At 40.8% G+C, this 141889-nt stretch overlaps 8 protein-coding genes and 1 long non-coding RNA gene across 16 annotated transcripts; 6 read left to right on the top strand and 3 right to left on the bottom strand.

Annotated features, from left to right (window-relative positions):
* The first annotated feature begins 2174 nt into the window (after positions 1-2174).
* On the top strand, positions 2175-20046 carry rap1aa (RAP1A, member of RAS oncogene family a). Of its 2 annotated transcripts, none has more exons than XM_031735852.2 (9): positions 2175-2239; positions 4972-5118; positions 7512-7599; positions 9942-10010; positions 10108-10164; positions 10248-10388; positions 13246-13389; positions 16259-16377; positions 19309-20046. In XM_031735852.2, the coding sequence occupies exons 3-8, from the start codon at positions 7543-7545 to the stop codon at positions 16346-16348; spliced, it is 558 nt and encodes a 185-aa protein (XP_031591712.1). In that variant the 5' UTR covers positions 2175-2239; positions 4972-5118; positions 7512-7542; the 3' UTR covers positions 16349-16377; positions 19309-20046. The 2 variants fall into 2 exon arrangements, with proteins under 2 accessions (XP_031591712.1, XP_031591714.1); XM_031735854.2 differs by lacking the exon at positions 2175-2239 and adding an exon at positions 2263-2286.
* Positions 20047-23822: 3776 nt separating this feature from the next.
* xkr5l (XK related 5-like) lies at positions 23823-30915 on the top strand. 2 transcript variants are annotated; one of them, XR_005609532.1, is made up of 4 exons: positions 23823-24378; positions 26533-26732; positions 27001-28055; positions 28214-30915. XR_005609532.1 is itself a non-coding variant. In XM_031735849.2 (3 exons), the coding sequence occupies exons 1-3, from the start codon at positions 23843-23845 to the stop codon at positions 27966-27968; spliced, it is 1704 nt and encodes a 567-aa protein (XP_031591709.1). In that variant the 5' UTR covers positions 23823-23842; the 3' UTR covers positions 27969-30915. The 2 variants fall into 2 exon arrangements, 1 of the variants encoding a protein (XP_031591709.1); XM_031735849.2 differs by having other exon boundaries at positions 27001-30915.
* Positions 30916-35278: 4363 nt separating this feature from the next.
* LOC116317194 (CDK5 and ABL1 enzyme substrate 2-like) lies at positions 35279-46383 on the top strand. The gene is made up of 9 exons (XM_031735886.2): positions 35279-35894; positions 36627-36719; positions 38866-38943; positions 39096-39195; positions 40191-40374; positions 40471-40568; positions 43110-43216; positions 43347-43551; positions 45467-46383. The coding sequence occupies exons 1-9, from the start codon at positions 35359-35361 to the stop codon at positions 45605-45607; spliced, it is 1542 nt and encodes a 513-aa protein (XP_031591746.1). The 5' UTR covers positions 35279-35358; the 3' UTR covers positions 45608-46383.
* Positions 46384-47550: 1167 nt separating this feature from the next.
* On the bottom strand, positions 47551-58853 carry LOC116317186 (proteasomal ubiquitin receptor ADRM1-like). Its single transcript, XM_031735875.2, has 10 exons — positions 58765-58853; positions 55580-55837; positions 55382-55498; positions 54395-54518; positions 54207-54293; positions 54017-54113; positions 51952-52193; positions 50556-50713; positions 50103-50205; positions 47551-47883 (listed from the first exon to the last, which is right to left on the bottom strand). The coding sequence occupies exons 2-10, from the start codon at positions 55787-55789 to the stop codon at positions 47780-47782; spliced, it is 1242 nt and encodes a 413-aa protein (XP_031591735.1). The 5' UTR covers positions 55790-55837; positions 58765-58853; the 3' UTR covers positions 47551-47779.
* Positions 57657-63548, top strand: LOC120435166. Its single transcript, XR_005609562.1, has 2 exons — positions 57657-57870; positions 59992-63548. It is a non-coding gene; the product is annotated as an uncharacterized LOC120435166 (long non-coding RNA).
* On the bottom strand, positions 61313-89966 carry LOC116317177 (oxysterol-binding protein-related protein 2-like). Of its 2 annotated transcripts, none has more exons than XM_039604199.1 (14): positions 89876-89966; positions 79323-79468; positions 79138-79210; positions 75893-75968; positions 72756-72890; positions 72374-72471; positions 72105-72287; positions 70457-70564; positions 70281-70370; positions 70070-70196; positions 69508-69627; positions 67743-67866; positions 66341-66431; positions 61313-65091 (listed from the first exon to the last, which is right to left on the bottom strand). In XM_039604199.1, exons 2-14 carry the CDS (start codon positions 79357-79359, stop codon positions 64989-64991), a joined length of 1365 nt encoding a protein of 454 aa, XP_039460133.1. In that variant the 5' UTR covers positions 79360-79468; positions 89876-89966; the 3' UTR covers positions 61313-64988. The 2 variants fall into 2 exon arrangements, with proteins under 2 accessions (XP_039460133.1, XP_031591724.1); XM_031735864.2 differs by lacking the exon at positions 89876-89966 and adding an exon at positions 79755-79843.
* Positions 89871-105365, top strand: LOC116317202 (protein SOGA1-like). Of its 2 annotated transcripts, none has more exons than XM_039604198.1 (9): positions 89871-89994; positions 93555-93779; positions 94432-94590; positions 100223-100294; positions 100384-101496; positions 101604-101723; positions 103463-103512; positions 103615-104788; positions 104970-105365. In XM_039604198.1, the coding sequence occupies exons 1-9, from the start codon at positions 89914-89916 to the stop codon at positions 105123-105125; spliced, it is 3150 nt and encodes a 1049-aa protein (XP_039460132.1). In that variant the 5' UTR covers positions 89871-89913; the 3' UTR covers positions 105126-105365. The 2 variants fall into 2 exon arrangements, with proteins under 2 accessions (XP_039460132.1, XP_031591755.1); XM_031735895.2 differs by lacking the exon at positions 89871-89994 and adding an exon at positions 90689-91409.
* A 1268-nt stretch (positions 105366-106633) lies between these two features.
* Positions 106634-110037, top strand: LOC116317180 (uncharacterized protein C6orf226 homolog). Its single transcript, XM_031735868.2, has 2 exons — positions 106634-106867; positions 108325-110037. Exons 1-2 carry the CDS (start codon positions 106740-106742, stop codon positions 108632-108634), a joined length of 438 nt encoding a protein of 145 aa, XP_031591728.1. The 5' UTR covers positions 106634-106739; the 3' UTR covers positions 108635-110037.
* On the bottom strand, positions 109920-138302 carry dnmt3ba (DNA (cytosine-5-)-methyltransferase 3 beta, duplicate a). 4 transcript variants are annotated; one of them, XM_031735885.2, is made up of 27 exons: positions 137990-138301; positions 137296-137427; positions 133746-133871; positions 132942-133087; positions 132287-132452; positions 130461-132166; positions 128576-128696; positions 127848-127904; positions 127671-127726; positions 127194-127343; positions 124990-125055; positions 124689-124838; positions 124481-124588; positions 120972-121101; positions 120711-120827; positions 120546-120590; positions 120382-120461; positions 120157-120269; positions 117719-117902; positions 116618-116702; positions 115821-115966; positions 115621-115711; positions 115376-115524; positions 115192-115277; positions 114895-114964; positions 114607-114725; positions 109920-113486 (listed from the first exon to the last, which is right to left on the bottom strand). In XM_031735885.2, exons 3-27 carry the CDS (start codon positions 133858-133860, stop codon positions 113345-113347), a joined length of 4398 nt encoding a protein of 1465 aa, XP_031591745.1. In that variant the 5' UTR covers positions 133861-133871; positions 137296-137427; positions 137990-138301; the 3' UTR covers positions 109920-113344. The 4 variants fall into 4 exon arrangements, with proteins under 4 accessions (XP_031591745.1, XP_039460139.1, XP_039460140.1 ...); XM_039604205.1 differs by having other exon boundaries at positions 137296-137453; XM_039604206.1 differs by lacking the exons at positions 137296-137427; positions 137990-138301 and adding an exon at positions 134834-135151.
* Positions 138303-141889: the final 3587 nt, after the last annotated feature.

Here is a 141889-nt window from a genome sequence, read left to right on the forward strand (position 1 = left end):
TTTCTGTGTGGAGTTTGCATGTTCTCCCCGTGTTTGCGTGGGTTCTCCCCGGGTACTCTGGCTTCCTCCCACAATCCAAAGACATGCAGTTAGTGGGGATAGGTTAATTGATCAATCTAAATTGCCCATAGGTGTGAATGCGGGAGTGAATGTGAATGCAATCTGTCTCTGTGTGTTAGCCCTGCGACAGAATGGCGACCTGTCCAGGGTGTACGCTGCCTCTCGCCCTATGACAGCTGGGATAGGCTCCAGCACCCCCCGCAACCCTGAAAAGGATAAGTGGAAGTGGACGGATGGATAGTTATTTTTCATTTTCACCATTAGTACTCTAATAATTTAGAACGACTCTGTATATAAATGTCTCATTACTGAAGAAACAAAGCAAGATGGCTCTACATTATAAAACATTTTCTACTAACAATAAAAAATAATGAAAAGTGGAGTGGAGGTGCAGGGTTGGTATGGATCCTAACTCTGTGTAGATGTGTCACTAATCTTTCTGCTTGTATTCATTTTTAACCCTTACCTACTGTTTGAATCAAATCTGACAGCAGCAACAAAACACTTAAGTTTTATTCTTTTAGCCTGAAATTTGATGACTTTATCTAAAGTGACCCAAGATAAACAAAAATTAGAAAATTTTAAAATGTTACACTGCTACAAATTTTGTACACTGTGGCTGATTTGACCTGTATCTGGACGTTTTATATCCAGCTGTGTGGGTCAAATCAAGGGTAGTAGTGGTTTTAAGGAATCTTGAAACTGTGGAACCGCACATGTCATGTCGTGTCTGTATGTATTTTTCATGCGACAGTAGCGACAGAGTTCAAGGAGGACATTGACACTGTCATGAGGACTGCCTCAGGTTCCTGCAGAGACAGGCAGCCCTGGTCTCTGAAAGGTCATGGGAGAATCTCTGGAGATTGTAACAGTAAAAAGGCATAGGAGTGATCATATATGGTGCACATACAGAACATGGGTCATACAGAGGTCAGAGGGTGCCTTAAGAGGTGGTGCCTTGGAACAGACATGAGATCCACTTCACAATACGTGGAGTGGGGTTTGTTTTTCAGGTACTCGCTCAGTCCAAATTCATGAATATTATGGTACCTGGTAATTCTAAATTGGTCAGGGATGTGAGGTAGATAAAATGTTCGAAGTGTATAGAATAAAGTGATGTAGTTAAAAGTGCTTTGAATGATCAGTAAGATGAGAAAAGTAAACTGTGAATCTTTCTGTCCTTTACACTTGCAAGCACAAGGACCCACAATGTAAGACATAATGCAAAAACAAACAAATCCATTTACTCTGAAGTGTGACTAAAACAGAGCTCAAAAGTGGGGGATCATAAACGCACCTGAAATCCCACACATTCCACGTTTCCTACCACTGCTTTAAATGTACAGAGAAGTTTGCAATAAGCATTAATTAAGTGTTAATTAATGTTTAACTAATATTGATAATTATTAAGGGTAGTTATGAGTATTGTTTTATGACAAAGAAGGGAGGACAGTGTTTACCAGTTATAGTGTTTAGACATGGTTATATAATAAATCCCATTAGCGCCAAAGGTTCTTGCCAACTTTCAATAAAATATCTTTATAAGTGCTTTGTTTTCATTTCTTTGGTAAAATGAGACATTTGTTTTTCTCTAAAAAACGATTCTTGTCAAACCCATAAAAATACACTCTCAAAGCTCTGTGAAACATTAAAAAAGAATTAATCGACCATTTATTAATGTCAGATAAGCTTTTATACACTCAAAATTGATCTGTAGTTCAAAATTTGTTGCAGACATGTAATGTAAGAATTCACTGGCCCTGGTCCAATGTGATCTAAACCATAAGTTAAGGCATATAGAATATGAATAGTTTGTTAGAGTTAAATGAAGAATAACTTAAAAGTGGTTCATAAACTGAATAAATGAAGGCTATTTTCCATTTACACCATTACATATAATATTTACTCATCGAGTCCGAAGCAGAAGAGTTTAAGTCTGTACACAAGATTATATGATAAATGCCAAATTGTGTAATGTTATTTTCCTTAAGCTTTATCCCACTTCTTGTATGTAACTGGAGCTTGTTTTCAAAGTGAAGAGGTTGTAATTGAACCGTAACCTGGATTGGAGTGATTGGCTGATCCTGGTCCAATCAAAATACGACGTTCTCTCTGCCCCCCCTCCCCCGACCCTTCCGTAAATCCACAGCTTCATTTAGCGCACACATAGCGGAACACGGTGAGTGCCCTCTGCAGCTTCTATCTCTAAGTAAAACTGCTATTTCAGTGAGTAATTATTGAGGCCGTGTCTTCATTGGTTTGATAATTAGTCCCTAAGCATTTGTTTGTCTCTAATGAGACACTGGAGTTACTTCTAGCTCCGCCGTAATTAAATAATAGTGGTGGTAAAATAGCTTAGCTTCGAAGCTAACTTAAGATTGAGGTGCTAACAACTAACTAACGAGTTATCGGTACAAATGTGATTTGCGGTATATATCCTTTAACATCCAGTTATATTTTTTAAACATTTACCCTAACATGTTTAGTGGCATGTCTGTTTGCTAACTTGTGCGTAACCAGAGTCTTTAGCCTCAGATGAAACAGAAAAAGCTATTTTTAAGAGTTCACTCTTGTGCTAACGCGGCTAGCTAACTTATTAGCCCCGGTGTTTGCTAAACAGTTCTTTTACCCGTAGCGCAACTTAAAATACAGTTTGTCAAACTGGAACTAATATTAAACCGTGAACTCGATGGAATTTCTTCCGCGGAACCGACATTACTTAACGCGGCGTTTGTCCCGTACAGCCTCGCCATGTCTTTTCCGGGCTAGGACGTTAGCTAGCCTTCACCGGAATGTGCTAGCAGAATGCTAACATTTGAGTTGTCGAAGTGTGACTACTTTTGGGGCATCTTAGACTCCCAGACTTGGCATTCGGCTCACATTTGTTTCGCGTTTAATTGGTGATACTTCTCTCTGTGACTGGTTGTTTTAATAAACTTGACAGTGAAGGTCTGCTGCGCTGAGAAACTAAAAGCCACACCCTTCCTTTCGAAACTAACTACGTTACAAAAGTTATCCCGAAAACAAGTTGTCATTTAATTGTCGAATTCAAGCCTTCTGTTTTAATGTATAAAGTTTTACTTTAAAGACTTCTTCAAAAACATGTTTTATTTATTTAGGGAAGTTAACTTGAGTAATTTTTTGTGCTTTTAAGTTTAAATCCCCCCCCCCTCTGGCTCCGACACATGATACTAGTATCTCTCAGGGTTAGATACAGGGGTCGAAAAAATTACTCTGTGTGATTAAATAGTTCAGAACAGCATATTTTACTGTCTGTTTGTTGATCAGCAACAGGTCCTGTAAACAGTGAGTAACTTTGCGTTTGTTATGTAACATGACAGCTGACCTTAGCTTATTTAAATAGCCATAAAAAGTCGTCCATCAAGCTCTCCATGTGACTGCACAAACGCAGCACAGTAGAGTTTTACAGTGCTTCTGATCACCTTTTGTGTGACTGGTGTAATATTTGCTTTGAATGAAATGGCTTTTTCCCTATCAGGTGTTAAGAGTTTGTAATAAATCATATTTAAGTTATTGTTTGTTTGTTTGTTTGTTTTAACCGTAATTAAGTGAAAAGTTTCCACTCATTTAATGTTTTCTGTGATTCTAAAAAAAAAAAAAAAAAAGCTCTAATAGGACCAATCATTTTTCAGTTCTATTAACTGAAGTTTCAGCAGTGTAAAACAAATGAAGCAGCATTTCATTTATAATGACTGATAGCATGGCTGGCAGGCGACAGAAGAGCCCATCTACCCTCCATAATGTACAATGTGTGGCATAGAATGCACAGATGGGGGGGGAGCTTCCTGACTGACAGAGCTAAGTTGAAATTTTGAATTAACATCTCAGGTGTTTGAGTTTAGTGAGTTAAATTTTGACTTATGACTGTCCCCAAAAAAAAAGTTGTTTTGTAGTAGCGGAACAGCTGGCCGCTAGAATTTGGCCTGTTTTAGTTTCCATAATTTCTTGGTTTCAACATGTCAAATCTTTGCAGGTTGATATACAAGCTATGATATACGCTGACTGATTTAGCCAACTGTAATTGGCTCCAGACCTGTTAGAAGTATCCTCCTCCCTTTTTCTCTCATTTGATGATGATTATGATCCATCAGTATAGCTGCCACATGTGCACATTAACTTCAAAGCATGTGGAAGTCCAGGCGTGAACATGTGCTGCGCCCATCCACACTTAGAAACTGTGACAGATTTAATTAGTTATTCTCAGAATAATGAAAATATTTATATAATGCATCAATGAGGAAACTGGATAAAAATTGCCTTGAGTGGGTAACTGTTGCCTGTCACCTAGAATAGAATAGCCCTTTATTGTCTTTGCACTTGTACAACAAAATTGTGAGTGCTCCACACCAACTGTGCCAAATTCATGCCTAAATAGTAGGCAGCAGGAATAAATAGAAAACAGGAGAAATATACAAAAATAAGAGAAAGGCACACATTGGAGAACAAGTTGTAAAGTGCAACTTGTTCATTGTAAATGCCTGAAATCATTGTCCCTCAGCACAAACTTAACAGGTGCTCTGCTTCAGTGCTTAATGGGAGGAGATTCCTAACATTGGTGGGTGGTATCTTTGCTGGTGTGATAGGTTATTATTGCGTATTGACATTTGTTAAAAGTCAAGCTAGCTGCCTGTTAGTAACTCTTATATAGGACTTTATAACAGTTTAATTATTCACTGCAATGATCAGCTTTGTCTACATTTTGATGCTGGTTTGCACAGGCAGCCACATCTCACGCTCAGGATATTTGTATAATGTCATCTAATTGGCTAATGGTTGCACCAGAGCATTTGATGGGTTGACGCCTGTGCTGTCAGTTCAGAAGTCGAATTTCTTTCAGTGCAAGAAACACTAAGCAATAGAACCATAATTCAGCACCACTCTTTCCATTAGTGTCATTCTCGACAAAGTTTGGCGTGGCCTTGCTGGCACCTGAGCGACCCTTGGACCCTTCTTGTTGACATCCCTGTACCTGAGGATCTGCCAGCCCCTCCTCCCCAGATGTAGAGGGAGTTGTAATCTTCAGCAGCCGTGTACACAGTAAGTTGAGCAGTTTTTTGTTGTTGTTTTTTTTTTACAGAATGAAAATATGTCCATGTCCTAGTGTCTACTGAAGTCTGGACATGGTATATCATCTTGTAAGTAGTTAGCTTCTTCTTGCTCAGTTTTGGAAATTCTCTCTTTCATTGATGCCAGGACACTAACCTTTTTTGCAACATCTGGGAAAACAGCCACACTGAGCATTTTATTGAAGAATAATTTAGACCTTTTTAACTCGCAGTGCCTGGGTGTGTATTTGCCTTTGGACCTGGAAATGGCTAATGTGTCATTTTTAAAAATGGATTTTAAGGGTCTTTGTTCCTTTGTAAATGGAGTTGAATATTTAGTTGTCAATGCTGCTAGCATTCACAGGCACATACTCTCATTACCAAAGCCAGCAAAAATTAATGAGTGGGATTAGTGAAGGTGGTCACAGCTCGCATGCTCGATAGGGCCACTGTTTGAATCCAGGCTCATATCTAATCACCGGAAGGCTTAGGTTTCTTATCTGATACCAAGGCTTTGAACAAAGTTTTGTGACACTTACATAAATTTACATTTTAAACACAGTTTCATTTTCCGCAACCTTCATTTTTATGCATCAACAAATGCATCAGGCACATGCTGGCGTCTCAACATGCACACCTACCCTCCTTGCCACAATAATGATTTCAGTGCAGTGGTCATGCATGCTCGCTCTGATCTCTGTTTTCTGTTTGTATGGCCTACTCGAGTAGATGAGGGTCATTACAATGGCGCTTTGTAGAGGGCCTCGTGTGCCTGCCTCACACTGTGGGTTTCTGGTGATGCTTCATACGTCGTCGTTAGAATTGCAAATGCTGTTCGAGTGTGACAGAGTGGTTTTTGTATTGTTTGGCTCAACATTTGACAAAGGTCCCACAGACCTAGCATAATTAGTAGATTCAAAGAGGCTCTCAAATGAGATTTTAGCCTGCATCACCCCCTCTTTGACATTTATACATCAAATGAACATTACATTTGCATTTCAGAATAACATTTAAAATACGCCTCTCTTTTAATACTACTTTGAAACTTTGTCATTGTTGTTACTGATTATTATTTCTGCACTTTCAAGTTAAAATGAAAATTCTTCAATCAGTCAACACTCAAAGCACACAGGAAGTTCAGCTCTACTGAAGTTTCCTCTTAAATAATCAAACAGGTAGTAGATGAAAACCCACAGCATTGATGAGTGTGATGATAAAATGAGAGGCGGTAATTTAACTTGGCAATTAGTATAATCTCACTTTACATTCACTGAAGGGTTTCTGGAGAACAACGGGCAGATTTCAGTTAAAATGCCTGCCTTCATCCTAAATATTTTCATGCCTTTGACATCTCCTGTCTCCTCTGCCAATATTTTCTAGGTCACGCTTACAGAAATGTGTCAGGCTGATGGAGTTAATGACGGGTCATTCTCTGTGGCCTTTCTCCTCTGTATTATAATGAGATGAAGTTATTTGTGGCTTACCTGCTGACTGCAGTGTCACTGTCAGAATCTGCCTCACAGTGTGCTTCAGATTAAAGTTTGCATGTTTGTATTGCAGATGTAGTTCTTTCTTGAGTTTTACCAGGAAAAATACTGCTTTGAATTCCTGGAGAGTAAGCCCATCTTTTTAAAACTTTTTTAAAATTCTTTTTTTATGTAAAGAGGTGACGCCCGTATCATCATGAAGTCTCTTGATAGTGGGTGGGAAGTCGAGCAAAATTTTTTGGCAGAGGGATGATTAGGTTTCAATCCTCTGAGGTCAACAGTGACTTCTCATTGTTGTGGATACGGGGGTGTTCACACTGACATCAGTGTCTAGTCAGTAGATTCACTATTCGAAATGCATCAGGGCTTATCCTAAGAGCTTATTGCCCTCCAGGCACACTGAAAATGAAGACTCCAGTCTATCTCAGTTGTCAGGACTTCTTTTGCTTGTATTGTCAGGCAGAGGCACTGCTGATAGCACATTTATGGCATCTGTTGTTCCATCAGACATTTTTCATGACAGCAGGCTCTGGTTTAGATCCAATGCTCTGCCACAGTAGGTTGTTTGGCTTCCAGCACCAGTGTTAGGGTCATTACTTATTACTTGTAGTCTTTTAAAAACCTTACCTTACCCGTTTGGCTGGATCTACACACGTCATCCACAGCTCTAAAAACTTTGATACAACTATTCAGTCAGCGTATATAAATTTTTAACTATTATTATTTTGTTATTTATTTATTTATTTATTTAAAGGCTTCTTTCAGGGGAGATGAGAACATAAAGAAAACTAGTGACAGAAAATGTTTTGCTTATTCAGAATAATCTCACACAGTTCAGTGAAAGTAACACATTGATTGTCTGTCTGATATTTAGCATCTGTCTTCTCTATTTTCACAGATTCTTGCGCTGTCCAGTGAAGTTGCCTACCATGCGCGAGTACAAGCTTGTGGTGCTGGGGTCGGGAGGCGTGGGAAAGTCTGCACTGGTGAGTGATGGCTGCTACTAAAGCTTGAAAGCAGAGGGTATTTTTTTTAATGAGTTTATACAAGGCTGTAAATGAATCCAATCCTAAATTTAATCACAGTTTTAGCTTCCATTAATCAATAATCGTTAAAGTATTTATTATGTGCTCAGTTTCCTTTTAAGCACATCCTTTTCCTTTACTTTTGACACAGAGTAATGGGTCCATTATACTCGTCACATCATGTTGAGTGCAAACAGTGATGTCGCCACAGCTCCACGAGTAATTGCTGCAGTACTCTGGGAGTGTACAATCGCACACATCACTTGCCACAGCACCCATGTTTGATTAGAAAATTAAAAATTGAGAGACAGCCAAAATGACACCAAAGCGTGGCTCGATTCAGTGGCAGTGACATCACTTTTTGGTGTTCAAGGGCAAGAACGACAAGTGTAAAATGCGCCCCTTAAAGTCCTAAATTACTTCCCATTAGACAGAGGAAGGTTCATATTTATTTATACAGTTTATTATAGTTGGGTTATATAGTAGTTATAAAGCATAGAGCTGAGTTATAATTAAGGTTAAAGGGCATTCATTCTTCGTTTACAGACTTTATAAATCCACTATGTTTTCAAAGTCTAGTACTGCTAAATAATTATGATTTTGCTGTTAATTAAAACAATATATATATATATGTAATATTACAACACACACAGTTGCAAAGTTTTTATTTACACATAGCTGAAATTAATGTTTTCTTTTCTCAGTGAGGTTTACAGAGCTGTTGAGCTATTTCTCTCAATAACAAGAGGTGTTTTTCATATTTTATAATTATGAGGATACTTTACATATTTAACTACCCCTTAAATTCACCAGCAACAGAACTTGCAAAGAAAGCAAGCACGCATATATCCTTAAATGCAAAACTAATTCCTTGAACAGGTCTTACTGTTTTTTTTCATAGACTGTTACAGTAGCGGATGATCGCATTAAGCATGTCCAAAGTTTCAAGTAGTGAAGTGTGTGTGCGTAGACGTAATCTCTGTGATCCAAAAGCTCTTTTTCCTCCCACTCTTGAATCCGTAACAATGAAAGCACAGAAGTTTCAGCCACCTGCTGTTCTGACTTTCCGTCTTACGAGGGGCAGCCAATAACGGTAAAGCCAGAGGAGCTAAAATGACAAGGTTCTGCGCACCGAGGCAGAGGAAATATAAATAAAATTACTTTGAACTGTAAGTCCTGTAAAGCTATTTTTGTAGAGTCCAAGGATTAAGCACAACCGGTCACCTGTAAAAACTCAAAATCATCCTGAGATAAAATCCTGTAAAGCAGGAAAAAAAAAACCCTGAACATTAAGAGCTTAATAAGGTAGGATTTACTGTACATCTGTTGTTAGAAGTCTGACACAGGAACAGCAGTCGGTCTGTTACATCACTCAGCAGAAATCTTAAACTTTTCCTTGTATGATTTCAGACTATAAAAAGTAAAAGATCACACATTGACATTTTTTCACCCAAGAATGCCCATTGTTTAAACAAATATTTTGAAACAGTTTTTAAAGCAGGGTTTAATTTACTCAGACATGCCAGATGACCAGAAATAACAGGGAAATGTGAAGATATCTCAGTAAGGTAACAGACCGGTGGTGTGTCATTCACACAGGCTTATTTCAAGCCACAAGAGACCCTTTATGAAAATGGTTATAAAAAGAGTTATTATTTGAAAACAGGGAGTTAATTTTACGTTTGGTGCTCTCTAAAATGGCTTTCGGGAGCGATCAAACATCCATATGTGCAAGAAAATCTCTCACCTCTTAACAAATTGGCATCCTGCTTTAAATGAAAATATCTACATAGGACTGTAGATCAATTCAAACTTTAAGAATATAAAAAACGTGAGCTACAATTATGTCTCATTATTTAAGGACTTGAAGTTGGATTAAATGTTTGTCAGATTGTCTTTGTAATAAGCTTGTTATGGCCACATCAATAAAACATTAAGGCTCAGCTGTGGCTAAGCATACAAAGAGAGTGCCACGCCCGAGATTTATTAGAGTAAGTTCTTTTATTTAAACAAGAAATGAAATAAAGGGCTGAAGTACTGGCTGAGGGGGGGGGCTTGTACCATCTTCCCTAAAGTAATAAAAATAAACCCTGACAAAATAAAGCAAGGATCTTGGAATGCTGAAGAGTGGCTTGTTCTGGGCCAGCTTCCTTTAAATAAGAGCAGAAGAATCCATCAACGCTCCACCCAACACACCTAGAAAATAAGGGAGGAGGTGAGAAGAAGGAAAAAAAGAGGAGTGTAGTAGTTTCGGATTGGTAATGATGTCCTGTGTTCTTTCCCTTTTCTTTTCTTCATTACAGACAGTCCAATTTGTGCAAGGCATTTTTGTGGAGAAGTATGACCCCACAATAGAAGACTCCTACAGAAAGGTATGACCTAACCTGCACACACATTCATTGCTTCACATGACTTTGTAAACATTTCTTGTAAAAATGCACCCGTTTTTTTGTTGTGTTTTTTCAACAGCAAGTCGAGGTCGATGGGCAGCAATGTATGCTTGAAATCCTGGACACAGCTGGAACTGTAAGTCAAACATGAGCAGGATGCAGGGGTGTTTCGAGGAAATTGTGGACCAGCCGCTGATGCCGTCTGTTATCGTTCTTTAGGAACAGTTCACGGCTATGAGGGACCTGTACATGAAGAATGGCCAGGGCTTTGCTTTGGTGTACTCCATTACAGCGCAGTCGACATTTAACGACCTGCAGGACCTCCGGGAGCAGATCCTGCGAGTAAAGGACACAGAGGATGTGAGTTTAACACACTTTCACACTTGTTTTGATTATAAAGCCTCTTAATTTTTTCTTTAATTATTTGACACATCACAAGCAAAATGGTTTTTAACTTTAAGGGTTCATAACTTTCTAGAACCCAATCATCTCTTCTTTCGAACAAGTTTTTTATAGAAGGTCAAGAAAAGCAACAAACCTTTAATGTCTACTTCAGCAATGACACGAACGATTAATTAACAGAAAAAGAAAGGGATCCAGCAATTAATTGGTCAAACTTGCTGACAGCTGACGAGGCAAAAAAAATAATTACTAGTAAAAGTAAACACTGTCCAAACAAATATTGAGCATGAATTTTTGGACCTCATTAGTCAAATCATGTTTGAAATGTTGCTGAATAGTGATTGGCTTTATGCTGCATATAACATGGCAGACATACAAACTGTGGTTTGCAGAGTTTGGTCGGCCAGAGCTATGTTCTCTTCTGTGCTGGCGTCCACATACCGATGCAGAATGTGATTACACCTGTATTTTGGTTGTTTGGTTATATTCCAGTTTATTCAGAGACAGCCGACATGCAGCCACTTACCTCTTTTTATGTCACCGTACTGCAACACCGGTTACCACAACTATCAGCTGTTTACTTTAACCCTCATTTCAACCAAGAACTTTCTTACTGTGAAGTGACAGCACTAACCACTCCAACACTGTGCAGCATAGTAGCACAGTGTTGGAAATTAGTTAATGAGTTTCACACATTTGAATTAGCTAGTAGAAACACCATCAGTACACCTGTCCAATCAATTTGCTTAGCGTACGTTTTTTACTGCTCCCTGTGCCCGTGTGAGCCCTCTTTGGATACTCTGGTTTCCTCTTTTGTGCTTGTTAATGGTTAATTGGCATTTCTATATGCGAGTGTGAATGGCTTTCACTCTGTAGTGGGGACCCAGTATATGTGCCACTGCTGACATCATCACATAGCTGCATCCATTAATGCCCATCATTAAGGCCTGCTGTAGTATTCTCCTGAAGGATTGCCACTCAGACCTTACCTCCACATCAGTCCTGATGTAGGAGAAGAAGAAGTGAAAACTGAAAGCAAAAAAAGCCACCCCCCCACAAACACACACACTTTCTACAGAGTTCTGTTTTTCCAAACTGTTGCAACATCTTCCTCTGTATAATATGCGAATCTCTGAGCTTCTGTACTGGTATAGCATTAAAATGGTGGTAAAAAGTGACATGATCATACACTTGTATTTTCAACCCAGCAGCACAAGATGCCAGGTTAGAAAAAAATCCAGCCTATAAAATGTTAACGTTTTTTACCGTCAGTTGCTCACCTGATATCTGCCCACTTACCTCTGTTCACTAATTACAGTAATTAATGCCCTCACTTTCTCTTTCTTTCCTCACACTGGCAGCAGTATGTCTGAAGTCTATAGCAGCAAGAGTTGTAACTAGGCATACATTAAGAAGCTCTTATAGCTTTTGCAGATACAGCATGGTTGTTGTTTTTTTCCTTTCCCCCACAATAGAGAGCTAAATGTCACATTCAGATGTCTTTGAAATATTCTATTGCATAATTAAATTTACAGTATTCATTCATATCCCTAAAATGTTCAACACTAAAGTGATACAAAGTTAAAGTTTGTATCATATATATGTATATCTATGTATATATTTATCACATTTTTATTTAAGTGGAAAACAGAAGTTAAATACTAAATAAACAAAAAATATAACCACTGATCATGAGCCAGACTGTTGCAGATATTACTGTTGGCCCAAAATGTCATAATGCTTTAACAAAAGTAACAACTTTATCATGTTTATTTATTTATATATATTTATTATATTATAAACCTTTATTATGTTTGTCTTGAACAAACAAACGAGTAGCAAGCACTGGATAGATCATTGGCCAGACATTTCTACAGACATCATTGGTGCACATCTGCAGAGAGAGCAAGTTAACATTTTTGTTCCATCTGCATTCAGTCTTTGTAACACTGAATGATAATTTCTCTTACCAAAAAAAGTCTTACCAAAAAATAGAAACAAGTGTAAAAGATCCTTTTTTTTTTTTTTTTTTGGTTGGTTGGTTGGTTGGTTTTTTGGAAGGAACACCTGATGTCTGTTTTCACCGACCAGTGATGATATGTTGGAAGAGTCTAATAAACATCCGAATGCTGTAATTCTCTGAGGCTCCTCCTCAGTCTGCAGAGGGAAAACTGGCGGCCTCTCACTGTATAATCTGCCCTCGTCACCTCTCCTTCATTAAAGTCAGCACTGTGGGAGAAGAGGGCAGAGCGCAGGGGGGCAGGAACTTTGTGACGGGGTGGAAATGTCAGAGCTGCTGTTGGTTGCGATCTGCTGCCTTCTCTCTTGATTTAGAGAGAGGAGATGGAGCATGCTGAGTGTGCGCTCTTTATTTATTCATAGCAGGTTGCTCAGCTGATCTGTGTGTCTTGGTTAAGGTCTCTTTTTGCTGAAGCCTTTCTGCTCCTTAATATGCACATAAGCTTTCTAACCACTGTTTAGTCTTGAGATGAAATCTGTTTTCAAACATAAATTTGGTCAACATTTTTGAGCATTTCTAATATATTCAAATATTTGTTGTCTTGTTTTCTTAATCATTGGGAGCCACCATTGTAATTAATAATGATGATAATGATCGTGTGGATAGTTTTAATTAAAATCCACCCTCTGATCAGATTCCTGAAACTTGTGATAAACATGAAGAAGGCGGCATTTTTATGTATTTGTTTCTTTCATTGCTTTTGTGTCATTTTACATCTGCACAAAAATAAAACTAAAGTTCCTCATTATTTTTTTTTTTTTTTTTTAACATGTCGCATGTGCACTAATCCATCAGGTTCCCATGATCCTGGTGGGAAACAAGTGTGACCTGGAGGATGAGCGTGTGGTCGGGAAGGAGCAGGGTCAGAACCTGGCCCGTCAGTGGAACAACTGTGCCTTTTTAGAGACTTCAGCTAAATCAAAGATCAACGTTAATGAGGTAAATGCTAATACTACACACTGCACATATGGTCTCTCTTCATTATGCTTCTGCACCAGTGACTGCATGCCTTCATACACCAATTATGTCAAAATGTCACAACTGTCTGATAGGACTGTAGCAATGAACTTTGACGTTTATGAAATGTCATGTCTTAAACTTCACCATGCAATTATAATACTGTAAAAAAAAAATCCCTACATAATTATCATGGCCAAAATAAATGATAAATAAAATTAATGTCGGTTAGAATAAGCCTAAACTTTTATTGCTGTGGTGCTTAGATCGAGAGGTTTGTGGGGGGTGTTCACTGAATGAATTCATAACTAATAACATATAAACTTTCTGACAATAAATAACCGAGCGGTAATCAGCTCCCTTTCTAGCAAGTTTCCCATCCTGTGTAGGGACTTGAGCTCCACCATCTTGGACTTTTCCCTACAGCCTTCTCTGAAGGAGTGTCCACAGGAAGCAATTTGCTTGTTACGTACCGCTTTGTTGCTGACAGTCAGTCACTGTGGACATTCAAGTCTCAGGTTGCCTAGGTAACCCCCAGATGTATTTCTTGCCTCCTTATTTGTCAGTCAAAGGTATCCTTCACTCTAATTTGTAGTTGTGTCAGTCGCGTGCCTTTAAGTTAATAAAGTTGAGCTCCGTGACCGCTCACTCAGTGTCATCACTCAGTGGTTATTTCACCCTGATTTTAAGTGCTCTTTAAGTGTTTGCCACATTGCTGCTAGTTGCTTCCTGTGTGGATGCCCATTTATGTCTAGAGTAGCAGCACCTGTTCTCTTCTTCCTGCTTAGAACAACCCCTTTAGTTTGCAGTTTGCACATCTTCAGCGCAGAAGGATGACAACTGACAAGTTCCAGTTTGGATTCCAAGATATGGATTTGAAGAATGTCCAGCCACTAGATGAGGGATTCAGGACAGCAGTACCCTCATCACCCTGCCATTAACAAACAGTTAAAAAAAAAAATAAAAACAGTACTGGAGCTAGCTGGCTAACAGTGAATGAACTGTCACAAATTAAACATCCATTAAATGCCTTTTATCTATCACTCTCACAGTCGGATTGATGAACGAGGAAATCTGGCGTTTAGTATCCTGAGCCACAGCTGTCCAAAACTGTTCGACAGCCTTCAGTCATTAAATCGTATTTTATGCTATATGACTTTGAAATTCGAGGCACTTTGACATTGTGTTGTGCACAGCTCAAATTACCCTGCCCAGTAGGTAAACATTAACAGTGCTATCACCAGCAGCTTTCCTTCCTCACAGGTTAACGTCGACAGAATGTGGTGATACATCGCTCCGGTTCAAGCAGTTGCATGCAGGTTTACTCAGGCATAGCCAAAGCACTGCAGAACTGTGCTGGTTCACACGGTTGTCATCTATTTTATTTTCTGCTTTGCTCGTTTACAACTTCCCATCACAAATGGGGAGATTGATGGGGGGTATTGTAAGCTACCCGATGTTGAACATTGATAAAATATGAATAGTTGGTTCAACAGGCTAGTATTTCTGTTGTTCACCTGCAAAGGCAGCAAGGAAGGTTTAGGCTCCTTTAAACAGGAAAAATAAGCAGAAATTTACCAACTGAAAGTAAATGGTGGTAATCTTCATGCTTTTCAAGCTGTTTAAATCTGTATTACAGTAAAATAATTACATATGCGAGGCAGCGGAACAGTTGCAACTTGGTGGGGACAGATTGCATAGTCAGATGGACTTTAGGCAAGTTTTGACAGCACTAGTAAAGTCTGTCTTGGAAACACTGTAATAAATGTAAACCCTATTACCAAAACTTAACAACTCAACATTAAAATATCCTGAAAGACTTTACAGTTCATTTTATTTAAGTGTGGGGGAAACACACTCGACTAAACCAGCATTATAAATGATATACTGAGACAAATTATAGAGAAGTTAAAATGGAGCACCAGACCTCAGTGACTCAGCCAGGCCAGCCAAAAAGGGTACACACACTTGACAGATGAGGCACAGGTTAATGGAGTAGCTAGCTTTAAACAGTTAACTAAAGGAGCAAATTAACTTGAGGAATAGTGGAAAACAAATCAGAGAATAAAATTGATAGTTCACCAGTCTTCGGTCCTTCACTCAGCAGTGCAGTACCAGCATAACCTGCACCTGTCTGAGTGACTGTTTTCTGTTGTTGCAGCTGCTTCTCTCACTTCCCACAACAAACTCACCAAGTCAGAGTAATAGTCATCCTCATCTTACTTTAGTCAGCCATTAAGTGTGTCAGTCAGCTCAGTGGGGGGGCTCAAATCTGCTGTGGGTGTAGTGGCAGGTGGTGTCTTCACATCCTAAACCCAACACTTACCTGCAGTTCTACATGAATAAAACATGAATAATATGTTTACCAGACTTATTTCTTTGGAAGCATGAGTGGGAATCCATGTTTAAATGTCTGGTTGACTAGTTGCACTCATCGCTGTAACAACAGACTAAAATTGGGCTTTTAAAAATATAAATATTGAGTTTTAGTTGATCAGCTGCAGATTTACACTAACACACCTGAGAGTTTCCCATAAATGCACACAACCTTCTTAACACTGAATTCTTTTAAGAATATCTTAACTTAGTAACTTTGTGTTTCTAGTTATCTTTTAAAGATACATTTCTAATTGTATGGTTGTCATTTTAAAGACAGAAGCTGCTTGATTGGCTAGACCGGCAAATGAAACAAGAGAAACTGTGTTCACTGTCCACCATTTCATGCATTTTAGTGTTGTCTGTCAACAGGAATTTGTACTGATAACATCGTTCCTGAGCTGTAGCTCTCTCCATACATCCCATAATATACTGAAGCAAAGTGCTGAAACACATCAAATCTTCTCTGTTGTAGATTTTCTATGATCTGGTGCGACAGATCAACAGAAAAACGCCGATGGAAAAGAAGAAGACAAAAAAGAAGTCAAGTTGCACACTGCTCTAAATTGCCATCCCACGATAGCTCCAGGCCAGGTGAGTGGGTGTAAAAGCAAAATTTATTCCAGACATTTGCAAGGCTCCAGCTGTGCTCTGAGCTCTGGGTTATCACAGAGCATTTAGAAACCTACTGCAATAATTGTGATGATTTTTTTAAATTTTTTTTGGGGGGAGGGGGGGGATTGGTGTGTTGCAAATAACAAGATCCTTGTCGGTTTAATAGTGAATGTTTAATGTGGACTTTAATTAACCAGAGGCCTCTCAAGTCCTCTTCTTGTGTCTTCTGTTACACCATCCTCCATTTTAATTGGATCAAAGCGGGTTTACAGTGTGCTTATATGAATTTTGGTGAATTGTGGTGGCTCCACCTGCTGCTGCAGCAGTGCAACTGTAATGAAATCTAATTATAGAGGGCACTGTTGGAGCTTCTCTGGCCTTATTGTTCCTACAACAAATTCACAGAATTACCAGCTGCTTTTTTTTTTTTTTAATTACACCACTGTGTTATTGTCTGATGTTTGTTTGTCAATATAAATCTTTGGTTTCCAGTCTCCTTGCTTTGATATGAAAATCTGCCTCTGGAGACTTGAGGTTTGGTTGAGATGCTGTGGACATCGTTTTGCTCTAGCTTCTTAAATGACGCCTGCTGTGTTGCAAACACTGAATATAATCTTCATGTCAGTAAACACAGATATAGTGCTCCCTGTTTTTCCATGTTTTAAACCACTCTGCAGGTAATGACTATAGAAATGGTGAGAGCTCCTGTTTATACTGGTCATCAACCAAAACAAGGCATTTCCACTGTAAATGATAAGGGAGCAAACAACAGTCTCTGGACTTCTGGAAGTCTCATCAGTTCTGCTACTTTCTCTCCCATCTTGCAACAGCTTCTGCAGTGTGCTGATGATATTCACCAAAAGCACTCCTCCTCATACATGCAAGCAAAGTGAAGGAAAGGCTGAAGAACCCAAACTGTCCTTTTGGTGCAACACTTTGACGATTCGAATGTTTTTCTTCCTCTTTAAGGTTTTTGTGCATCTTTCGCAGCAGCATTGTTGTTTACCTCCTAGTTTCCTGACAGCGATCATCTTATCATAGACATACGTCACACATGCTCAAGCTGGCTCAGCTCAGGCAGCTAAGGCCTCAGAGACACATTGGGAATTATGTTTATTGCACAATAGGACTGTAGATTTTCTCCTTATCACACTGGAAGTGTTTCAGATAGTGTCTCAAAAGTTTGAGTCTTTCTTTTTCCCTACTACTATGATTTGCTTCTTAGGCAGTTATGACTTGTCCACACTTGTACTTGCCGTTCAGGAAATGTTTGTGAGTTAAGCATGCGACACTCTGAGTCAAATCAAGGTGCTTTAGCCACTACATGCTGTTAATTCCCAGCTTCCTCACTGGGCTAAAATCCCAAAAGACAGTCTCTGAAGTGTGGCTCACAAACTCATGAACTAGGGAAATGATGTCATAATCCTCCCTGCCTGATGGATCTTTTTTGTGAATGCAGAAAAACAGTTTATACTGTGATTGTTTTGTCTTACAAAGCAGCAAATATGAAGCATAACAAAGTTGACATTTTTATGTTTCATGTGACATTTTTGGGAAGCTGCAACAAAAACATAAACTGGGATAAGCAGCACTCTGACATTTTGGTACCACAGTAAATCTCTTTGTAAACTGGAAACAAAGGTTCACCAAGAGGACAGATGGTTTCCAGAGAGGTGGAGGCTGAACATTTATGAGTTGTTTCAGTGTCTCGCCTCATCAGCAGAAGAAAGTCAATATTTTGTATGGTTTCAATATAGCTGCTTCACTTTACTGATTCAGAGCAGCTGAAAAGTAAAAGTTTTCACTGCAACAAGAACATCCCTTATGTGGACTGACTCCAACTGCCAGTGCCTATTGGACAGCTGAATTATGCTTTTATAGGAAAGTGATTTCATGAGTTAAATACCCAAGGAGTTAGAGAATTAAGTAAAATGACAAGTACAAAAAGGAGGGGTGGGGGGGCAGCACTACACTCAGCCAATGTCAGGTGTCAAAAAATGGGTAGAGTACCAAAGAACTGATGCTCCCAAAGTTTGAATCGCTGACATGAGTGCAGATGGGATGGCCTTCTACAGGAAATGTGCTACAGTTCAAATGAAACATGAACAGCTGCAGCAGTGAGAGCGCTTTGGTGAAAAGTCTTGCCTAATTTTCACATCGGTTTTTGGATTCTCAGAAGATAGAAGGTAGAAGAGGAAAAGATTTATGGAGAAAAACTGAACAGCCTATCCATTGGCTCCATGTGAGGTCTCTGTCCTGCAACAGCCGAAAATTAAGCAAGTGAACATCTTGTGCCCTTGTGGATTCGCTAATGGTTTTCATTTTATAGTTTATATTTTATAAAAGCAAAGGAAACGCACTAATATATACGTACGTACGTGTGTGTGTGTATGTGTGTGTGTCTATATGTAGTAGCTATTTAGGTGTTTACATCCATAAACTGCATGTTTTTACAGTTTAAAATGAAAAAGAATCCCTTGTAACAATCCTCCTTCTAGCTGTTAGTCACCACAGTGGGTCATCAGCCTCCATCCAGGGCTTGACCAATTTGGTGTGGAATTATTTTGATTTGCATATTTGATTCAGTATATATTTCACATCAGTGCAGCCCTCCCCATTTATCCAGGAATCACACTGGCACAAGGAATACACGGCTTGCAGCCCACCTTGTAGCTGGGCTAGCATCACAACTAATAAGAATTCAAGTCTTAAAAAATAACCCTGGTTGTTCATTTCCATCTTGATAATCATACAGGTTTTTCAAAGCCACAGGGAACTACTGAAGGTGGGCAAATGGCCTGCAGTGTCGAGATGCCGTCTTGACTTTTTAAAATGTTTCAGGAACAAGTTGTGTCCACATCATTTACATTGAATCTTCTGACTTTATTCTTTCTTTCTTCTTGCTTTCAGAAACTTGTAATGATTAACTGTTTCCCAGTGGATCGTGCCAGCATTCCAAGTCCTCTCCGAAGCATTTTGAAAAAGGCTGACAGAGAAATTTCACCACTCGCAAAATGGCAGGAGACGGCACATACTCTCAAGAAACTTTCTTTCTGCTCTTTAATGGCAAAGATATCCACCTCTTCTTTTTTACTGTCAGCCTGATGACAACTGTTTTGTTTTTGTCCTCTTCTCCAAGGTGTCTTTCTTTTTGGAAATATCAATATATAAGAGGAGACCTTGGATTTATATCCATCTATGGGAACTAAAATGTTTTATTAAAAGTAACATCAGATATTTGACACATTGTGACAATGCGTTCGCAAAGGTATCCATGTGAAATGTTGGTCTTCTTGTACATTTCTGCACTAACAGTGTCAATGAAGATGCATCATTGTCCATAAATTACTCGCTCCTACTTACAAGGATGTGTATTGATGAAATAACATCTTTCCTAAGTGACTTTGTTTTATATCGAAAGCTGCAAGCCTTCCATATTTCCCATAATATATTCTACTTCCATTTTTGCATAATAAAGCTAAGGAAATTAGTATTTTATAGACTGATGGGGGAAATGGTGCGTTCTGATTTGTCTTGAGGCTGAAAATATATTGTACTAAACCAACTCTAATATCGCTTCTTGTGTTACCCTGTCACAGATGATTTTCCAGCTTTTATGAATGATTAAATTTTAGTACATTTTCATTAGTTTTGGTCTTGGTTTTTGTCCTTTTAGCATGTTTTTGGTGTTTAACAAAAAAATTGGGAGTGACATCTGCTTATACTGCTGCCCTCTGGACCCAAATGAGCTGTGGGAAATTGATTATGAAATCACTTTTTAAAATGATTGATTTGATCAAACTCACATTGTATGAACAAATATGTTTTATCCACAGCAGCATGAGTTGACAGTGTGTTTCGTTAAGTTCTGGTTTTCTATGTCACGAGTAGAGCAGTGTGAAGATCGATATCTCCCAGAGAGCTAAAAGAGTAACTTGAGTGTTTCCTGTCAGCAGAAATGACGGCCTCAGACTGAGTCACCAGAAGAGGTCTGAGCTGAGCGGAAGCTGCAGAGAAAGAGGAACTCGTACAGACAGACAGGCTATGAATTGAAGGCAGCAAAAAGCAGAATAGAGACTGACTAAGATGATGAGCAGACGGAGCTCAGCTGCGCCACCTTGGGTTGGTGGTGAGACACAGTGGCTTTAATAATTAAGTAACAAAAACAGTACATGACCACCATGATGCATTCACGGGCCAGTTCTTACGTACCCTTTGCAGCAGCTCATTAACAAATATCTAATCAGCCAATCAGCAACCCAATCCACTTAGGCATGTAGACGTGAGCACATCCACATGCCTAAATGAATGCGGCATGGTTGTTGGTGCCAGATGCGCTGGGCCGAGTATTTCAAAAACTGCTGATCCAGTACTTTCCCACACAAACATCTCCAGTGTTTAAAGAGAATGGTCTGGGAAAAAAAAAAATCCAGTGAGCAGCAGTTCTGGAGAAAATCCTAGAGGTCAAGCCTCTGAATCGTTTAGATGTTCAATGGCAAACTTACACACTGTACATGTGGTTTCTTGTGCAGGGAGACATTGTGGGCACTGCAAGATTTCAATCCATTACAGAGTTGCCAGTGATGTTCTTGGTGACTATGGTCCCGACTGCCTCCAGATCATAAACAAGCTCCCAATTGCTCCAACAACTGTTACTGTCTTACCAAGGTTCTTGCTGACAGTCTTGTAGTCCACTCCAGCCCTGTGTAGGTCTACAGACTTGCTCTTTGGCCTTGGAGGTAGTGGAAAGGTTGAAATGGAAGAAATGTATTCTGTGGAAAGGTGTGCTTTATACACATAAAAAGATAAATCAGGAATATCTGTGATTGATTGATTGATTGATATTAATCTGTGTGGGCATACAGCCAACCCGTGGAAGCCAGAATTGTGGCTGGGTTGTAGGGGATCACATGCTTATTTCACTCAATGACATGCTAATTCATTTATAACTTTTGTGTCATGTGTTTTTCTGGATTTTCAGTTGATTTTCTGTTTCTCTCCATAAAAATTAGAGACTGTTCATTTCTTTGTATGTGAGCAAACTTGCAGTTGTTGCCCAAAGTTTTAAGAATGACACAAATATTTGTTTTCACAAAGTTTGCTGCTTCAAATTTTATGATAGCAATTTGCATATACTCCAGAGTGTTATAAAGAGTGATCAGATGAATTGCGAAGTCCTTCTTTGCCATGACAGTGAACTTAATCTCCAAAAAGCCTGCTGAGATCATTTCAATAATCTTGCAGTTAACTCAGGTGAGAGTGTTGACGAGCACAAGGCTGGAGATCATTATGTCATGCTGACTGGTTTAGAATACCAGACTGGAGGTGATGAAAGGAGGATGATGTTTGAAATCATTGTTCTTCCTGTTAACCTTGGTTACCTGCAAAGAAACACAGCCATCATTGCATTGCATAAAAAAGGCTTCACAGGCAAGGATGGTTTTGACCATCAAGACTGCACCGAAATTGAAGGTTTCAGGGCACCCAAGAAAGTCCAACAAGCGCCAGGACGGTCTCCTAAAGATGATTCAGCTGCGGGAGTGCCACCAGTGCAGACCTTGCTCGGGAAAGGTAGCAGGCAGGTGTGAGTGCATCTGCATGCACAGTGAGACAAAGACTTTTGGAAGATGGCCTGGTGTCAAGAAGGGCAGCAAAGAAGCCACTCCTCCCAAATAAAATGTCAGGACAGATTGATATTCTGCAAAAAGTGCAGGAAGTGGACTGCTGAGAACTGGCGTAAAGTCATTTTATCTGATGAAGCCCCTTTCTGATTGTTTGGGGCATCTGGAAAAAGGATTATCTGGAGAGGAAAAGGTGAGCACCACCATCAGTCCTGTCTCATGCCAACAGTAAAACACCCTGAGACCATTCATCTGTGGGGCTGCTTCTTGTCCAAGGGAGTTAGCTCACAATTTGGCCAAATATCACAGCCCTGAATAAAGAATAGAAACAAAACATCCTCTAACAGCAACTTCTTCTAACCATCCAAAAGCAGTTTGGTGAAGAACAATGCCTTATCCAGCATAATGGAGTACCGTGCCATAAGACCAAAGTGATAAGTGACCAAAGTGATTAAGTGGCTTGGGGAACAAAACATTCTGGCAAACTCAAAGCATTGATTATGAAAGAATGGGTTGCCATCAGTCAGGATTTGGCCCAGAAGTTGATTGAAAGCATGCCAGGGCAAACTGCAGAGTTCTTGGAAAAGAAGGGCCAACACTACAAATATTGACTCTTTGCATAAACATATCGATGAAAGCCTTTGAAACTTACATAGTGTTTGTAATTATACTTCAAAACATCACAGAAACAACTGACACAAAGGTATAAAAACACTCAAGCAGCAAACTTTGTGAAAAACTGTGTCATTCTCAAAACGTTTGGCCACTACTGTACAAATTCAGTAGGGGATCAAATAATTATTTCCCACACCGTATACACTGGGTAAGTTTGAGCCATTATTTTTAGTTCAGACTGTTTATAAAAGGGTGAATGTAGCCTTGAGTGAAGTGTTTTTGTCCTCACCATTTAGGTGTTTTTAAAGCAGACATGTTGAGAGTGGATCTAAGAACCCCAGGGACACCACACAAGATACGCTGCCAGCTTCTCTGCTTTATCATCCTTTTTGACTCTAAAAATAACCATAATTTGCAAAATAAACCTCACTTTGCATTAAATATGACTTGAAAGCAGCGATTGAGAACATAAACTCAACAGAAAACTCACAGACTTCTATTTAACTGGACTTTTTTTTGGAAGCAGAAGCCCCCTGCTGGCCATTTAAAGGAATGCAGGTTAAGGCACTTCTGCACTCTCTTACCTTCTTAGACCCAGGATATGACCATCATTTGTATACAGTTAATGCACTTTACACACACATAAAAGCAATGTTTAAAAAAATTAAGGCAGACCTCTGTATTCTTTTTGTGAATGCTATGAGACCTATTTGACCTTCTAGGGGACCCTGATTAGGAATCATTCAGCTACTAATTTATAATGTTACAGATTACAGTTTTTTAAAATGTGAAACTTCTATTTGTAATATTTATTCTTCAGCTTTATTATTTTTACTTTGTGTCGAGTAAACTGTTTCAGTAGTTCTCCCACTTCTGTCTTTTAATAAATTCCTGGATTTGTGGACGGACAAACCCAAAGTAGCCTACCCGCTGTAACCGAGCAGCTCAGCTCCCTTGGATGGAGAGAAATCTCCGCTCAGACCGCTTAAAATCTCATTTTCCTATATGATCTCCGATGATTGAGGAGCGGCAATAACTTCCCCCCCCCCCTCTGTCCCTCTCTCTCTCCTACTCTGGCCCTCCTCCCTGCCTCCTTTCCCCTCCCTCTCTCCCACACGCATTCATAGTCTACAGACCGACAGGCTGGGCGACCCCCCTCCCCCCCTTCCATCATTTTCCCATCCCTTACTCGCTTCCCTACAACAAATATGGCCGCGAAATCTGACGGTGCACCCGTCTCTCTCCGAAACGCAATCCCACCCGAGTGCCCCTCCAGGTTGGACCCACGGCCTCTCCAGCGCCGTCCTACCGAGCAGCGCTACACCCTCTCGGACTGCTGCTGGACACTGTGCGCCCTTCTGGTGTTCTTCGCGGACGGGGCCTCAGACCTGTGGCTGGCCGCGGACTACTACCTAAGGAAGTACTACCCGCAGTTTGTACTGACTCTGGTCTTTGTGATAGTCCCGTCCGTGGTTGTGCAAGTGTTGAGCTTCCGATGGTTCGCCTACGATTTCTCGGAAACCGTGGAGAGCGGCACGGCCGCGGCCGCCGTGGTGGCAGCGTCAGGAGCTGCGGAGCAAGACATCAGCACCAAGGACAGCGGCGAGCGGGGCGCTGGCCGCTCTGCCGCGGCCGGGGTGCTGCCAGGGCCGGGCAACGGGGGAGGAGCCCGGGGGTGCTGCAGAGTCTTCGTCTGGCTCTTCCAAGCTCTCATTCACATCTTTCAGCTGGCACAGGTCTGGAGGTAAGTCAGAATACTCAAAGCGTGATCTGAGCCGAGGGGGGACTACACATTGTGGCTGTATGTGTGTGTGTCTTTCAAAGCCCAGCATCACTCCCTGTAGTTATGAAACCTAATCATTCAGGGAGGACTGAGCACAAAATGCCAGAATATCTTTTTGTATTGTTTGACGTCTTTCACGAGCATGGAAAGGCAGAATTAGACTCCACCCATCCACTCCCCCAAGCCCCCGGCTGGCTTCTAGGTCAATCATTTGTCTGAAAATCACCAACTCATCCACACCAATCGCCTTCAAATGAAGTAAAAATGGGGGGAAACAAGAAGGAAGAAAAATCCTCTTGTCTGTTCAGTAGGAGGAGGGAGCCTGACTGCTCAAGAGGAAGGATAATAGTCATAAATGTCAGGAGAGTTGCTTCACATTTACAGTGATACTTGCCTCTCTATCACTGTTTGGTGTATTTTTAGTTCCTACCTTGAGGCTCTGGCTCTTATGTTTGCAAAATCCATATTCTCAAACCTCCCAACAGTTTTTTTCCTTCGAGCCATGTTCATACCCAAACATGTTTAATTACTGGGCGCTAAAAACAAACCAGTGTACACTCTGGCATTGCTCTCAAATGGATGGCAGTAGGTCTGTAGGTCAGCTACTCAAGCAGTGATGGTGAGTCGGTGCTCAAGCTTGGAGTGCCCTGATAGGCTTTGACAGGTTTGAACTGCTGCCAGCCAGGAGGAGGCATTCATCTAAACTGTAGTAGGTGGACGGTTAGACAAAATTACATTCAAAAACAAGTTGTGTTTTGCAGACATGTCGGGCTGTTGTAGAAAGAAAGATGCAAATCAGTTGTTTGATTTATCCGTAGGCCTGCATAATCTCTGTCCTCTCTCGCTCTCGCTCTTCCTGCCTCTTTAGACAGCCCTATGGGTAATAACATATATTGATTCCTTATTTCCTCCTGGAGACTAGTGTGAGAGAGCGTGTCCTGGATCACATTAAAACATTGTGGCGGCACAGAATTACCGGTAATGCCATTAAAGCTGTGGTGCGTGCCCCGTTCATTGCCGTTCTGCTGCTGCTGCTCTCAGACCAGCGTGTCTGCACATTAAGAGGATTACCGCTGTGTGTTTTACCCTCAGCTGTTAACTCAGGAATGAGCCGTCACTGATACACAATTAGTCAGGTGAACCGGGATCAATTTGGGCCGGCTACCAGAATTGAATGTCAGTGCGCTTGAGATGTGATATGGGCTCGTGTCACACACAGGGCGTGCGATGACACTGTTTGTGTATGTGTGTGTGCGTCCTCTTGTGTGGCTGAGTCTTTGACCCTCATTATTGCACATATGCTCTATTTTCCCAGTCTGTTCCATCCCAAGGCACGCTTTGTGTAGCAGGGACCAGAACAAAAAAAAGGGTTACACAATCTCCCTTGTGGTTCAGTGGGCTTGTTGACATAGGGCTTCTCTGACCCTTCTCCCCGAGGCAATTACTGAGGCGATTATAGCATCAGTCCTCCGTGACAACCACCGGTGTTTTTCCAACATGTAGATGCTCTGTAGCGATAATCGTTTACACTCTGTATATTTGCATAGTGCAAACACATTTGTGCAGAAATATGTGTGCTTTTCACCAGCGTCCTGTTTGGTACCTATACAAGGTCACTGCAGAACGAATGGAGGTGGAACTACATGTCAGCAAAGCTCAAGAGTTCAACAAAGGATTTGCAGCGAGCTCTTTTCTCCCTTCTAACCTTCAGCCTTGAAGGTTGGATTGAGAGCATTTATTTGGATTTCTTTTCTCTCCGCAGCTCCTCGTATTTTACTTTTTTCTTAACTCCTTGGACTTATTTTATTTGAAGAGAGACTGGAGACAAGCTTCACACATACCCCCCTCTGATGTCTGTACTAAAATTATAACCACAGAGCTGCTTAGTTCAGTTTCAGTTTAATCTAAATCCCAGTGGGGCAAGTAACCAGCTTTCTGGCAAGAAGTACTGACGGCTCCCAGAGTTTGGAATAATGAGTTATGACTTGTGAGAGTCTGTGTTTGATGTCCAAAAGTTTTTGAAGCACAGTATTAAAGCCTAATCTCCATTTTCCATCTCACAAAAACTAATGCACTGCTGAAAGTTTCTGAAATATATCTGCCTCTGATACTTAGGTATGTCCACGCCTTGTATTTGGGCGTGCAGAGCCGCTGGCACGGAGACCCAGAGCAGCGTCACTACTATTGGCGCATGATGTTTGAGAGCGCTGATATCAGCATGCTTCGTCTCCTGGAGTCCTTCCTGAAGAGCGCCCCTCAGCTTGTGCTGCAGCTCACCATCATGATCCGGGCCAATCAGGTGCTGCCCCTTCAGGGTAAGTGCCCCCAAAACGACCAATCACCACAGCCATCATGCACATCATCACATCAGTCAGTCATGAGTCTGCAGCCCACACTGTACGCACGCTGTGAGCGATGAGTCACTTGAGCTCGCCTCAATCAGGCTCCCACTGAGATGAGGGAAGTGCATTTTCTTTCTGTGCTACATGGTGAGACAGTTAACTCACAGCCATTTCCATCCCATCTTACTCCTCTTGCCAAATCTCTGTCTCTCTCCCTCCCTCTTCTCCGCTCTCTCCCCAGGGCTTTCAGCTTCTGCCTCACTGATATCCCTCGCCTGGATGATCTCCTCCTACCAGAAAGTCCTGAGGGACTCCCGAGACGATAAGCTACCCATGACCTACAATGCAGTGATAGTTCAGATTCTGTGGCACTTATTTACCATCGGAGCTCGCACGCTGGCCTTTGCCCTCTTTGCCTCCGTGTTCCAGCTTTACTTTGGCATCTTCATCGTGGCCCACTGGTGCATCATGACGTTTTGGATCATTCAAGGCGAAACGGACTTCTGCATGTCCAAATGGGAGGAAATCATCTATAACATGATGGTGGGCATTGTCTATATCTTCTGCTGGTTCAGCGTCAGAGAGGGGCGCACCTGCTGCAGGATGCTCATCTACAGTGTGAGTGTGTTTGTTGAGAATGTGGCGCTCACCACCTTCTGGTACCTGTACCGCAGCACTGGCGAGCGCCAGAGTACCTCAGAATTTTACGCCGTCGCCATGGTGTGCGTGGTGGCCAGCAGCTACGCTCTGGGCACCTTCTTCATGTTTGTGTATTACTGCCTGCTGCACCCTGACGGTGCAGTCTCAGGGTGGGGTTACATAGTGGAGAAGGAGGTGCCCGTGGAGGCTCTGGCCTCGCCAGCCTCCAGCCTCCCTCCTGACCTGGTAAGCAGCCCTCCCAGGACCCTTCAGAGAACTAAAGGGTCAGACAGAGAGCCGGGGCATGGGATAGATGGGGATGTGTTTAAGGTGCGGCCACCTCGGGGAGCTCAGACCCCGGTGCCTCACCTCACACCCAGGACAGAGGGGCCCGTCATCCGGATAGACCTGCCCAGGAAGAAGTACCCCGCCTGGGATGCTCACTTCATTGACCGTCGGCTGCGTAAAACCATCCTGGTGCTCGAGAGTGCTGCCCCCGTTCCACCGAGGATTCAGTACCGCTGCCTGGGCACTCCCAAAGAAGTGATGGAGTATGAAACCACCGTGTAATGCGCCGATGGTGCTGTGACTCAGCCTGTTCCTGTGTGGACATCCTGCCTTAAATAAAAATGGCAGGAGGATGACTCTCACTGAGTGGTCAGTTTTAGCTCCACACTTACTTAATGGCTCTCTGTTCTGGCCACAAACAGCCACAGCAGGGGATGGAGTGTTGTGTGTTTACTTTCTACATGGGGCAAGATTCTGCGATATTGTCTGGTGACGGTGCATATTTTGGTTTCTGTATCATTTCTCAGGTCAGGATGTGTTACAGAAAGATGTGGAAGGTAGAGGGGATCACAGGCAGGGAGAGAAGTGGAGCTGTTATCAGTCAGAGGCAGAAAGTCCTCCTCGGCGAAGGTGCTTCAGCAAATCCTCACCAGGTGGTCGACAACAGAGACAAGCCTTCAACATGCATGATTATTTATGGCAGCTAAAACTCAAACATCACCGAGTGAGTAGGTAGACTCGCACTGCAGTTTTAAACACCATCTTATGTACACGCAGCAGAGGTAGTGGTCTCCCGAATCACACTTTTCCATAGCTATTCACTCATGTTGAAGGAGTCTCTGAAAATGCTGTTTCTAATCCGAAGGGCACATCAAAAGCAACATTTGAGTTGAATGTAAAAACAGTTGAAAATGTGATTATTTGTGACAAGGCTTTGAGCATTTTCATGCTGTTAGTGGGATTGTCATCATTCCTGTGATACTATATTTGGTTTTTTTGTTTGTTTTTTTAAGGTAAGCTATGTGCGTGTTTACAAGCAATCTGTTATTTTGGGGACATGCCATCACTATTATAACAAGACGCACCTTCCTCCAGAATGTGTATGTACTGAACACTGCATTTTACAGGACTCAACAGCTGTATTTTCATACTGCATCCATCTTCCACAACCAAAACAAAACAGGACAGATGATAATTTACATGTAAAATACTGTAAAATGAAGAAGTTGTTGCAGAGGGACAGCACTGTCTGTATTTGTACTGTATTCATATTTTGTTGTCTGAACAGTGTTTAAAAAATAGCTGCAGACTCCAGACTCCTAACAGAATAGCTTTGATATTACTGATGGTACAGGCATGTAGTACTTTTGGTAGCCCTTTATTTTGCCAGTCTGTGATTTCCTAATAATTTCCTCAAAAGCTTTTTAGGACTAATTTTGTAGTTTGGCACAAGCAGATTAACAACATATACAGATATTTTGGGTCTTATGGGGTGTGACATACCCCCTGTTAATTGGGTGTGTGTTGACACATCACTCTAGAGCACAATCCTATTAGGATCTGGAAAATTTGGATGCTGGTGCTCCTCCTAGGGCTGTTTATTGTGTTCCTTGAAAATGAGAAAGGCCATGTTTGGTGCATGGTGCATAGTCTGGTTTGAGGAAATCACTGCTACAGTAGCAGAGATGTGAACAGAGGCAAACAGACTGTTGAAAACATTTACCCCCCAACTCCTTTTGCGCTGTATTGTGAAAGCCTATTGGCCAAGAGTCTCCCAAAGAATTAATTCTGCTGACGACAATCAGAAAGTGATGACAAAGCTTTTTGGTGCCATTCGTGGGCAGCTGAGAATCTTCAACTTCACTTTTATATAAAGAGGAAAGAAAGAGAGCGCTTGGAGAAAACTAAGCAAAATCACACAACTCTTGTAAATTGTGGAAATATTGTACTTGTTACTTAAATCCAGATTCTACTTTGAAAGAAGTCGTTCTCCTTTTGTCTGTAAGGGGCAGATATTTGAAAAAGTGACTTTATTCTTTATTTTATTATCCAGTCCACCCGTTACAGTTTTTTACAGTTTTTTTTAGTATATATAATTCATTCATTCTACGCTGATTATTGTAAACAGTGTTTTCGTATTTGTAGACACATTGCCAACAGTTTTACACGTTTTGTTGACCTCCTGAAGGTTTTGGATGCATTCTTTTAAACAGTCCATGTGGAGACCAAAAGAAGGACTGGGTTTGCAGTCAACTATCACCTGAAGAGGATTTAGCTTTTTAGAAGCTTTTATTTTAAAGTCACCTGCGTAAAACATTGATCAGTGCATGTCACTGAAACTCTTGGCCCAGATATCCCTTTTTTATTACAATTTACGCCAGTGTAATAGCAGTTTACAAATTCACCTAACAAATTAAAGCTTTCCAGTTTGGACCCTTATGGATGCCACAAGCAGGGCATCCAGCATATAGAATCTGCCAAATCAAACATGCGGCGCTACCTCCTGTCATGTCCCCGTGAATAAGGGAGCAGCCGAAAGTAGCACCACCCGAATTTAATAATTGCATGTTTCATCAGTTCGACGCAGTTCATTTTTAACTATAATTAGTGACAAATTACACTGAATTAAAGTCATTTTACATGAATCTTTTGAGGAAATTATTAGAAATTAATGGACTCATAAAATGAAGTTTTACCTTCCTTTCTTTTATCAGGGTTGTTTTTCTATAGAATAGTCATACAGGAGAGATTTTCTGACTTTTGTGTGTGCTAGCGTGTGTGTGTATCTGTGTGTGTGTACGAGCTCACATACCAGCATGTGTATGGGTGTATGTGGGAGAGTCCTGCCGTGTGCATTTAAATTAATTTGAAGCTGTGTCTATGACAGTTTTGTTGTAAACACCGTCCTTTAAGCTCGTTTTTCCCAGATGGCAGAAACAAAAGAGAAAAAAAAGCCCACAGAGCACCTTTACCACGCCTGCTGCAGTCAAAGAAAAAAAAGCCAGAGAGGCTTTGATTATGGTGCTAACTCAATCCATCAACAACAACCACACAATGTACCATAAAATGAGTTTCTTGTGGCAGGAGTTGGGTGGGGCTGTACCTCAAACACAAAAGCTAGAATCTAAAAGCCTTAAGCTGGTCATGCCAGACTGTTGCTGTTCAGAGCAAGAAAAAAAAAGATGGAACAAGAAGGTGGAGATGATTTCATGATGTTGTTGTTGCTAAAATAAAGAGCAGTGTGTTTACCTGACCTTTGCTGTTACTATCTTTTTGCATAGATAGAGGGTGAATGACTGTAATGAGTTGGAACAACAGGCTAGATGTAGGGAAACAAACATTGATTTTAGTCAACTAAAACATCATGATGACAGATAAAATTCTATCCACGTGCATGTTTAAACCTGCAGCATGTCGATAGAGGTTGATATTATCAAGATTTTTTTTCTTTTACATTGATTTTTATACTTCAGTCTTTGAATGAATTCTACTAAGAAAAAAGGTCAATCATCCAGCCAGAATTATGGCAGAAGCAGGTTACAAAAAGTTTTGTTCGATTTGCAACTTCCTAAGAGATATTTGATCAAATGTTAGTGGAGGTGAGTGCATAAATTGAACCTGTATGTTTACTTTTAAGCCTGTTTGGATTCGAGAAAACCTGTTCTAGAGAACACCCAATTCTTGTTTTTTTAAGTCATTATAGATTAAAAAAAAAAACACTTTAAAGAAATCAGCAAAAGCCCCAAATTACCACAAAATTCATGCCCATGATGAGTGTATGCAAACTTCTGACCACAGCTGTAGATAGATACTTCAGAGGCAGATCGACAGATTGTTCTGATTAAATTGAGTCTTAATCCCATCTCTGCAGGGGATCAGTGGATTATCAGTTCTGAACTTGTCAGTACTACCCACATCTCCAAACATCAGCACAACACAATCTGCCCCCTCTTTGGCACGCTGCTCGCAGTGTAATTCCCTTAAATGGTGAAGGAAGGAAAGGACCTATTGATTGCTCCCACTCAGGAGATGGAAAAGCTTTCACACTTCAGTTTCTGTCTCGGAGAAACACTCACTACGAGACTATAAGTGTGGAACCAAAATGCAAATATTGTGCTAACCGTCCCATTAACTGTGATTGCTGCAGTACAATGAGATAACAAGCAGCCGAGCTGTCTTTGATCTCACAATTACAGTCTCACGCTCCCACTGACTTGTTCACAAATGCTAAATAGGTGCTGCTGTAATTTTCTCAAAAGCAAAACAATGGTGTGAAAATATCACTTCAAGATTTATTTCTTCTAATGAGTCACAACTGTAAAATCACAAGCAACCATACGAAGACGAGGAATTTTTTTCACAGCTGTCAACGACATCCTGAGGAAAGCTATCTGGGGTGTGAACAAAATAATGGAAACATTACCACAGACTGTATATAAAAGATAGACATAGCCCACTGGTTTCTCTACTCCCATTTTGAAGTCTTGGCTACTGCTGGGTTTGGTTTTTTGAGTCAGAAGTTACCATATTTGGATGAGAAGGTGGAGTTCTAAAGTGATGACGAGAGCTGATATATCAACTGATATCTGATCTATCATAAATTAAAATTTAAAAAGTAAAGAAGAGACGGCAGAAACACCCTCCAACCATGTTACAAGCGTTAATGTTCAATAGTTTGTCCACCAGAGGGCACTGTGCAACTTGGCGCCATATGTTTAGAACGACAAACACAAGAAACAGCTGATCTGAGCAGAGCATAAATGAGTAATCCACGCCTCGTGACAATAAAGCAAATTATTACATGGTTACCAGTTTTAAATGAAGTGTTAAAATGAACAATTTTCCCACAGCAACGGGGTTTGACTCCACTATAGCCCCTTTTCCATTAGTACCTACTCGCATCAACTCGACACAGTTCACCACAGTTTTCAGGGTTTTCCATTAAGTCATAGTACCTGGTACCAGGTGCCTTTTTAGTACCTGCTTGGCTGGGGTTCCAAGCATACTGAGCAGGTACTAAAATGTGACATCGTCAGACTCCATGCCACCGATTTGCTGGTCAGTAGCGATGAGTCTTGAGAGGATCTCGTTCATGAAAATCAAAACCATCATTTTTGAGGGAACAAGGGAAATGGCTACAAAAAACAAAGCCATGGTCCGCCGAGTCTAACAAAAACCACAGATCGAGCAGCAGGCATATTCTTGCATCAACGTCCTTTGTTGTAGCGTTCATGTCGCATACTAATTATGGTAAATCACAGCAAAAAATCCTGGCACAACTTCACCTGCTTCCAAGGTGCATGGAGAAGATGAAAGAATTAAAAAAGCAGGAACTCCAGCAACACTTGAGAAACAAAGAACAGCTTTAATAATTGACCAACGCGTTTCGGCTTGTGGCCTTCATCAGGGTCATCAGCATACTAATTATGGCACAGGATCCTCTGCAGCATTACTATGACGACAACCACACACACTAGGTGGTACTGGATTGTAATGAAAAACCAGTCGATCTGAGTTGAGTCGTGGCGATCTGTGGCGATACATGGCTGATCTGTGGTGAGTCGATCCAAGTAGGTACTAATGGAAAAGGGGCTTATCGGGCTGGGGCTTTTCTTTGTGACTTTTGCACGTTTTCCCCATGTCACTTATTGTCTCTGGGTACTCCAGCCTTCTCCAGAAAAACTTGCAGTTAGTAGGGTTAGGTTAATTGTCTTTCTGTATTAACTCTGCAACAGACAGTCAACCTGTCCAGGGGTCATCCTTTGACAGCTGGGATAGGCACCCCTGGAACTCTGAATTAGATAAGCATGAAAAAATGGATGGATGAGTGGTCATATTATCTTAGTAAGGACTCATAAATAATTACACGTAACATGTGTTAGGAAAATCTGTTTATTTTTGTGAATCTGGATGGAAAAATATTGACAAATATATCATATGTTAAATCAGAAAATATCGGCACTGGTATCAGTATCAGTCTTCAAAAATCCTGTATTGGGTCACGCTCTAATGCAGACAAAATAATTAAGTAAAAGAATAATGAAATACTTGAATTTTATTCACCAAGAGTGAAACACAAACTTCTTAGATGGTCCGCCCCACACAGGAAATCATAATGTTTGTTAAATAATTCAAACACAAAGGAGAGATCCAGTTAAAAAGTGAGTCCTAGCAGACAGCTCCCAGCTACAGTTACCTGGGTCATCATTCATTCACCCACACATCTTGAGTCATTCCCAGGCCAGATGAGATATGTAATGTCTCCAGTGAGTTCTGGCTTTACCCTGGGATCCCTTCCAGTTGGGTGTGCCTGGAAAAAACCCCAAAGGGAGGCATTCGTTTACCTACCAATCAAAGCAGGACTTTAGGGCTTACTAGCATTCAAGTGGATGAGTTATAAATAACTGTGTGGTTGTTATCAATAGGAAAATTATCCAAAGAGAACAAAAGTGTTTTGTGCAAGGCTGTCAACGTGCTTTTTAATGCTATAAAGTTGGACATTTTAAGATGGCAGTCTTTGGAGACTGATTCACTTTTGGAGTCAGCCTCAAGTTGAACCCTAGAGGAAGTGCAGTTTTTTGGCACTGTTGCATTGGCTTCTTTCAGCTCCAGAGACTGCTGCTTGAACATAACATGTCTAGAAAAAATGTTTGTTTGCTTGTTGATTTTCAGACTTTCTTTTATGATAAAACACCAAAACATTCATAGAGATTGAATGCTCAATAAGAGTGGAAAATTGCTAAATAAATGTCAATAAGTATATTATCAACATTTGTAGATTACATCAACTTGACTGAATGTTTTAAGGAATCGCATGTCCAAAGTACAGCCTAAAGGCCATAAATGGCCTATGGACTCTCAAACTAGACAACAACATAGTAAAAAATAAATAAAACTCCCAAATCAGTAAGATGCAGCGCTATGCCAAACACACAGAAGTAATTGACTGCAAAGTTCTTTAACTCATTTAAACTGCAGTGCATTTCATCAGAGACCTATGCAGTGCTGCATATCCGACAACTAGACAAATTTAAATTAATTTAAATGCAACTTGAGCCTTTAGGTGGATTTGGGGATTCTAATCAGGCCCTTCTTTTTTGCCGGTAATATTATTAATGACATTTGTTACCATGTTTTGATTGAAAAAAAAACACTCACCCACCTTTGATTACATTGAACACATTTAACCCTTGAGCATTCATGAATAGATAAAAATTAAAACTGCATATTTTTTTTCAAGAAAGAAATCATAAACACGGGTAAATAAGGTAAAAAAGAAGAAAAAAAAAGAAAGAAAAAAAAAGAGGATTGTTAGATCAATTCATTAGTTTTTAGACCTTGATGCCCTTGGACTAAAAAAAATATTTATGCATTTTCTGATTTGCTAAGAAAACTGGAAGAACTTTAATCATATATGACTGATTAGTTGTCAAATATAAAAGCCATTGAATATTTCCTTTGTTACTAGCGCCTTTCCCACTATAACATTACAGCCAATCATGTACAAGAAACTAGAATATTTTGGTGATTATATCCAATCCCCTACCAGTATTTACACGATTTAATTTGCATAATCACCCTCAAAGCCAATCAGCAAACAGGGAGGTGGGGCAAATATGTCCTTACCGGTTTCGCTTTGCCTTTTCGTCCAACTGCCACATTTCAAACTAGAATGGCGACCGCTCTCTGCGGTCTACAGTCCACCGGCAGTAAATCAGCAAAGACTCACCAAGACCAGCGCAGGAAAGCGAAGGACTCCCGGCGAAGACAGGCTGCTCTTCTGTTTCTCAGTAATATCTCACTCGACGGACGACCCCAGTGTCAACCTAGCGATGAAAATGCCGACCAGAAAGCCGCTGAGGAGCCCCGACCCAGGGACAGAGACTGCGGTGCCGCTGTTGTGCCCCAGCCTTCGGATAGTCAAGGACCGGTCGCCCAGGTGACAGACCTCGCCGCAAGCGGTAGTGGCTCATCCTCCAGTTTCCCAGGGGTGGTCGGTCCGGGTGGACCTTCTTTGGTAATGTCCGGGCCAGGTGCTGTTGGAGCCAACGAGGTATTTTTGGATAGTGCCAGTGCGGCCGAGACGCTAACCCCAGACACTCCTCTTTCTCCCGTCCCGACCGGACACCCGCACTGCTCCCGTGTCAAGTCAACGCCCGCCGCGCTCAGCCCCGTCGGTCCCGGTAATTCTCTGGATTCACGGCAGAGGTGAGCACATTAGTGATTTATGTGTCAAAAAACGGTACTTTGGGCCTTTTAACGGGGCTACTGACTTCCGTAAGAGACTGCACCAGCAGGTATCTTCAGGGGAAGTCACTTTGATTTTAATGGGTTCCAGCATTTTCGGTAGTATTAGCTATCAGTAGGTCTAAATGTTAAACACGAGCTCTTAAATCAGGGTTATGTCCCTGTAATCTGGTCAAAACTGCTCATTTGTGTCCTGAATTAAAACGATAATGTAACATGTTCTGTATTTATGTCAGAAGTTGGGGAATTCCTTTGTTACGCCAGACAAAAACAATCAACACAACATATGACATGACAAAACAGAAGCTGAAAGTAAAATAAAGGAGCCCATTATTTTTTAAATGTATATGTATATAAAATATAATAATAGAAGTGTGAATATAATATAATCATAATCGCAACAGAAGTCTGCATTAGAAGCTATATGTAATACAAAGAGGAACAGAATAAGTAAAAGTCTAAAAGTAATTTTTTAATAATTTCAATTAAACAAATAACGTGAAATAGCTCAGTACATGAAATAAAGCACATTTGTTATCACTCTCTGGTGAAAATACTCCAAATAATTCGGCTTTACCTCCAAACCTGTAAGGCAAAGAGATTTGTGATTACAGTGAAAGTCCTAACACGTGCACGGTCTTTGTTTGGGTAATGTTGTGAAAGCATTATTAATTAAAGTGGTGTTTTAATCAGGCTGAGGAATGTCTCTGGCTCTCCGGGACCCAAAGTGCCAAAGAAAGTCCACTTCATCAAGAGTATGAGGCAGTACGATACACGAGGATCCAGGTGAGTCTCCGAGCAGTGTTTGTACACACATTTCCACCCAGATTTTAGCAGAGGAATGTAAAAAAAAAAATACAGAAAAATCTGGCTGTTGAATTTTTAAATAGGCCTTAAATATAGCAGTGTTGTACTCCTCTGTAATAAGCTGCTTATCTGGTGCACAGGCTGCAGAGGAATAACAGGGATACAGCTGCAGAGTTGCGATTGCTACAGTGAATTTAATCACCCCTGGAAGCTTAGCAAAAGCCAAAAGAGGCGCAGTGTGGAAATTTAACACCCCATTGCACCAACAGTAAGGTAACCCAGAGGGGGCCAGGGCTGAAATGCCACACTGCTGGCAGCTGGTTGACCACAACAGCAAAAGAAATATTCTATCTGTAAACTTTGGCACAAACATGTCAAATAATAATTTTTTTAATCGATTATCTTACTCCCCATTTGCCATCCAACATCCACTGTCTACTTCATATCCATCCCCACATGCATATATATGTGTGTTCAGTGTTTTCTGCTGGTGCGTGCAAACCAATGACAATCCCAAACTGTCCCACAGGTTTGGCTTTCTGTTTCTGTTTGAGGCAGCCACACATTGCGTGTTACTTCCTGAGCTGAAGGGAAGCTCTCATTTAGAGTTTATACCATAAGGTAATTAGCACTAATAGAAGTCAGTGTTGTAATACTGTCCCCCCACAAGAGATTTGGTATCTCTCCGAGGGTCAGCCGGGCTGCGTGTTTACAGCTGAGTGTTGGCAGTGGCTGCTGACTGTATGTTATTGATGTCTTTTTTTGTGGAGAGCTGTTTTTAGTACGTACTGGTTGTGGTGCTGCTGAGTAGATCAGTCTGTTTGTCCGCATTTCTGTCAGCACACAGGAGTCCTTGTGAGTGTTTACTGTGTTTGCTGGTTGCCTGTTCCTGGTTTGAATGAATCTCGCTCTAGTTTCAGCCTCTTGTGTATTACCAATACATTCGAGTTGCACAGAGGTTTATGCACTATATATAAGAAGAAACACAGAATCAGCTAATCCGAGCTACAAGCCCCAAAATACATAGAAGTTGGTCAAAATGGCACTTTTTAGGTCGCCTTCATTTTTCTGCAACTCTCATATTGTACCAGAGATGGTTGAAAAACACATTTAAGGTCTGTTAAAGTTTGAGCGTCGATATCTTGGGATATTATAATGTCAAGAGCAGAACTGCACTAGTTATATGTATAAATATAAAGATTTGTGTAAAGTAGAATAACAAAAACAAGCAGTGTGTTGGATGTTTTATCTGTTTTCTCATATTTCACTGGAGAAAACTTTAGAAACTGTTTTTAGGGTGAACTATCAAAGGTCAAATCATCATGCGGGAAAGGTGGCAGCTGAAAATCATTCCACTGAAAATCAATCAGTGGCTCCCACCTGACTCCCTCATAACCAGCTGTAAAATAGAAAAAAAATCACCTTCATACTTTGAAAATATTCAGAGTTATGGACTCGCAAAGTATATAAGTGTGGGTCTATTAGCCAAAAGCTTAGGCTTCAGACTACTAATACATATTTCAGTCATTTTTTTCCCCAATGCTGGTTCTATGTGATGTCACTGAGAGCAGATATCTCTCTACTCACATGGATCTGGCCTTTCAAACACTCTCATTTACAAGGGGCAACCATTCAGAAGAATGCTGTCTCACAGGGAGCTAAATCAGCTTGTTTCAGTAAGATAAATAAGGATTATTTTGAACTGTGAATCACACAAAGCGCTCTAGTAGGGCCCAAGAAAAAAATATGGAACTAGAAATGAGCAGAACACGTCCTCTTTAAAATATTAATTGAATATTTGCAGAGTTGATGTTATTAAAGCAAAGAAAACGCTCACAGTATTGGCATATTTGTGGTTTATATGCCCTGAAAAAACGGTCTGTGATCCAGATTTTATGAATACCTCTGTGACTTGAATGTAATGGTTCCCTCCTCCTGCTTTAGGTTGTTGTTGAGAGCTGTGTAGCTTTAGTACTGATAAGCACAGAAGCGGCTGTGTGACTGATTTCGCCGTCGCTGCAGCTGATGAGTGTTCGTGTAGCTGCAGAGTAGTGGTGACTGTAGCTGTTGCTTGTAGACTGACACACCATCTGTTTTGTCTGCCTGTACTTGCTGTGTCCTGCAGGATCATGCTGATTTGTGCCAAGCGGTCGCTATACGCTGCTTTCTCAGTGCTGCCCTATGGAGAGAGTTCAAATATCAGGTACAAAGAAAGCACCATCCCAAGCAGAGAGCACCCACCCTTCACTTTTATGTTTCCATCCTCCTCCTGTTTGATCCATATCATTCTCAAAAGGGCAGCGAGTGTGCAGGAGTGGGTGGAACTGTCACATAAATGTGTCTTTTCGTGAACAGTGACCCTAAGCTGGAGGCTCAGAGGCAAAGACTCTCCTCGGTGGTGGCTGCTGATCTGCTTCCTTCTCTGGAAGGTGTGGAGATGGGTGCCTGTGGAAAGGTGAGTGCCAGCCTGATGTACTGCAATACCTACAGTATACACACGATTGAAGCTCTGCTTGTGCTGTGACTCATACTCATCTGAGACTAGCACACTGTAACTTGCCACTGAAGACTTGAGCACTATATTAAAAACATTCCAGACATTCAGTAGATCACTAGATCAGAGGTGGACACATTTTTATTTTCCAAAACACTTTATTAACTACGATGAAGTCATTAAGATAACAACTAAATTATGTTAAACTCCATTAAAACTGGTAGACATATCAGGTTATTTTTTCTGGGTCAAAGTGTTTCCTGCACATAAAGAATTTTGGACTTCTCCCAAAGGACAGTAACTAAGGCTGTGATAAAAATATTTTTACCATTGCTTTCATGCTTTAGTATAATTTACTCAACCATTTACTCACTTTTGTTCTCTGTTTGATAGATTTCTGTTAAATAAACAGCATTTTTTGCCTCCATATGGAAAAAAGGGCTGCAACTTTGTGTTTTAATCTGTAGATTTTACCTGACTCAAAATGAGCTTATAGTGGATAGCAATAAACATGCACTGTGCTTATATGCACAGTGCATGTTTATTGCTATTTTTGGATATTTGATAAACATAAAATCTGTTTTATGCTCGAGTAAATGAGCGCTCTAGCTTGTTAAACCTGAATAAATAGCAGGTCAGAGTCATTACAGTCAGTTGCCTCGAGATTCATGAACATAGTGCTGCCTTTTATTGATTTTTAATTTATTTATGTATTTTTGGGACTGGGGTGGACGTCGGGGACCAAACTGTGATGATTTGCAGGCAGCTTCTGTCCTTCAAGCTGTATTTTGTTCATCTGTGCAGTATATTCAGAGTTTGTAAAAAACTGGATCGCACTTTTTGGGGGGGAATTGGACGAGCAGATTGTTGTTTGGTTTCTTTGTGTTTGTTTTTATTGTAACTAAATATACTGATGAAAAGGTAAATACTTGACTGACTGTCTCATTATTCCTCAGACGGTGTCCTATGCTCAGTTTCTTTATCCGACCAATGCCTTGGTGAGACAAAAGAGCGCTGGCGGCAGCAGCGGTGGTCCACCAGATAACTGCACAGCCCAGACCCCTCAGTCACGTTTCCGAGGCAACGGGCAGAAGGGCGTCACCCCTGCTCGTCTGAACAACAGCGTGGCACAGGACCCATGTATGAAGCTTACAGATGTGTGCCTGCATCTTGATCCTAACTGACCGGAGCCGTAATTATTCACTCGTTTGTGTGTGTGTGTGTGTTTGATTTCAGATGTGGAGGAGGTGGCGGAATATGACCCCAACCTGCTCAGTGACCCTCAGTGGCCCTGCGGGAGACACAAGCGTGTTCTCATATTTGCATCATACGTGGTGAGCGGGGCTGCAGCTCTTACTTTCATTATCAGCTAGTCAGGGAGTTATTTATCAGATTACAGCAGAGGAAACCAAGCAAAACAAAAAGAAACTCTGGGGTTTTTTTTCTCATCTTACCAGCTAACTTATAAACACTGAAACACAGGTTTATAATAGAGGTGGTGTTCGTTCATCATCAGTTCGTCTGCGGTGTTGTTTTTGCCATCAAAACTCGACCAATTTTAACTGAGGAAATGGCATCCATGTTTCATTCACATTTTCTGTTTTATACCAGACCTCAGTGCAACCCACCAGTTCATCCACTCTGAAATAAGGCATTTACCACCCCTCCTGCTTCCCTTTAAGCCATCTTCATTCTCATTGGCTGTCCTTCCTCTGATGGGTGGGCCAGAGGTGTTAATATTGGAAATCTATGGAGAATTCTCTCCAAACTTGGCTGTAGGAGTCCCAGGAGGAAAGAAACGCTTATAAAAACTTTTTAAGTGTTTCTTTTTTTAATCAGCTTAGACCTGTGATAGTTATAATTGCATTTTTTATGTCCCTATCCCCACTGAAATTATAGGAAGTTTAGATAATGCTTAAAAGTAAGTTCCCAGAGGAGTTCCAAGATGGATAAAATGGCCTTGGTGTGGCTTCTGTGCTCACAGCCTGAGCAGGTGCCTGAGATGAGCAAACTAGAGATATTCTCTCCCTTTGACATCATATAAAAAACCTTTTGAGCATATGCCGCCTTGTTCAATTAAATCATCTGCAGCTTGTGACAGAAACTAAAAGGTCCAAAATCTAAAGATGTTCAGTTGATTACCTCATAGCAGTTACAAACGAGAGCAAATGCTGACTGGAGCTGAGGCTGTTAAATGTTTAACTCTGTATCTGTATTGTTTTCCACAAATGCAATACAAAAGACTGGAGACAGGGAAAGTAACGGTGGAGCAAACACAGAATGACAACACAGAAAAGTAAATGTTTGTGTGCGCGTTTGTTTTTATGACTTAATCCAAAACTCCCAGATGTCTGCAGAAGCCTCCAAAAGCATTTCTTACTTAAAAAAGCATCAGAGGATATAAAAAAATCCAAAATATTTTCCCTCGTGTTTTTGTATCAGATTCCAGGCTGCCACAAGTCGTTTCACACCCACAAACTTGAAATGGGATTATTGCAGCAGTGGATTGTGTTTGCAGGAAGCTGCTCAATATGTTTTTGTGCAGTTTCATTCAGCACCGCCACACCCAGAACAAACACTGTACATGCTGCTAGCTATAGAAGCTAACCCACATGTTAGTTTCTAACAAGAGATGACTTCTGCAAATAGCTACATAAATAAACTTGGATCCAGGTGGGGCTCAGTTGTTGAATTTGTTATTAATCTTTGCTGGAAAGTAATGAAAAATATATACAATGAGAAATGATTCAAGGCACGGCTGTTCCTCTCTTTTTGTCCATGACGCTGTGGGCTGTGATTTTACACGATGTTACATATTTAAAAAAAAAAAAAAAAAAAAAAAAGTCATGTCTGGGAAAAAAACCTCTGATGTTTTAATAGAGTTAATGTATTCAATGAAAGCATGCAAAACTCTACCTTCATAATATAGTTACAGTATTACAGACCCTCAGATTAGACACAGAATGTTGAGATTTGGCATTTTTTTTTATTTACCTTTTTTTTAAAGTATATTTGAGCCCCATGACTTCATAAGTACAGTAGATATCTACACGAAAAATTTCAAAGCAGAAAAAAACCAATCATGTTGTAATTTTGTCTAATTATACCGACACAGAGGGAATCAGCTGATTTTCATTTTATTCTGTTTTTTTAATTGAATGACCCACATTTAATTTTATATATAAGGGCAGATGTTATACTGACAGGACTGCACAGATTCATGTGAAAGCTTTTTTTTTTCATGTGACTGGAGGCATGATGATAAACACACACAGGTCATAAATAAACCCCATCCTTTCATTGTAGTCTCTAAAGTAGCTTGGCTGCTGGAAGTTTAATATGACGGTAAATGTATGACAGACAGTCAAAAAAAGCACAACAGGGCTTCTTTGATAGTCTTAAAATGAGCTTGTTGAGTCTTACAGAAGCTCAAAGTGTAGATGACTGTGATGGAAAAGCTCACGTCCTCTCACTCTCTGCTCTGTTATGTGTCCTCAGGCTTACAGTAACCATGTCTTCTACAGCGGGTGTGTGCTTTTCTAAATGTGTTCTCTATGACAGAGTTTCCCTGGTTCTTTGTCTCACCCCGTCTGTCCTCCTTTGTTTCAGAAATCAGGACAGGCCAGTTTCATTTGCCTTGTAAATTGTTGTAAAGCAGTTCTGCAGTCATGTTGAAGAGTAAATAAACCCTTTATCTCCAGTCCACATGATTTTATTGTTCCTCAGCTGACTGCGTCACTCGTCTCTGACCTCCAGCATGAGTGTGCTGGTGAAGCAGTCCTTATCGACACGAGCAAAGCTGAAACGCTTTACTGCGGCTGTGATTCCCAGCAGTTCCGTATTGACATGGCGGTTTTGTTTTTCCATCTCTGCAGACGACGATCATTGAATACGTGAAACCATCTGACCTGAAGAAGGACATGAATGAGACTTTCAAGGAGAAGTTTCCGCACATTAAACTGACACTGAGCAAGATAAGAAGGTGCAGATTTCTCACATTCCTCTCTGATTTTCAGAGTTTGAGCCTTTTAAAGATTCGGCCTCGGTCTGTAATCTGGTTCAGCGTGTACACACAATACTGATTAGTCACTGTGACTTCTCACCTCCTCTAGCCTGAAGAGAGAGATGAGGGCCGTGAGCGAGGAGTGCGGCCTCCAGCCGGTGACCATAGCGATGGCTTTTGTTTACTTTGAGAAGCTGGTGCTGCAGGGACGCCTCAACAAGCAGAACAGGAAGCTGGTGGCGGCGGCGTGCGTGCTGCTGGCTGCAAAGATCAGCAGCGATCTGAGAAAGCCAGAAGTTAAACAGCTGATTGATGTGAGTAAAGTTTCCACTCAGAAAACAAAACAGGATGTGTTTAAATGTAACTACCTACCTTTCTCTTCGCACTCATACGAGAGCAGTAACTGATGGACTAGTGTGCAGTTTAATGCTAAAACCAGACTTTAACTGACCCACAGTAATATAATGCAGTGTATTCTTCAGGGGCAACAGTTGGGAGAAACAGAACAGTTTTTTACAATTATATAAACTCAGCTCTGCAGAACATCTGCAGTCTCAAAAAAGACTAAAACGTGTAGATTTTCTTTCAGTTAGTTTTTCTAAACTCTTAATTTTTATTTGAGCTAACTAAAATGTTTTATAATAGCGAGTTTTAAGTCAACTGTAATAATCGTGGTCTGCATACTGGCAGCTTTCAGTTTAACTTTTTATTAATGTAAGCTAGCCTGTGGATAGGAGCAGCTGAAAACATCAGTGTAATGACTTTTATTGTCATTTTTAACTGTAAGAAGAAACTAATTATTAGTGAAGGTTCAGTTCACCACATTTACTTCACAGGTGGTGAACGGGCCTGCAGGTCCAGTCAGCTTGACCCAAGAACTTTTTCACTGGTTTGGTGTAATAACAGGCATGTAGTGCCATTAAACTAAAAAAAATGAAGAAACGTGCACTGCTCTCAAAAAAAAAAAAAAACACATTTTAAAACCTTATTCGGTGTAAAGTCGGCAAACTAAGTCTCGACTGTGGAGGCAGAATTGTTGAAATAACTTTAGGTTTAACCCAGTTCTCAGTGTTACATGTTTGGCTCATGTCTTACTGTTATTCCCAAGATCAGTACGTACAAAATCTACGCCTACCAACCAAAAAGTTCTTTGGAAAATGGTGTCACCTTTCATGGAAGATCAGACCTCAGTTCAAACATAGGAGGGTCTAAAAAAACAGTCTCATTTTTCCTGTTAGCAGAGGGTCATTTTAAAACACTTTTATCTTTCTGTGAACCTCGATACTATGAAATAGGGCAACTAAATCTTGCACTTACTGACCTTTTATTTGAATTTTTCAAGGAGGCTAGTTTGAATCCTGTCTTTCTATTTGATCTGAGAGAACAGTGCTGAAACTGTTTTAGTTGCACTGTTTTAGGAACGCATCACTGTGTCGATGCTTATAAAATATGCATCCAACAGGAGGAAAAGTGAGGAATAAATCTGTTTTTTGATTGATGCTCAACAGAAAGAGATCTAAAGCTGTGCACTGAGGTCCACAAACTGTTTGTTAGAGATCTGATTGGTCAGTAATTGGTGGTTTCTTACATGCTGAGCTCTTATGTTGAACAAAATATGCTCCGGATCAGGTTAGGTCTGCAGCATAAGTTACCATGACAATGAACCACCTTCATAACACTAAAGAAAACTCAGGGTTGAACCTGAAGTTAGCTTAATAATATGGAGTCCTGCTTCATGGTGCAAGTCTATTTAATAACAAAAAAAAAAAAAAAAAGAAAGAAAAAGATATCACAGATCATTTAACCTCCCAAGACCCGAATTCTTCCATGGCATGCATTTTTAATTTCTCTTTTATATTTGGGCTGATTGGCACCTGATGAATGTAAAAACAAAGAATTACCAGATTTTTTTTTTTTTTTTTTTTTTTTTTTTTTTTTTTTACCTAATTTTTGTTCCTGAGAAAAATGAGATCCACATCCAGGATATTTGTTTAAAATTTCAATAGAACAGTGGAGGTATAATGTCCTCGTAAGTGGATATCAGGCCCTTGTAGAGCAAAATGTAGTATTTTGGTCTAGACAACCCAAAATGTGATGTCCACATATGTGGACGTCAGGTCCTAGGAGGTCCTAGGAGGTTAAGTCAACTGTTGGCATGGAAAAAGCAACAGGACAAATCATCATCACCACCTGTTTCTTCCTCTGTTTTTTCTCTCCGTGGACGAGCAGAAGCTGGAGGAGCGTTTCCGCATAAACAGACGCGAGCTGATTCCTCTGGAGTTCCCGGTACTGGTTGCCTTGGAGATGGGACTATACCTCCCCGAGAGCAAGGTCATGCCGCACTACCGAAGGCTGGTACAGCAAGGTTAGACCGGACGTGGCGGAGTAGGACGTGCACACGTGCGGCGTGTCGACCAGTTTATAAGCTGTAGTGTTTGAAATAAATACTTGTGGTACTATTTATTGTCACTGTACATTAACTAGGTTACACTCAGACTTGATGGCATGCGTTTCTCTCCCTGAATGTCTTTTTGTAGGTGTGACGTTCTCATGTTGATCCAGTCATGAGCTCTATGTTAGAGATGTTCGCTGAGCACATTAATGGTGCTTTTATTTTGGTTTCTCGTGGGTTTTTAGGATGCCACCCTGTTTTAACGTCAATTTAAAGGTACGCTGTAATGTGTGTGTGTGTGTGTGTGTTTGTAAACAAGAAAAAAACTCCTCATGTGCACCTTTGTTACTATACAGCCTGTATAGTATTTATTGTAAAAGACATACTGCTGATTTCTTTTTTCTTTTCTTTTGTAAATGCCTTGTAAACCCACTGTGACGCTGAAGCATTTTTATCAATGAGCCTGAAACATGACACTGTAGATCGTAAGTGGGAAACATCTTTTCGGGGGGAAGTGGCCTTTAATTTGTTTACGTCCATTCGATATTTGTACTGTATGTCTCACAATTATCCAGTCAAACTCTCGTATTTACCGTGAATAGTAAGAAAACATCAGACTCCTGTGGCAGCTCTGTGTTCTGACTTTGGTGTTGGTCGTGCTTGTATCCAGTATTTCCACTGTGCTGTGGTGTCACATGCAGAGAAACAGGATGATGGAAGTTTCTTATTTATAGTAAACATTTTTTTTCCTCTTGTTGTTTTTGTTTCGTGTCATTACCCAGGGATATGTTTTGTAAAATGCACTGGTTAGTTATCTTTTAATTCTCAGGAATTCTTACTTTTTCTTTTATGGTGCAGTCACACTATGGAAAAAGGGTTGGAACAAACTATGTAAAATGACCTTGAGAACGTTGCGTCAAAGACATTTTTCAGGCTTGCAGCCACTCAGTTTCCATCTTCAAAGAAACTTTGAGTTGCAAGCAGTCTGTTAGCAAATGAATGATGTCAGTTACATGCAATCAGTTTGTGATAATGTGGGAATTAACTGTGATTAAATTGGCAAAAATCACAAATCTGATGCCATCTGTTGGATCTACACAAAAATTCACATGAACTATTTTTATTCAGAGTCCAGCCAGGATCGCGTAGAGTTAAAGGATGTGATGTAGTTGCGTGTCCTGTTCCACTCACTGGTGCAAAATGACTCTGCCAACATGTTGCAATCAGTCTGTGTGTTTACCAGTGAGACAGGAATTATTTGCAAACCTCGAGCGAGTCTAAATTTAGAGACTTGCTGCTTTAGACAAGGTGACCTGCAGTTGAAAGTGGTGGCCCTGATGTTGAGGGTGTAGCGCGCCGAACCTCTCTCCAAAAGTTGAACAACAGAGGTTGCCAACCTCTTTTTACTCTAGTGCGACTGAGCCGTTAATCTTTTGTAAAGTCAAACCCAAAGAACCGTAGCGATCATCACTGGAAGATTGTAGTGTTTTCATTGTGACTCCATGAATAGGTGAACCGGACGGTAGAAACGCGTCAAATTTGGACAAGTACGGACAAAAAGTGCCTGAAATCACAGCGGCAGTGAAATTGTTAATGATCGAAGTGACATTTCTTTGTCTTTCTGTGGTTGATCTTTAAATGTTGGTCTTGTCTGGGGAAGATAATCGATCTTCTTACTTGATGGTGATTCAGTTTATTGTGTGTTTGCCTGATGTGATTAAATTTAAAAAAGTGTTCAAAATAACCGATGTGCACAAAACGTACGGTTGTTGTCGAATTGTTGGATGATCATTGTGTGTTTACACTGTTCTGTAAAATGAATGTTTTTAAAATATATTTTAAGACACTGAAAAATGAAGTCTGACTTTTGTCTTCTTGGCTACTAAAACAAAATCAGTCAGACACTAACAACAAGTGTTTCTATTATTTTTACTGTTCCCTCATGTTTGGACAGGATAGGCTAGTAGCTGACATGCAGGTGGAGTACATGTTCGCCCAGTTACATCAGTAGATATTAATTCAACACGGCACTATCAGCTGGGAGTCACACTTTCTACTACATCAACCACAATCTTTACCCTTGTGGTGTGGCAGGAATAAAACAGCAGCTAAATAAATACATTAAATAATAATATTTCTTAAAAGAGTGCTCAGTCCAGACTCATGTCTTCATCGTCGTCTTTCTTGTCTTTGGAGTCGCCGTCCTGATCAGACTTTGTCTCCGTCTCCATGGCTTTGGCAAAAGCCTCCACATCTGGAAAGAATAAAGTAGCAGAATTCAAAGCTGGAGCTTAAGTTGTCATGTAGTTAGCTGAGCAGGTTAACCTGGAAGCGATTTGTCATCCACAGTTTAAAGACCTTTTCTCCTCTAAAGTTAAAACTTCCACATTTAAAATTTTACCTGGACAGAAAATCATTTCTGTTAAACTGTGCAGATTGTTTTTAAAAAAAAAGAAAGCATTTAACATGTTTCGTTTCAAAGCTTCACACAGATGCAAACATAATTTTATTTGCTTACTACAAAATTTTAATCTGTTGCTGGTTCTTACTGCAACGTTAGTGTCGATGCATTTTAATATTGTGGCGTTAAGAAGGATTTTAAACAAGTACAGTGTTATTAAAATATAATTAAGCTGATTTTATTCAATCAAATATTTCAATGTAACAAATCACAACCTGCAGAGTCTGTCAACTAACATCAACCCAGGTGGAATATTGTTAAGCATATATAGAGTAGCATAATTTGCAAAAATTAAACTGTCAAAGTTTGGTCTAAACTTAAAACTAAACTTTTTATTAAAAATAAAATCACATGAAATTGATCTGAAATAAAGACGAAACCTACAGTGATTAATGGATATTGCTAATGTAACATTTGCCTTGGTGTACTAAGGCCCAGTTTCAGCTCCTTTGTGTTTCTTTGTTGATCAAAGGCTGATTGTTAAAGTTTTTCAAATTATCAATCACATTAGCACAGCTGCTGAACTGGTTAAAGCAGGATTAAATCAGACTAGTGATTTCGATGACAATCTTAAAACAGAATTGAAGCATTCTTGTTCCAACAAATTGAGACTGTTCCATGTGGGGACTCGACACAAAGGAAACGTCAGATTTCATATGACACTGTGTACGAACAGAAGCCGAGGTACCCGTTGAGTACATGCTGCTCAACAGGCAGCTTCATTAAATCATACGCATGAGAGAGATTTTTTTGGCACGCTCCTGCACAGAAAGGCTTTCATCTTTCATTCCAGTATTACAATTTAGGCCTTGCAGGAATGTGGCAGTTTCTATTGGGGCTGAGTGACGCACATTTCATCATTACAGGGCGAGCAGGAGGCCCCGCGCGGACGTCAGCATGCCCTCTGATTTGTTGCGACACCTAAATGGACCGACTATGCGTCTGCCATTCAGGCAGATTAAAAAAAAAAAAAAAAACTACTTCTGCATGTGTGCCCACCTGCATGGAAAAGGAAACTCAGCCTAAGAAGAATAAACTCTGAGAAAAAAAAAAAAGCTTTTAACGATATACTAAAACCCATAAAGAAGACTTCTGGACTTCACTTTTGAAGCATAAGTGTTAGTATTCTGGCCACCCTTCACTCAACGTTGATTCCTCACAGCCAGAAGTGACCATATTTGGTAGAGAAGGTGGTTTGCTAAGCCTCAAGGCTGGTTTAAATTTTTATTACTTGTTTTAAGAGTCTCACTGGTTTGGCACCACCCTCCCGAACTGACCACTTACAGTGCTAAAATCCTTCCAGAGCCCTGACGCTACATTACAAACCTACTGCTCTTAGAAATTCACAGATCCAAGCTCCAAAGCGATCTATGCAACAGAACAACCTGCTCCGTCACTAATTCACTTTAAAACACGGTCTTCCTCCCACAAAGACAGGATTTGATAAGCTCCCGTCCCCAGTACCCTTAATGTCAAGTTTGAACATCTCAGTATATCAACAAAACATGTAGATTTGCGTCCATTAGAATAGCTTCTGGCTTTTTTAACGTCTGTGTAGCACGTTGGTGAGCTGAGCTTGTTTTAAATGTGCTGTAGAAATAAACTGAATAAACAACCTGACTTGTAAATAAAAAAACTAAGCACAAGCTTATTGGATGAGCTCTGTCGCACAGCAGATAGATGACAGTATTTGTCAAAGTGAAAACAATCGAGGCCACAAACAGTGGTGAGCATGCTTTTTATGCTGTAAAGTTTTAACATCTCAACATGCGAGTCTGTGTGGATTGAAACAGGTTCGGAGCGTGCCTCAAGAGTCCACTAGGACAGCTGCACGCCGTTCTTCAAACTTTTCAGTGTTAGTGCGCTTTAAAAATGTTCCCACCTGCTGCACATTATTAAATGTTTGTTACATTTCACGGCTGACAAAATGTAATGTTGCTGTTGACCTTTAAGTTTTGCACAGCTGAAACAATCAGCTACAGTGTCTCTGCGTGAAGTGAGCCAACACTGACCTCCTTTGTTAGCAGCGTCGACAGCCTCTGCAGGCAAGCCAAACTGGTTCATTAGAGGCCCCAGCTGCCCGGACGCCAGAGCACTGCTGAACATGCTCATAGCCTGCAGAGAGACCATAAATACCAACAATAAGGACAAATGCCACTACAAGATGCTAAATGCCAACAACCTGGATCCTCTTAAACACACCGTATCTCAGTTCAGATGAAATTCCTGGAATCAAGGATAATAAAATATTTAGGTTTAGTAAGAAAATTTGAGCATTTATCAGCCTGAAACTGCTACAGGTGCAACAAATGTGGATATAATATGACACAGCATAAACCAAACACTATAATAAAAGAAGAAGAAAGCTACAGCAGTTTTAAATGACAAATGAGGAAACTGTATCACTTTGAAGGAAACAGTCAGTTCCTCTCTGTTTAAAAAAAAAAACTATACAGGACGTCCACCTGCTGAAACTGAGGTGAGCTCAGCGTGTTTTGCAGCTCCTCTGAGCTCTGAGGCAGGGACTCTCCGGAGGGCAGATAGGGCATCAACCTCTGCTGAACCTCAGGATTGGCCAGGATGGGAGCCATGATCTCAGGCGTCAGGACGCTCGCGAGGTCCACTGCGGGCAACAAACACAACATATGAGACACAAAAATCACTTTTTTCAAGCACAATTAGATGCAAGTGAATCTGTAATCTGTAATTCTGAGATTATTGGTGCTTTAGATCATGAGGTTTCTGTCTGACTTAAGGGTGATAATTCAGTCATCTGTGCCATAGCGGCATAGAAAATCTTTATTAATGGAGCTTAAACGGTCCAACAGTGGCGCTCTCAAAGCGTTTTATGATCTCAGTCATTATTGTTAATTTAGTAAAATTATGATTGAAATTAAAGTTAAAAGGGAAGCTAAAGCAGGCTGTGCTTCAGGCCGTGACTACTTTTACTTCTTTGTGTTCCTCAGTTACAAAGTCAGATAAAATCTTCGTCTGAGATGTCTAGTGACTAGTGTCTAGTGGCTGTGAGATCACGTGTATGTCGAGTCAGGTTTTGACATTATGTCTGAGGGTGGATCTGACTGATCCCTAAAGTATATTCTGCTTTACTGTCCTTATGAAGTCCACAAGAATACAGGTTTAAGGTCTGGATGCTGATTGTTGCTGTTTTTCTGAGCTTTTTGTTGAAAACAAATATGAACCAATGTGCTGGGAGTGAATCAAACAGTAAGTTAGGAAGTCATCATCTGAGAGAACCTCTGTTGGTTCATTCACCAACTAATAACCATTTAACCCCCACAGCCTATCTAAGCATTGTGCTGACCAGGACCACAGTGTACCCAGCTTCGAAAGGCCCAATAGGTGATGCTATCATGTCATTATGGACCAAACCTCTAAGGAATGTTTCCAGCACCAACCTGGGGCTAGCAATTTGTATCCAATAAAATGTCTAATGAGGGCATATTGTGCAGTTTTTCTTAACTCAATATCACACACTGTCTTTGTCCCTTTTCTTCCTGTGCCATCTTACTTTTTGTATATTAATCTGTCAGCACATCAGCAGGAAGCTGTGCCTAATGTAGCACAGCACAATGAAATTAAATCAAAACAGCGACAGCCTGCAGAATTTTCAGGGGATTCGTGCTCCTGCAGCAAACTAAATTTATTATGCAAAAATTACGCAGAATTAGCGACACTGTTGTGATCACAGTCTTAATTATTTGCCGCTTAATTAGTGAAGATTTCACTAATTAGGTCTAATTATTCATTTACTTTCAGAGTTGTTTTTTTTAAATAAATAACAACTCTCAGTTTTGAGGAGAACAAAGTTCAATTTGCCTGAAGCTTCCATCAAATCCTCACCTCCCTGGCTGCTGGCAGGTACGTTCATGGTGGCCAGGATGCTCTGCAGGTCTCTCAGCTGGATGGGCTGCGTGGGGTTGGCTGCTGCTGCCGCCACGGAGGACGCAGCAGGGGTGGAGGGGGTGGTGGCTGTTGGGGAGGCCGCTGAGGTGGCGGAGGGAGTGATGGGAGTGGTGGGAACCTGGGAGGAGCCGAGCCGACTGGCAGCAGAGGTAGAGGTTGGGGTGACGGCTGTGGACGGACTGTGGATGGAAATTTTCAGCAAAACATGTAAAATCACAATTTTTTGCTATTTTTGCACAACAGGAAAAGTACTTGTCATTTTTTGTTAGGCACATGATGAAAGACCACTCAGTTTGAACAGTTATCGGTGTTATACACCTTCTTGCCTGATAACATGCAGAATAATTCATTTAGTGTCAAAAATCACCTAATCTTACACGTGTAAATCATAAATTATGAGTTTCATAAAGCATTTTTAGACATTTTTAAACTGTTCAGATGAACATTTTACAGGAACAACAGAGGAAGAGGAGTAAGGAGATGTGGAAGTGTAGCTAAGCTTTTCCATCTATTCTCTTCTGCTCAGGACAGTTAGCTCCTCTGTGTTGTGCCATCCGCTTCGCCAGAGGTTGTTTGGTTTCCCTGATTTATAAATCATGGCAATCCTCCTGGCTCTTAACAGCGTACACTATATTACTCTGTTTGTGTCAGGGGACCTGATCCTTGGGGTGGACCAATTTTTGGTGCAGTGTGTTTTGGGGTTTGAAAGCCACAGAGATGCTGTGTTTAGAGAAAATGCGTCTCAACTGTTCCGATACTCCTGACACATATGGGATCACTAAGGGCTTTCGCTTCGGCAGCAGTGCTTCTTTCCTGGATCGCCTGGAGCTTTCTTTAGGCGCCTTCTCAGCTTTGACAAAAGTCCAGCTGGGATAATTACATGTACCCAGGGTCTTCTTCATGTGATGTTCTTCTGCCTCCCTGGCCACTGTGTCAGTGGGGATGGTGTTCGCTCTGTGTTGAAGCATCCTGATGACACCCAGTTTGTGCTCCAGTGGATGATGAGAGTCAAACCTTAAATACTGATCCGTCTGCATTGGTTTATGGTACACATCAACTTTTACATATCCCCCATTACTGATGGAAATCTCAGTATAAGAAGGCTAACCATTTTTTATATCCTCCCTGGTGAACTCGATGTGTTGGTCCACTGAGTTAATGTGATCCGTGAATTGTGGTACGTCCTTGGATTTGATTTTGATCAATGGTCTTTTATTGTAAAGCACTTTGTGATTTATATCTTTGAAAAGTGCTATATAAATAAATTTTACTTACTTTCTTTCTTACTTATCAGTGGTTGTTGATCAATGGTCATGACAATTTGCATATTAATGATCAAGGAACTGACCTCACAGCTCGTTGTTCGCCAGTGGTGCTAGTTTCAGTCATTATGCAAAGGTACTGTTTTATAAGGCTGGGAAAACCTGCAGTCAGCAGAGACTGAAGAAGTCACTTGGATGAGTGATGAAACGTTTCTCCCACTGAAAAGGCTACGTCCAGATGAACAGAATCAACTTTTTGGGATTATGGAAATAATCATATCAGTTGGAGCTCAGAGCTTCTCTGGAAGTAAACTCACGACTCATGACAAACTGACTCAGTATTCTACTAAACTCAAAGCGGGATTTAGCTTTCAGGTTGCAAGCAAAAGTAAACATGCATTCTTTTTCATGACCAGCAGGGGGCAACTTACAGTTGAAGTACCTTAGTGACTTTAATCTCAGTGTCAGAAAAGGCAAAAATGCTCAGCTTAAGGATTCAAAAGGGGAACTTGCTAATCAGTGGGTGACATCTCCATATCTATGTCCATCTTTTATATACAGTTCATGGTTAAACTGTTATTTTTAAGGTTATAGTTAACATTTGAGCTCTGTTGTACTGATGCTAAAGCTTTCTCTTTCATAGCTTCCCTTTTATTGGAACTTCTCATTTTATCTTGTTTTCCACCTCAAAAATATTCTGGAATCCTTCAATATATTTAACAGAAATGTAAATAAGACACCTCGTGGAGGAGTTGCTGGCTGCAGGAACGCTGCTGCTGCTGCTGCTGCTTCCAAGAAGGTTGGCCAAGCCCGGACCAGCCAGCGTCCCGAGACCACCTGTCAATCACACAAACAGAGCTCAGCATCTCACCGATATTTTTAATGAGATGTTTTCACGTTGTTAGCTTGTGGACTCATGAAGGTACTCACCAATCCCTCCCAGTCCAGTTGGTCCAATAAGCTGCATCAGCTGGTTGTGGCTCATGTTACCCAGAAGGCTCTGCAGGCCACCCTCACCTTTACATGCAAGCAGAGAAGACAGGTGACACCCATGAAGGTGAGACAGTTCAGCTTCTTGCCCACGACAGGTTTAAACTACGACACAGTGTGTTTGTTACCTCCGAGAGCAGACAGATCGTGTCCTCCGCTGCCGCCGCTGCCGAGAGCACCGGGCATGGGCGGGTTGTTCAGATACTCGTTCACTTTGCGGCAGTACTCGTCATCCTTATCAGTCTTTGGCTCCTGAGATCAGAAAAACAAAATGCCGGGGTTACTGAACAATAAAATTTTGAAGTGTAAAGCAGAACAAACCTTATTAATGCAATACACAAAAACAAAAGATCATGAATGTTGTTTTCTTTTTGTTTTGTTTTTATCCTTTGTATCCTCTAATTTCCTCTAAACTTCTGTCAAAGGCATCCCGGTCTGTTTAAGCAGTTCCTAAATGCGGGCGCAAACCATGGGGAAAGATAAAAGAGCAAAAAAAAATGGAGTCAACAGAGTTGTGAAAGCTACCTGTCCTATGACTTCGGCTTGAATGGGAATATCGCTCACGCTGGAAACTGAAAATCCCTTCCGAGGGAAACTTGGCCAACTACCAAAGAGTGCTGGATCTGAACCAGAAGCAGGAAGATTTGTTATCGGCTTACGTGAAAGGAAGGTGACAGAAACGGGGTGGCTTCTTATGTGTAAAAATCAGTCAAATCTGATTTTCAAATCTTTCATTTTCACTCATCTATGCGTTTATACACCTCTCTGCATTTAATCGTTAGTTATCATTAATCTCTGCCTCTCTTCCACAGCCTGTCTCTGTCCTGCCTTCCTCCCCTCACCCTCAAATGGTCATGGCAGAAGTCTGACTGTTGGGGTTTTCTCTGTATTATTGTAGGATCTATACAATATAAAGGGTGTTGAGGCAACTGTTGTTGATTGTTGTTGTGATTTGGCACTAAATAAATAAAACAGAATTTTAAAAATTGACAATTGAACTGATTTTCCATGTAATGACCCAGGGGCCAGTTATATGGACAGCACAACAGATGAACCTTAAAACATGCTGTGAAACAAAGGATTAGCAAACAGATGAGTCTGGAGCAGCTGCATACCTGCATCCAGAAGAAGAGTCTTTTGGAGCCAGCTTTAAATTTCAGCACATAGACTCGTCCGGTGGTGCACTGATTCACCCGTTTGAACTCGCAGTCATCAGGAAAGATGATCAGGTCCTAAATTGGGAAATGGAAATGATTGCTGTGATATTAAGAAATTCAAACACCAGTTAACCTCATCCGGATGGCGTTACCTACATCGTCCACGTTCCCGGTGGTCCGATCCTTCCAGCAGAAATGGATGAGGGAGTCGTCCGTCTGTTGGATGTAGACCTGACCTTTACGCTTGTCAGGCGTCACCGTGCTGCCCTTCATGGTCATCTTACCGGCACGAAACTCCACCAGGTACTTACTGGAGGAGCCACGGGATCCAGACACCATGCTGGGGAACAACGCTCCAGAGGCCATGACGATGACGATGATAAGCACTGACTGGTTTACAGCTGCTTTAGTGACCTAAATATTACAATAAAATAACATATAATTATATTATGGTCCACAATCTTATTCTCTGTGCTTATAATGAGTCAAATAATAATTTTCTCAGATTTTATGACTCTGTGATTCTTTCTTTGTAACATCTGTTTGTCTGCAGCAGATAATATGATCACAGCAGGGCAGATTACATAATATATTTGTTTTTTCTCATCTTTTTACATTTTATCCTTTTGATTAGCTATTTTGTGACTTTGCATTTAAACTAAACTCAACCTTCTCTGTTTATCACGAACATTGAGGCGATGCATCACGCTGCACAGCAACCCAGCGTCTCTGTATCGACGAGGTCTGGTCACCAACCATCTAACTCCATCTTCTTACCCAGGCTACAACAAGAAGTCTCTATAAACTTTGTTTGTACTTTAAGTGAAGCTTCACATTCAAGCGCAGCAGAAGGGAAAGCAGCTTCGCTCTCTGTTTTCTAGCATCACACTAAAAATATTAGTTCTAATCTGTCCATCATAAAATGAAAATGACACCAAACTTCAAACTCGTTCCTTTTGTGAGAGGCTTTTATATGCAAGTAGCAGCTCTATTTACTTTGAATCCTCTAAGCCCTCTTCTCCCTGTTCACAAATAACAGCACCTCAGAGGGGCTGTCTGCAGATTGTGATGTTTGCCGATGACACGATGGTCATGAGTCTGATGAGTCTGCATACAGATGTGAGTTTGAACATCTGGTTCTGTGGTGTGGTCAACACAACCAAGAGCTGAAATCACCTAAAAACTGTGGAGATGACAGTGGGGTTCAGGACTAACTAGGGGTGCAACGGATCAAAAATCTCACGGTTCGGATCGGATCACGGTTTTAAAGTCACGGATCGGATCAATTTTCGGATCAGACAAAATTCTAGCTTACTTATTTAAGTATTTTTGCCTATTAAAAACATTTTTGGATCTTTACTACTCGCCGCTTACTTATTTAAGTATTTTTGCCTATTAAAAACATTCAACTGAAGACTCATTCACGCACCTATATAAAAACAAATTAAGGTTATATGGACATTATGGACCATGCTGGGCAGCCTCTGCATCATCTCATAAACAACCAGAGGAGTCTGTTCAGTGACAGGTTGCTTCTCCCAAAGTCAAGGACCAGCAGACTTAAAAAGTCCTTTGTCCCACATGCCATCAAACTGTTTAACTCCTCGCTGAGAGGAAACAGGGGACAGAGGAGGGGAACAAGTAAGCTGTAGTGCCTTTTCACTGTGCAATAGTTTTTGTTAATATCCAACGGTGCAATAGACTCACAATACTTGAAATGTGCCCGTTCCTTGTATCCTTATTCCTATTTATTCTATTTATCCCTTTTGTATACTCTGTATTTATATATGTGTAAACATTGTATATTTCTGCTCACATTCTGCAACTTCTGTGGGTGCTGTGCTACTGGAAACTGAATTTCCCGGAGGAACCCACCCGAGAAATAAATAAAGTTTCATCTAATCTAATGTAAGCAGTGCAGGGCTGTATCTACCTTACTGTGATATAACGGGCGGTCACTCAAGCTTTCCGTTGCCCTGGAGCTCACCCATTTGTAGTTGGAGCAACAGAAGATGCCTGGGACAGTTCAGCCATAACTTTAAACTTCTCCTGCTCATACAGCTTGTGAATGATTTGTCACGATGACAACGATGGTCATAGAGTCTGATGAGTCTGCATCACAGATGTAAAGTTTTTGAACATCTGGTTCTGTGGTGGTGGTCAACACAACCAAGAGCTGAAATCACCTAAAAAACTGTGGAGATGACAGTGGGGTTCAGGACTAACCCAGTCTGTTCTCTGCACTTCCATCACTGGAGGGTTTGTATCAGACACCCAACAGTACAAGAACAGACTACAACGGTCAGTCAGATTTGTAGAAAAAAAAAAGGTGCAGACTTGCCCTCCAGTAAGGATTTATACAAATCCAGATTCAGGAAATGGGAATGCAGCATCACCGCAGACCCATCATACCACTGCACATGACCTCTTCCAACCTCCCCACTCTGGTAGGTGCTACAGATCAGTCTACACCAAAGCAAGGTTTGGAGATAGTCCTACTTCTTCATTATTCCATCCACTTTGTGTGGCGAACTGACTGCAAAAAAGCTGCAGAGCACGATGCTACCACCACCATGCTTGACAGCTGATATAGTCTGAAAGTCTCACCTTTATTCCTACAAACACACCTCTCTCATTTTTTTGATTGGCAACCTTTTCAGTCAATTTTCTGTCCTTATTCTGATTTCCATCAGGTAGGATATTTTTTTTCTCCTTATTTAAGAGTCTTTGAAATTATAAAATATTCTTGGCAATATATTATCAGCATAAATTCTCACATTTTAGAGCAGGTAAATGTTTGATAGTTCTGACTGAGACAATACCTGATAGCTAAATCAATTTGTGGGATTTGTTCTTAAGTATAATCATAGCAGCTTTATAACACACACCCTGCTCATGCACCGGATGAAACGCTGTGTAACCACGATGGAGACTAGTATTACCCAGCATTTACAATCATCGCAGACCTTCATTCTGGTCTGCATTTGAATTTTTGAAGCCTAACAGCCAATTTAATGTAAACTTGTCATTGTGTTAGAAACATTAAGGATTAACACAGCTCTGCTACATCATCGTGAGCACTGCAAATCTAACTAAGACTGTGGTTTAGATACATATTTGATAATGTAACTGGAGTTAAACCAGTGCTTCCATAATAATAACAGGGGCAGCCTCCAGCCCCTCACAGATGACTCTGCATCCTGCAGCCCGTCCTCAGCTGCGTGAGGTCGAGCCCGGGCTGTAGCTCTAAATTCACACACAGAGAAAATAAACGTGTTCCCGTGGTCCACGTTACTAAATTCAAACATTTACATGTAAAGAAATAAGATGTTTTTACTCACGCTTCTCTCCGAAATATCGTTCAGCCGCAGAAAGGTCGGGCTCGGCGTCGGCAACTGTGATTGGCTGAGCGGTGCCGGTGCTTCGCTGTGATTGGTCGAAGCATGTGTCAATAAGGTGGGCTTTAAATCCGCTGCGCATGTTCGGTAGAGATAACACGAGCCGCTCGTTTTACGCATCAAACCTGCAGGTTTGGAGATTTTCATACGTTTACTGAGCAAAACCATTTTCCAGTTACAGTCTGATGAATCGACAAAGATCTTGTGGAATAAACTCACTCTAAAAGCAGGAAAAAGATGTTAAAGGAAAGTATTTTAGTCTGTGAGTGATTAGAGCTCCATGCTATAACTTCCACTTCGGCCTATAGTGAACCTAAGGTGCGCAGATCCCATCAAACCAGAGCTGGGAGGTCAGAAACTCTCACATATCCAGCTTTAAAATAAAATGCAGGCTTCAGGTTTGGCATTTAGCAAGTGGATGACAATAATATTATTCGGATGCAACTTTGCCAACTGCCTCTGAGTAAATCTTGAGAGGATAAAAGGAAGATGAAGGCTGTAATTATGGTCTCACCTGATAGTCTTCTTGCACATCTGTAATTATGATTATTAATAATATTATTATTAATATGAAGGCAACAAGTTCAGCTGCAGCTCTGTTTTGACACTCAAATTCACTTCACACCATCTTTGCCTTTGTGTGAAATAAAAAAATAAATAGCTTTCTGTGACTTTGTGGTGAAGTCCAACTTTTAGGCATAGGGTCAGCATTAAGAAGCAGGTGAACTCGCACTTCGCCCAGTTTCTTCACATTAATGGGCTAAAAGCCAGAAGCCAGAAAAGTAAATATGGGACAGGATAAAACAGAAATTAGCTGCAAAGTTTTGAACCACTTAAGAATAATCACCTTTGCATTTCATTGCTTTAATATTACACACAGCACATAGGAGCCTGTATCACTGGCTCATGTGAGCAGCCCCACCGTGTGCATTATTGTTTAATAAAGCTGGTGTGCTACAAATGTTAGTTTTCATGATGCAATAAATGTGTAAAACTGTTTCTTTTGTCCCTAAATACTTAAAGATTCACATTTTTTGGCACTGCACAGCACCACAATAAATGGTGGGTTTAAAAAAAATGTATTGACTCATCTGTCTAGGAATTTGAAATTTTTAAACACAGCCCAGAGGTCTCAGAGGCTCAAAATTAAATGTTTTTTTCTTCTTTCAGCTGCTTCCTTTACGGGTCACCGGAGCGGATCATCTGCCTCGATCTCACCTTATTTGTAGCGTCCTCCCACGTTGCATCAACCCTCTGAATTCCTCCTTCACTACATCCACTAATCTTCTCTGAGGTCTTCCTGTCTACCAGCTCCATATTCAGCATTCTTTGTTTAGTATACCCACCATGCCTCCTCTGCACATGTCCAAACCATCTCTAACTTTGTCTCCAAACTGCTCGACCTGAACTGTCCCTCTGATGTTCTCATTTCTAATCCTGTCCACTCTCCCAGTGCAAATCTTAATCTCTTCAGGTCTGCCTCCAGTCTTTTATCACTACCATCTTGTAAACCTTCCCTTTCACGCTATCCCTCTGTCACAACCCATGTGGTCCACCCTTCCTGCACTCATTTCTTCACCGTTCATGTACTGTCTGTTGCTTTGGATGGTTGACCTAGGTATTTAAACTCACCTACCTTCCCAACTCTGCTCCTTGCAGTATTCTATTTTTGCTTCTGCTGATGTTTATTCCTCTTCTCTATAAAGCATCCATAGCTCTCCAGGGTCTCTCCCACCTGCTTGCTACTCTTACTACAGATCACAGCATCATCTACCAACATCAATACCAGTACACTTCTTTTCCATTATTATGTACACAACTAAAAATGACCTAAAAATGAAAAGATAAAAATGAAAAGTAGTGTTGTGTGGTGGTTATGAGAAAAAAAAACATCTAGAGAGAATAACCAGATTTTCCAACAAGGATTTTGTAGTCCATAATTTATTTCTTAAATATGCTTTGTATGCATACGGCTGTGTGGATACCAGTATGAAGAGGAAAGGAAACAACAGATCGACAAACATACAATGTAAACATTTTCAAATAGAGGCTCGAAAAAGAGACAGCGGGGGATAAAACAAGATTGGATCAGATCGATCCTGCAGCTCTGAGCAGCTGCAGGAGTCACAAAGTGCTTTGAATTCAGAGTAAAGACACGAGCAGCAGCAGAGGGGAAGACATGATGTGGGATATCTCACCGTACATATGTGCACAGGACAGTGAGCATTTGAAATGTGCAGTTTAATGCAACACTAGTGCTTAGAAACAAAAAGAAACTACTGTGAGCATTTTACTACCAGCACACAATATTCATTACCTGCTGCCTCTGTAGTGTCTCCAGCACACAGGCTGCTAGCTAAAGAGTGTTTTATTTCACATTTCAGGAGGGTAGACTAGAAGGATCAGTTTGCATAGGTTCATGATGCCAACAGCATCCCATCTTATTTGCTTTTAACTGTGTCTGAAAGCACGGCTCCGATTGGTGATTTAAAAAAAAAAAAAAAAAGCCTTCAAAGTGTTACTCAGCCACGTGAAAAAGGCGTCAAAATGATGCAGCTTTGTCTTTAAGGGGACAGATTATGCTCATTCCCAGCTTCCTGTTTTCTTTCTTGGACTCTAGTAGAGTAGCTTTGCATGACTCACAGTTCATAATAATCCCATCTTACACATGGCCCATTCAGTTCACTCTGTGTTTAAATCACAGAAAACATAAAAGACATATACAGCAACAGGGACGTCACCCAGTGTTGAATGAAGTCCTGCTATGAAGCCTCGAGTTGAACATTTTCATTACTTTAGTGTTTTGAAATCAGGTGTGAGGAACGAGACGCAGCTCTGACTATCGATTACATGACCATAAGTTACCAAAATGACTTAATGCTTTATTAAACATGATCTGAATCTAGTACATGACTCTATAAACACACCAGCAAACTGTTTACTGAGTAAGCGAGGATTCAGGTCGCCCTCTGGTGGCCATTAAAAAGACTACAGGGTTTAAATACAAAGCCACAGCTATCTTTTATACTTTCTACATCTGAACGAAGTGTTTATCTCAGAACTACTGTTCTTCTGATTGGCTGCTCCTTGCAGGTGGGTGGGGCCTTAGTGCCTAGTGCCATAGCTGTTGACCAAATTAGGGATATCCACTCTTACTAGCATCACACAAGTGAAGAGTAGGAAAAAAAAAAAGTCTGAAAATGAGTGTTTATAGCAGTCTGAACTTTTGGCTCACAGGGATCATTGTACAAACAAAGGGCACAATACAGTCACTTTAAAGCCGAGGTGTTCAAACTATGGAGTGAACCTTTCATGGTGGAGCAGTGAGATAGATGTCTCTACTCTTTCTCTCAGGCCAATGTGAACACATGGCTGTAATTTTTTTTTTTTTTTTTTTTACATTTTTAGTGTTAGTTTAACTTATATTTCCAGAGGATATCATTATGTAAATATCCAACAATCCATTCAGAACAAAGGATGTCCTCTATCACTGCAGAACTTGCCTGAGAATTTTTACATTATCTACAGTATTAAAGTATCCCTGTCGCAGTGGCCTGCACGTCCATGGGTACAACCCTCCAAAAAACCTTGGAATAACTAATTTGGCGTAGTTTTTGATGGCGGGCGTTTGCTAAAAATTAAAAAAAAGAAAAGAAAAAGAAAACAGGACTCAAGCTGTAGTTGAAAGCTTATTAACCATTTTCATGGAAACATCATCATACGTGTTTACGGTCCTATAAGCTCCAAAGTGAAGTTAGAGCAGAAAATCAGTGTGTTCATTATTATAAGTATTACCTATGATGTTTAATATTGTTTGGCAGCACGGAGGCTCAGAGCATTATTAAAAATATGTATTTAATGCAGTGTTTACACTTGGTTTTAAAAAGCCACTCTGGAAATTGGATCACAAGTGAACAGTCAAGACTCATCACAGTGTTGCCTCCATGGATCGAACCACATGTGCTCAGACTTCCTTACAATCTGCGTTACCTCCATTAGAAGGTCAAAGTGCCCCAAGTATTCACCTGTCTGTCATCAGTCAAGAGTCTGGAGAGTCCAGATGTAGAGACTGGCAGGCAAAGTTTTAAAAATGGTGCACAAAACAAAAAGAAAAACCACCACGTCCTGGCTTGATGGTTTATAAGAGATGAAAGTAGCCACTCTGATGTCATGCAGCTGTTATAGAAACCTCAACATCAGCGTTTTAGCCGCCACGATATCTGGATGAGAGGGTCGAGTGATGAGTGATGAGTTAAGGGTAGCAAGCTTTGTCAGAAAGTTGCATACATTAACTGCAAGAGACGCATATCTGCAAACTAGAGCTGAATGGCGCACAAATAAAAATAAAGAAAATAAGGAACACAGACTTATAGGATTGTTTGAACAATTAACAGCACAGCAAACTGCATAATTTGTCAGATAATCTAACTAAAAATGCTCCAACAGCCTGTAGTGACACCTGCCAAACGAATTTATCCCCAACTTTTAGCCTCGCTAGCATCGAAAGTTTAAAAGATAAAAATAAAATAAGAGGGGATCAAAGAAAGAAGCTGTAAACACGCTTATTAATGATGTAAAGTTGGGCATTTTATCATGGGAGCCTGTGGGGACTGAGTCGCTTTTGGAGCCAGTCTCAAGTTGTTATTAGAGGGGCTGCAGTTTTTGGCACTTTGCGCTCTGGGACTGAAAATGAGGCCAACGCAGAGACGCCAAAAAAAACTCTTAATTCCTCAAGTGGAACTAAAGCTTCAGCTATGGAGACAACTTGTTTACAGCTCGTTATAGAAAAAGTGCTGTCAGTACATGTGGACAGTTGTGCTTCATAACAACAACTAGATGCAGGTGAGATGTAAGGCTGGGGGCGTGGCTGCTGTGACAGGTGTGTAGACAAAGGCAGGAGCAGCCTCACCTCACCCAAGTCACTGAGCTGGACCTTATCACTGTGTTTCTGCTATTTTGGAACATTTTAATAGAATTATCAGATAAAAGTAGGGTAGATGCAAAGGCAGAGAAAACCCTCATTAACTTCTAATGCACACCCAGAAATTAGTGAGATATACAGGCCTGAAATATTACAGAAACCACCCAGAAAAAGTCCAGAAACCAGTGGGTGGTGTCACAGTAGCTAGCTCCAACTTTATTGTTCACAGTGCCTCCCAGACCACACTGAGAGATGGTTTGATTGATCATATCAGTGGCTTATATATTCGTATTTAATGCGGTGTATTTGGACCTGACACATTTTAAAACCAAGTGTAAACGGGGTCTGACACTCTGTCCGTTCACCCACAGATATTAACTGTGCATTGTGAACATTTTCACAGTGTGTGAGCGGTGAAGGAGCCAGGGAGGCGGCCACAGTGTCAGACTTTTGAAAACGTCTCGTCTCTGCATCCCTTTGCCTTAAAGGTTTATATAGATGCTTTTATTCTCAGTGCAGAAAAAGTTTTTTGTATGGCTTTAACTTGTGGAAATTATGATGTTGGTGAGCATGCATGCACCAGTTATTATACACATTACGTATGTTACAGCGGAGAACAATATACTGTACCAACGTATCTGTTTACTGAGGCAGTAAACGTGGTTATAAGCAGCTTTCATTTCTACTATAAGTCTCTATTCACAGAAACACTTTGTGACATTTTCTTTGACGTTAAGTGCTAACTAAAACAGACATCTAATTTCCAAATAGGTTATATAAAAGTAGCAGATGCGATTAAATAACCCCTGATATTTGAATGCAGCTTGACAGAAGTGCGTTGAACATCTACAGGTGAGATTATGGTACCTGAGTACCTGAACTAAAACTGAAAATATTTCCTTTGCATCCTCCACCAGGTAGCTCACCACGCCCCAGATCACACTGGTGGCTGCTTTTAAACCCTTGGATGAATGAATGGTGAGTAACATACATGTTTAGGGCATATAAAGAAGATGTTTGATGTTTACAGGAAGTAAACTCTACAGTTCTCCTTAATGTTACACATCTCCTGCAGACAAAGGTCACAGTCAGCTGGAGATGATCTGATAACCTGTTTGAAATCAACTTTCATCGATCCTAACAAAGACAGTACCAGCGAGCGTCTGGCTGTCACGAATCACAGAGAAACAAAATGAAACCTATCAAAGAGAAGATTTTTTGTTTTAAACACCAAACACCTCCTGTGTCAATAAATGTTGGGACAGTCAGTGAAGTTCCTGTCAAAGTATCCACCTGTGTACAGCCAGTCCTCGGCTCCTGTGTGAGGGTTTGTTCCCATCTGGAACCACCTGAGGAGGCAGACAACAAGCCATATCTGTTTTTAATAACATGGTTATGAAAAATGCTACACAGCATGAGCAATTAGTGTATTGGGGACACATTAAAGGAAGTTTCCACACATTACAAATTAGAATTTGAATGCAAATTTGGTCAATCTTCCTTTTAAAGTCATCTTCACTTGCTTATTATTGTTTTATTTTTCTTCAGTCTTTATTTAACCTGTAAATGTCAACAAAGCAGATCATTGCAGGTCTAAAACTAATTGTAGCATAAACAGACTTTGGTGTTTACTACACCAAATGTGAATCTGATATAAATGTGAAGACACCAAGAAAAACAATCTGTGGAGCAAACAATACCAACACAATCAACTGCTAAAATATGGAGAGATAATACTTTGTTTCCTTTTACACAGTGCACAATATGCACTCTGAAAGAAATCATATGATCATCTTTCTGGTAGTTCTGCTTGTTCCAACTAGCTCCATTTCAAAACGCTCCAGTTTCTCTGAAATAATATCCAATATTGATTTCCCAAATTACCATGGCGTTGGCTAAATTCACTCCTTCTGAGCATTTAGGGAAAATATTTCAAACTTAAGTAAAGAGAAGGGAGGTGCATTTCTGGAGTGATTAATTGTTTGGCCAGGACAGTCATTCACTGAGTCATCTGCAAACTGTTAGCTTATTTTAATTAGATTTGTCAATCTGACAGAATCTTTCAGTAATTAAAAGTTTAGTTTTTTAGCGATTTAAAATTTTTATGAACTTTATACACAATCCCAGCATTAACTGGAACAATAAACTGAAGCTGCTACATGTTAGCTATGTGCTTCAATCAGGTAAATGGATGTCACCCACTTTATTAATTTCTGCATTATAAAGTCCTGACTCCAATAAATAAAAGCTCTATGGTTCAAATGGGTTCCAAACTAACGTCTATTTTCTAACATCTAGCTAGTTTTTTCCATCTGTAAAATATATCATATATATGAAATTTTTGGAGGTAGATGAATTTACACAGTTTGGACATTACAAAATAACAAAGAGTGATTTTACAAGTGGCCTCTCTCTTCATGTTGAACCTCTGCTCACTGTGTTTCATGCTAGAGGTAAAGTAAATCTGATTTGGTCTGATAATACTGACATATTCTCAAACATGAGATTGTCATGTTAAAAGTGTATGAAATTATAAAATTGGTCTATAAAAAAAAACAAAAAAACCCCAAATCTCTTTAAATCCTCAGAAAGTTTCACCTGGTTGACCACTCCTCCTCGTCCTTGGATCGTTCCCTGCGTGCAGCTCTCTGTTTCTCCTCTAAACGCTCTTTCTCAGAACTCGCCAAATCTATAAACACACAAAGACAAAAGAAACTCTTTTAGACCAGGTCAGACTGAAACGATAACTCTACTCCACCTTTGGCCACTGTGTTTGTATAAACTAGGAGGCTGATAATTTTGTAATCTTTCCCTACATGGTCTTTTTAACATATTAGGCCTGGGTGGTATGACCAAAGATTCTAGCAGTTTTATAGTATACCATCATATTATTATTAGTTTTACTTTTGTGTAAATGGGCCTTTATATTGACTCATTCTTTTGTCAGGCATCTTTAGAATGAAACATATTTTTGAAGTCACCATAAAGAAGAAATAAACCCTAAACAAAAAAAAGCTCTTTTAGAGAAAAAATACAGTAACTACTTGAAGAACTACTTGAGATGTCATGCCACTTATTTGTTTAAAAATAAGCTCTACTGTTTCCACAGAGGAGCTGTGAACCTGAAACAAACTCCATTCTGTTTCAGAGTCTTATGACAGAGCTGATCATGAAAGCAAAGCTGTAACATTTTCTAGTTGATCCATGTTCATTTATTGCCACGAATTCTGAGTATTGACCAAAATAATGAGATGGTGGATAAAAGCAGTAGAAAAGAGCTTCCTCTGTAGGGTGTCTGGGCTCTCCCTTAGAAAGCGGGCCAAGAGCTCAGAGTCAAGCTGCTCCACATCTAAAGGAGTCAGTTGATGTGGTTTGGCCATCTGATTAGGATGCCTCCTTGTTAAGGTGTTTCAGGCATGTCCAACTGGGAGGAGGTCCTGCAGCAGACCCAGGACATGCTGGAGAGTTCTGCTTTCTCTGTTGGGTTGGGGATGCTTCAGTGTCCCTCCTTCAACAGGCTGGATGAGGTGGCTGACACATCACGAAAAGTTTACTGCTCAACACTATTTTTTTACTAGAAATACCTGTATAAATACACCTGTAGTGTTGATGGAGGTTACCAGGCTTATCCACTATGCTCATCTCAGAGAATTTTACTCAGATCACAAAAAATATGTTTAGGACCAACAAATTTAAAGGTATGTTATGGCTAAGGGGTAACCTGGATAAAGTCACACAGGACATGCCAGTCATAACAAACACTGGGTGAGATGAATCTGATTCTCAGAATCTGCTAACTCATTCCTGCTTGTCATTTTATCACCTGTTAAGCTCACTGTAGACCAAAATGACCCTCAGGGCACCAGGAATTATCCCGGTGCACTTGACGGGCCCCTATTCCACAGTTTTAGAGGCTCATAGTGTCCTGGTCACTAAAAAGTACACATGTACAGTTTCAGCTGTTCTCTTTTCCCTCGTGTTCATGTTAGGTTGACGTTACCTGTGTCTCCATTCTCCATCGCTCTGATGTCAGGCCTCAGCCGGCAGTCTGTTGGTGACAGTAGTCTCTCCATGCTGGGCTCCAGCTCGTTTAGTGTTATGGCAAAGCTGGTGAAGTTATACATCTATAAAAAGGGAGAAACGGCTTTGTTTACAAAGTGCTACATTTGATTATTTAACAAATTTTAAGTAATACTCTGCTTCAAGAGCACATTTTTATTCTTGACCTTGACCTTAAGTGCAGCTCTGAGTCAGTCACAGATAATCAAAATATAGGTATTTTTTTTTATCCAATACTTTACATGAACTGGTCCAGTGACAACTGAACAACATCACCTCACTTTTCCAGATGTCCATCTTTTATATTATCTACATGAATGAAATACCAACTAGGGGCGGTAACTATTTTCAAACATTCAAGAAAAATGAATTAAAAAAATATGTTCTAGTATTTGGGCCAATTTTTTTGTCCCAATACATATAGATTTTATTATCATTTTTAATGGCACCTAGCAGAATGTTATGTGCTCCTATTGCCACAATGTGTTTCAAAAGTTATACAAAAATGGAAAATAAAATATGAAATAACATTTGGTGTGAACTCCATGAGGTAAAGCTAGCATGTCACACGTCTTCCACAGTTATACATATGTGAGAGCAGTTTGGGTGGTCATTCCATAGGAAAAATATCACCAAGGTCTCCCACCTGACACCCAAGACCCTCAGAATGAGCCGTGCATCTGTACAATACCTTCAGCATAACCTCTACGTCACAGGTACATCGTAATGGCAAACTCTTATGAAACCCAACATTGTAACTTGCACAGTAACCTGACATGTGCTTCCCTACAGGTCACCAGTGTAGGAGGTAGAGTGACACCTCTCACATGCTGAAGTGTCCTTGGGCTAGGTAGTTGTGTGTGAATTTTAAAAAGCACTTAGGCTAAGATAAAAGCACTGAATCAGTGTGACTCGGTGAATGAGACCTGTAGAAACTGCTTTGAGTGCTCAACTGAGTAGAAAGGCTGTTTATATGAACCAGTCCATTTACTGTGACTGGCCCCCTGTTTCACCTATTTACATCGACTACCACTTTCAACCACCTCGACCATTTTCTCTCTAGACCAGAAATGGTTGAGGAATCATGGTAATGTGAAGCACACATGGTAGGGCATATCTAAGCAGAACTGCTTTTTCTGTCTGTTCAGACAGCAGTACTTTTCCTGAATGCTTTTTGCTACTGTGATACACCAAATACCCCCATAAAGCTCGTCTTCTCTTCTTTTCAAAACCATTTGAATTTTGTCTATAACACAAATAGTAAGGGAGTTATGGCCATTTAAAGAGCGGTTGTAAAATGGGCCCTCTGCTCGGTTCAATGGTGAAAAAGACTCAAGTCATCTCATTTTTTCCAGGATTTTTAAACCCTCAAAAGAGGCATGAAATCTTCAGGACTGAAAAGCAGATTTAAGCTCTGTTACAAATGATCATGAGATCAATGAAGTGCTTCCCTTTAAAGCTTAGTAAAGTTACACTTTGGGCACTCTTTGTGCAAAAAGACGAGCAACGTGAAGCAGGAAATTTCAAAGAAAGCACCATGTGATTGTATAATTTTGCATGGCCTCATTAAATATACTAAAGCAAGCTCATTATGAGGGTGTGAGGTAGGAATTTTTATTATAATATGGCTGATTTTATACAGTCAAATACTTTCCAGTGATAACTGAACAATATTTCTGCAGGAAATGTCCAACTCCATCACCGACCTGTGCTGAGTGAGCGGGCCGAGGTGTTATCCTCCACAGTAAGGCACTTCCTGGTATCACAGTCACAGTCTCTTGAACTTCTGGCATCTCATCTGCCTCCTCTGCTTCACAGCTACGCTCCTACACACACAGAAACAGACACACAGCCAGTTAAACAACCCCGTCTAACGAGTTTGGGTTTACATTACAAACAGTTCATGTGCAAACGGGTGATTCACAGAACTACGGTCGCCACAAATTCAACACGTCTCTCAAGCAACGATGCATGTCATTGCAAGACATCATGGATCAGTGCTGGCAATGATCTAATCAACACTACACTCTCAACATAACTAGACAACAGCAGCAGCACACTACAGATATCAATACACTTTCACCTTACCTTCTACTAAAGCCACTGCATGTTATTGTGAAAGGAAAAGATGCCGTTTGAGAGAAGAATTTCAGAGTTGTCAGAAAAAGTCACACATCAAACATGTTAAAGAGAAACGTGAGAGCAAACTCAGAGGCATTTCATCTCAGGTTTCAGTAAAAGCAGAAACACCTGTCGGCTGATCCTCACCTGTCTCAGCTTCTTTGACTCGCCCCCGCTCTTCTTCTCCGACTTCTTGTACGCTTCGTAAACCTTGGGGTCCACGCTGTACATGCACTCTGTCCATTTCCCATAGATAACTCGCCGCTTCTTCTTACTGTTTCAACAACAACAAACTCCATTTAGAGAAAACCAACACAACTAAAATTCACAGACAGTGATGACGTGGTTACGTTCTTACCTTTTATCTTGGATATGACCTTCTACTTTGTGCAGTTCCTTTCCAAACATCCCACAGGGTTTGAAGTTTAGGACACACTTATCACCCGTCCTGAAAAATTAAAGGCAAAATTATTGTTCAATAAATATCAGTGTTTCAACAAAAAGCTGTAAGTTTTCAATAAAAGTTTCCGTTACCTGTGGTTGACTATCTCTACAGTTCCATACTGTTCAATCCAGAGTTTTCCCAGGATGATGTTATGCACACAGCACATTGGATTCGTCCACGTGTAAGCTTCTTTATGTCTGTCACGAAATGACAACATCTTAAACGAACAGTTCGACATTTTCGAAATATTAATAAAAACTGCAGCACTCACAATTACGTATATAATGTGTTTAATATAACACAGCAGTGAGAAAAAAAAATAAGATAATAATATGAATCAGCCCGTGGCTTTCCCCTGCCGTGCTATATCAAATACATGAAATACAAAACTGTCAGTGCTGAAGTTAAGTATTACGCGAGTTAAGCATGCTCTGTTTTTTTTTTCTAAAATGACATATACATGTGAGAAGATTTTCACACAATTTGTGAAGTTAGCTTTTTACTCAACAACCCAAAAGAAGTGGGAAATAACCAGTAAAGCTTATTTTTCAGCAGGGAATATATTAATAAAACCCACATTTTATCTGTCAAACACTCAGCTTATTACATTTCATTGAACTAATAACTCTGCTGAATACAAGCTTAAGGAAGACAGATTTTTATATCAATGGTTCATCAATTCACATCTAAATATAATTTAGAAGTCTCAAAATACAACTGTTCTTAATTAAATACACTTACTGCTCATCCATAACAATAACTCTGAAGATTTTGTTAACCCATTAGATGCCAACTGAATCTTAATCAACTGAAACCTCAGTTTCATATGATCGCCACCTTCTTTGTAAATCTCCTTTTCGTCAGTGTACATAAGTTTAACTACATTATTTTATCCCTGAGATAAGTCAACATAAAAAAAGAAGCGCAAGTTTAACAATATGTATCAGTTTCTGTACGTGAAAAAAGAAATCCTGGCGCAATAAATAAAATAAAAATTACATGAAAAGTTCTGGCCTGTCATTACCCAGACTGTTCTGTAATTCTAGTTTTTATTAATTCCCTGTGGACCCACTCTAAAAAAAAAAGTGGGAAATTTCTATATTAGTTCATTTTAATTGTTTATCTATTACTTAATTATGCTGTCGTAGTACGAATAACCACAAGGAAGGTCCTTGTGAGTAGGAAAAGGTGTAAAACTGAAAATGTAAAAAAAACTGTGATCTGAAAACCTCACAGAGAAAGCATCTTCAACGTCACAAACATCCAATAATTAACTGGACTGAAGTTAGGGGAAAATTGGGGAAAATTGCTCTGTGTGTCAAACGTCAACAGAGTCAGTTTACAGCACTCATGTTCAATCTGATAATACTGTGTGTAGATAAATTCCATGTATCAGCACATCTAAAGCTCTCTAGTTAACATAATTTCTTGCTTGTTCAGTCCATAAGTTAAATCCGGATCATTTGAGGTTTTGTTTATAGTTTTGATGAGTTAATTAGAACCAAGTCCAGAGGAACTTTGAGAGCTTTGAGCAGACCCAGATTAGTCGTTTAACCCTTTCACATTACTACGCTAATCTAACCAGCTGCTGCTTGCGGCTTCTTCAACGTGAATGAACATGAGGTCATCCAAAGTTCAACATTATGAAAGTTTAATAATGCAGCTAAAAGCCTAGCACCAGCAGAAAAGTGGGTGAGCGTGCAGAACGCTAGATCAATAACTGCAGGGAAATCTCACTTTAGTAACTCCAGCGTCATGGTGCCTTTAGGTTCAGCCTCCACACTTTTGCCCCAGAACTTGAGTTTTGGGTAGATAGAGCCATGAAACTCAAATTCTTTCTTCAGCGACTCGGCGTGGAAGGCACTGATGGGAGGGTGGTGGCTCACCTGCTCCGAGATCAATCTGTAGCCTTCGTCCTCCCTTAAAAAAGATGATTTGAAATAACTGGATGACCTGAAGTATCATCGTAAAGGCATAACGAAGCTTCAACCCATCCTCTCCAATACCTTGTGAGTTCATAGGTCTCCCCCAGTAAAGGATTGAAAGGCTTTCCAGTCCTCTCCCATTGAGATGCTACAGCCGAAACAGCAAATGCAGCAACAACCTGTCACAGAGACGTAACATGAATCAGAGCCGGGCTGCAGCCACTGACAGCAAGTGAAAAGTCATTTTTCAAGCAAAAATAAGAAAACAATCCCTTATTCCTGCTTTTCTGGTGTTTATTTTGGGTTTATTTTTGGTTCATGCACTTAAAAAAAAAAAAAGAGCTTTAAACAGTTCATTATTTCCCCTAGCAATGTTCAGAGGAAATGTATTTCTGGGAGAAATTTAAATACACTGACAGTATTTTTAAAACATCACAACATCACGTGTGTGTGTTGCCTCTACCTGCATGCGGTCTATGGAGTCTGATAAACTGCAGGCTTTGTGGATGAGGTGAGTGTGCTCCATGTACTCTGAGATTCTCTGGAGAAAGCTGAGCGGTTCGTTAAACACGACCGGCATTGCTATTTTGGACAGCTCCTGTGGCAGCACAACAAAAACAATCAATCACTCTCATTCAGAAAAATAACTACAACAAAAAGGTGACAAAGACTCAAAGGCTGACAGAAACTACCTCACTTCAAACAACTTATGCAACACATTACTTAACTTACAACAAACATTCACTGGTTTTAAAAAGCAGGAGTAACAATAGCACAACATTCACATTTACAGTTCAGATGTTCATTTATCTATTTTGGTTATTTTGAAATGACTTCCAGAAGCAAATGTAGAGACAAGTTCAGTCATGAGTGATTTTGTAACAGAGAGATTAAGTAACCAAAAGCACTCAGTTATTCAAAGTTGACCTGTTATGCTTTCACCTTGCTGTCTGCAAATATGTAAATTTCCCTAATATGGTCATCGCAGCTCGAGTGTGACCACAAAAGCTCTGTCCACACGGTTACAAGGAGCATTCAATCAGAAGACAGTTGGATTAGAGGGATGGGATAAGACAAATACGGATTATTTCTAACCTAATTGTGCAAAGCAGCTCTACTATAGTCCAAGAATAAAAATGTGAAGCTGGAAATGAGCAGAATAGGAAAATATAATCACTCCAATCTTAAATATGATCAACCTATCTCTAATAATCGGCTATGTACTGCAGGCCTTCAAGCTGGCTGTAGTTAAACCTTTACTTAAAAAGCCATCTCTAGACCCAGCTATCTTAGCTAATTATAGGCCAATCTCCAACCTTCCTTTCATATCAAACATCCTTGAAAGAGTAGTTGTCAAACAGCTAACAGATCATCTGCAGAGGAATGGCTTATTTGAAGAGTTTCAGTCAGGTTTCAGAGCTCATCACAGCACAGAAACAGCTTTAGTGAAGGTTACAAATGATCTTCTTATGGCCTCTGACAGTGGACTCATCTCTGTGCTTGTCCTGCTAGACCTCAGTGCTGCGTTCGATACTGTTGACCATAATATTCTATTAGAGTGGTTTGTATCATATCTATCTAATAGACTCCAATTTGTTCATGTAAATGGAGAGTCCTCTTCACACACTAAGGTCAATTATGGTGTTCCACGGGGTTCAGTGCTAGGACTAATTCCATTTACATTATACATGCTTCCCTTAGGCAATATCATCAGAAGACATTGCATACTTTTCACTGTTATGGAGATGACACCCAACTCTATCTGTCCATGAAGCCAGGTAACGCACACCAATTAGTTAAACTGCAGGAATGTCTTAAAGACATAAAGACCTGGATGGCCGCTAACTTTCTGCTTCTTAATTCAGATAAAACTGAGGTTATTGTTTTCGGCCCTGAAAATCTTAGAAATATGGTATCTAACCAGATTCTTACTCTGGGTGGCATTACCTTGGCCCCCAGTAGCACTGTGAGGAACCTTGGAGTGATTTTTGACCAGGATATGTCCTTCAGTGCACATATTAAACAAATATGCAGGACTGCTTTCTTCCATTTGCACAACATCTCTAAAATTAGAAATATCCTGTCTCAGAGTGACGCTGAAAAACTAGTTCATGCATTTATTACTTCCAGGCTGGACTACTGTAATTCATTATTATCAGGATGTCCTAAAAACTCCCTGAAAAGCCTTCAGTTAATCCAAAATGCTGCAGCAAGAGTCCTGACAGGGACTAGAAAGAGAGAGCAGATTTCTCCTGTTTTGTCTTCCCTTCATTGGCTTCCTGTTAAATCCAGAATTGAATTCCAAATCCTGCTCCTCACATACAAGGTCTTAAATAATCAGGCCCCATCTTATCTTAATGACCTTGTAGTGCCATATCACCCCATTAGAGCAATTCGTTCTCACACTGCAGGCCTACTTGCTGTTCCTAAAGTATTTAAAAGTAGAATGGGAGGCAGAGCCTTCAATTTTCAGGCCCCTCTTCTGTGGAACCAGCTTCCAGTTTGGATTCGGGAGACAGACACTATCTGTACTTTCAAGATTAGGCTTGAAATGTTCCTTTTTGCTAAAGCATATAGTTAGGGCTGGATCAGGTGACCCTGAACCATCCCTTAGTTATGCTGCAATAGGTGTAGACTGCTGGGGGATTCCCATGATGCATTGAGTATTTCATTTTCAGTCACCTTTCTCACTCATTATGTGTTAACAGGCCTCTCTGCATTGAATCACACTTGTTATTAATCTCTGTCTCTCTTCCACAGCATGTCTGTCATCCTGTCTTCCGTCTCTCATCCCAACCGGTCGTAGCAGATGGCCCCGCCCCTCCCTGAGCCTGGCTCTGCCGGAGGTTTCTTCCTGTTAAAAGGGAGTTTTTCTTTCCCACTGTTGCCAAAGTGCTTGCTCATATGGGGTCATATGATTGTTGAGTTTTTTCTCTGAATGTATTATTGTAGGGTCTACCTTACAATATAAAGCACCTTGAGGCAACTGTTGTTGTGATTTGGCGCTATATAAATAAAACTGAATTGAACTGAACTCCAAGTTTGGAGAAAATCTCAGAAGCGGCTGTGTACAGTTTTTAGGCTGTAGTTTTCTTTTCTCACAGTTTAATTGGGAGATTGTGAAAACCAGAGATGACATAACAGGGACACAGCTAGAAACTAGTAGAAACCTATAGGCTAAATCAGATATCTCGCCCCTGCCCCTAAAGACAGCTGAACCAGGATTCATATGAGCACATCGTGTTGCTGCACTGATGCATGCACACAGCTGAAGTTCACAACAGTGATGAGACGTATTTCCACTTCTTAGAGCAGTAAAGCTGTTGTAATTAGTAATTAGTAATTATAACTACAGGTACAGACACTCTGGACAGACCATTAATGAAGCTATAATATCACGCAACTTTGTGTATTCATAATAAAGGTAATACTTGGGTTTATTTTTGATCAAACTCACCCAGCAGTTTTTATTCAGACACAACAGGTGATTTTTGTTATGTGCAGTTTATTGTCACAGTGACCACAGAAAAGAAAATCATAGATTCAAAATCAGCACCCAGTAATATTACTGGAGACAGATATGAGTTTGGTAGGACTCACCATGCCAATGCATTTCTTCAGAATATTCCAAACACTGAAGTTATTTCTGGAGATCATTTCAGCTGGCAGCTTTTTCCTGGATCGAATAAGAAAAATGATATTAAGCAACAAAAACTGTTTTAATAGATATCAAGGCTATTATCAATTCTGCTTAGAGCTCATATTTCTCATTAGTTCTCTTATTGATTCCTAAACAATTTTCTTTGTGGAAAAATAAGCCTATAAATCTTTTCAGCATCAACGTGTCTTTTATTGCCAGAGTGTGAACACAGTAGATAGAGACTGAGGAGTGCAAATATTCTGATGTAATGAGTTTGACTGTTGTTTCCTAATGTGAAGCATGCAGGTATTTATAGAGGCAACTCGCAGCCTGCTTTTTGATTGCCATCCTCATTGCTGCACCAGCAGTAACTCCAAATGCTCTGCAGAGGAAGCGTTTGTAAGCTGACAGTTTAAAAATGTGGTTGCAATGCTCTCTGGTCACTACCATGAGCGTTCCTTCAAAGGGACTGACAGAAAAATAAATGACCCAGCATACAGTATCACTCACACACACACACAGGCGACAAAAACAACTCTGTGTCTTGAGCCAACATGTTTACCATTACAGCAATTGCTCAGGTGCCAGTCAGACTCACATCCTGACAAATATGTTTTTAGTGTTCTCTCCCTGCAAAGGAACTGGTCAAATGCTTGTTTTTTTTATATCAGGCTATTTACAGCAGTTCTCAGAGGAGGGGACTGGAAACAGATAGGTTTTGCTAATTAGTGATTATAAACTAACATTCATGTCTTTGGGAGGAGGCTGAAATATCAGGTGAGAGCATCCTAACTCCACATGACCATCCACCTCTGGAACGTCTAGTGCAGAGGTGTCCAGAGACCTTCTGGCAGAGGACAGCGATGGCAGAGTTGGAAGAGCAGACAAAACCTATTGCAGCCACTGGGGTTGATGTGATCTTCTCTAAACTAGTCTAATCTAATCTGTTACACTCGAATAAAGCAGCTCTGGCAACATTATTCACACTGGGTCAGCTGATACAGAGGATGCCCAATGTTCTGCATGATACAAAATGCCACAAATTTCAGTTACTTTAAAATATGCTTAATTTTTTGAAGAATGTAATTCACAGTTTTAAATTAGTCTTAAATACACACATAATATCTTTTATCGTCTGAGGTTGATTATAACTGTCCTCCGACTACTCAGATTTTTTACTCCAGTTCGAGTATCTAGTAGTAAATTAGTTGTCAGTACAACGCTTTTTATGTTAATATAACATTAGTGGACATTGGTACTAACATGCATTACATGGACTATGTAATACACAACTGGCAGATGATATATGGTTATTGGTTTAATGGAGAGATGCAACACTATTCTTTTAAATAATATCCCCTCGTTTTCTGATTTAATTAGAGTGTTTTAATACAAAGTAGTTCCCAAATCGTGCACCCAAACATTAATATTGTCAATACACAAAAAAATAGTGAATAACTTTTAAATTTACTATATTAGTACATATCAACAGCCCTAACTAATAGTGAGGGGAAGAGAATTTGGGAAGAAGTGAAACTGATCACTTTTACCATCTAAAGAAAAAGAAAACAGGCAATTTAAGCCACCGATGTCGTGGCTTCAGCTGGACTCAGGATGTCAACAGCCTTCAGCTCGAGTGTGCCATTAATAGAGAACAACTAATGCTAACATGGTGGCAAGCAATTTAAAGAGGCAAGAGGAAACCAAGCATCCATTCAGCGAGAGACTTTGCCTACTGTGAAAGAGCACAGTATGTAAACCACAGGCAGCAATAACATTTGTTTGACTGTGTAAAAAGTGTCTGATAAGGAGGTGGATGCACGTTATAGTTCACCTCATTATAGTCTGTGAATACAGGCAAACATTGGAATCTTGGTTTTCTCTTTTTTTCTTTTGAAAATTACTAAATGTGTATATATTCAAGGATTCCAAGGTGTTTGATGTCATTCTAACACATGTATTCACATGAGGTGAAACAAAATTGTGCACCTAGGTTCCGTGTAAAAGCCAAGAGAACACAAAAGAGCAATACAGGAAAAAAGGAAAAGAAAAAGTATATACAGTGTCAGTACAAATAAGACCATTTTCTAAAAATAATGAAATTGTGTGCAGTGGAAAGACAAGTGGCTTCATATGTCTGTTTCCTCTAGCTGGGAGCAGCAGAGACTACAGAGCACCACCAGAGTTCAACCATCTTGCAGCCTGAAGAAGCAGCTGTTCCTCAGTCTGGTGGTTCTGCTCTTGATGCTCCGCAGCATCCAGCCTGAGGGGAGTGGGACAAACAGTCTGTTTCCTGGATAAGTAGGGTCTTTCAAGACAGAGAGGCCCTTTTCCTGCTAGTGTAGATGTCTGTGGTGACGGTGGTCTGGGGGCTGCTGCCAAGAATGCTCTGTGCAGCTTTCACCACCCTCTGCGGAGACTTCCTCTCTACCACAAAGCATGACATCACACAATGATGCAGGAGCACGGGACACTCTTCACCACACATCTCTAAGTTCAGAACTCATGATCGATCATCTGTCTCCATCTTATTCTATCCCTAGCACCCTCCTCGCACACACCAACCCTTTCACTCTTGCTGCTATTCTTCTGTCATAAATCATCCCGACACTTGTCTCCTCTCCTAACTACCTACAAACTCCTTTTCACCTCTCTTATGCACTGCTCATTGCTTTAAATGGTTGACCCCAGATACTTGTGCACCTTCACTCTGTTTGCTCCTTGCAGCCTCACTAAATTTCATTACTCTTTTCTCTAGAGCATACCTCCACCTCTCCAGGTTCTTTTCCACCTGCTCCCACTCTCACTATAAATATAAATATAACAATATCATCGTCAAACATCATAGCATCAGGGAGACTCCTTTATCAATCTCTCCATCACTCCTGCAAACAAGAAGGGGCTCAGTGTCAGTCCCCACCTTGAGCCTATCTGCTACTCATCATACATATCTTGTACTACCCTCACATATTTTCTCCTTACTTCCACATGCAGTACACCAGTTCCCCTCTTGACACTCTATCCTACACTTTCTCTGGAACTAAAGGCTGTAAATTATGAAAGGAGATACTGTAACCCTAGAAAAGACCACTTCTATCATGAGATAACCTTTCAGAGGATCGAGGTGATCACTCAGAACAGCTCTGCGTCAATGAAGTGATTATGTTTTTCCGTAATTATTCCCCGCGTGTGCACGGCCCCTCACCTGCGCTCCCACACTCCATTCTCCTGTGTGGCATCTTTAAAGCTGACCTCGCAGGAATCATCTGACTCCAGCCCTGGGGATGATGAGCAAGAGCGGGAGTAGTAGGAGAAGACAAAATAAGTATACAGGCACAAGAAATAACTATACATAATTAACTAATTTGGGCCTTCGTCGGCATGTCTCACCTGTCTCAGCGTCGAAAAACTCCTCCTCGCTGTTCATACTGAGCAGACAAAGTAGCTGCAGGTTACTCAGAAGTCATGTTTCCACCGTTGGCCTGTCCCTGGAGCCCAGCCTCCCTCCGAGCATCACAGACAGCAGCACCCACCACCTACAACGACACCGGCAGCGTCAACACCAAGCGGGACAGTCACACATTACTCACCGTATGAGTAATGTAATCAAAACAAAAACAGCTTCCTCTCCGGCTGTCAGTCACCGTGCTCCTCTAAATAAAAAGCCAGTAGTTAGCTTTAAGACTAGCTAACGAGCCCTTAGCATCGCTGCTGCAGATGGTGTAAATGTCTGCTGGGCAAAAAATGATGTAACAACATCAACACAGTCAACAACAAACCACCGCCGGCACTGACATTTAAACACAGCTCAGTCACATATACCTGTGAGTTCAGGTCAAATTAATGCTCCGGTAACATAAACAACCGAGGGCTGGGGTGCCTCTGGAAGTAGGCGGAAGTGGGCGGCAAGGACACCACGATTGGCAGGTTCGTCAGCCAATCAGAGCGCAGGCTGCATAGGTCCAGAAATAAAGGGCAAAGAGCAGACGTGGGGTCCAAAGGCTATTTTTGCACATAACCAATAATGTGACATTAAAAAAGGCAACGCTGGGCTCAGGCTGGATGGACCAGACTCTTTAAATATTAATATGTATTAAGTGATTATTATAAGTTTATTATTTTATTTTATTTATACCAGCAACACAGGCGCACATAGAAGCTAAAGGGTTTGTAATCATGAGTTTAAACTGACCAAGACTTACTAAATATTTAAATAAATCTGCAGTTGTTTATATGCATGCAAATTATTTAGGCTGCAGAGCCCCTTAAATGTTAGATGTCGAGATCACGGTTGTTTTGCTCACTTAGAAGTAGTAAATCTTTATTTTTTAAATATGTAACATTAACTGTACCTTAATTTGTACATTTTATACGATCTTTAGCTTTTAATACAGGTGCAAATTCACCCCTGACATGGAAATAAATGATGGATTGATGAGTTTGTGGTAACATCCTCAGGCAATCTTAGTTCATGTACATTTTGTGTGGTTGGAATGATAGATGGATGGTCTATTATAGTGTAACATTGAAATGCAGGTAAAATTATATCTCAAAGATGACATATCAATGGGTTGTTTAAAATTTTTAGAGGTTTCTTTTGTTTGTTTGTTTTATTTGTTTTTAACATTTTGGAATATTCTTCTAGGTTAAAGCTTCCTTGCCTGAATTTTTTAGCAGGAAAAGGGAAAATTAAGGTTCTTTTGTGCTACAAACTAAGTGCTAGTTTTCATTTTTCAGTTGCTGAAATATTACAATTTATCCAATAATTAGACTATAAATCTATATTAATTCAACCAAATCATTAAGGATTATGGTTTCATTGTGTCAGCTCTGTGATATAAAGCCTACATTTCCACATGCCACTGATTTTTTTATAAAGCACCCACTAAGATATTTAATTGATTCACGTTGAGCTGATAAAATGCAGTGAGGCAGTACGGAAGCCCATCAATAAATAGCAAGGAGTTCATTCTCTTTAATAAGCCTTTAAGTGCACATAAATGTTAAGTCATTATTACAATAAATTGTTGTAAATGCATTGTGGTGCAGACGCACTGTAGCTTTTGTGCAGAAGCTTCTCAGCCATCCAGTTCACTGTGGTCTAAGGAGCTTGGACTGAATTCTTGAGGACATTTCACCTCTCATCCAAGAGGCTTCTCCATGTTAAGTCATTATTATAAAAATTGTTGTAAATGGATTGTAGTGCACCAAAGAAGCCTCTTAAATGCTTGGATAAGAGGTGAAAAATCTAAAAGTAATTTAAAGAAGTCCAGTTGCTTTCTTCACAAGCTCCTTAGAAGGTAAGATCGGCTCTTCCTGAACACTGAAGATTAAAAAAGAAAAATTTTTATTTTTCACAACCTGACAACCCAGATGTTCTTATAATGGTTCATAAAGCACTAGTAAATGATTCATAACCCACTAACTATCATTGAAAAATGTGGCAGAAAAAGAGCCGCTTGTGTAGTCAGCTGAAAAGCAGGTGGTTTTGACACTTGACTCGATGGAAGCATTATCAACATTATCTTAAGAGCCATTTATTTTATTGTGCCTGTCCTTTGCTCTGTTCTGTGATGGGAGTCTTCATGGACATCACCACCCTGTGCATCTCCACTCATCCACTCCTGTATCCAGAGAGCAAAGGTGTGACAGAGGTGTGGAAGGATGATGGGAGAGGAACCGGACTCTGTTTGGTTATTATAACAGCTGGTTAATAGTATAATAGCTGGCTGATGAAGATTTAGGTTGTTGTTAACCGGAAGAGAAAACATCTCATGTCCATTACAAACCACAAAGACCTGGCTGTGGTCCTTTCAAACACAGCTCCAGTATCCACAAGGTGGCAGCTTTACACAAACATTCCTCTTGCTTTATTCATTCTGCTTCACTTTTATTTTTGCAGACATGGCCTTGTAAACATTTACAAACATTACTGGCCAATATTTCAACAATAATTTTCAGTTTAAAACTAAATAGGTATTAAATTAGAGCAACACTACACAGAGGGGAATTGTGCAAACACCCTTTTAAAGGGCAGACCTGTTATGTTTGAACTTATTTTCTGTAATATATACAGTGGAAGATGAAATGCTAAGCAAGGTTTAAAATAATGAGGTACAAGCAATCCTTGTGAGCCACAAAACTCAGGCTTCATTTGAGCTAAATGCTCTATTTCAGGCATTTTTTTCTACTCCTTGCTCTGTTTGTTTTTTTTTTTTATTACAGCAGCACCACCTGCTGTTCTAACCTTGTGTATGGCATGCAAGGTGCAGCCAATCAGAAGAAAGCTGGCTGAAAAGCAGATGAGCTGAACTGAATTGATGCGAATACAGTATCAGTGAGGAGCTGCAAAAAGACCCGGTATACATATATATATATATATGTAGAAAATGATTATTCTGAGCTATAAAACATGCAAATGTAGTCTGGTAGAGGCGGATAAAAAATGTGACTGGGAATTAAGATCATTCATTCATAGTAGTAGTTGGTTAGTTGGGTTAATTGCTTGTCAGATTTCTAAAAGGAGAAAGTGGAAGCCAAGGGCAAGAAAACAGCTTAACACTAGAATTACTGAGCCTTTTTTTCCTGGTGCAAGTCCCTACCACTACATTTACTAGCCCTGCGCAAATTTGTGTAAATTCCCCTGAACCTAACACCTCCTAGCACCCTGCTGAGATTTTCACAGGCCTTCAGCTCCATTGTTCTCCTGCTTTTGTTGTGCAAACACAGCCTCCCCCAAACCCCAACCAGGAGAGATTCAGGTCTTTCCTTCCAATCATTTTAAGACTTTACAACAAGTACCTGCAGCCTACAACACACCATGGTAGTTTATATGTGCAGTATTTTTCATACGCAATATTAGTTCTTGTCAATCCCTGTCACTACATTGTGTGCCTGTCCATAAAGATATATACACAATGTTGTACATATAATTATATATCCACTCTGTACATAATATACATGCAGTCTATTTATACATACATACACACATACATAATACACACACACCAATATTTTTCAATACACGTGTCCATATTTATGTTTCCAGATTGTTTGTATAGTGCACTTTCTATACTGTGTTCTTGGTACAGTTTTTATTTTTATTATTATTTTTGCTCCGTTTGTCTTGCACTGTCCACTTTTCTGCAATGACAATGCAGATTTTCCACCTGTGGGACTAATAAAGACAGATTAGCTACGTTTGTGTTTGTGTTTGTGCAACATTTGCATTTGTTTACTCTGAGTCACGAATTTCTGACACAGGTAAACCTGCTGCGATTCCTGTTGCAGCTGTCTTGCACCTGGCACTGCCTGGCACGAGACACTTCTAAGCACTGAAGTGGAGAATACCTCTCGCTGTGTAGTGTCTTTTGCAAGTTGAGGAAGTTCTCGCCGGACTTTATTCACCGTGCCCAGTAACGTTGTTTTGCACTGCATGAAGACATATTTGATCTCCAAATCCGTGGCCATCCAGAACTTGATCCCAAATTTTTCTGGCTTGTTTGCGATATACTGTGTGAATGGACAACGAACCTTGGTAGGGAACAGCTGTTCATCTATGGTCATGTGTTCTCCTGGAGTGAAACTCTTAGCACAGTTCTCGTTGAAGCGTGTCCAGATGTCGGAGATCGCTGCAAATTTGTCTGTTTTCACCCGTTCTGCCCGCGTGTCCTTGTCATCAAATCGAAGGTGTTGCAAAATTGAAATGAATCTATCTCGGGGCATTGTCTCTTTGATTACTGGCACCAGAAATCTTTCTGACCAGCAATCCACAATGGCACCAACAGGACACATGATTGCTCTTACAAACAGGATTGAAATGAATGCCATCAGTTCATGAACTGACAAATTCCAGTCCTGCTCTGATCTGCGAGCTTGATGGACCGTACACTCCCTGATGGGGAGTAATTAAAATAATTAGAGAATGGTAAATTTACATGAAGCTCACTGTAAATGGGTTTATATAAATATCATATGTAATATGTCAATGACAAACCTTAGCAGACTCTGTGGGTCCAGCTGCGCAGTGAAGCACGAGCGATTTGCTACTGCACTGGGCATTCCAATGTCCTCCTCAACCCACACAGTGCCGTCTTTTGCCGTGTGGCAAAAGAACTGAGGGTCCGGAATTTATTTTTTATCCATCCATCCATCTTCATCCGCTTTATCCGAGGCCGGGTCGCGGGGGCAGCAGCCTAAGCAGAGAAGCCCAGACCTCCCTCTCCCCAGCCACCTCCTCCAGCTTATCCGGGAACACACATGCGTTCCCAGGCCAGCCGAGAGATATAATCTCTCCAGCGTGTCCTGGGTCTGCCCTGGGCCTCCTCCCGGTGGGACATGCCCGAACACCTCACCCAGGAGGCGCCCAGGAGGCATCCTTGTCAGATGCCCGAACCACCTCAACTGGCTCCTTTCGATGTGGAGGAGCAGCGGCTCTACTCTGAGCCCCTCCCGGATGGCCGAACTTCTCACCCTATCTCTAAGGGAGAGGCCAGCCACCCTTCGGAGGAAGCTCATTTCTGCCGCTTGTATCCGCGATCTCGTTCTTTCGGTCACTACCCACAGCTCGTGGCCATAGGTGAGGGTAGGGACGTAGATCGACCGGTAAATTGAGAGCTTCGCTTTTACACTCAGCTCCCTCTTCACCACGACGGACCGGTGCAGCGTCCGCATCACTGCAGCCGCAGCACCAATCCGTCTGTCGATCTCCGGCTCCCTTCTCCCATCACTCGCGAACAAGACCCCGAGATACTTGAACTCCTCCACTGGGGCAGGAACTCATCCCCGACCCGGAGTGGGCACTCCACCCTTTTCCGGCTGAGAACCATGGCCTCAGATTTGGAGGTGCTGATCCTCATTCCCGCTTCACACTCGGCTGCGAACCGCTCCAGTGCAAGCTGGAGGCCTTCACCCGATGAAGCCAACAGAACCACATCATCCGCAAAAAGCAGAGATGAGATTCTGAGGCCACCGAAGCGAAAGCCCTCCGCCACTTGGCTGCGCCTAGAAATCCTGTCCATAAAAATTATGAACAGAACCGGTGGGTTTTAAATGCACCTTAGAACACACATACATCAACAGTACATATGAGCGGGTGGAGGGAGGTTTGGAGTCTTCCTACACCCCCGTTCTCTGCGGCCTGCTGGAGCAGGGGGGCTAGGAGGAGGAGTTGGCCGTCCGACTGGGGTCTGGTGTATGGGGCCTCCCTGCTGCTGCGGAGTCGGGGCGGTCTGCTTCTCCCCACCGCAGGGAAAAGGGTTACACCACCTGAGTCTGGGTGCAGTTTCCCCTCCAGGGCAAGGGTACCTAGACTCGGGGCTTAGAGTACGCTTGGGGAGTGTGATTGTGTGTACAGCGTCTCTCTATGTCTGTCTCCACGTTGGGTGAGTGTTGAGCAATTGTATATGAGAGCATGAGGGTGGGAATAGATGTTTGTATCTGTGTGTGCCTGTTTGTCTGTGTCTATATGTCAGGTTGGGTATCAGGCGCCACCTCTCTGGGGACATCTCAGGCCCTCCAAGGTTTGAGGCCCATCTCCCCACCACTTCCCCTGCCGGTGGCGGACGCCTCAGACATCGGTGCGTTGGTGGTTCTCTGTCTCCGGGGTGGGCGCCCAGGTACCACCGGCTCACTCCTTGGCGGCTGCTTATTGGGGCCTGGAGCCTGGGGCTCGCTCGGGCCACTTTGGGGATGGGGTGCCCTCGGCCTCACGGCCCGGGGCTCGGCCACTCAGGCACAGCTGGCTGCCGGTGGAGCTCACGGGCACGTCACTGCAACCCCTGGATTCTGCTCGCGGCTGCTGAGTGACCCCTCATCTGGGACTCTCCTCAGCTCTTTCTGGGATAGTGGCGCGGCTGCCCCTCTGTTGGTCTTCCTTGGTCTCTTGTGTTCTGGGGGCCTCTGGATGTCTGGAGTCTTGATCTCCTCCATACCTGCTTCATGCCCTGGAGGTCGGGGCAGTGGCCCCCACACCCTCTAGCAGATCATTACATGAAGGAACCTTTTTAAAACAAGCGCGTTCATGCTCACAGGTGTACACACGGGTGATCACACACACAAACTACACCCTTTTGGCTCCTACCTCAAAGCACACTGTGCGCTGTCGATCTCACGTGCTGCACAATAATGTTTAATATTTAGTATTTACTGTCATATTCCCATATATCATTGTGATCTTGTTTATTACTCTCGTTTTTTCTTCTGCTTTCTTTTTTCTTTCTCAACAGGTGATCCAGGTGATCGATATATGTACTTTTTGTCTGCTTATTCTGTTGGTTTTGTTTTTGCCCTTTTCCCCGTCCCTCTTCTCAGCTGTTTTTCTTTCCTCTTTCTTTCTCCACGTTCTCTCCTCCAGTCAAGTCTGTCCCGTATTCAGCAAGTGAAAATAAAATAAACAATAAAAAGTTGAATCAAATGGACCATTACGGCAAGGCTGGGATGGTCCATTTGGTAAAGTAAATCCGTTGGGCATCTTTCTTCGCCTTTAGACAATAATTCTGATGGCAAAAGAGCCAAACGGGACAGGTTAATAAAAAAAAAAAAAAAAAAAAAAAAAAAAGACAAAGGGCAGCCCTGGCGGAGCCCATCACCCACCGGGAACGAGTCCGACTTATTGCCGGCAATGCGAACCAAACTCTTGCAACGGTTGTATAGGGATCGAATGGCCCGTAGCAATGGGCCAGACACCCCATACTCCCGCAACACCTCCCACAGGACACCCCGAGGGACACGGTCGAATGCCTTCTCCAAGTCCACAAAACACATGTAGACTGGTTGGGCAAACTCCCATGCACCCTCAAGTATCCTTGAGAGGATAAAGAGCTGGTCCAGTGTTCCGCGACCATTATTTTTTATGTTTTTTGTTTTTTAATTTTTGCTATTTTTACATGAACAGGCAGAGGAGAGAACATGCAAAGCTGGAGAGATCACATATGCTACTCATGTCAGTGTATCAGCAACTATTGATTCTGTTTTCACACAATTTTTTTATAAATTAAACAGACTTGTTTTTCCATATATTGTGAATGTGTATCTTTCATATTTGCAGGTCAGTCAATGTGTGGGATATTTTGTATAGATACAGCAGGCATTTTTGAGGGTTGTAACACAGATTTTTCTCTTGGCTTGGATCGGAGCTACTCTGAGTGAACAAATGCAAATGTACCAGGCCTCAAAGATAATGGGTGGTTTGCACAACAAAAGCAGGAGGAGAATCGAGCTGACGACTTGTGAAAACTTCAACAGGGGTGATTAACACCTCGGGACTCTCACCAGAAAATAAAAAAGTCAGTAATTCTAGGAGGTCTTAGGTTCAGGGGATTTACGCAAATTTGCGCAGGGCTAATAAATCTAGTAGTAGGGACTTGCACCAGGAAAAAAAAGGCTCAGTAATTCTAGTGTTAACACCCCGCTGAGATTTTCACAGGCTTTCAGCTCCATTGTTCTCCTGCTTTTGTTGGAGAACACACCCTCCCCCAACCAGGAGAGATTTGTGTATGTGTAGGAGTGGCATTGCTTGACTACAGCACAGTGCTGTGCATAAAAGCAGACCGACCAGGAGGGAGAATCATTTCTTCTTCGCATTTCTGAGAACGCACAACAGGATGGCCTCCGTATCACTGCCACGCAGGAAGAACCTCTCCACGCAACAGACTTTGGCCTTGCTTCAGGAAATGGACGAAGCGGATTCTGATGGAGGAGGGGTTTCATTTGTCCAGCAGGCCACTGATGCCTCCTCAGAAGAATCTGAAAAGGAGACGGAACAAGAACCCAACATGCCTCCACGGAAGAGGCCCTGTGGTACTGGGAAGCCCAGCCAGAGCCACACGGCAAAAGACGGCACTGTGTGGGTTGAGGAGGACATTGGAATGCCCAGTGCAGAAGCAAATCGCTCGTGCTTCACTGCGCAAGCTGGACCCACAGAGTTTGCTAAGGTTTGTCACTGCCATATTACATATGATATTTATATAAACCCATTTACAGTGAGCTTCATGTAAATTTACCATTCTCTATTTGTTTATCTTCCGACAGCGTAAGATTACAAGTGTGCTCCAAAGCTTCCTTTGCCTGTTAGACGTGGGAATGCTGCACACCATCAGGGAGTGTACGGTCCATCAAGCCCGCAGATCAGAGCAGGACTGGAATTTGTCAGTTCATGAACTGATGGCATTCATTTCAATCCTGTTTGTAAGAGCAATCATGTGTCCTGTTGGTGCCATTGTGGATTGCTGGTCAGAAAGATTTCTGGTGCCAGTAATCAAAGAGACAATGCCCCGAGATAGATTCATTTCAATTATGCAACACCTTCGATTTGATGACAAGGACACGCGGGCAGAACGGGTGAAAACAGACAAATTTGCAGCGATCTCCGACATCTGGACACGCTTCAACGAGAACTGTGCTAAGAGTTTCACTCCAGGAGAACACATGACCATAGATGAACAGCTGTTCCCTACCAAGGTTCGTTGTCCATTCACACAGTATATCGCAAACAAGCCAGAAAAATTTGGGATCAAGTTCTGGATGGCCACGGACTTGGACACCAAATATGTCTGCAGTGCATCTCCTTACTTGGGAAAGGACCCCAGTCGTCAGAAGGAAGAGAGGCTGGCAGAGAACGTGGTCATGAAACTGATGGAGCCGTTTTTGGATGATGGGAGAAATGTCACAACGGACAATTTCTTTACTTCACTGTCACTGTCGCACAGACTGCTGCAGCGCAAAACAACGTTACTGGGCACGGTGAATAAAGTCCGGCATGAACTTCCTCAACTTGCACGGATGTATTCTGTAAGATCAGCAACACGCAGGTGGCCAGTAGCAGTTTTCTACAATATGCTGGACCTGGCGGCGGGGAATGCCTACATTTTGTACACGGCATGTACAGGGTGGAGAGGCAAAAGAAGATTGTTTCTAAGTCTTCTAGCTCAGGAACTTCGTTGCCGATTCATGCAGCACAAGGAAATATTCGCACAGGCTGCTGGAGCTGCTGTGCCAGGGACTGGAAAGACAACGCAGTGCCAGGTGCAAAAGAGCTGCAACAGGAATCGCAGCAGGTTTACCTGTGCAACATGTCACAAATTCACCTGTGCCAAATGCAGGGATGATGAACACTGGGTCTGCAAACGCTGTAAAGTTTGAAACACTTTGAAATAAAACAGACTTGTGTATCAGTATACTTTGAATGTGTGTCTTTTGTATCGATATGGCATGAATTTCTGAAGGCTGTAACACAGAGGTTTGGCCTGCCTTGGATCTGAGTAAACAAATGCCAATGTTGCGCACGCACACACACACACACACACACAACAAATCTGCATTTATTAGTCCCACAAGTGGAAAATGCAAGAAATAAGCAGCAAAAATAAAAACTGTACAAAGAGCACAGTATAGAAAGTGCACTATACAAACAATCTGGAAACATAAATATGGACACGTGTATTGAAAAATATGTGTGTGTGTGTGTAACTAGACTATGCATATTATGTAAGGTGAGGCTATATAAATATATGTACAACTTTGTGTATATATGTTTATGAACAGGCATGCAATGTAGTGACAGGGATTGACAAGAACTAATATTGCATATGAGAAATATTGCACATACCATGGTGTATTGTATGCTGCAGGTAAGGAAAGACCTGAATCTCTCCTGGTTGGGGTTTGGGGGAGGGTGTGTTTGCACAACAAAAGCAGGAGAACAATGGCGCTGAAGGCCTGTGAAAATCTCAGCGGGGTGCTAGGAGGTGTTAGGTTCAGGGAATTTACGCAAATTTAAATTTGCGCAGGGCTAGTAAATGTAGTGGTAGGGACTTGCACCAGGAAAAAAAAGGCTCAGTAATTCTAGTGTTAAATGCTGTAAATCTGTGCGTGCGTCACGTGTGTCTGAGAATTTCAGCGAGTATAATTTAATGGGGGGAGAAATATAGAGAGGGAGGTCTCACCACGGTTGAGTGTCGGGGTGCTGTTGATATCTCCCGCCATGAAAGAAGATTCTGTCTGCTTCCGAACTGTGTCGTTCCACATCCTGCAGATCCGACTCTGGAAGAGGAAGCATAGTGCAGTGAGTGGCGGTAAACAAACAAGTTACATATAGAAACACTGCGGGTAGACTTTGTAATTCAGTGGGGCAGGCCACGATGACTAGGGATGGGTACCGGTATCCGGTGCCATTATGGCAATCATTTTACGTTTCTGAGGATAGTAGGCGGGTCCAGGTACCTACGTTCTTTTAGAGCAGAGCTCCAGATTAAAAATGCCCAAGGCAAAGAGGTCAAAAGTCTGGCTGTACTTCACAGCAAAAGATGCAAACTCAGCAGCCTGCAACAAGTGCTTTAAGAATCACAGCGAGACCGGAAAACCGTCAAAATAAAAGCCTCCAAACTGCCTTTCTACATTAGGCGTATGGGATGATGACAGTATGATAGAAATATGAAAACAAGAGGTAACAAACACTTAAAATGTTATATTTTGTATGGAAATTTACAAAATAAACTTAATAATTTATAATCCTAGGCCTAGACAATATTTTTAATATCGGATTTGTTTTCAAATTCATGCTGGTTTGTAGACACAGTTGAATGTTCTGGGAGAGAGTGTGTAGAATAAACATAATATGTACTCTGACCAAGATAAATAGAGAAAAAAAGAAAAAAGTAGAGAAAACGACCGGAAGTCCGTTCTAAGCTGCGGTAACGTGACACTGTGACTTCTTCTGTGAGTGCGCTTTGGCAAAGTTTCAGTGCTGAGGATGCAGAGCAGCTAGTCGGGTCTTGCGAGTCTGTGAGCTGTGAATTGTGATATTTTAACACTAGTTTAAAACTGTAATGATCATCTTGGATTTTCTACTTAAAATCTAAAGAGAAAATGACGAACAAAGACGGCGATAAAAGCCTGAAGACTGCACTCCGCAGCCAGAAACAAGCCAGGGCGCACCAGGAGAAGAAGGATCCATCCTCCAATGATGGCTCCTATTCAAAGGAGGCACAATTCACGGGTCAGTGCGACCCTGTGAAGGAGGTGAAAACTGCGGGACCGCAGGGAAAGAGAGCAGGGAAAGTGTCATCAGGTGTCAGCGCCGAGTGCCAGAGGAGCCCCGGCGCACAGAGGAAACTCTCCGACGCCAGCAACACTTCAGAGGATTTGAGCAAAGACTCCGGCTGCCTGTCGGGGAAACTGTCCTCCTCGGACAGCAGCTCGGAAATCTCTGACTGCCCGTCGGACGGTAACAAGCACGACTCTGACTTAAGCTGGATAGACGGCAAATCTTACGTGACCCCGGATAGCGAGGGCGCAGGCGACGGCAAACCGTGCGCAATAGCGGCGAGAGATATCTGCGCTCTCCAAGCGGAGGCTGCCGCAGGGGGCTTCAGTTTGTTCAACTCCTCGGGGGCGTTTATGAATCTTATGATGGGGGAAACAACCGAAGACCTCGTCAGGGAAGTGGAAGATCTGAGATCAGAGAACGAGTATTTGAAAGTAAGTTTGATCTAATTTGATTAATTAAATTAGCTTAATGCAATTAGCGAATTCAATTTGGTTTTCACGAAATGCAGCATCTACCTTTCTGCATAAACTCCGTGCATGTAGGTTTTGCTTCTTTATGAGAGCCTGCGAGTTTCTGTGGGAGGACCCTCAGCTCAACAGCCGACTTTCTGCAAATGTTTAGATCAGGCCAGTCTTCTTTAGTGAGCGCAGGGCAAGTGGCTCTAATAGAAGAGTCAAAACTCACTACTGACCTAAATAAATTATGGAACAAACCCACACTTACTCAGATTTTTACAGTAGCTGAGTAACTGCTGACTGAGCTGGTGATTAGATGAGTAACTCCTGACTGCAAGGGCATTTTATTGGTCCAACTGAGGAAATTACTCTGTAACTTGATGCAGCAGGTCACCAGTTTGCAGGAATATGTCTGGAAACTGGGGTTTGATTATAAATTGGTGGTTGCAGAGTTTTTTTTAGTGGAGTAGTGCTGAGCAAGTCCATCTACAAGCCCAGTGGTAATGTTTTATTTTCCATGTTCACCTTTAAAGGGATGATCCACTTATTCAGAGTTGTACCTTGATAAAGAAAGGTCATAATTGAAGCTGCTGATGTCAAGATATTCAGACTTTCTGAGTGTGAGTCAAGCTTTCTGAGAAAACGTTTCATGACTTAGAATGTGCTGGAAACAAAATGTACAAAAAATAGCCCCAAATCCCTCTTTCTGCCCTAGATGCTCACTTCTGTGACATAACTTCACCTTGTAAGTGCAGTTTCTAACTGTGCTCAGTAAAGGAATCAGACACTTTGAAGGGTATGTACAAAGCAGAAAAAGGACATTTAGGCATCAAATTGGAAAATATAACAGTTAGAGCTTAAGTCATAAATCAGTTAGTTGGTTTAATATTAGCTGATATGTTTTGTTTTTTTAAGAATATATTTACAAAAAGATTTTCTGAGTAATTTATACATGGCATCAACCCGTAGTTTGTCCAGTAGATAAGATGTTATTGTTTATAACACTCGAAGCATTGCTTGCAGCACATGTAGCAGAGTAGCATCCCAGCTGAGTGAAGAGTGAATCCATGTTTCACTTAGTTGTTTTCATGAGTCTCTAATGCCACCATAACACCTGGATTTAAGTTAACAGGAAAAATTGGAAAATATAACTTTCTGATATTTACAGTTTTGTGCAAAAGTCTTGAGCCTCATTTATTTATATTTTGCCTCTAAGTAGCCAGACCTTCATGTAACGTTTTTCTTTGGACATTGGCGGCTTTTTTCCTGTCAATTTGACTCCAGTTCTTGTACCTGAGTATTTTCAGAGGATTTTTTAAAATTTATTAATTAATTTTTGTATGTTAACCTACTAAACACAAACCTATGAATCGATCAAGCAAGAAAAACATGCCTAACTCAAAAGATGAAACGGTATTGTGTCTACAGACCACATAGCAAAGAACCTGTTTTAAACTGTATATTTAGGCACTTTGTTACTAGCAGCTTGTCACTCAAGCACATCATTTGTTCCAAATTATTTAGTTGATTCTATGAAAAATCTGTGCTAAAGATGAAACAATTTGGCAGACATAAAATAGTATTTTTCCACTAACGAGGTGATTTCCAAACAACTAAAACTTGGCTCATCTCAGCATGGTGTACTGTAGGAGTGACGGGATGAGGGAAGGGTTAAGGAAGGAAGGAAGGAATACTCAAGGGAGAAAGATGAAGCAAGAGAAGAGGGAGGAAAGAAAAAGTAAGAAAGGAAGGAAGAAAAGAGAGTGGAAAGGAGGGAAGAAAGGAACAAGTGATGGAAGAGGGAAGGATGGAATAGATAAGAAAGGAAAAATCAACAAAGGAAGAAAGGAGGGAAGGAATGATAGAAGGAAGTAGGGCAGGAAGGAAGAAAAAAGGGTACCACAAAAAGGAGAAGGTAAATAAAAAAGGGTAAGGAAAGAAAGCAGAATCAAAAGACAAGGAACAAAGGGAGTTAGGAAGGATGGAGGGAAGAGAAGAAGTTGGAGGAAGGAGCCAAGGAAGAAGGAAAGGACTGGATGAATTAAGAAGGGAAAGGGGGAAGAAAGGAAGGAGAAAATGCCTTGACTCATGGTTTAAATATTTCTGTGTCGTCTGTCCCAGGACGAGGTGGAGGAGCTGCGCTGTGAGATGCTGGAAATGCGCGACATGTTCCAGGAGGAGGAGATTTACCAGCTGCAGGAGCTGCGGCTGCAGTTGGAGCAGGCCAACAAGACGTGTCGCATCCTGCAGTACCGCCTCCGCAAGGCCGAGCGCCGCAGCATCCGAGTGGCTCAGACCGGACAGGTGGACGGGGAGCTGGTCCGGAGCCTGGAGCACGACATCAAGGTCAGAAAGTCGGGTGGTCTTTTTGCACAAACTCTCACTACCAACAGGCTGTAATTAAGCTCCTTCTCTGAAAACCGACTCACCTAAAACATCAAAGTGAACTTTTACTGCAGAACCACAAACCTACTTTCATCGCGGTGCACTAAACGCTGATCGTCTTGTTCATACAGGCTTTAACCCTGAGTCATGGCTGTAAAGTACTCCCTGCTGTTCATCTGCACCACAAGAATGTCATTAGACTGAAAAGTTTTCATCATGCATCCTGTTTATATTTCTGTAGCATAATTACAGCGTGTGGTCGGCTGTTCTGCGTGAGGACTGAACGATAAAAGCAGAGTGATCGTAAGCAGAATCACCGTTGTTGAACTGAGGCAACCAGATTCTGTTTCTGTCAACCAGGCCAGTGTGTGTGCGCACTGTTGGATTCCTTACAGCCTCACCCTCCTTCGCCCCCTCCATCGACTCATGGCTCAGTTCCCGTCACAAGAATTTTCTTGTAAAAGTTTCTCAGCTTTAACCAAACCAACTGCTCTAAAGACTCACTCACTCAGAAAATAACACTCACGAGAAAACAAATAAACAAGCAATCCAAAAAAAAAACTTTATTTGCAGCACTTTTACTGTCTTAACCTGCTTTGTGCTTCACCTGCAGGTTGCAAAGAGTGTGTCACTCCGCCTGTACAACGAGCTAGAGGCGGTGCAGAAGAAGAACTCCCACTTGGAGTGGGAAAACGAGGTGCTGCGTGAAAAGATTCAGGAACTGGAAGTGGCCAAGCAGGTCTTACAGACTGAGCTGGATAAAACCAGAGAGGTGAGCATTTTACATTAAAGACCCTTTGGTAAAAAAAAAAAAAATTGAATGAAGAATGTTTGAAGGAGTCCTCAAAAGACAAAAGTCCTGCAGTTTTTTAGAGACTGTCACCTTGGAAAAGTCCTGGCCTGGACAATGTCTGTGGAAGTATTCGAAACAGCTAGCACCACTTTTTACTCACCCTTTTAGATCTTCTTTTAACAGTCACATGATGCCAAATATTTGGAAAGCATCCATAAGTGTTCCTGGTCCCTTAAACCTTCAGGCCCCAGAGGTTTTAGACCAGTCACTCTTACATGGTCATGAAATGACATCTGGTGAAGAGTCACGTATCATTACAGCGTCTTACAGACCCCCCTGCACTTTGTCTTCTAACCCCCTAGAGAGTTGGTAGACATACTTATTACATACTCTTCTAGGAAAACCAAAGACTGAAGCTGAATTTTTATGTATTTATTTTTTTGGTGAACTTTTCGTTTGACAGCATTTGACAGCAGAAAAACTGCTGGAAGCAGAATTTTCCCTTCTGTCTTGTTTGGTTTTTTTGGATTGTTGATTTTCTTGGCAGCAGAACACTGCAGGTCAGAGCAGGAACTTTACTTTCAGAGAAAATGAGCAGACCACGAGCTTCCCTCAGGGTTTGGGGGGGACCAACTCCTTTACACAATTTGTTGGTTTAGAAATATTTCCAAGACACAGAAAAACTCTGGTAGAAAGGCAGTAACAACAACCAGTAAACTGCTGGGAACTGAAATGCTGAGTCTGCCTTATTGTACATGACGAGAGCCTTCCACTTACCTCCTCTTTTAAACTATTTATATTTGCAGGGAGCTATTGCTCTCCTCTGTTCACAAAAAATAGGGTTTTATTCCTGAATGCATTACATTTCTAAATATTGGCAACAGACCTTTTGGTCTGAGAAAAACATCCTAAGGTGCAGTGAAAGTGTCTGTGTGCATGAAAATGTCACGTGATTTCTGCTACAATCCAGTTTCCCTACGTGGACAAATAAATGTATCAATCTAGAGGGAGGAGCTTAGCCATTCAGGCCTCAGAGTAGATCTGCACCAAAAAGAGCCAGCTGAGGTGGTTTGGACCTCCAACCAGGGTGCGTAATTGGTGAGGTGGTACTGAAAGAAAGCCTCAGGGTATACGAAGGATAAGGCTGCAGAGATTATCTCTCGGCTGGATTGGGAACACCTTGGTGTCCCCCAGGAAGCCGTAGCGGAGGTGGATGGGAAGAAGGAGATCATCTTAGACTGCTGCAACTGCAACCAGATGTTTGAGGTTCACGGTGCAGAATTTGATGCCAGAAGGCACGCTGATAAAGTTTAACATGATGATTATCTTATTCTGGGCCTCTCAGTTCATACTCGGTCTCTATCTGCTCCTCCCCTTATAAGACAACTTTCTTCTGATTGGCTGCCCCTCAAAAACATAAGGTTTGAACAGTTGGTGGGTGGGGCTGGGTGAATGAGACCATATTAAGGATATCCATTCTGAGTGACATCATACAGAGCTAAAAATAGAAAGAGATCTCTTGAAACCAAATGCTTGGTTTCATACTGTTACATTGTAACAGCATATATGACAGAAAAAAAGAAAAGAAAACATGATCCTCTCTAAAAGCTTTGAATTTTCACACTGGATCCTTAATTCATGGATGGTGTGGAGGGAATTTTCAGCCTTAGGTGAGGTACATAGTAACAAACAGCTCTTGTTTATGGTTTCATTACTGACCTTGGGACAGACTGGACTGTTAACTAAATTATTGTGACCTGGAGCTGAAAATGAGAATGAAACGAGTGCATAGATCTGCCAATCAGACACGACAAATCTAATTGAATAGATTAAATAATAATAATAAAAAAAACTCTTTAAAATCTCTCAAGAGCTGCTGATAATCTCAAAAGGGGGTTCTTCATATGCCTCAATGCGTGTCTTTAAGGGATGTGTGTATTTAGGTCAACCTTGAGAGAAACATAAACTTTCATCACTCGGGTCAGGCATCCTCCTCTCCATTACCCTGCACAGCTGCACCCATCCAGACAGCTGTCCCCCTCATCCCTCTGTCACCCTGATGTCAGGTGACACACGATCCCGGTGCAGATCACTTATATGAGCGGAGGGCTCGGCCGGCAGCTGCCTGGTGCCGGGGATGGGCGAAGCAGCCTGGTATGCTGAACTCCAGGCACAGCTGACATCGTCGGCTGACAGGGCAGGAAAAAAAAGTAGAGAGATTACAAAAATAGACTCACTTTCTTTTTCTTACTGCTCTTATTAAGCTTGGATAAATCTGAATGAGTGTGCATTAGGGCATCCAGAAAGGAGGGTGTTGGTTGGTGCACAGGCACACTGACCTACAGCCATCACTCAGCACGCTTTGATCAAACTTCAGCCTCCACACCCCATCCACCTTTTCTTCTGCCTGCTTTGAGCACCAGTGTGCACTCCGGTGACACGTGTGCGGTTTAATCCAGGATTCGGTGCTTTGGCACGAGCTCAGTCTGCTCCACTCATCTGAGACAGCTGCTAGTCCCTTTGATCCCAACAGGGAAATCCACTTAGATTACCTAATCTAACCAGCAAAAAAAACACAGCGTGGATAGATTGTGAAGGAGGGTGAGTATGCCAGAATTTCACTCTGCTGCCGCTGCTGCTGCTCGATGTTTGTGAGGCTCTTTGAGTGAAACGTAAATGTGTAGCTGCACAAGCTGAGCATAGACTTGTAGTAAGAGGAGAAAAGCTGAAACAAAGACAATAATTTTACAGTTAAAGAAATATTACCATTTAATTCCATCTTTACTTATTAGGAACAACAAATTTCCGGTCACAGTAACCCAAATCTATCGAGCCTCCAGGCCCACCAGTCTTGAATTCAAAAAGTGTAACTCCCTCTCTGTTTTTGCTCCTTCTAGCCTGACTATTATTAACACAGTGAAATCCTGTTGAGTGTTTAAGAGGAAGACAATGCTGCCTGACAGAAGCTTACATTCCTGTCATACTCAGACCTACAAACTGACTCAAGTAGAGACGGGAAGGACTCGGAGGGGAGAAAATGTCACATTTAGCGCCTTTTAGGCATCTCTGAGAAGTAGTGCAAGAGCATGATGAATATTTACTTAAAGGATTAGCTAAACATTTTGGGAAATATGCTTATTCGCTTTCTTGCTGAGAAGATCAGCACGACTTTCATGCCTGCAGAGGTTTGAAAATCCTTCTACAACATTTTTAAAGCTTATTAATTAGCATTTTATATCTAATTTGTTTAATTTACACAGAAAATAACAGAAGAATGAACGTGTTGCGGTTAGCAAGGCTCCAGGAAGTCGTGGTGTCCAGCTCATAAACTCATGTTACACAAACATCATGTAAATTTAGAATCTTTAAACATGCTATACCCTCTCACTGAACAAATTTTAGTGTGTTATAAATTTTCTTATGTAATCATCAGAAACAAATGTTGAACTATTCCTTTACCTGCCTTTATATTTTTAAATTAAACTTCAGATTTGTCTTTTCCTTGTTTTCAGTGATGTAAAGAGCAAGAAACTAAGTACAGCCTTACTGGTTCTATAGGAATTAAGAGGGACAGTAGCAGCCAGGTACTGTTAATCAAATGTAAGTGATTGATTGATCATCAGCATGCTATAAAAACAAAGGTTTTGATAGTTTGCTGTTCTGGACCGTTCAGGTATGTTAACAAAATGCCACAGTATTGTAGGCAAATTTCCGCCAATTTGCTGTGCAGTTGGAGGGAATTTGCTGGGACATCCAAGGTCAGACTAAGCAACGTTCATGAAACTACAAAAAACCTAGAACCTGCATCTCAGACTCTACGAACCTCAGTTGGTATGTCAAATGTTCAAGTTCGTAACAGTAAAATCAGAAAAAGGCCGAGAGTTGCTGGGAAAAATCATCTTCTTTGTAAAAAGGACACAGCAGCATGGCTTAGACTTCTGCAACAATGTCCTTTGGACAAATGAGACCAGTTTGGAGATGTTTGGTCATACTTCACGGCCAAAAACAACAGATCAGCACAAAAACCTCATACCAGCTGTCAGCACAGTGGTGAGGAGCGATGACGTGAACTTGTTCTGCAGTCACTAGATCTGTGAACTGTCTATAGTTTATAGTTTATAGTTTATTTATGTATATAGCACATTTAATTACAACAGGAACGTTGACCAAAGTGCTGTACAAGAATACAAAATACCTAGTAAAATAACTAATAATATTGATAGCAAACATCAAATATGAATTAACAAATAACTCTCATGCTGTATTAAAAGCCAGTAAATACAAATGTGTTTTAAAATAAGATTTAAAAAGATTGACAGTAGGAGCTTGTCTGATGTGTAGGGGTAAATTATTCCATACCTTAGGCTGCAAGGTATGACTGCAAATGCTCGATCGCCTCTATGAACCAGCCTCGACCTTGGTATGGCTAAAAGCAAAAGATCACTTGATCTAAGAGATCTAAAGGGGGCATAAGGCAGCAAGAGGTCAGATAAATACCCGGGAGCCTGTCCATTCAGGGCTTTGTAAGTCAACAATAAAATTTTAAAATTAATTCTGAAGTGAACAGGGAGCCAATGAAGAGAGGCAAGCACTGGGGAAATATGTTCACATCTTTTAGTATGTGTCAGAAGACCATGAACTCCTCAAACATGAGGCCACCTGTCAGACAGCTAAAACACAGAAGCACATCTACAACAGACTGACTGAAAAAGAAAAGAATCAAGGTTACAATGGCCAAGTCAAAGTCCAGACCTCAACATGACTGAAATGCTGTTGAACGTTAACGGAGCTGTGCAAAAGTGAATCCCCGCAAACCTCAAAGAACTGAAGCGACTTTGTAAAGAAGAGGGGGCCAAAAATGATGTGAGAGACATGCGAAACACCGTTACACTGTTACTTCAAGTTACTGAATGAAGTTATTGCAACCCCCACTAACCTGCTGTTCAAGTCAGTCAAGAGGAAAGTTGGCCTGCATTCTTTCTCATGTCCAGCAGGAGGTGACTCCCCTGGTTTTAATAAGACTGTTTATATAGAAATATCTAAAAACAATTTTTTTAAAAAGATTCTTTGGATAACTTTCTTGATGAGTTTATGGTCTTAGTCTGTAGTTTAAGTTCTTATTTAATAGAGTTAGATGAATTATAAATCAAGCAAAGCTACTCTTTGAGTAAAGGACAAAAATATGGTACTGGAAATGAGCAGAAGTCCCCATCAGGTTTCTAACTAATATCTCTATGCATCATCAGTTTCATCATTTATATCACAGATTTAGAATAAAAATGTAATGTAGAAAAAGGTTTTTTCATTAATATCTTTATTTAATTTCACACAGTTGTGGTTAAAAAGAAAAACCAAAAGAAAGAAACAAACATAAACACAAAGACGTCTCGATGCGTGCTCAATCATCCAGGTAAGGAAATTTAGTTTCGCAGACTGAAGAAGTCACTTGGATGAGGGACGAAACATTTCTCCCACTAAAAAGCTACGTCCAGATGAACAGAATCGACTTTTTGGGATAAATACAAAGAAGTTCGCTCCAGAAAATCTTAACCTAGTAAACTATCACTGTTTGTCTTGTGTGTGTGATCAAACTCTTATTTTTATTCCTTAGAGCTCTTTGAAGAGGAAAAGCATCAGATCGACGGCCAGCAGGGCAGAGAAGAGGCTCTCTCAGCAGATTGAGGTTTGTATATTTGTTTCTAAACATGGCTGCATCCGTGAGTTATTTCATGTCATCATGACTGTCGTCACTGCTGTTTGATTTGCCAAAAGGATGACAGCGCCGATCTCAAGTGCCAACTCCACTTTGCCAAAGAGGAATTAGCTCTCATGTGCAAGAAGCTCACCAAATTGGTATCAGAGAGTGAGGTGATGCGCGAGGAGCTGGCCAAATACCGCTCAGCCTACGGTGACGTGGACGCCGCCCAATCACCTGAAGGCAAGCAAAGCTACGCCCACGCCAGGGAGGCGGAGGTCAAAGTTCATCTTAAACTGGTGGAAGAGGAGGCCACACTTCTGAGCCGGCGCATCGTTGAACTGGAGGTGGAGAACCGTGGTCTGCGAGCAGAAATGAGCGACCTCAGGGAGAAAATTGGAGGTGGAGGAGGAGGAGGAGGAGGGGAAGAGCAGGATGAAGAGAATCGGGATGTTTCAGAGGGAAATATGACAGCGAGTGTTGCGATGAAGGACACCGATGGAAAGGAGAAAAGCATAAAAAAGGGACCCGTGATGTACGAGCGGGGTCAGGATGAAGGGTCCGAGAAAAGAAAAGGCGATGAGGAGACTGAAAGGATGATCACTCGAGAGGGTCCTGTGGGAGGCGAGTGGGATCCCTTAGACACTCAAGAGAGTGTTGACAACAAAAAACTCCAAGAGATGACTTTGAAGGACTATGAAGCTCTGCTTGCTCTCAGAGACCATGCCTGCATTTTGAGTTCAGCCATACAGCTCCTGATTACATCACCCAAAAATGGCCACAGCTCGTCTCCCTCGCGCACGTTCGCCTCGCCAGTAGACTGTAACGGAAAGGCACAGAAGATTTCTCTGAATGAGGCTTTGGAACTTTTAGAGGCGATGCTGTTGGCTTTCATCGGGCGCGTAGAGATGCTTCTAACAGCCAAAGATACACAGTTAAACTCAGTTAAGAAGGAGGTGTGGGACTCCTACAGTTTTCCTTTCCTATGTGGAAATCCTGACGTGGAGTCAGAGAGTAAGCAGGAGTGTGGAGAGCCGAAGAAGACAGAAAAACAATTGAGGAAAGCACCTTCTGTTCAACGGGGTCTCGGTGAGAAGTGCAGGGATCCAAAAACGCAGCTTTCATTGCAGATTCTTTGGATCCTCCATCAGTGGTGTCAAGTCAAAGGACCTGACATGGAAGGAAAACAGGTACAGTGACAGATGGTGTGAATAAACTCTGCTCGTGCTCATTATAACACTTAAAAAAACACGCAAAGCTGTCGAATATTCAAATATATTTGGGCTTTTTTATTCAGGATAGAGAGAAAGCAATGTCAGTGCTGAAAGGATTGTTGCAAGACCTCGCTGCAGAGCTTCAGGATGAGCGGATTGAATGTGACAGTGAGGCCAAGGCCACGCCGGGCAAGCCAGCTGAGGTAAGGATGGTGTTTACGCCTCAGGCATGTGTGCCCCGCTGTGTGTGAGGCTGCGTGATACAGCGGGAAGTCCTGCCGATGATCTGTCTCCCTGGCCTCGTGTCCGCCTGACAGTCGGTTCAGCGGGCATCATGAAAACACTCATGCCAGAGTATTTAGGCTAATCTCTTGTAGGGGGCTGCAGCCAAACAGGACAGGCATTTTCAAACATACAGCACGAAAACGCTCAAATGATTCTCTGCAGTCATTCAAGTTCTTCTGAATGATCATTTCCATCTCCTTTGTTATTCAATAAAGAAAAGCAGTTTTGATGCACAGCATGATTTAGGATCAGATTTATTATTTCAACAGCTTTTTTTCTTTCGTAACCCACTGACTGGACTGTAATCCCTATTTTACTCTTAACTCTTTTACTTAACATTTAGTTTGAAGTGATGAAAAAAATAAAGACTCTACAGGCTCTCCAGCAGCTTTATTAGGCTTTATTGGAGCCTTATTGGAGCCTATATGTCTCTGGAGTTATCTCTGTTATGAGTTTATGATGCTTTGTCCTGATAACGAACTGCAAATTCAAATGTTTCTGAAGGTTTGGTTAGTTAATAACACAGATGTGCCAGAATAACAAACAACTATAGATGCGTGATATTAATTATTAAACCCTAACGTAATTGTTAGTGTTAAATTATCAAGAACAAATAAGGGGATGCGAGGGAAACATAATTGATTTTGCAGACAACGGGCTTTAAAGTGACAGTTCACCCAAGAGAGACAGCTTAGATATTTGTGTGTCAGCTGCCCAGTTTTGGAGCACTGACGCTCACATCGCGGCAAAACAAAGCATCAACACTTCTTTGCAGAAATCATGACCTGGTTTCTCATAAATATCAAGGACCCTTCTTGTGAGCAGTGGTTTTTAGATGTTATCTAAATAAATGTGGAGAAAGCTCTATATTAATTAGTGGAATGTTAAAAAGTGGCAAATCAGCACAAAAATACTAAATGTTTTGCTGGTTTTTTTTCCCTAAAAGGTTTAAAAAGCTTTTTTTTTCTTGCAAGTTTAACTCTTACACCACATGCAATTAGATGACAATATAGCTTTAATAATGAGAGTGGACAGACGATCAACACCAACAACAAAAGTAAAGTTCACCATTACATCCAGTTAGCCATGCAAGCATCAATAGAACAGTAGACTGGGGTGATTGAGTGTATCTGACTGACAGCACAAGGTTAAAACTGTGTAAACCTCAACTGTGCATGCATCTGTGAAACAACATGATTGGCTCTTTTGTCTCCCAGTGGTGATTGGCTATTTGGTGGAATGGGCGGGACAATTGCAACTTTCACTATATCACATTTCTGTCTCTTTTAATCATCCTGTCAGATGCTCTGTTTGTTCTGTACAGTGACGCAGTGGCGGATGAACACACTAAAAAGAAATAGTCCCTACACAAAATTGCTTACTACAAGTTTGTAGATTTTTTTTCTTGGGTTTTAGTTTCTGATGACAAATTGCTGAGATGTAAAAAATGTGGTGGTGGTCTGTGAACTGTTAAATGTGGTAAACTGCCCATTTAAGCAACAAATATCAGGCTCATGTTGACACTATATGTGGGGCACAAAAACATTTTTGTGCAGTCCACTAGATAGTTATTGACAGATTTCAGCGTGGACTGAAAGTTTAAATCTGAAGTATCTGACGTAATGTTTGGTGATATTTTCTTTCTCTCTTGGCTCAGCGTCGTGTTGGTGGTGTTTTTCAATATGGTCGACACCGTGAAGCTGACAGGTCTGTGTTGTTCCACAAACTTTCATATCTTTTTCATAAGTTCATTGAAGTTGTAACTCATACATCACCTGATGTCTTTGTGTTTTTTTACAAAAAAATCAGAACCTGCAGCTCGACAGGAAAAAGACTCAGACGGCAGTTTCCTCTGTGCAGCTCTCAGAGGAAGAACTGGTGCTATCTGAGCCAAGAGGCTGCCCAGCTTGACCGAGAGGACCCGGTTAAGACGTGGGACCATCTAATCATGCCGCTTAGCTTCCCTGATCTTGACTTTGAGCAGATGTCCTTGGACAGAAGCCATACTGCTCCAGAGAAGTCTACCGTCCGCATCTACTACAGCCCCCCGTCGGCCCGCAGAGTCCAGCTGGCTCAGCTGAAGCAAAGCCCAGACAGAGGATCGGTGGACGCGCCCTCTCCCTGGTGCACGCCGCCAACCTCCTTCTCACAGCTCTGTCTGGGCTCATCTGCCAATCTGAGCGATGACATGAAGGAAATGACGGCAGGCTGGAGGCAGAAGCATCAAGACAGCCCACAGGAAAAGAGAGAAAGATTAGCAGGCCGGGGCTGGGTGGATGTATCCTGCTCCGGTACTCAGACCCACATGAAACCACAGATGGTGAGTGTTGGTCAGCAGACAGATGCGACTCAGGGGTCGAGCACCACGAGAAGCAGTCCTTCTCGAGCCCTGAACTCCCCTCTGGCCTCTGCCCGCTCTCACCACATCTCTGCCTCACTGGAGGGCATAACAGGCCGAGTGGAGAGGTCCAGACACTCCACCTCCTCGCCTAAACTGTACCGAAGACAGTCTCTCCCCTCTCCCTCCAATCTGAGCTCCCCTTCCTCTGCATCTACCTCTAGAGATCGAGCTCTGTGGAACCTGGCACATCAAAATCAGTCCGGCCTTGCGTGGACTCGACAAACCAGCTCCCGAGCAGGTGCTGGACAGAGCCACGGCTCCCTGAGCAACGCCAAGCTGCCCGCCAAGTCCACCGGAGCCAACCGGTACGGCTTGGTGACAGAGTTCCTGCGTAGGGTGAGCGGGCGGGCAGACAAACCAGTGCCGGGGTCAGGGCAGAAAGCTAAAAGTAGCACGAGGAACCTGGAACGTGTTCCAACAAGGCCTCCCGCTGCCCCGCTCCAGAGGAACGACAGCGTGACCAGGATCGTTAACCAGAGGTTCATGAAGCAGAAAGAGGAGGCCACCAAAGCCCAGAAGGAGGAGAAGGGAAGCAGCCTGAACCAGGGTGTCAAAAATGGCCTGAGCACCGTCACAGCAGAGGTAAGTGGGAATTACAAATACAGACAGGGCTCCCACCCGTTGCACATACATTCATCTCATTATACAAAACATAGACCATGCTTGATATTAGCAACCTCCGCCCCATCATAACAACATATTAATGACAGAACATAAGGCCAGCAGGTCCAAGTCAATACGTTTCTTCTCTCTGATTGACCAGGAGAGGAGCTACGAGTGCAGCTCCAGCAGCACGCTCACCTTCTGCTTCGCTCGTCCGTCTCGCTCCACGCAGAAACAAACATCAAACCCGACCAAACTCCAGCGGCACAGGTACTCGCCTCCGGTCAGAGCAGCTGCAGACTCCACCTGCGGCTGAACATGATGGGAAACGGCAGCTTTCACACTGACACCACAGACAAATTTAGTCTGTAGGCTCGAAAATGTAAATTCAGCTTTTTGTGGGATGTTTAGGAGAGCTTTAAGAAAACTCAGAGCTTTTGGTGCAATTAAAGTCACTCATCTTCATTCATAGATGGGCTTAACCCTTAATTCAGTTACTTATAATTGCTTTTGTAATATCTTTACTGTATTTTGTAGATAATAACTTTATGTTATATTCAATAAACAACTAACAAGTTGATTGTGATCATGTGTGTGTTGAGTTCCCCCTGGTTTCATTTGAGCTTCAGAAACTGGTTTCCTCTGCAGTAACCGGCTCTTTCAGGGCAGGGCTGCTGGTTGTTACATCACATGCTCAAAAAAGAAAACTGCTAAGATGATAATAAGATTTCCTCGCCTGTCAGGACCATGACCCAACCTCGGTTCCTCTCTCTTTAATCGACACATTAAAAAAACTGAACTGAGCTCATCAAGGATAACTTAAAAATAAAAATGTGTGTTAGCGGCAGCAGGTCTGGCTTTCCTGGAGCAGATCAGCTGCAGCACTTCCTCCTTCAGCTGGCAGCCGGCCAATGATGGTGGTGGTCAAGGACAGGGCGGAGGAGGAGGTGCGCAATCACGCGGGGGTCACATTTCTGCTAACAACATGTGTTCATCCTCTGTTACCCACAGCACATACACAGCACTGTGGGCTACGTCCCAAAAGAGTTCACACATAACCCACCAGACACAAAATACTCAAAAACACACATGAAAGGTTTAAAGAATGCAAAAAACAAATGGTGGAATAACTGCATGAGTTTTTAAATGCATTTCCTGCTGTGCAAAAAAACAACCCTGCTAAACTCCAATCGATTTGTCTCAGAAATTCTTCATATCCTGTCAATTTGTTTTACCTAATTTGATTATTTGCCTTTTTCCTGTGGGAATTCACATTGCTTCACTACACATTATATTCCTGCAGCACTTTTTAGTGCTTTCTAGCTAACATTCAGAATCCAGTGAATGCATCTGGAGCAATTTAAGGGTAAGTGTCTTGCCCAAGGTTACTTTGGCATCCAGAGTAAGTAGTAGATGACTTGCTTTACTTTCTGAGCCACAGCCAGCCCAACCTCCACTCCATTTTACATTTTTATTATAGTCTACATATATTATACTACAGATTATTTTTAGTTACCTAGATTAAATGTGAAAGAAATGTATTAAGTTTTTTTTTTCTTCCTATTTGGTTCACATATTCCTAATTTAACATCCTAACAGCAAATAAAGTGGTAAAAATTGGCATGTTGAGTTAAAATGCTTTAATCTCACAGCACTTCTGTATGTGCACTGTGTAACTGCTACCATTTGTACCTGAGTAAATGATGGGAACGCCTCTCCCAGCTTTCCTTCGCCCTCATTTTGACTTTCTGCTGCAGTAGCGAGCCTCACCTGCAGGGGCGCTGCAGCTCATAGCCCTGTTGTTTTGGCCGGGATGTGTTCCCTCTTTGCGGACGCTTGTTGTTACCGGAGGCGGACAGGTCTGCAGCTGCAGGTGTTTAGTGTTACTTCAGATCAGCTGAGGATGAAGAATCGGTTATGGTGAGTGAATATGGAGCTCGTTTTTACGCGGTTCGACTCGTTTGACTTTGAGGCGGATCAGCGGTTTGTGGACGGTCTGAAGTCAGTAAACAGAACCGAAACCGACCTGCTGGACCTGAAACTGTTCTTCTACAACAGGTAGGAAACACCTGGATCACCCGGTTAATCATTTATGTGTTTATCTACACCCCAGTGTGCACTGATTAGCTTGATTAAAAACGATAAAGTAAAAGCGTTTGAGATTCACTTTAAAAATGTTGTTTTCTGGTTTACTACATTACAGAATGGAAAGTGTTTTGCGCTCCATCACGTGTCCCAGCTTCTGCATGGTTACTGTTAGGATTTTACATCAATGGCAGAATAAACCAGCTGCACACATACAGCACTTTACTTTTATCTCTGTACGCCTCACATTGGATTTCAAGTCAATCAATCAAGATGTGACTGAACTGCAGAGTTTGAGCTTTAATTCAAGGTTATTTTTTTAATAGTTTTAACTGTTAATGAATTATACATAAGTCCCCATTTTCCGAGGCTCAATTTGTAATTGGACAACTGACTAAGAAGCAGTCTCTTGCCCTGATGAGGCCTGTTGTCTTATTTCATGACAAATGAAGCAGACAAAATATCTGATATTGATTCAACGTGTTCAATTTGTATTTTTATAGCTGCATTTTTAAATACGAGCCCCAAAGAGATGTCAGTTTCCAAGTGAGAGAGGCCATCATTAGGCTGGAAGACAAAATGAACCTATCAGAGAGCTAAAACTGTAGAAGTGGTCAAACCAACTAATCTGGGCCATTCCTTAAAAAGGAATGAAGGAATGCACTGTCCAGCTCAGCATCACCAAAAGACCTGAGACAACTAAAGTGGATGATCACAGAATTATTTCCATGGTTAAGATAAATAATAATATTCACAGCAGTTCCGAGGTCAGAATTATTAGAAATTAAAGAAAAGCAGGGCGTCCTCGCACTGGAGAAGCTGGAACTGAGAAGTGTTTGCATCTGTGCTTGAGAAACTGCAGACTAATTTGGTGTTACCTGAGTAGCATGTTTAGTTTTGTTAATGCAACTCTCCACTGATTTAGTGGAGAAGTGTCTTTGAGGATCTCATGTTTCTACTTGACCCTCTAAAGCCAGAGTCATCAAATATTTGCTAGAATTTTAACCTGAGTGTTTATTGAACCCTTTGATGGATTTAGAAGAAATTTAAAAAAAAATCTATTTGCACAAATGAGTTTGATTTTGTATTATTTTTACTACAATTTTGTGCAGTTTATTGCTTGGTTTGTTTATCTGAAACAATTTTTTTTAAATACAAAGAGATTAGGGTTACAAAAATCACACTAATGACGTAGATGTCTCAAAAACTCATATCAGACATGATACATTTACAGGTTTAAAGACGGTAATCAAGTGAATAAACTGCTTTTCCATTGTACCTTGTTAAGATCAATAATCAGCGGTGAATGCGTTAAAGCATTTTGTGATATTTACCTTCATGCCCAAACCTTTTTTTTTTTAAAATCCCACCCTTCCAAAGAAACAAAATATAAAACACAAACCTCCTCTTTTCCTGTTGTCCCCTCACAGGTTTGTCGAGCCCATTGACCGAACCGGCTACAAACAGTGGAGCTCTTCTTCCTGTGTGAGAGGCTGCCCTGATGAGGAGCTGGACCGGACGGCGTCTTCACATTCAGACTCTGAACTCAAAGCAGAAACTTCTGAACCCACAGAGACAAAGCAGCTCTCCTTTGCAGAGGTGATGCGACTGGTTCAGGAGGGAAAGGAGGTTCCCGGAGTGACAAAAGTGGACATACAGCCAAGCAACCAGAATCCTACTCCCTCTCGAATGGAGCGGATGCTGAAACCCTGGGAAACCACATCATCGTCCCCGGAGTGACCTTTGACTCTTTACAGCACTGTGTAGATAAAACTCAGTGCTCATAATAAAAAGTATGAAAGGCTGCATTGCAAACGGCATGCTGTTGTTACAACTGCTGCAGAGCAACAGTCATGTCCCCACAGCAGTCCAACATAAACATACGTACAGCGTGTCATATAAAACAGATCTACATGTCCTACACCGTCACCATGAGAACAACAGATGGAGTAAATGACATCTGTGTCTGTTGGTGTTTTCTTTGGAGAAGCTAAACTTTGATTTAATGGAAGTAACTAGAAATCTGTGGTCTGAGGTGTCAGAATGATAGCCTGTGGCTCTGAGAGGAGCCAAATTTCATATACAGCTGTCATCAAAAGTTTACTTTGTAGTTTTTAATAATATATTTGAACTGTCCTTTTTCTCAGAGTTGAATGATTGTACAACAAGCATCTTTAATTACTTTAAAAGGACTGGGTGCACATGTAACTGCCGCAGCTGTAGTTAAAATACTCTTGCATCACACCTTGACAGTTTTCTAGTTTTCTCCTATTTTTAAGATTAAGACTACCAAACCAGCAAATCATCAAAAGTGAGAAGTAGCACAGATCAAGTAAATATTTTCCATTTGCACACCGTAATCTTTAAAGGTTTTAAATGATCAATTACAGGCTAATGTGATAGTTTGCTTCTAATGATGCTGCTTCCTTGCTTCTCTCTATAAAAACCTTTTAAAATTTAGCTAAACAAAAATAATAAAAGTGGATTGGCTGGGTGGTTTTGGGTTTGAATGAACCAGCTGATCTGCCTGTGCAGGTTCTCTCTCATAGTCCAAGAACCTGCTCATTGGGTTAACCGGTGACGTGGAGAAGATGGATTTAAAGATTGCTGTAATTCAGTTTGCATTAGTTGTGTTTGTTGGTGTACTGCAAGCATTTCAGATTATCATGGATTATTCTGAGAAAAAATATGAATGGAATAATTTCAATGTGCCAAATATTTAAATTCACTTTATAGGATTATTTATCTTTTGAAAATTACAGCCTTGGTATTAAAGTTATATTTTAATTGGGTGGTGGTGGTGTTGTTTAATTGGGCATGAAACAACACAAAAACGTGTGAGGCAAAGTTTTCAAGACGTGGATTTGGAAGTTCATCTTGAGGACATATTGGTTTCAGACCCACATTAACAGCATCTGTTATTATTAAAGAGCCCAGTGTAAATGTTATGAATTCCCTTTTGCAGCTTTCCTTTATTTCACTGTGTGGGAAGAAAAAAAAAAAAAAAAGACTGGAGCAGGATATCCCAGTTTTGTTGGTCTTTATTTTGTTATCAGTAAAACAGATTTTGGCTCAAGGAAAGGCATTTTTGGCTAAACTAGTTCAGACATAAATGAAAATAAAAGACAAACTTTTTCCTTTAACAGCACCTTTTTTTTGTAATGCCTGAGTAAAATCCTATGAACACTTTCATTATGCCCCAACATTTTTCCCCCTTCACAAAGATAATTAACTATCATGCTAATATTTTTCTACGTCATTTGGTTAAAACAAAAACACTTGAACATCCGAGTACACTGCAAAACAAAAACCTACACAGTTCACTTTCAACTAATGCCAGCATAATATGGGGAGAAAAAAAAAAGAGTGTAACAAGCATGCAAAGTTAGCACCGTTGCAGTAGCACCATCAGAAATCCCAAAAGAAATGAGGTAAAAAAACAACATCTAACTTTCAGCCTCTGTTGTGTGAATATGTTGACAGTACGAAATAATTATGCGATCAAACACAGTGACTCAGGATGAAGGGTACTAAATCTTCAGTAAAACTAACATAACATTAAAAACTTAAACCTTACAGTATTTTAAAAACAGCACCAAATGTTCAGGTCTGCATCAGTGGTTTGTGTGAAGCATCAGCACTGATGTTACCTGATGTCGCTTTGAAACAGTGCATTTCTGTTATTAGTCTCTCCATCATTTACCTGATTAATCAACACTTTGGAGAACTGAAAAACATGATTACAGTACGATTTTCTGCAGCACGACATGACGAGTGTGTTGTCCCCCCCTCGTCCTCAGTCAGCAACATCATCATAATCCCCAAAAATTAGTGCTGGAAGTAACAATTAATCATTCTGCTGATTACACTTTCAAAACAATGAACTGTAGATTTTGAACTACAGAAAAATGTTACAAAGCATGAACACCACAGACCAGTAATTTTCCCCAGAGCTATTCAGCTTATATTTGGTTAAAAGGGAAAAAAAAAAGAGCAATTTTAAGACCCTGAAACTGAGAACTCGCTTTAAAAAAAATAACTAAAAGAAAATAAAAATAATTCTAAACTGTCATTATTTGATTGTTAATTATTATGAATTTATTATGATCTCAGGGATAGAAAAGCACATTTGAGAAACTGAAACAATCACTGGTGATTTCTTTTTTCTTTGCTTGATACATAACCTGAACAATAGAATTAAAAAAGATTATCATGTAATTTTCTCTAGCAAATAGCTGCAGCTGTTAGGCCATGTAATTAGACATGGACCAGCAGATTAAGCAGACGTTTCAGGTCCTTGTTTGAGGCTGCAGTTTTGATAAAACTTGTAAAACTTATGTCCTGGTGCAGTTTCGTGTTTACTGCTTGATGAAAATCAGAAAATATGGATGCTGAGTACAAAATACATACATAAACACTATGAAATTTAAAAAATTGCCACATAATATTGAATCTAACTATGAAACAGTTAAAAGTTGCATGAAAAGTTGCACTACTGTACCCCATTTTTTTTTCTACAATGACAGTCTTATTTTACAGTTCAGCAGTTTTACACATGAACGCAGCAGATGAATTAACAGTTTTTATTTTATTTTTCTAATTAAAAATTAATAATTATTGAATTTGTTAACAATGTTTGGCAGCCAGTTGCCTCAAAGTACTTTTAGAACTTCCCCTCTGTGAATTTAAACTTTCACCATGAGGGGGCAGCATTTATCAGTGGGTGTGTTGAAATGTTTCTGGATGTGTATTTTGTACACACCCAGAAACATTACCAGGCCAGGACTGCAAATATTAGTGAACTTTGAATGGCCTACATTGTTAAATAAGGGTTACACTGACCCAGTTTACCATGCTGTGGTACAATGTGGTATTACATTAAAGTACAGCCCAGCCCCACTTCAACTCCAGTGGATATCCCTTTAACAAAATACAGATTTTGAACATAAAATCAAAGGTTGTTTCTTCAAATGATGTTAAGGGCTTTATTTAGTTTCAGAACCTATTAATTTCCTGTGTTTTAAAAAATAGTTTAACTTTTTTACTGGCCAGAAAAGAAACCACTGGAAATAAAAAATAACCATTTAGAGGGGGGAAACCTGAAAATGAAGGTTTGAATGTTTAATAGTTATATTCTACCTTTTTCATGTTATAAATATACCTGCCCTTTTTGTTTTACAGCAATTAAACCATAGTTACAGTCATTTAGCCATAACTATTTCCCACTTTAGTAAACACTGCATGTTCTGACAAAGTCTGACAAAGTCTGACTTGTGTGGCTTATTAAAATACTCAGCTTGTCGTCAGTAAGCAGATTCAAAATATTTTTGATCTTGTGTAAGTAAAACTCCTTAAAAAAGACAGAATTGTAGCACAAATGCCCACTTGTGGGGTAAAAATCACCACTATTAGAAGCACCATGGTGGGATTGTTCAGACTGAGTAAAACAGTGTTTAAAGATTAAAAAATGTAAGTAAAACGCAATAAAATTCATCACAGTAAGGATTAGGTCGGACTTAAAATCCCTGCCTGGAAGGATTAAACAATAAAAACATGATAAAATACAGATCACATAGAAACAAAGCAATAATGGTTTGTGTTCACCTGTAGCTGCAGATTTGAAACCATTGCTGAGGTAGTGAGGAGGCCTGCATCACGAAGGGAGTTCAGCGGCTCTCTGGGACCTTGGACCGGGCTCAGGGTCTACATATTTGTCTCATTTTATAAGCAAAACAGACAAAAGAACAAATTAATCCTATAGTGACTGATTTTAGGCCACGTAAGGCCAGAGGAAGAAAAGCTGAGGCAAAAGATGCGTTTAGTGTGTTTTGGCTCTCCTGTGGGTCCAGAGGGAAATATCTGGCTCTTGTATGCTTCACTGCGGACATGAAGTTACCGCTAACCGTGCATGTTATCAGTTTGAAATCGCTGACACTGAACCATAACAGGAACACTTCCTGTGCATCTTTTCACATCATACAGAGTAAAAAAAAAAAAAACCCAAACCCTGACTGTAGCCTGTCATACAAAAACACTGCAGTCATATTTAATTAAAAACCTAATTAAAATCAATATGTGGATTTGATAAGCGGCTATGATCTTTCCATTCATGATTAAGGTAAGCAAGGAGACTCCACTGATCCATAAAAGCCCAAAGATGGCTCGCAAACCACCTCAGCTCACTTCATGATGCAGGCCTGTGTTCTGAGCAACCTAATTTCTTAAAAGAACCAAAAAGTGTCTGTGCCTGCTGGTGGTGGAGGATCATTGATGACTGACAGGATAAAACAAAAAAGAAATGAATTCATGAACAAAATATTTCTAAAAGTCAAAGCTACATTCGGTCCTCTAAAGAGAGACCGGAGAGTTTAAACTAACTAGCAAGGCGGGGCAGGATAAGGCATCAGGTTTACCGCTCCAGCTCTGATGCAAGGATTTGCTTCACAGTGGCTATTCACATTCAAAATAATCCTTCAGCGGGGCAAACAGGTGACGAATCACAGGCACACTCCAGGAGCGACCCAGGACTTTCTGCCTTTGCATCCGGCCCATGTTGTTCACGTCAGTGTAGTGTTTGGGGAAACCAAAAATCCTAAAAAAGGAGACCACATGGAAAATGTTATATTTTACACACACAAAGCCATAATGTTAAAAATCCTCAGATTGGTGCAATTTTTTTCTGATTTGGTTTTATCACACTCCTGTTAGAGACTGTAAAAGCAAATACAGACTAACAGAGAAGAAAACACTCACTGTGCATTCTGCACAATAATAATACACCCTTGTTTGATTCCTGTCATATGCAAACAACTGCACAGGTGATGACAGGTTGGCCTATGCAAACACAGCTGAATCCATTTCCAGTTAATGTCGGCCGACCTGTGCACACTTCCTGTTAAGAGTAAAAAGGTGCAGAGTGAAACAGGGCTGTAGTTTCCAGGTTTCCTTCATCCAATCAAATTCTCCCTGGTCTTACAATTGCTGATGTCACATCAACAAACTTCCAGAATTAATTTATCTTTGATCGGACTAAAGGAACACGGACTTTTAAAAAAGCATAATTTGACAACTTTGAAGCTCAGGGTCAGAATCAAAGATGCTGCCTTCTTTGAAGTTTACATCATTGCTCACCTGTCTGTCTCAGGACCAACTACTAAGCCCAAGTTTCATGTTTAATGCTTTAGGTTTTTAATATGAGTATATTAGAATTGGCATATCATATCTGGTCTAAAGGTAGGTACAAACTAGAAGTTATTCGCAGTGATGTGGTGACCAGACCATAGAAAGTATCAGTACAAAAAAAGAAACTTCATTACAAAGAAAAAAACCCAAACCCTGAAAACTTAGTCGGCGCTCATTTCACTTCCCATTGATGGCCTTTATTTCGCAACTACGGTCTTCTGCAAGTGACCAGCTGTCAGCTGTAAAGCGATGTGTACATGCGACTTAATAAACATTATATGTAACTAGCGTGTACTAGTAGCAGCAGCTACACCCATGTGAGGCTGAATGGGAAGAGCTGTGTAAACTACTGCAGCACATCAACGTTTTGTGGTGGTTTATATTGTTTTGCTTTTAGAAACCATTCAGGCATGTACTCAGTCAGATACTATCAGATGACACACATTAAACACACAGAAATTAAGTCATAATACACTGACAGAGATAATGTCACACTGGGAACAAATCGGTAAATAATTTATTATGCTTACTGTTCCATTTCAGTGCACCACAGGTAGTCTTCCTTGCCATTCATGTCGACGGGCAGCGGTCCCATCTTCCCCTGCCTTATTGAGTTAGACTTTGTTGTGATAGTACGGACTTTGTCAAACTGCAGGGAGAAATGTCAAATTAACATTGTTGAACACAAAATAATAGTCTCACGATTACACAAAAACTAATATTTTAAATTGTTGACACACTATTAACCTAAAACTATACCCAAACTAAACATGACCAATAAAAAAAAAAAAAAAAAAAAAAAAAAAAAAGACGTTGACCTTTGCCTGGCGTCCGGATTCCAAACAATCCTGCAGAGTCACCTTGTCGTCTAGAGATGTCGCGACAGGTCTATAAGAAATCCCAGACAGGAGTGTAAACTTGAGGCCAGTTAGCTTCAGGACTTTTTAGTACCACTCAAAAGCAAACAATCAAAACCGTAGAAAAATAAATAAATTAAAAAGACATACAAATTATTTGATTATTGTGGTTGTGTTGAGGTTCTAGTTGCACATTAAAATCCTTGCTATGATCTGCAGTGAGCCAACACAAATATTTTAGCCTGTATTGGTACATACCTGTTCATGCCAGGCAGGTTTCCCCAAAAGTAGCGTGCTCTATGAGCAGGACTGACTTTTACTGCATCGATAAGAATTGGATTACACTGCAATAGAAGGCAGAAAGCATATATTAAGCATTAAAACTTAATGCAGTATGACCCTCCACCAGACTGGTAGCAACTTTTACTTAAAGAAACATCACCTCCAGGAATCTGCAGATATCCGATTTGTCGTTGGCACTCATGAAAACCACGTTTTCAAACAACCAGAAAAACGGACGGTTGTCGTCCTCTTTCGGCCTCAACAAGGTCAGTATGCGGTAGAACTCAAAAAAGAGTCTTCCAGTACCCTCTGCAGGATCAACAGGGAAACAATTTTATTTAAAAAGATGACAAATAAACCTCTAGTGAGTCTTTATTTACTTATAGAAGTTTAGAAGTTGCATACCAAATAATCCTTTTCGAAGAGGGTTCACCATGGACAGGTCGTTACATGGACTGCCTCCAATCAGAAGATCGAAAGGACCCCATTCGGCCAGCTTCCACACACGAAGAGACACAAACTCACCATCATATACACAGAACTCAAAAAACAGGAAGGAGTTAAAATACATTTTGAGCATTCACGTGTGTCTTGCTTGTACTCACATGTTTCCTTGTAATGGTGCGAACGTCATTGACGTATTCAATCTTTCCCTCGTGCTTGACCATCCCTACAGCAATTGAATCATCACAAATCTCTGAGGCAATGTAGCGCTCGATCTTAAGGCCCAGGTCTTTGAGCACCAGATATCCTGAAATGATGTTAAAGTAAATGAAATCAAGGGAACAATTAGAAATGCACACATTTTGCCAGTTCAACACTCTTCTAGTCTTACAGTATTCAGATGATTCATATACTTGTGGGAATGTCTAATTGGAGGACTTAACACTTTCCTCTGCTTCCTGACAGATTTTCAGCTGGTTTTTAAGCCAAAAACAGGAGGATAGCTGAGGAGCTGCTCATTTTGTTCAGTTGCATTATCTAAGATCACCCTGGATACAGGTGTCAGTCACATTTATGTACGGTAATCTAGGTTATCCAAAAGATCAATGCCTCACCCCAGAACCTGAAAACAATGACTCTGAAACTAACAAATATTAACGACCAACAGAATGGTGGATGACTACCGTTAGTATTTTCACCTTTGCGTTGACTTTGACGAACTGACTACTAAGGAGTCTTTCACCTCCCAGACAGCACCATTATTGGCCCATTCAGGTCAAACGACTGACCTGATTGGTGGACAACCTGTTCAGCCACCATATTTAATTCATGTTAAATAAACCGTCTCCTATTACATTAATACAGATGCCAACTGAACCTTCCAAGGCTCTTCATTAGTATGCACAGACAGAGTGTAATGGGTATTGGCTGAGTTTTCCACACAATGTCATAAACTCACCTGTTGCAATGCCATCAAAAAGCGAGAGCACCTTGATTGGCCTGCGCTGATCAGCAGGAATTGAAGGGTAAACTCTGTGAGGCTCCTGTGGTTAAAAAATGGAATTGATTAACATTTAGAAAAAAATAAATGGCATAAACACACAGATTTAACTTAAAACTTCTTTGACTGGCAGAGCTTAAGAAAAACTAATTTCTCACCCTCAGAGAAAAACTAAATCTGAATAGTATCCGACACTGAGGGTCTGGAGCTGATCATTAAAAACCCTCAAAGAACAGACTGCTTTCAGTAATTAAAGGTGAAAGCAGGTCCATTATTAATAAAACTAAGAAGCTTTTAATAAATAATTTCATTAAATATTTGATAATATTTGATAAACTATGCTTACACACAGCCAAAGGCAACTGTCTAACATCAAATAATTGCCCCTCTTCCAGCCCCACTTCATGCATACAGTAATATCCAAGTACTCAGAAGTAAGAAACTCCCAAGGTGAAGATGATTAGGACTTCTGGGTCACGTGTAACATTAATTTTAACTTCCAGCAAAATCCTCAAAGGCGTCGACACATCTGACCTTTAACTACCAGCTTAAAAAACCAAACCTGCAGTCACTCGTCAGCCTGCAATGCCTGGTTCATAATCAGTCACACAAGTCAGGATTAAAAGGTTTTAACCTGAGTTTAACCTAAATACACTTTAACAATTTGCATTTCGTTGAATGCGACATGATGTTAAAATTAAAAATAATAATAATAATGATAATAATAAAAAAACAACCCCCACTCCCCCCAAATATCATCATATCATGAACGCACACATACACCACAAGGTCATTTTCATTAAAATGAGTCATCCTCTAATCTGGAACAAAATCTCAGTGCTGTTAAATGTTAAATTAACTGTAGTTATAGCACATGTTACCATGCTATAATTACAGTTAATATAAAAATACATATTTAAAAAAATGGTACATTGACTAATTTAACATCACCTGACTCTAAAATGAAGAAAAAGATCCCTGTATGTTGGGATAAGATCAGACAGTTTGCTTATGAAAACAAAAACTGCATTTCCAATTAAAGATAAGAGCGGCACGTACAAACTCCATTGCGCTGTTGTTGGCAAAGAAGTCTTGGATCTTCACACTCCAGTCTGCCCTGAGTTTGAGGTTTCCTTCACACTGTGATGGCTTGCATATGTAGCAGCTCCACGGATCGACATCTTTCAGCTTATCAAAGGTTTCTGGGCCCACCAGGATGTTCACACAGTCCTTACAGTAGCATCTGGGAGACAATAAAAAAAGAACATCAATCTCAGAAAGTTGATTCTGGTTATTTGGATGTAGCGTTTTCAGTGTGAGAAACTTTTCGGCACTCATCCAACTGATAAAGACAGAAGAGAGACTGAAGAAGTTTTTAGAGGCTGACAAAACATAAATATGAAACTCAGGGGTTTGTGAACTGATACAAAGACCTTAAGAGAGGTGAGGGGGTAGGACATGAGATAAAGGTACTTTGTGAGATAAAGGGAGAGGTTAGTGAATGACACTTTGATGTACATCTTCTCTCATTTGGTGGACTCACAGGAGTTACTCAATAGTATATACATCCACCATATTAAAAGGCAGTGGACACAACGGACCAGCTGTTGTAAGTTGTTTGTTTAAAGCACCCCAGTTTTAAAGTCTGCATAGGCTGAGTTCAGCAGACAAGTGCCACTAAAGACACATGTCCAATATCCTCAGTTTCCATGAAAACTAGTTTCTCATTACTTTTGTAATTCATCCTGACGTTATCGTGCATCACAAAAAAAACAAAACAAACTGACATGATAATACTCCTGGATTCAGCGATTTGGCATTCTTTATGCCACAGACAATATGATAAAAATGATTTACAAATGACATCATTCTCCCTCTTAAAACCACAGAAGATAAGCCTGTTAAGCCAATGGTAGAGATTTTGACTATACAATCTTACTGCGATAGCGCATTTTGATGATGTCATCATGCTGCGGCTGTTTTGGTCGAAAGCATGGCAGCGGCTGCAAGCATGGAGCTTATGGGTGGGGAGGAGGAGGTGCTCATAAAGAAGACCGGTGCGACGTCGGTCATATGCACCTGGTTTGGGTTTAAGCAGTCGGATGTTGAGCAGAAAAATATCATCTGCAAATTATGCCGGGTGACAGTAACAGCGAAGAGAGGATATACAAGTAATTTGTTTTATCACCTTAAAACAAAGCACGTTTTGGAATCTGAGGAAAGTCAAAAACTGCGCCTTCCACAAATGCCCAGTCAGTCAAGTGGAAAGAAAAAAAGTGGCCCTACACCTAACCCTACACACCAGCAGACTGATATTTTCCAAGCCTTTTCCAAAGTTACTCCACATGAGAAAACGAATCAGCGGTGGATATCACAAATGCCATTACCGTGTACTTGTGTCGCTGTTTCTTACAGTGGAGAAAAGCGGCTTTATGATTAAGACACTCGATCCACGTTATGAGGTACCTGGTCACAAACATTTTAGCTGAACTGTAATGCCCAAAGTGTAATTAAAAAAAAAAGTTTTGCACAATAAATGTTCTTAAAATGGCATTCTATACTTTTTTGAAGTGTGTTTATTCTTCTGCAATGTATCTGGTGTGTGTATCCCACCCACTCTAACCAGATGCCCAGATCACCTCAGCTGGATCCATTTGACCAGCAAGAGCAGCAGTTCTCCTCCAAGCACCCAGCAAATAACTGAGCTGCTCACCCTGATGCTGAGCATTGCCACAATATACTCTTTCAGTCATTTAGATCATGTGACCATAGATGAAGGTTTTAATAGTCATGGCTTCACATCAAAAGCTTCGCCTTTTGGCTCAGCTCTCGTTTTATGATGACAGGACAGTACAATGTGTGTAGTGTTTGTAGTAGGTAAACAGATGTACACAGAGTGGACCACAGGAAACATTAGTGAAGCCAATGTTAGACGTCAATTTAATGACTTCACTGCAAATATTATAAAAGCTTCCCAATGTCTAAATGCCTCTCTTCTGATTATAGTTTTCTGATTAAGAAGAAGCAACAAGGGGTTATCCAGTGTGCTTTGGGCTCTGTGAAATTCTTTTTTGTCTTCCCTCCCTGCAGGAAAAATTCTGAGACCACAAAACACATTGGCAGTGTCTCTGTAGCAGGATCAAACAACAAGAACAACACAATTCTGATGAGCAAATGTGAAGTTTTAGTGGTTTAATGATGCCAGGAGGAAGACTTTAAACTACTTGCATCCTTCAAAGGATTATGGAAACTGTAGCCTGGTGCAGTCATCTCAAATTTGTCTCATGGAACAGGCCTATAAAAGTCAGAGTTTGTCATGAGCAAGTTCATGAGTCCATCATCAAGAGGTTCTCTCAGATATTTCTGTAACATTCTGATATTAATTGCTGAACTTTTTTTTGCTTATTGAAATGTTTTTACCTAAGCGAAAGTCACATTGAGAAACCATAAATATCAATATGTTTGCGTGTGAATAAGAAAACCTGTGGAGTTTTTACCTGCAGCAGCTGGGATTGCCACACAGAATGACCTCTAAGCCTGCACAGCATATGGTGCAGTATGACTGGTAGCCGTCGTCATCGTAGCGGTACAAGGTTTCTGTGAAGTTCTCCTGTAAACAGAAGGTTGTTTTCAGATTTTAACAGAGGACATCCTTCAGTTAATGGCTAAATATCGACACAGCAGGCTGTGGGAGAAACAGAATCTTTGTGCTATTACATTACCTTGCATTTTAGACAAAGACCACCTTTAAATAATGGGTGCTGGACGTCAATATCAGTAGATCCACAAGACAAACAAAAATCTAAAGGGGAAAAAAAGAGAAGAAAGTTGTGTTTATATTAGTAGTTTTAAATCAAGTGTCTTCCACATTAGCTAAAGAACTTACCTTCAATTGTTTTTCCCTTTTCTTTGACGCCTTCTATTATTGATTCTGTAATGAAATATTCACACGCAATAAAAATAATGATGGCAACATAAAATCAGTTGCTTCATTTAGTAGTTTCCTCACAAATATCTCTTTACAAGTACAAAATAAAAAAATAACATGCACCTTTGTTATAGATGATGGCGGGGACATTTCCCTTATTTTTCAAAACATATTTTCTTTTCGCCGGAGGCGGGGCGTCAGACAGAGTCGAGTCAGAGGAATGACCATGTGGAGAAGAGTCTTTAAGAGGCAGAAAACAAAGAAAAGATTAAAAAATTGGATGTTTTTAAGAAGCATCTTTGGCACCAAGAAAAAGGAAGAAGGAAAATAAAATATGGTGCTTTATAAAGAAAGTAAGAAAGAATTAAAAATAAACAGACATACCAACAGGTATAAATCCATCAGGTCCTGTTGGCAGAAATCCTTCAAAGGCCCAGTCCAACATCAGCTTCAGCTCTTTTTCTTCATTGCCTTGAGCCTCAGGAAAAGACTTTCCACACCTCTCACCTGCCAACTGCAAATTATACATGTCATCAAAATCTGGAGTATGGTACAAGTACAACAAGGTCCAGCAGCTTGATGCTATGGTACATGAAACGGTCACTCTGTTATTTAATTTCCATTGTAATAGACCATCCTGCTGTTAACCTCATAACATTCACTGACCTGAATATAAGTAGAGTGAAAACAGACATCATTTGAAAGTGCATAATCAAATGATTCAAACACTTAACATGACACCACAGCAACGATAATTCCTCACTTTGTACCAAGATTGATTACACAGCACAACTGTTTTTACCAACATCTGTAAGGACACATACAGTGGCTTGCAAAAGTATTCGGCCCCCTTGAACTTTTCCACATTTTGTCACATTACAGCCACAAACATGAATCAATTTTATTGGAATTCCACGTGAAAGACCAATACAAAGTGGTGCACACGTGAGAAGTGGAACGAAAATCATACATGATTCCAAACATTTTTTACAAATAAATAACTGAAAAGTGGGGTGTGTGTAATTATTCGGCCCCCTGAGTCAATACTTTGTAGAACCACCTTTTGCTGCAATTCTAGCTGCCAGTCTTTTAGGGTATGTCTCTACCAGCTTTGCACATCTACAGACTGAAATTCTTGCCCATTCTTCTTTGCAAAACAGCTCCAGCTCAATCAGATTAGATGGACAGCGTTTGTGAACAGCAGTTTTCAGATCTTGCCACAGATTCTCGATTGGATTTAGACACCAGACAGGTCAGGGATAAAGTTATTGAGAAATTTAAAGCAGGCTTAGGCTACAAAAAGATTTCCCAAGCCTTGAACATCCCACGGAGCACTGTTCAAGCAATCATTCAGAAATGGAAGGAGTATGGCACAACTGTAAACCTACCAAGACAAGGCCGTCCACCTAAACTCACAGGCCGAACAAGGAGAGCGCTGATCAGAAATGCAGCCAAGAGGCCCATGGTGACTCTGGACGAGCTCCAGAGATCTACAGCTCAGGTGGGGGAATCTGTCCATAGGACAACTATTAGTCGTGCACTGCACAAAGTTGGCCTTTATGGAAGAGTGGCAAGAAGAAAGCCATTGTTAACAGGAAACCATAAGAAGTCCCATTTGCAGTTTGCCACAAGCCATGTGGGGGACACAGCAAACATGTGGAAGAAGGTGCTCTGGTCAGATGAGACCAAAATGGAACTTTTGGCCAAAATGCAAAACGCTATGTGTGGCGGAAAACTAACACTGCACATCACTCTGAACACACCATCCCCACTGTCAAATATGGTGGTGGCAGCATCTTGCTCTGGGGGTGCTTCTCTTCAGCAGGGACAGGGAAGCTGGTCAGAGTTGATGGGAAGATGGATGGAGCCAAATACAGGGCAATCTTGGAAGAAAACCTCTTGGAGTCTGCAAAAGACTTGAGACTGGGGCGGAGGTTCACCTTCCAGCAGGACAACCACCCTAAACGTAAAGCCAGGGCAACAATGGAATGGTTTAAAACAAAACATATCCATGTGTTAGAATGGCCCAGTCAAAGTCCAGATCTAAATCCAATCGAGAATCTGTGGCAAGATCTGAAAGCTGCTGTTCACAAACGCTGTCCATCTAATCTGACTGAGCTGGAGCTGTTTTGCAAAGAAGAATGGGCAAGGATTTCAGTCTCTAGATGTGCAAAGCTGGTAGACACATACCCTAAAAGACTGGCAGCTAGAATTGCAGCAAAAGGTGGTTCTACAAAGTATTGACTCAGGGGGCTGAATAATTACGCACACCCCACTTTGCAGTTATTTATTTGTAAAAAATGTTTGGAATCATGTATGATTTTCGTTCCACTTCTCACGTGTACACCACTTTGTATTGGTCTTTCACCTGGAATTCCAATAAAATTGATTCATGTTTGTGGCTGTAATGTGACAAAATGTGGAAAAGTTCAAGGGGGCCGAATACTTTTGCAAGCCACTGTATCTGAGTCTAGCAAACATAAGTCTTCAGTGTTTTTGTAATAAAAGGTTGCTCAGTCAGTTTGTTCCATTTAGCAAATGTTTTGAAATCAAGCCATGGTTTTGATTGACCTACTGAAAGAGTAACTTCAATAGATAACCATTTATACCTATACTTGACTTGATGTAGTCTTTTCCTAAAGCCCCAGTCACACCAGTTTGGCGACCCACTGGTCACTTCGTAAAAATCTGTGCTCCATGAGCCGCTGGCAAGAGGCTTCAAGAGGGTGCATGCTGTTGTCAGTACAAAGTGCTGCACCAACCACCAACTTTGATTGGTTTGGTCATTAGCAGGTTGATCCAGTCATTCATAATTATGTGTGGAAGATTTCGACTTGTCTGCAAACACAGTCCAACTACTCCCTAAGTGGAACTGTGACAAGTACAAGACAAGCCAGAAATAGCGACATTTCGCTTTCCAAGTAAAAGCTGCGTCTTTTGAAACGTGTTGGTTTCAGGAGGCACAACTTTCGCCTTTCCAAGCTTAGTGGTTAATTAACGAGTGCTTAAAGAGAAGTTGGTGTCTTCCATGCAACTACAGGTGACTATGGCCATCTTCTACTGACCAAAGCAAACAGTTGTTTTTGGTGCAGCACCCTCTTCCACTTTCACCAAGTGACAACCGGCAATCACTCACCAAATGGTTAGGGAATAAATAATGTTGAACCCATGGCAACATGAGGTTGCCAGGTTGCTCTTTCATGGAGCTCATGAGCATCTGATGAACTAAACCTGAAATGTCATATCAGCCTGAGATGGCTGATGAAAGTAAGATTTGTGAACTATTTCTTGAGTTTTTAAACTTTTTACCATAAGTTATTCACCATTAGAACTACATTAGTTTGGTTTAGCAACACAGACTAATATGTCTGTGAAGGTTTTTCAGTCATCATAGTCTAAGGAGCTTGGAAAGAAAAGGGTCTTTGAACAGAGGCGGTGGCTTGTGACACCAAGTGTCTGCCATCTATAATCCAGTTTTGAGATCATTTCCCAGACGCCTTAATGCCCACTCACATCCTGGGCCATTTGACCTCAGGAAACCACATGATTGGGTGGGGCAAGGTTTCACAATGAGCTCACCCGATACCTTGGCTGATTGTGACATACACCCGTCTTCATACCTTGGCTCATGTGATTAGGTAGAGGATCATTAGGGGGTTGTCCCTCTTGGGTGGACACTCCCACAGGGCTTAAATCTGGGACTCTCCACCATTTGACCCTAGAACTGAAGAAGCTTCTCGGATGAGAGGTGAAACGTCTTCATGCAACTTAAAGAAGTTGAGATGCTTTTCTTTCCAAGCTCCTTAGACAAACTAATATGAATATAATATGAAGATAAATGGCACATGAAAGACAACACAAAATATAAAGTAGTATAAAACATTTAAGACTACCTCAAGGATTTGGTAGATTGCTTTCTTGTATATGGGCAAGCTGGCAAAGGAGTTTTTGCAGAAGCACCTAGTGAAGGCAGCAAATGGCGTAAGACCCTCAGTGTATACCTGCAACAGAAAGAAAATCAGATGTAAACAAAATCTGAGAATTGTTTCTGCATCATGAGCAAATAATGCTCAGCTTACGGTTGTGCATTGTAATTCTAACCTCTGAGAACATCCCGTCTCCAAACCACTCCACCCTCCGCATACCCACAGGAGCGCACTTGGTTTTCCATGCCACCACCATCCCAGGCCACCAGTTAAACCCCTTAATCTTACCCCACACCAGCACTCCTGTAAGAAACCCTTTACCATCCTGCAGCAAAAATACAAAAACAAAAGCAGATTATTCACATTTTCTTATAAACAGACACAGACACTTTATATGATTCAACTGTCAGTGTCTCTGTATGCATCTGTTGTTTGGTTTTTTGTGTTTCTTTGAAATAAAGCAGCAGTAACATTACCTGGTAGGCCGGTTTACGTCGTGCTCTGGTTGGTGTGTGTTTATTGGGCGTTGAAGAGTCTTCCGACTGGAAGTCAACCACATTTAGGTAAAAAAAGAAGTCAAAGAAGTAAAAGGTAATATATATTTTTAGAGGATGATCAGTGTCTTTAAAAGAAAAACAAAGGTTGTGACTGTAATCATATTTGAATTGCATTTGTGGCACAATGTGTTAAAATGAAGGTACGGAGCTACAAGTGTTAAGATTCATTCATTCGTTTTGTTTCATGCGTCATAATACACTCTAATATGATTACTTAAATTGAGAGTCTTTTACTGTAATTTGAATTTCAATATTATGGAAGGTTTAATAACTGGACAACATCATTCCCCTTTACCTTTTCTCTAAACTGACCTCAGGTGAACAAAGCGAATGATGAAACTGAATGAAATGAAGTTAGATGTGGGACTAGATTCTGATCAGTTTTTCCTCTCAACAATTTCTCTCCCTCAACTTTGTTAGTGCTGTGTTTTTGTTTTTAGTACTCCAAATCACAGATTTTTTTTTTCCTTTTTCAAATTAAGAGTCCTCTCCAAAATTAGCTGCTACTGACTAATCACAACTAGTTTCACTGTCAGTTATCGGAAACTGCTGGTGTTCCTTTGTGCTGAAGTTAGTCATAATGGACTTCTGCGCTTTCAAACGTTTCTTTGTCTTCCTGTTCTGCTCTGACGTTGCTAAATCTCTCAGTCTATGTGAACTTTACTTTACCAAAGTAAAAGTAAGACTTTTAAAAACCTTTGTAATTTAGGATTTCAAAGAATTGCATCAAATGTATGAGATATGAGTGACAAAATCAAACTTATCAAAAATGATACATTTTTACATTTAGCTTTTACATATGTGGAAAATATGCAACTGTTGGGCAAAGAAAAAGGAGCAGAAGAGGCTAAAAACATGTTTAGTGGAGAGACCATGTTAGTGAGGCAAGGCTGAAATGGTTTGGACACATGCAGAGGAGGGATAGTGGATATGTTGGAAAAAGGGTGTTAAAGCTGGAGCTGCCAGGCAGGAGGAAAAGCGGAAGATGGCAGACGAAGCTAGGGATAAAGTGAGATGGAAGCAGATGATCTGTGGTGACTCCTAAAAGTAGCAGCTGAAAAAAGAAGAAAATTATATCTTCATGCTGAAGGTGGAAAATGAATTTCCAAGTGCCCCACCGTAATCTCACAATCAGCCGTGTCCGCACAGAAGTAATAAAAGCTGCATTTACACAGCTCTACTTCTGTCCCCACTATGCACCAGAATAGTTGAAGCAGCCAGGCCTAAAAACTTTTCTGGCAGAAATCCCCTGAATTCCTATTTATGTCTTTGAATTAAGCAATTTGAACAAAGTTAGGAACTTGAGACCAATCATGGGTGTGTATCAGTATGAGCAAGGTAAGGAGGTCCATAACAGGTTAAATCTAAAAAAAGACATCTAGTTAGCTGGCACTAATAAGAAAAGGGATCCATTTTCTAGAATCTCGGGACTGGTTTTCCCATAAAGGATCTCATACTCTCTGTTTACATTCATCCTGTAATTTATTGCCATCTTTTGGCTATTGTTTCTGGATGGAAGCTACCATGAATTTGTTGTTTCTGTAATTTTCGTGGTCATGTCCCGTTTCCTGTTGTCTAAGGCCCATTCTTAGAAAACTAAAAGTGGAAAGCAGCACTTTTTGCAAGTTCTGACATGCAGAGCGTAGGTAAACTCTTACAGCAGACTAACAGGAGACAAGTGTGCTAGTCAAACTGCCACCGGCTCAGCTTCCCCTGCTCTGTCAATAGTAACACCGCATGTATCTAACACACAGATCTCTAAGGGAATTAAGCATCTACAAGACACCAGCAGAAAGCAAACAAGCAAAATGTACTCAAGGATGCAGTTTGAAGCAGATTTTTATCATTCCTTCAGCACATTAACGAGGAAGACGCTCACACTTCAGATTAGAAGACGATCAACTCCTTGTTCAAGCGGGAACATTTTTTATTCAGTATTATCAATACTCAGATAATTTCGCTCTTACTCAAGTAGATATTTTTGTCAACTAATGTCTGATGTTTTATTACTTTTGAAATTTTAAAATCAAGAAGCTCAAACATTGTTTGTTTTTTTGTTCATTTTTAAATTCTAGCATTTTATGGCCCAGTGGTATTTTGGTAGTATACTCGAGTACACCTACCACATCATCTTGGGACCCCAGTTCATTTTTGCTGTCCTTATCAAGACCTATGGGTTTGGACCAGGTGTTATCACCAGCCTGAAACACTGTACGGGCCTTTGGCTTCTGGCGCAAGCTGCTCTCCCAGCCAAAATTTCCCCTACTGGTCCCCTGAGAGACAGCATTGTCATTACACACAAAAAACATGCACATGCAAATGTTAACCAAAACACACGCACACACACGCCTTCATATAGGCAAACTCCACTTCATCTTCCTCATTATGGAAACTATGAAGGGCAACAGGGTGTTAGTACATGAAAGGGACTTAAGAGAGAAATGCAAAAATAAAACGTTCAGCTATTATATCACATTTTAAACTTCACATAATTTACCATTCAAAGGCTGAATAGCCACATCATCTGCCCATAAGTCTAAAATGTTTTAGAGCAGTAGATCAGAAAGCAGAGGATTAACAGAGAGAAAAAAATCTTTTACCTCTTTCCATAAGGCACCATTCACTCCAAGTTTATTTTCATATCCATCACCTGGCTCTTTGGAAACAGTATTATATTATTGGTTTTTTTAGTGCACTGCAATCTACAAAATAAACAACATGATATTTTAAAATGTTGTACATCAGGCAGATATAACTGTAGAGTTTTTTCCCTTTACCTATTTTTGTAAGGCGAACTTCACATGGTTTCACTTTCAAAGGAAGGCCATTCTGACCTAGAACATGAATGCGCAGAGTTAAATATGCAATCACTCTCACTCAACTTCTTTTACATTTAAATCAGATCATCTCAAAGCTGCAGAGGAAAAAAAACACATCAAAACTTTTGTGTTGTTGGTGTTGTTTAATTGTTTCAACTATTAGTCAGGGACCGTGTCTGGACACCAGCTGTATTTGTAAATGCTAGAAAGGTCCAGTCTGCTTTGATACCAGATCAGAAGAGTTCAAAATAAGGAGAAATGCTCATTTGTTTTTTCCTTATAATACATCTCCGCCCAGCTTCCTGGAGACCATATCAGAAATATGTTGTAAAACCGGTTTGTGGGTTACTCTTGTTTGTTCTTTGTATGTCTACCAGTCTACCAGAGAGAACAGGGAAGTTAAACGTACGAAAAGCTGAAGTGAAACCAAGTGTGGGGGAAAAGTATCCACTGCAGGCACTCTCCATACTTTCCACACTGTATGTTTTGATGTATTTTCAGACCTCTTCAATTCCCTTTAAACTCCACAAATTAAGCATAAGAAGCAGTAGTAGTAATACCACCTTTTCCATGTTATCAAGGGCTATACCAAATTATTATGATCATCTCATGCATGAAAGGTTATTTGTTTATGAGGTTATCATTTAAAACTCAAATTAGGTGGAAATTTAACACGCTCTTCTTACCTCGTGTACGAACTTGATAGTTCTTGCTGCTGTCAGAGAAATTGTCAGACGTAACATCCAACTCACTTTCTGTTAAGGCTTCACTGTCAGAGACTCCACGAACATGATCATTCTGCAAGGCCTTAAAAACAACATAAAGATGGCATCAAGTGAAAAAAATTAAAAGGAAACACAAGTAGATTTTGCACCTTTATTATTTCAGTGTCACATTGTTATGCTGGCATAGTAAAGGTTTTGTTTGTAGGTCCTTTTAACCCAGATATTTCCCTCCTAATTCTTAACTTTTATTTATATATTTTAGTGCTGTCAGCGTTAATCTCTTTAAAATGACATTAACGCCATAACTGCATTAATGCAGCAAATGTCAGTTAACGAGTTACCGCGGATTGCCCTGTGTGTGGGGCTGGACGGCGTCAATGCGTTAACGCAATGCGTTAACAGCCCCATGCACGGGGCGATCCGCGGTAACTCGTTAACTGACATTTGCTGTATTAATGCAGTTATGGCGTTAATGTCATTTTAAAGAAATTAACGCTGACAGTACTAATTTATTTCTCTTCAATCTATCAATTTATCTGACCTAAAGTTGTGATGCCACTGGGCTAAGCAGGTTACTGCTGACATCCTTTTCCACAGCTATGTTTTTCAGTTCCTTCTGGGCGATCCAGAGTTGTGACAGAGCCACACAAGCTATAATGTCTCCTCAGAATTCTGGCTCTACCCTCTCCTCCCAGTTTGTCTGGAAACCTCCAAATGGAGGCTTCCTCCTGATCAGATACATGGCTGAGTCCTTTTGTTTCAAAGGAGCAGTGATTCTACTCCTCTGAATCAAACCTTTGAATCTAGTTTGATTTGATAGTGTTTTAATTCTTGGGGATTTTACCATTTCAACAGTTTTTTTAGTCAAAGGCCCCACTCATGAATGTGGCCACACACTGGACTGACGTTTTATCGTTTCATTTGCATCTCTGTGATATTCAAATTTATGCTCTAAACTCTTCTCACCATATGCCTTTCAAAATTGAAACTTCTGCACCCAGAGAACCTGTCAAACCTCTTTGCCTGCATGTAGATCCCACATGATTATTTCTGCTATGACTAAACATTTTTATTGCGTATCAGAACACTAATCTTGCCCTGTCTTTGGACAGGTATCTCCCTCAGTTGCCTTCTGTTCATCTGTTTACTTTCCTACTCTACTTGAGTAAATATCCTGTCCTCTTAAAATAAGTCACTCAGGCTACTGGAAGGATTTGTAGCAGAGCTGATAGGAAATTAAGATTTCCTTTGATATGTTAAAGGAAGCTCTAACAAAAAGATCAAACTTGATTAAATATCATCTCTAACAACTGCCATACACCCCACATTTGATTTAACACTAATAATGCCATTATCAGTCCCTCATCCACTAATTCCAGAGAGTCCAGCTGTATGTGAAAAGTTTTTACTCTGATCTCTGGTCAGTGTTTGCTGTTTTTAAATGTACCTATAAATAGTGTGAGGTGAAACTCATTTCAGCCATTTCTATTTGCTACTTTATTCTGTCACAACCCAGAGCTTATAATCACAGGCCAGCTCTACCTTCACCACAACAATAGGTACAACACCCGCATTACTGCAGCGGTGCACAGGTAAAGTGGGTGCAGCACCAATGTGCCATTCAGTCGCTTTCTCGTCACTGTAAACAAGACCTGGAGATATTCAAAATCATCTCTTGAGACACCAACTCTTACCCTAAACCCAGAGGAAGCAATCCACCATTTTTTCTTAATCACATATACTGTTTCAACTGTTTAATGTTTACTTGTTGTGCAGAACTTCAGTTAACATTTGTTGTGTTTAAATGTCTATATGAACAAACTTAACTGACTAAACATTCACATACCTGAGTAAAAACCTGCTGCGCATCCAGCGGAGGACATGGGAAAGACAAAAGGATCAAAAGAAGCTTCCTGAAGATCGAGGCTGGCTTGGTGTCATTCAGTATGTTTTCCAGTGAAACCACAGCTGCGCTGTCCTTCCCTCCATCCTCGGCCTCTTTCTCCTGAGCCTTCTGATACTCAAGGAATTCATTCGTGAGCTGTTTGACTTCCTCAGGGGAGTTGCAGATTCCCAGCTTGGTGCCCAGCTCCCCGACTGTTTCCTCTGTCACTTTCAGCCTGCTCTGTGGGTTCAGCAGCTGAGCGATGCTCTTCAGCACTGAGTCATTTAAAGGCAGCTCCTCTGCGATACAACCAGTGAGTGTAATATAAAATGATAATATGTCCTCCTGTAATAGTGGCAGTGCCTCAGCAGCTTCAGATGTTTTCAGAAAGTCTTCCACAGTTTTTTTACCCAGACAGAGTTCAGAGGTTGGCAGGTGAAAGTTCTTGTTCTTAAGAATTTGGACATCACGTTCAATGAGGAAACGATCAGCAGCCTGTGGACTGAGGAAGTAGGAGGTGTAAATGGAAATCAGACTATTGGCTTCTGCTAGAATAAGCTCAATATTAGTACCAGAAGCTTCCTGTGTTTTCCTTTGAAAACTGTGCAGAGGCTCTAAGGCCTGCTGCAGGAACATAAACATTGCCTTAACTCTGGGATCCTTAAGCTGAGAACAGATGGACTTGGTCTTCTCATCTTCATTGCAAGAACTAAAGTACAGTGTGAGATCGGTCCACATTTCCAATATTTTTGTGACCAACAGACAAACTCTAAAGCAGCTGGTGTTGGTGTGAAGTGATGCGCTGTCATTGCTGACATCTGAGTCAAAAAGATCTTTGAGGTTTTCATTCTTTGTAGAGCAGGCGGAGTAGTGTTCATGGAGGTCTACCATCAGTTCTTGAGCCTGATTGGAGAGCTCCTTGATGGCAGCACGACAAGCAGCATCAGCGATGGTGTACAGGCCTCCTAAGGCTACGATGTTTGCGTTGAATTCCCTGAGTTTAGAACAGATTTCCTCTGTGGCTGAACCATTGCCAGTTAGATAAACGGCAGCGAGATTATCTGTGGATAGCCCAAATTTCTTCAAGCTATCCACAACTGCTGCTGCATACTGATCTCCTGCACTGTCCCCTGCCTGAAGAGCATCCAGAAATCTGATGCAGCGACTAGAGGCTTCAACATCAAAAAACCCAACAAGCAACACAGAAACTGCTTCATCTTTTCCTACAGGTACCCCTCCATAAATGTATAAACAATAAGGAGTGTTTTCGCAGGCAGATATGATATCTTTGGGGTACTGTGATCCCAGCTTACAGCGTGCAAAATGTCTAGATCCCTGCTGACCTTTAGCAGATCCAGTGTAACAGTGATTGTAAATAAACTGGACAGCTTCATCACTGCAAGGCAGCGACTCAGTGACCTGTGTTCTTGGACCACATCTTTTCTTCGCAGCCCTTTTCCTGTGTTTGGTTGTTTCCACGTGGCGCTTAAGTTCAAAAAAGCCTTTGTTAATAGTGCTAAGGTCAGTACCACAAGAGGAACAGTAGGTATAGTTGTCTCCGCGAGGACTGCGGTCAGCCCAAGCAAAAACATCTTTCCACTTCTCGCTGTAAGGAAACCTTTTAGTCGTTTTGCTGTTTTCTTCCGTGTCAGACTCTTTAGATCTCTCTGGTAAAATAAGAGAAAACAAAAACATCACAGCAGATGTGCTATAACTGTGGTCCTCAAAACACATTACAGCGAATTATTCCTTTACCAAAGTGAAAGAAAATCTTGCATGACAATTACCTGACTTAGGAGACACCAAAATAGGGCTGATATCACAGCTGTCACGAGCTTTCACAGGGTCGTAATCATTACTTTTCACATTTTCTGTGTAGAAGCTCTTGAACCACTTGAGGAACTTAAAGTTGCTGTTAAAATCCCCTTTTATGAGCTTCTCAACTGGAATTTTCTGTATCAGGACAAAGAAGACAAAATAACATTTATAAACACTCATTGTAACTCATTACTGAATAAAGTTTTCTTCAAAAGATGGATATCCACTGTTATACTTACAAGGAAATTCACATTTTCTTTCATACCTAGTAATTATTATTATTATTAAAAATATTGATGTTTGTGGCATAAGCATAAACAAATAAACAGTTTTAAAAATTATTTTATGTTACTGATATAACATGCTAAGCATTTAGTAAATGTGTATCTTTACATTTTTGGAAAGTTAGACCTTCAATATTTCTGCATATATAAATTTTAAATTTGTAAGCAGAGTGCAAACAAATTTAGGTAAGAAAGTAGTGATGACCTGCTGATTTGTAGACACAGTGTAAAGACATTAATAGGTAATGACAATGAGAAATTAATAACAAAATGTATTAAAACAAATGCACGAGCTAAGAAACTTTAATGCTATTCCAGTAGAGAACTAATGCATACCTACCTTTGTGATACCATTTGTGCTGAAGGCCTCATGGAGTATACTGAAATTGTGCTTACAGTCGTCCTCACTTTGTGCATCAAACTTCACCTTGGTCATGTCAACAGATCCAGGAAAAACACAGTCCATCATCTGACAGTGGCACGCACCTATCAGATCACACACATAGACAAGTTATGTTAACTGAGGGAGAATCATTGTTGTTTTTAAAAAAAAAAAACAAAACTACATGGTCCACACCAGTTATTCTAGCAAAAACAGGCTATTTTTATTTATTGAACAACACTTTATCATCAGCATCTCAGTAACCAATACATGTACACTGTGTTCTCTGGAGCTGCTTCAAAATATGACATAAACAGTTTAACTTAACAGACACTTTAAGGCCAGTAAAAGCTTGGGTTGGCGGGGTTACAGAGCTGTTCAGTCTCTCATTTGCAACTCACTAAAGTCTAAAATTAATGTTACAACCCAGTACAGCGGCAAAATGTGTAGGAGACATGCCAGTCCATTATTAACACACTTACACGTAAATATATAAGCTGCCGAGCTTAATTGTTTCCAGTGATTAAGGACCCTGGAATGTACTTAACACATTTTTTGCTCATTACTGACTTCGAGGCTTTTCTCTCCACCTGCTGGTAACGCAATTTCTGCATGCATGTTTTTTGGAAAGGCAAAGCGTGGAATGGACATGGTGGACCGGCACGTCTATTACATTTTGCTGTGATATCGAGTTGAATGTTATTAAAGTGGGCTAAGCCAAATGCATAGAAATGCATTGGACTATTCATACTAATGAATCACCTGAACCCATCTCCTCCACATTTTTGAAGTTTGTCTTCAGGAGACTGTTGATCCATTTCAAATAAAAATTTTCATCAGTGAAGGAGTCTGAGGTCCTGACCACTGTGCTCTCCATCTTGCAGCTCTCTAGAAAAACAAAACAAAAAACACAAAATACATTTGGATTACGCCAGAGAGAATATTAACATTAAAACTGTTATAGTATTTCATGGCTATAATACTTATATTCTTTCTATATACACATTTACCATATACCATAAGTAAAACCAGAGACATAAACAGAGACATGGAACTCAAAGAATCTCGAGCTTAAAGCTACAGGAGAGTTTAGCAGAAGTATTCCTTCCAGAGAATAAGATTTCTTAAAAACAACAACAACATATTAATAGGCACAATGTGATACAGACGTGTTTTTTTAATCTTCTGACTTTACTGTTGATTCCAAAAGTACAATATTTATTTTAAATTTCCATTGCTTTATGATTTATTTTGCTTCATTATATCATAACTATATTACTTTATAATTATTTAAATGTATTCTTCCATTTCGTGTTTATTTTACCTTCAATTTTTAAAATATATGTGTTGTCAGACTGCACTTTAATTTATTGCACTTTATCCTACTTAAGCTATTTTGTTAGAGGCTGTTTGCCTCAATTGGGCTACCGGATAACTTAGCCGCTAGCTAAATTAGCAAGTTAGCCGTTAGTGGGGGTAGCCGCTGCAACAGAAGCCGCACAGATGTTTCGTGAATGCTTTGCTTCTCTCCGTGTTTTTATCGGTAGGACGTCTCGATTGCAGAGACGTGTCTGTTGGAGCACACTGTTAAGTCAATCTTAAGCCTCTCCGAAGATGCAGTCATTTGATTTAATCTGACTGCAGCTGAACATGTCGGCTTCGTGTTTGAATGAGCTCACTTTCCCCTCAAAGTCCGACCCTCCACTTTCAACAAGGCGAAAGTCTGAATGACCCGGTCATAACAAGAAACACGGCGCACAATATTTAATATTCATGTAAAAAGACTGCGCGTGCTTTGACAGCAGCAGGTATGCACAATAACACTTTATACAACTGACTCGTTTTCTTACCTACAATACAATCACACACAATACTGGGCCAGCGAGCAACAACGTCATCTACACACAAGGGTGAGAGGGTGACGGTGCCACACGCGCAATCAAGTGCCAGGGTGGCTTTCAATCATTGCTAAAAAGTGATAACCTACTCCCACCTTGACGGACCGCTGACGCTAATGAGCTTAGACTTTTGGGAAAAACAAAAACACAAAAAAACTAGGGCCACTTCACACATGTTATGAACGAAACCTAACCTAACCTCAACTAAAATGAACGAACTACGCATATGTGTTGAGCCCAAGATAGTGGTTTTACAACTTGAGCACACAAGACGATGATCTTGGGACGATCCTACAATCTACTACTGGAATTCGGAAATCGCAATGCATTCTGGGACGTCGCCCGCCGCCATGATGTTGTTCACGCAAAACCAAAACAAAGGTAGATGCAAACAGATTATGAAGATTTTGGTCTTTCAGTTATGTAAATCAGTTTACATTTTTATTTCATAACATAACACTGCATACACATTTATAAAGCATAAAGTTGTACGCAGTATTTAATATTTAATTAATATACTTGCATGCTCTACCTTGTACTTAATTACACATTGAATCTTAAAAAATAAAAGCGATTCAGACATTAAGTAATTTTAATGCCGTATTTTTTTTACTATGACACTTCATTGTCTGGTGCATAAGTAGTTTCTCTGTTGAATAATGGACTGCATTGGTGACATCATGAGCCCAAGATCATGCTAGGTTCTAGTTAAATCGGAGGCCTGATGTCAGAACACTGGAGTGAAAGCACTCTGCCAGATGTCAGTAGATTGCAAATTGCAGTCAACAGTTCTCTTTTCTTACCCTTCCAAATTAAAGTGCATAATCCTAGCTACAGTGGCTGTTGTAGGACAAGAGATTTTTTAAAAATGATTTTAGACTGTGTCTATGCCCATCTTGTTTCCATTAAAGTATGGGCTCAGTCCACTGTTTACCTCAGCTGACAATGTTGGGATAAAGGTCTCCACTCTTATTTACTCAATAGGAGGCTATAAAACTTGGTGAAAGGAATCAGACACAGGTCAGTGAGTCAGAAGCTCACTAGTGACCAATGACAGTGATACTGACATACCATTTACCATTAATTATAAGTTTTGACTGCATGTTGGAAGATATAAATATACATATTGTGTAAATATAAGTACAGAATCCCTTTTTCAAATTAATAACCGTAAATCCATCGCTGATGTTAACTCACAAGCCGCAGCTTAGTTTTACCTGAAACTATCATACCATAATAAAAATTCCTGGAAAGTTATATGCGGCCCTTGTTTACTATCTAAACAAGTGCGGAACCTAGTAACACCTTTGTTGTTTTAATCCACTGCTTTTTAATGCATATATAAAAAAATGCAACAAAGCAATACAGAGAGAACAACAGCCTATTTTCTTTATCGTTGATTCTTTGTAGTATATACTCTGTAATATATTATTTGTAACACTGTTTTTGTTTGTATTTGTATTTGTACACCATGTATACTTTTCAGCTAAATTATTTATATACTACTAACATATGGTCTGTGCAGTGATCTCAGGTTTGTTCTTCTTTAAAAAAGAAAACTTTCATCATGTCATGTTAGTGCCATAGCTGGTGTTTAACCCTTGATGACAGACAGGGAAGGAGGGGGCAGTGAGTGAGACCAGGCTACTTGATTAGCTTTCTAATCTATTGTTTGTCTGTCTGTGGAAGATAGAAGCTGATGCTTTCCTGACATTTACATTTAATTGTTTTCATCTTGTCGTGTGTACATTCAAACGGTAAACGATGTACAAGCTGAGTGCTGCTGGATATTTGAGCCATGTTGCTGCTGATAACCCCCCTTCTTTTTCAATGTATAGAAGTCTCGCGTTGTTATCCATTTTTTTTTCCCGCGAACGACCCAGTGCAGAAAACTTTCAGTGTCTGAGAAACTTGAGCTTTAACGTGCAATCCTCTTACTTTCGCTTTATGCACTCGGAAAGCAAATATGTTCGTGTAGTGACTAACAGGCTGACCGGTTTTCCGTTCAGTAGTCTGGATTTGTTTTCTAACATTTTGGCTAAGCATGCATCGTACTGCACCTAAAGCCTGGCTCATTGTTTTGTTACATTATAGCAAATGGTTATGAAATAAGTTAAAATCACACACAGGTGTAAGGAAAATGCAATTACAACCGAGTGTGACTACATTAACCGGAATTAAGAAAATCTAATCGAAGGAAATTTGAGCTCTGATAGAAAGTCAAAAACCTCCAAGCTGGTGTTTCCTCGGGATGGCACAAGCCGGTCTTTGTGTTGTGAGGAGCCAGAGTGCTGGATTTCCAAAAACCGAAACAATAAAGACACTAAGAGCCCTAACCTCTTTGTTCGGTAAGGTCCGAAATGAACAGAAACGGCGTGTTTTTGTATAAATAAAACAAATTATGGGTAACTTACCTCCACTGTTCCCCGTAAGCACAGATTCACAGCGCTTGCTTCAGCATATTCTCCATATGTAGACCTGCCCTGTTAGTCGTCCATTGGCCAGCCACAGGGAGGCAGTCCCGGTGTTCTGGGAATCCATCCTACCTGGCAAACCATCCTACCCGTTGTTTCTGCGCATGCGCACAACACGAAATTCAGTGGCAAACCGTCCTACCTTTGTGAATATTAGCTAGAAAAATACTTTGACCGGTAAAATTAACTGCCAAACCATCCTACCTTTGTGAATGTTACCTACAAACATACTTTAACGGGTAAAATGAAGTGGCAAACCATCCTGGCTGTATGCATATGAGCTACAAGTATACTCTGATGGGCAAAGTTAAGTGGCAAACCGTCATACCTACTTAAATTGGTGCTGGAATTACTCTGTGACAGCAGAAATGTGCATAAACTACTTACGGTAGGACGTTTTGCCAAAGTAGCATGGTTTGTCAGAACACCGGCTAGACCCTATCAACGGGTCTCGATAGTGTTTTTCGACTTTAACGTCAACACTAGCGCCTAGCACAGGCCGAGCAAAGCACGGAGGACTATAATTGTTCGAAATTGGTCGCCATATCTCTAAGTAGCGAACTCCGCCCTGTGCGCTAAAATAATTATCCCCACCTAAAGTTAAACTTAAAATAAAAATAAAAATTAGACCTACCCTTCCCCACAGGAAAATAAAGTAAGATAAAAAAAAACAAAAAACAAAACTGCTGGTCTCGGCTCTTCGATCTCCTTTGTTGCTTCGTCAAATTAAGGCTCGCTAGCTATACTGGCCAGTGTAACCAAACATACTGTAACCGGCATTCAGGCCAACATCACTGAACCCTACTTAAAAGTAGCACAATTTTCATACAACTCTAGGTCAATTTAGGAATAACCATCCTCAAGATCAAAAGCCAACGAGCTGTCCGAAAAAGTCGATGTGACCGACAAAATGTGTATGCTAGCAAACATCAACGGTGAAGTTTTCATTATTTTCATTTATAACTGCAGTGACCGGGGAAATGTCGTGAACTATTACATGTACCCATTTGACGACGCTCCTTTTAAAATTTGTATTGTTCCTTTTAAAATAAATAACAACTGTAACAGAGGTTTAAAAAATATCTGAAACATAACACTAAATTTGGGATAAAGGTGCTTTCTTCTACATGGCCGGTAGGGCTAGCTCGACAGCGAGTTGGTTCGAATCTAATATGACTCTAAACATAAAGCGATGGCGGATGTTTAATCGCGGTTTGCCTATCGGGTCTCTTTTCACCGTGTTGAATGACGGAGTAATGGCGGCCCAGCAGATGGAAGAGCATAGGCACTGCGAGATGTGGTTAAGCCATTTTTTTAAATCAAGTATTTTAACCCCCAAAACATTTTTTTTTTAACCTGAACAACCCAGGGGGAAAAAGCCGAACGCGCATTTTAACCGCCCGACATACTAATACACCAACCATAATGGCACAGGCGCTTTGTTTCTGCACTCACAAAGGTAGGAACATTAAATATGGCTCTGCTCGGCTCACCTAACCTCCACAGTGAGAATGTAACAATCAACCATAAGACACGCTGTACATGAGTTCTGCAAGTATCTGCCTGTACAAAGCAGTCTAACATCACCAGGCGTATCTGTGTTTGACAGATATAGCAGACTTAAAATACCTTCCACTAACAACGTGTGTGGCCATCTCTGCTAGTCCTAATTACCAGTTTGATGGTATATACGCCAAAAACAAAAATGGTAGTGGCCGTTTTGTTTCATCCTCATCAAGTCATATTTGTGTTAATAGGACAGAGCTAATTATTTTTCATTAATGAAAAATAAATATACTTATTTACACAGTATGACTATTGTGCATGCTCTCTCCTCTACATCAGTGGTTCCCAAACCCTTCATGTGTGCAAACACCACACAAACAGTTTAGGGAATAGCTCAGTTTTGTTGTCGATCTTTCTAACACTCTTTAACCGCCTGGGTTTGTTCAAAATCACTACCCTTTTAGCTTGTTTGTGGCCAAAAGTGGCCACCAACAGATTAGGTCTGTAGTTTTTATTATTTTTATGGGGGGGGGGTTGCCATTTTTTCTGCATAAAGCTTTTAAGTAACTTCAGTTCTTTTCATAAATATAAAATAATTATTACTTTTTAAATTTTAACCCTTTAAACACCAGTTTGTTTGTCCACTGCACTAGCTGGAAGACAACCTCAAATCTCGCAATTTTATATAATTGCATTGCTACTGAAATTTCTTGTATTATTAATAGTAGAGTCTGGGGCATGTAATTGATTCACATCAACATTGATTATAATGCATTGTTATTTTTGTGCTGGTAGAGCAAAAACATAAAAACTCCCTCTCAGCTTGTTCGTGGCCAAAAATGGCCACCCCTTGCTTACGTTTACAAAATGCTATAAAATTCATATATATTAAGAAAAAATTCCACTTTTTTTGACTTGATTTTTTAGATTAGCATCAGTGCTGTTCATCAAGACCAAAATTTCAATCAAATCCATAATTTTAACCCTTTAAATACCAGTTAAATCACATAATTTTAATGATTTACATAGGGATAAAAGCATAAAATCCCCATTTTTTTTCTAAATAATACATGCAAACTGATTTATTTTCTAACCATGATGGAGGTTAGATGCGTAGCAATAATTAAAAGTATCAATGAGTTTTATGCATCTTTGGGGTTTTTTGCAGTGACAGAAAACCAAAAAAAATCCCTCTCAGCTTGTTCTCGGCCATAAATGGCCACCCCCTGTTTATGTTTACAAAATACTATAAAATTAATATATATTAAAACATTTTTCTACTTTCATTGACTTGATTTTTTAGATCAGCACCGGTCCTAGTCATGAAAACCAAAATATAATTCAAATTCAGATATTATACCCTTTGAATACCAGTCAGATTATGTATTATTACTACACTTTTGGGGGAAAATAGTAATAAAGTTCACATTTTTTAGCATATGAATGATGAAACCTAATATTTTTTTATCATCATTGCAGGTCAGTAACAGTAACAATGATTTATTTTTACTTTATTTTTTTAAATTTTTTTCTTTGGGGGGGGGTGAATGGCCAGAAAGAAGATCACAAATGGTGTGTTAGTGGCCAGAAAGGCCATTTAATGACCAAATAACCACTGAAATGGCCAATAAAATGATCAAAATTTATATTCCAGTGTGCTTCTGTGTGCATCCTCATTAGCAGCAAGATGTACTAACCACAGTAGAGTGGTTTTTGTAGGCACACTTTCTACACCTGGTGCAAGGGGCTGCTGTTCCAATCCTGGAGGTGCGCCTTTTGCACCTTCTTCTCATTTTGTTGGTGGGGTGTGGGCCACACTCTGGTTCAGACTACTGTATCTTGAGATCAATAGCAGAAGTGGCTGAGAATCAGGGACAAGGGTGTCTTGCAGTTGTTGAGGTCACCAGCATGTGCCCCAGCTCTCCCAGGATCACTTTTCATTTGTAGGTTGTAGAGGACTCCCCCACTTCAGTGAAGTTGTTTCCGGCGGGACAAAGGCATCGTTTCCCAAGACATCCAGGAAATTGGAGAAAAGAGCCAGCAGCCATCAGTTAGTTTTCCTTCTACAACTCGAGGTGCCAACATCCTCTCTAAGTTATCCAAGCTGTATTTGTGCCTATTGTAGTCCAGGATTGCTTCTTGTTTCTAGGCGTCCTCTATTCCCCATCACTGCCTGCTGGTTCCCTGTGTGTTGCTGTCAAAAGAAGCACATTCCTCTGTTGCTTTGGCATGTGGGATATCGCTGTGGTAGTTTTGGTGAAGCCAAAGACAGACAACAAAATCTTCCTCTGTTGCAACTGGAGGAGCTGGGGAGGAAGCTCTGGGTGGTTTCCCCTGTGCGAGTTTTCATCTGAGAAGTTCCTCTGCCAAGGTGACCGAAGGAAAGACGTTGTCCTCTGAGCTCCTCCGTCAGCTGGAGTCTGAACCCCATGCCATTTTTTACTTCCTGAGAACTTCCAGTGTTGTCATCCAACATGCTATGTATTGCTTTATTCTGGTGTAGGCTTTATCTCCACTTCATCTATAATCCTCCAATCCTCACACCTTCGCCTCCCGTGCAGGTTTGTAAGGGTGCACAGCAGCTAAAAGATCTCTTTGTTATAAAAAAGTCAAAAGTAGATCTCAGGCTGCTATTGCAGGGAACTGCATACAGGGTGACCCCTGATTTGAGACCAGTGGGTACTGGACTGTAGAGCAGTCTGTCTTCAGTAGTGGGACCCACATGGTTTTCCTTTCATGAGGGATCTACTCAGTTGCCGGCTCCTCGGTCTCAGAAAATGCTCCTATGTTCTTTTCCATCAGTTGCTCGGCCTCCACCTCCATGCCCCCCAACCCCAATCCTCCCCCAAAGAAGAGGATTCAGGCACTGGCTAGTACTCATCATCAGTGGTGATGCAGTCAGCTTCTTTGGAGATTGTCCCCTCATCTTCTGGAGAGGAAGTTTCTTCATCTTGGGCAGATGTCTTTTCTTCAGAGGACTGCTTGTTGTCCTTGCTCTCTCACCAGATCATATAGACAGTGCTTGAAG

This window comes from Oreochromis aureus, linkage group 20, assembly GCF_013358895.1.
Source record: "Oreochromis aureus strain Israel breed Guangdong linkage group 20, ZZ_aureus, whole genome shotgun sequence".
NCBI lineage: Eukaryota > Metazoa > Chordata > Actinopteri > Cichliformes > Cichlidae > Oreochromis > Oreochromis aureus.

What these genes read in the sequence shown, in the direction of transcription:
- LOC116317202 (XM_031735895.2), top strand. Translation starts at nt 90,798, where the DNA reads ATGACGAACAAAGACGGCGATAAAAGCCTGAAGACTGCACTCCGCAGC. An exon ending in GGCTCTCTCAGCAGATTGAG is followed by an intron (nt 100,295 to 100,383) that starts GTTTGTATATTT and finishes ATTTGCCAAAAG; the next exon opens with GATGACAGCGCCGATCTCAA. An exon ending in TGAGCACCGTCACAGCAGAG is followed by an intron (nt 104,789 to 104,969) that starts GTAAGTGGGAAT and finishes CTGATTGACCAG; the next exon opens with GAGAGGAGCTACGAGTGCAG.
- LOC116317186 (XM_031735875.2), bottom strand. Translation starts at nt 55,789, where the DNA reads ATGGCCTCTGGAGCGTTGTTCCCCAGCATGGTGTCTGGATCCCGTGGC. An exon ending in GCCAGCAACTCCTCCACGAG is followed by an intron (nt 52,194 to 54,016) that starts GTGTCTTATTTA and finishes TTCCATCCACAG; the next exon opens with TCCGTCCACAGCCGTCACCC. An exon ending in GCTCACCTCAGTTTCAGCAG is followed by an intron (nt 50,206 to 50,555) that starts GTGGACGTCCTG and finishes GTCTCTCTGCAG; the next exon opens with GCTATGAGCATGTTCAGCAG.
- LOC116317180 (XM_031735868.2), top strand. Translation starts at nt 106,740, where the DNA reads ATGGAGCTCGTTTTTACGCGGTTCGACTCGTTTGACTTTGAGGCGGAT. An exon ending in AAACTGTTCTTCTACAACAG is followed by an intron (nt 106,868 to 108,324) that starts GTAGGAAACACC and finishes GTCCCCTCACAG; the next exon opens with GTTTGTCGAGCCCATTGACC.
- dnmt3ba (XM_031735885.2), bottom strand. Translation starts at nt 133,860, where the DNA reads ATGGAGAGCACAGTGGTCAGGACCTCAGACTCCTTCACTGATGAAAAT. An exon ending in TGTGGAGGAGATGGGTTCAG is followed by an intron (nt 133,088 to 133,745) that starts GTGATTCATTAG and finishes GTGATCTGATAG; the next exon opens with GTGCGTGCCACTGTCAGATG. An exon ending in ACAACAGCGCAATGGAGTTT is followed by an intron (nt 116,703 to 117,718) that starts GTACGTGCCGCT and finishes TTTTAACCACAG; the next exon opens with GAGCCTCACAGAGTTTACCC.
- rap1aa (XM_031735852.2), top strand. Translation starts at nt 7,543, where the DNA reads ATGCGCGAGTACAAGCTTGTGGTGCTGGGGTCGGGAGGCGTGGGAAAG. An exon ending in GCGTGGGAAAGTCTGCACTG is followed by an intron (nt 7,600 to 9,941) that starts GTGAGTGATGGC and finishes TCTTCATTACAG; the next exon opens with ACAGTCCAATTTGTGCAAGG. An exon ending in TCCTGGACACAGCTGGAACT is followed by an intron (nt 10,165 to 10,247) that starts GTAAGTCAAACA and finishes ATCGTTCTTTAG; the next exon opens with GAACAGTTCACGGCTATGAG.
- LOC116317194 (XM_031735886.2), top strand. Translation starts at nt 35,359, where the DNA reads ATGGCGACCGCTCTCTGCGGTCTACAGTCCACCGGCAGTAAATCAGCA. An exon ending in TCTCTGGATTCACGGCAGAG is followed by an intron (nt 35,895 to 36,626) that starts GTGAGCACATTA and finishes TGTTTTAATCAG; the next exon opens with GCTGAGGAATGTCTCTGGCT. An exon ending in TCATATTTGCATCATACGTG is followed by an intron (nt 40,569 to 43,109) that starts GTGAGCGGGGCT and finishes CCATCTCTGCAG; the next exon opens with ACGACGATCATTGAATACGT.
- LOC116317177 (XM_039604199.1), bottom strand. Translation starts at nt 79,359, where the DNA reads ATGAACAGCGAGGAGGAGTTTTTCGACGCTGAGACAG. An exon ending in GAGACCTATGAACTCACAAG is followed by an intron (nt 72,288 to 72,373) that starts GTATTGGAGAGG and finishes ATCTTTTTTAAG; the next exon opens with GGAGGACGAAGGCTACAGAT. An exon ending in GATGGAGAATGGAGACACAG is followed by an intron (nt 66,432 to 67,742) that starts GTAACGTCAACC and finishes GTGTGTTTATAG; the next exon opens with ATTTGGCGAGTTCTGAGAAA.
- xkr5l (XM_031735849.2), top strand. Translation starts at nt 23,843, where the DNA reads ATGGCCGCGAAATCTGACGGTGCACCCGTCTCTCTCCGAAACGCAATC. An exon ending in CAGCTGGCACAGGTCTGGAG is followed by an intron (nt 24,379 to 26,532) that starts GTAAGTCAGAAT and finishes TCTGATACTTAG; the next exon opens with GTATGTCCACGCCTTGTATT. An exon ending in TCAGGTGCTGCCCCTTCAGG is followed by an intron (nt 26,733 to 27,000) that starts GTAAGTGCCCCC and finishes CTCTCTCCCCAG; the next exon opens with GGCTTTCAGCTTCTGCCTCA.